The following is a 144,179-nucleotide window of genomic DNA, read 5'->3' as shown; positions in this document are numbered from 1 at the left end:
TGCAGGGGAATTCTTTACCTGCTGATCCATCAGCAAAGCCCAACCAGAATTTAAAAGTCCACTGTTTGGTAGATAGTGAGAGCAAGATTTCTCACTGGTGAAGCAGGACATTACAGATAAGCAAAGAGAGGAGGCTAGAATGAGCCATGGGATGTTCAATAAGAATTACAGATCTCAGGGTAAACTCATGATTAGTTTAACACAGATATAGATAGTTACATATATGAATATTTGCATATGTGTATATGTAAACAAGCTAGTATACATACATATATATTTCTTTGCTCTGTTAGTTGCAAGAGTCTAAAATCAACAATTCCCCAGTCACAAAGATCATACCTAGTATCCAGCTCTTGGTTTTTATTACTATTCTCACAATGAAAGGAATCAGGGCACCTAGGAGAAGTGAATGATTCTACAATTGAAACAGGAAATATATAAGCTGAGCTGGAGCAGCTCCTGATGCCATAAAATAAGAAAGTGATAAAAAAGAGATGTGGGTTATATCCATGTGGATTGTATGGGTTATAATCCAAAATATAAGATGACTATCCATGAACACATATAAATAAATAATTTGATAAATTAATAAGAAGAGGAGAAATGACAAATCTCTTGTGCAGAATCCCAAGTAGTTTATGTAGATATTCATCACTTTTATTCATTATAATCGTAATTCATAGGTCTATGGGCACATGGACTTAGAATGTTCACAACAATAAAAATAAAATAATACATGATAAATTAGATTTCATTAACATTTTAAAATGTCTTCCCATCAGAAATCTTGTTAAGAAAATAAATAGGTCATTTGGGGGAGAGATTATACACCAAAGAACTATATCAAATATGTGTGCCATCATTCAGTCATATCTGATTATTTGTGACCCCATGAACTGTACCCCACCAGGCTCCTCTGTCCATGGAATTTCCCAGGCGAGGATACTGGAGTGGGTTGCCATTTCCTCCTCCAGGGGATCTTCCTGACCCAGGAACCAAACCTGTGTCTCTTGTGTCTCCTGTGTTGGCAGGCAGATTATTTACCACTAGCACCACATATCAAATACATATGTATTTAAAATATCTAGCACTTAAGCAAATAACCGAAAATGAGTAAAAAAATTTAGACTGCACTTCATAAAAGAATATGTATGAATAACCAACAAACATATAGGCGCTTAACATAATTAGTCATTAAGTAAACTAAAGCTAAAACCACAAGATTCTGCACAATAGCCAGAATGGCTAAAATTTAAGCCTGACAATACCAAATGTCGACAATGTTTTAGAGCTCTGGAACTCTCACACATTGTTGGTAGGAATATATGATGACACAACCATGTTAGGGAAATCTAGCAGTTTCTCATAAAACTGACATTACTTCTTCCTAAACTACTGCAATTTTACTCCTAGATATTTACTCAAGAAAAATGAAAACTTATTTTTCACAGAAAGTTTTGTACAAGCACGCTTTTAGCAGCTCTAGTCAAAATAGCCCCAAACTGAAAACAACCAGTGTCCATAGTCATCCAGTGCAATGGCACTCAGCAACTGATAGACAAAGCAAACATAAATAAGTCTCCAAACCACACTGAATGAAATAAATAGCACATAAAAGAACATATGCCATTTGTCTCTGTATAAAATTCTGACAAGGCATAACCAATTTATGATGGATAAGTCAGGAGAGTAATTTTCTCTGGGATAAATTGAGGATTGACTGGGAAAGAGAGGGAGGATATCTGTCATTATTATAATATTCTACATGTTGATGGGAATAGGATTACCTGTATTCATTTGTCAAAACGTAGCAAATTTCCCTTAATATTTGTGAATTTTGTATATAGATTTTATATCATTCTAGACAGATATTGAACTCTAGCTAATGACAAGAATACTAAAATATTTAGGGGAAAGTGTACCCACTCCAGTTTTCTAGCCTAGAGAATCCAATGGACAGAGGGATCTTATCTGCATCAATAAAATAAGAGAAATGAGATAGGTCAGTGATGGGTAAAGAGATGAACATGTGATTAAGCAAGTATAATAAAATATTAATAATTATATCTGAAAGTGAAAGTCATTCAGTCATGTCCAACTCTTTGTGACCACATGAAATTCTCCAGGCCAGAATACTGGAGTAGGTAATCTTTCCCTTCTCCAGGGGATCTTCCCAACCCAGGGATGGAACTCAGGTCTCCCACATTGCAGGCAAATTCTTTACCAGTTGAGCCACAAAGCAAACCCAAAAATATTGGCGTGGGTAGCCTCTCCCGTCTCCAGGGTATCTTTCTGACCCAGGAATTGAACCGGGGTCTCCTGCATTGCATGCAGATTCTTTACCAACTTAGCTATCAGGGAAGCCTTAAGTTATGAATAAATGTTCACTCTAAAAAGTCTTTCAATTAATGTTCGGGTTGTTTCACAAAATACTGGAAAAAGTTGCTCCTGAAAACTAGCCACAATACATTTTCAATTAAGAATACATTCTCTGTTTTCAGAATGTATAATCATTTGAAGAAATTGTGCAGCAAGAAAATGAAAAAGAATTTGCTGTGATTTGTCTTCTGACAGAGACTCCAGGTTACCACTGCATGATGCCCCTCAACTGGTTTAACATGGTTATTGAAATACACTAATACTCATGGAAAACTGTATGTAATATTTTTAAAAAATGATTTTTCAAGATTTTGGTCCCTGCTCATGTTCATATTTCTTGACTCCCATGCACATCTTCCCCTCAAAGGAAAATCTATAAGCAATATTGGCAAATCTGCCAATAACTGAAATATATGAGTACCTTATTCAGACATATCAGTTCGATCTTGACTTAGAAGTAAGATCTTTGGCTGGTATTTTTAAATTTTCATAATACTATCATTTTGTTCTTAGTCTTTCATGGTGAATGAACTTATAACTTTATAGAGAGTAAGAATGAAATTCCCTTTATGCATTTCCTGAATAGAGTATTAAGTCATTCCAATAGGTCTTTTCTCAGATAATCATACAAGGAAATCTCATTTTACTCAGAAAGGCACTTATCTGTATCTCCAAAGTATACAGGACTGTTCAATGTGAATTGATCGGTACGTGAAAAACCCAACACATTTTGGAGACAGCTGAAATCCAATAGATGGCAGTGAAATACAAAACAGTTCACTGACTTTTAAATTCTTAGTTGATTGCTTTGTAAGCTGCTAGTCTATTGCCAGTTAAAAACTCTCATAAAATGTAGAATCTCTTTAGAGTCATATTACATTGGCAAAATACTGTGAGGTCTTGGATGAGAAATAGCTCTAAATTTATTGGATCCATGAGGATGCTGTGGCTTTGTGGGATTAAAGGACTTGTTTGAAGTTACATAAGCAAGTTTGTCGTGAATTCAAGTGTAGAATCATCAAGATCCAATGGTCCTTGTGTGAATTCTAAATCCACCTCACAATTGGACATTTCTTGAAAGATTGATACTGTATTTAATTAGCATTAATAATCCATTGATGAAAAAGAGGTACAGGGTGAGTCTGGAAATGGGCAGGGGTTAAGCCATGAAGGACCATCTAGTCACTAGTAAGGATTAGCAATCTTATTTAAGTGCAAAGCATAATGCAATGGAATTTAGCTTTACATTTTAAAAATAATTTTCGGAGTTAAAAAAAAAAAACAAAACAAAACACAACAGCCTCTTTCTCCATAGCTGCTCCACTGCCCCGAGATACTGATTCAGTTTTTCTGGGTACGGATCTGGGAACTGGCAAGTAGAAAAGATTTCCCAAATGATTCCAATATGTAGTCAACATTGAGAACATATGGCATAGTAGATCCCAGAATCATGGACTTTGGAATCAAGAGAGATGGGATTTGCCCTGTACCCTGCCCGGGCTTCCCAGGTGGCTCAGTGGGTAAAGAATCCACTTCCAAAGAAGGAGACACAGGAGACACATGTTTGATCCTTGGTTTGGGAAGATCCCCTGGAGGAGGGCATGAGACCCACTCCAGTATTCTTGTCTGGAGGATCCCATGGGCAGAGGAGCCCGGCGGGCTGCAGTCCATGGGGTTGCAAAGAGTCAGACACGACTAGGTTACTGAGCATGCAGGCTCCTCACTCCTAAACTTAGTGAACTCATTACTACACATTATTTAATCCTTTTAATCCTTGGTTGACTCTTATTTAAAATGGGTGATGACAGTTTTACCCACTTCATAGGATTAGTTTTAGGATTACCTGTAAATCAGTGCATTTCTAATCTATTACTTTAGTTTTGTAAATTCAGTGTGAATGCTTTTGAATGCAATCTTTGACTCTTCAATTATGGAACTCCATTTTACTTTATGTTGCTGTGATATTTTATCTTGACATTATTCATGAATTTCATAGTTGGTAATCGCGTCATTCATTCAAAGACTTTCATGATGACAAGAATACAGGCTAGTCTCACCAAATTTGAAAGTTAATGCTGGTGAATTAAATTGTATTTCTCTGAATCAGGTCACCATAGAATTATTTTTTATAGCACAATTGTAAGGACTGCTGTGTAGAAAGAAATTTGTCTTTACATCAGTTAGCTATAGCTGCAAAATAAGACACTTCAAAATTTAGTGGCTTAAAACAGCAATGCTCTCTTTAGCTCTAAGTTCTGTCAGTCGATTTAGGCTGGTCTGACAGGCAATTCTGGCTTTAGGTGATCCTCACTGCAATTCCTGGTGTGTTGATAGTCAGCTACCAGGTCTTCCATGGGCTGGTGGTCTGGAACGGGGTCTGCTGGGATGACTCAGCTTCAGGTGGTCTGTAATCTTCTGGCATGTTAGTCTGGGATTATTTAAATGGCAGTACTGGGGTCCCAAGAGAACTGATGGGCTTCCCAGATGGCTCAGTGGTAAAAAAAAAAAAAAAAAATCCACCTGCTACAATAGGAGATGCAGGTTCCACCTCTGGGTCAGGAAGATCCCATGGAAAAGAAAATGGCAACCCACTGCAGTATGCTTGCCTGGGAAATCCCATGGACAGAAGAGTCTGGCAGATGACAGTCCACGGGGTCACAAAAGAGCCGGACATGACTTAGCAACTAAACAACAACAAGAAAACTGGCCAATGTACACAAAGCCTCTTGATGCCAAGGCTTAGAATTGGTACATTATCTCTTCTGAAGCTTTCTGTTTGTCAGACTAAGCCATAAGACCAGCCCATATGTAAGGAACAGAAAAATAGTTCTCATCCCTTAATAGGAAGAGGTGCAAGGGATGTAGACCCAGGAAAGTGTGAGGTGTCAGGGGCATTTCTTGCAATCTATCTCTTTGAAGTTTCTTCAAAAATAAAAACTCTAGTCATTTGTTGAGAATTACAGAGAAACAGATATCAGATAATCTTCAGGAAAAACCTTATCATAGTTGAAATAATGAGCTCCCTGTTTCTGCTAAGGAGTGATTCCATTTTGCACACATATATGTGGAAATGACTGACACATTATTTAGAAGATCTGATAAAGAGCTATTGACTTTGTCTTTGAATTGGAAAGTTTCATTCTTTGGGATATCTGAATCTGGAAATTGAAAGGTGAATAAAAATATATTACATGTGGGTCAAGGGATCAAGGGTTTGAATATGAGAGGTAAATCTTAGAAAGTTTTGTGTAAAATACAGGAAAATAACATGATACACACATTAAAAAAAGTAACACTGAAAGATGCTCAGCCTAATAGCAATAAAGAATATAAAACAAGCAGGGGAATGCAATTTTAATATTAATGAAATGACTATGCACCCTTCTAGATTGGAAAAAGTAATTGAGAATCTGTCATTATTAAGTGTTAGTTAATAAGAATATGGGGCTTCCCAGGTGTTGCTAGTAGTAAAGAATCCACCTGTCAATGTAGAAGACTCAAGAGACATGGGTTCGATCCCTAGGTCAAGAAGATTCCCTGATGAAGGGAATGGCTACCCACTCTAGTATTCTTGTCTGGAAAATTCCATGGACAGCAGAGCCTGGCAGGTTACAGTCCATGGGGTTGCAGAGTCAGACAGGACTGAGTAACTAACACTTTCACTTTCAAGGTATATATACACCCTGAAACTCTCACCCTTTTCTCTTAGTTTGGGAGAAAACTATCTGGTGGCTTTACTGATTTAAACAGTTGCCTTTGTCCTGAAACGGGCCAGGCCTTCTTCCCAGATCCTTGCCCATGATCCGTGTATTCAGGCCCCTCAGACTTTGTTTATTTGCTCTCTTTGGAGCTCCCAACAAATCTTATGGTAGTAGCCATGTGGTTCATGAAATTGATCATTTACCAGCTCTCCTGGGCAGTTCCTTCATGACCCACTCTTTCTGATTATCATCAAATAAACTTTTAATTTTACCATAAAAGGCTGAATAATTCCATCTTCAATTTCCAGAAAATATACAAATTTGATTCAAGAAATATTTCTCTGTAGATATGTTTCTTGCATTTCACATATTTTTATTCTCTCTTCTCTTTGATACATTCATTTTCAATATTTTTCCTTTTTTAAAAGGCAGATTGTGTGTATGTGTGTCTATTCCATTAAACTATAGGAATTATAATTTCATGATGGTAGATATAATACCTTCTATTCATGAGTGGTAATAAGCAAACAAAATTAAATTTGAAAAGAGATAGGTAAAAAATAGATTCACTAAAGTTGAATTCATATGCATATACATTCATCTTTAATAGTGCCCTGCACAAAATAGGTGCACTGAAATTGTTGTTATTTTAAGATAAGACTCTTTTTAGAATAATTTCTTTGAATATAGAGCTTCCTCAAGTAATCTGATTCCCTAATCATCACTATAGCTACATCCCTTTAGCTGCTAACATCTTAATTGTTAGTTGCCCAAGGTTAAAATTAGAGTTACAGTATTGCACCAGGAACTTTTCCAGCAAAGCTCCAGGCAGAATAAAGCATATTAGCAATATACAACCTTTTCTTTCTCCCCTGTAATGGCTACCTCTGGAAAGGCCTTCCTGATGAAAACGTGGAACTAATCAAGTTCTTTTGAAGCTGCTGGCCTCAACTGAAATGCAGGGCGGGGGGGAGGGAGGGGGAGGAGATTTAAGAGAAGAATCTCAGAAAACATCTACGAAGATAATCTGTAGAAAGAATGTCAAAATAAAAGCTAAGGAAGAAAGAGAAAATGATGGCAGTTGAAATAAAAACAAATAAATACTCTGGACAATAAACACACTTATTTGGTACTTAAACTGACAAAAATCTTAGTGCACAAATGCAAAGAACACTGAGAATTTTCTTCTTTTTAAATTAATTTTTATTGGAGTATAGTTTCTCTACAATGTTGTGTTAGTGTCTACTGTATAGTGAAATGAATCAGTCATACATATGTGTGTATGTGCGCATGTGCTTCTGTTTGTGTTAGTTGCTTAGTTGTGTCCAACTCTGGGACCCCGTGGACTGTAGCCCACCAGGCTCCTCTCTCCATGGAATTCTCCAATGAAGAATACTGGAGAGGATTGCCATTCCCTTCTCCAGGGGATCTTACCCCTCCTTTTTGAACTTTCTTCCCATGCAGGTCCCCCAGAGCTTTCAGAAGAATTCCCTGTGCCATGCAGTGTGTTCTGATTAGTTATCTATTTTATACACAGAAGATGTGGTAACATATATACAATGCAATATTCCTGGGAACTTTGAGCTAGCCTGTCGGGAACTGTCCCTATGGCCAGGACACAGTTCCAGAAGTTTTCTCACCCTTGTACCTACTTCAGCCCCATTTGGTAAATTAGGCAAGTTGTCGGAAGCAAATGATGAAGTTTCAGAAAGGAAAAGGATGAATAATTGCTTCCATTAATTCAATTAATATTTATTGAGTCTCTTTTCTGTGCCACAGATTTTCCAGGCGATTGGGATAGATCATTGAACCAAACAGACCCAAATCCATGGCCTTTGGGAACATTTTGCAGTGGGAAAACACACACAATAGCACATGTTGCACACCATTTTTAACATTCTGTGTAGCTAAACGAGCCCATAGTGAGTAAAGAAGACAAACATTGCCGTACTGCTGTTTATACAGTATGACAAGTTCATCTTATTTTTCTAATATTTATTTGGCTGAGTCAGATCTTAGTTGCAGCACACAGGTTTAGCTGCCCCACAGCATGTGGAGTCTTAGTTCCTTGACCAGGAATCAAGCCTGCATCCCCTGCATTGGAAAATAGATTCTTAACCACTGGACCACCAGGGAAGTCCTGACAAGATCATCTCATTGCTGTTTAAATATTTTTATTGCATTAAGGGTTGTTTAATGCCAGAAACTGGCAGGGGCACCTTTTGTCCAGGTGGCCTCTGGCTCCTCTCAGCATCCGTTGTCCCTAGAGCAGTTAGAAGGCTTAGAAATAGAGATACAAAAAGAAATAAGAGCAGGAAGGTGATGAAGGAGAAAAAAGGGAAGAGGGAGGGGAAGGAAGGAAATGATGGAAGGAGGTAGAAAGAGAGGAGGGGATGGAGGAAGAGATGCTGGAGAAAGAAAGGGAAATTAACACAAATCTTATTACATTATTCCCCTGCTTAGAAGCTTAGGAATACTTCACTTCACTCTTAGAAGAAATGCATACTCCCTATCTTGATTTTTACAACCCTTGATAATCTGGTTCCTGGTACCCCCATTTTTCAAACTATTTCAACCTTCATCCTTCTCTAAGGTTTATTTGTGTAACTCAGGGTCAAATGCCACCTCCTTGACCACTTAAAACAAGTCACTGTTTATCATGCCACCCAATTTTCATTGTCTGTGGAGCACTTCTTAATATCTGTCATATTTCTTACTTACAACTTTATTGGTCCACTTCATTGCAAATCTTCTACCAGACTCTAAGCTCAATGAAAACATAATTGCTGCTCACTTACCAAAAGGTAAGTGGGCATCATTCTTCCCTTGCAGATTCTAGTAGAACAGGAGATATACACCTAAAGGAGATCACTGATAGGAGAAAATATCATTTGAGAGGGGCAAATAGAGTGCTCTGGGGCATATAAAATGACTGAAAAACAATCTATACCAGAACTCTCAGAAAAGACTTCCTGAAATAAGTAGTGTTATACAGACGTGGAAGCAAATGGTATGGTCCCAGCTCCTGATAGAAGTTTCTCTAGAAGAAGAGTGAGTGTTTCTCATGATCCAGAAAACAAAATATGCTGCTGAGGCATCTAGATAGTTCCATCCCATAAGTGAGGGGCTATTTACTGCTCCCTGTTTACACTGACAATGTAGGGTGGGAGGGGCATACTAATGAAAATACAAATACACGTTGTCAGTGGAAGGGAAGTAGGGAACCCAAGAGTTTGAGGTACTAAGTGGAAAAATCTATGTTTTTATTATTTTAAGAAATACCTGTAAGCACCTACTATGTACCAGGAGGGATCTATAGCAACTGACAAAGTAGATAAAGTATTTGCCAGCAATGCTTACATTTTAGAGTATGGAGAAAGGAAATAAACATGCAAACAAATAAGTACATGGTATGTCCTACAGAAATAAGAGACTTCCCAAGTAGTGCTAGTGGTAAAGCATCTGCCTGCCAATGCACGAGACGTAAGAGTTGTGGGTTCGACCCTGGGTCAGGAAGATCCTTTGGAGAAGGAAATGGCAACCCACCCCAGTATCATTGCCTGGGAAATCCCGTAGACAGAAGAGCCTGGCAGTTTACACTCGGCAATGCAGGAGACTTGGGTTTGGCTCATGGGTTGGGACGATCCCCTGGAGGAGGGAATGGCTCCTCACTCCCTTGCCTGGAAAACTCCATGGACAGGGGAGCCTGGTGGGCTACAGTCCATGGGGCCGCAAAGAGTCGGGCATGACTGAAGTGACTGAGCACATATAATATTAGTAGATGTTTCAGGTTGAGGTGAGGAAAAGTGTTCACTCTTTTACAATATTTCTTTGGTTCCACTCTATACTCTTGAACCAGATGGACTTTTGTTCTAAATCATAGTCTTCCTTCTGTTCATTATGTCTTAAATTTTGACTCTGAAGGTAGCATTCAGGGGAAATGAGATTTTAACTTGAAACTAGAACACAAGAATTTGGATTATGAACAATCCAATCTCTGCTAAAATGTGATTTTATTAAACTGAAAATCTATCTGAAAAAATTATGGAAATTCATCCAGAACTCTCAGAATAGAGAATGAGCTTTAGAAAAGAATAAATACATTCACTCCTACGGGAAAAAAAAAAAATTACTTCTGTATTCTCAGTCTTGATTTTTCAAAAAATGTACAGAGTTTTTAGGAACAATAGTTTAACAGAGTCGTAAGAATATAAAACTTCCCAATTTTCTCATATTCCTGCTATTTCTACTTAGTTTTAATTTTCAGTTGCTTCCAGTGTTGTTGAATATATACTTTCCAGGATTATTCATGCTGAGAAATATGACAATATGCAAGTTCTCTGCATATGCACATGTTCATTATGAGAGAGTCTGGAAAGAATAGAATATCTTAAGCAAGAAGAAAGCATATTTATCTTTCTCTGAAATCTTCCTTTGACCTTTGTGATCCTTTAAGTGTTTTTTTTTCCTTTCTTTCTTTCCCCTAAAAGGGTTTAAACTGTATTTAAGAATGCTATGGATTCTAAAATTTGACGAAGCTGGTCGTAAAATCATTGTACCTCCTAGAAACATATTGACTGTAGTTCACTATAGAGAACATGCTCACAGTAGTTCAGTTTTTCCCTTGAATATTAATAGTCTCATGGAAAAGAATTTGGAATAAAAATTGAAATAATTAAGTGGAAACAATGACTGAGGAATGAAGATTCCAGAGAAAAGCATGCCTTTTAAAAGGGCAGTGGCGATGGCAAGCACTTTGTCAATGGACATGACCTAATATCTTTTTCTATCTTTTTAAAGGCTGACTCAAGTCAGTAGCTTCCATATCACTGCAGGGAACTATACTAACTTGGAAATCACAAGCCAGTATTTGGAGGTGACTTTCTAGTTCTAAAGTTGCCAGACCTCATAATTAGCACTCCTACAGAGAAGTGCTAAACAAAGCCACATGTGCTCATTTTTATTCTGCAAGGGATTGTTCTCCAAGGGCAGGCACAGCTGTTGTGGAACAAAGCAGTTATGCAAATTTCAAAGTCTTCAGAAGATTACATATGTAAGGCCAGTGTGCTTCCCTTATGACCATCAGCTCATTCTGCTACATGGGCACAAATGAGTAAAAACAAAAAAGAGAAGGGGGAAGGAGGAGAGAGAAAGAGAAAGAGAGAGACAGAGAGACACATAGGGAGAGGGGATGAGAAACACATCAAATTCACTGATCCATGTGGGTGACCTTCATGAGTAAGTACATATTTTACAGGAGGTCATAGAAGAGTGGACAAAACTTCACAAGGCTCTGAGAAGAGTGCAATTTTAGATTTGCTCCACCTTTGTAGCCATGGCAACAATAAACATATTTTCTCAAGTATGTAATCTTGAAGAGTTCTGGTAAAGCAGAGAAGACAAGGGTCTTCCCAGGCGGCACCAGCAGTAAAGATCCAATCTGCCAATGCAGGAGATGTAACGGACATGGGTTCATTCCTGGGTGGGGAAGATCTTCTGGGGAAGGATGTGGCAACCCACCCCAGTATTCTTGCCTGGAGAATCCCACGGACAGAGGAGCCTGGCAGACTACTGTCCACAGAGTCACAGAGAGTCAGACATAACTGAAGTGACTTATCACACATGCACAGACAGGGCAAGAGACTTGTCGTCAGAAGATCCGTTTTAAACTGTACCTTGGCCACTGTTGCTGTTTAGTTGCTAAGTTGTGTCTGACTATTTTGCAACCCCTGGGCTTAGTCTGCCAGGCTCCTCTGTCCATGGGATTTCTCAGGCAAGAATACTGGAGTGGGTTGCCACTTCCTTCTCCGGGGAGCTTCCAACCCAAGGATGGAACCCTCGTCTCCCGCATTGGCAGGCACATTCTCGCAACTGAGCCACCGGGAAAGCCCTACATTGGCCATTACATGCCACTCTCTCCCTTGTGTTCTCACCTGTAAAATGAAGATAATAAAAATGCATGGAATTATTGAAATGTATGAAATCTTGTTCACACATTTTTCTCATCTGGTTCAGAAAATAGCCTCCTATCTGGACTCTCCACATCTACTTTTAGAACGTTCTCCACTATCTATCTAATGCAGAAATATGAGTATAACACATCTTCTATTCTTCACTCACTTCCAAAGTTAGAATACTATGAATTTTCATATAAATTTTAGTTATGTCGTGATAGGGAGAGAACTTTTTAAAAGTTGGCACTGTATGAATATATGCAAATATGAATTGGCACTATATATTAATACATGAATAAAACTAAGGATGCACAGAATTTTCTTGCTTTGGTAAAAATCTTCGTTGCATTAAGATAGTGGCCCTCATACTTTCTCATCTCTTAACCCTTCATACACTTAATAAATAGTAAGGATCCCCAAGGGCAATTGTTTCTCTGTGTTGTATCTATTAATCTTTGCCACATTCAAAATTAAACCAGGAAAAATGTTAAATCAAGGCTGTATAAGCAAACATTGTAATAGCCATCAGAAGATGCTGCCATCCCATGTCAGATAGACTGTATCCTCATGGGACACTGAGAAGTAAAAGGCAAAAATACTTTCTTAGTAATTGCCTTGAAAATAGTTTTGACCTCACAGAACCCTCAATGACCATACTTGCAGAATCACTGCTCTCAGAGCAAAAGAATCCCAGGAATTTGCAGGAATCCTGGAGGGTTTAAATCTTCCACAGGCCATGGATTAACAGTCTTCTAAGTACATATACCAAGATCTTAATAGGCAGGGAAGCCCTGACAAGATGTATGAGTCATATTTATGTGTAGTGATACCACATTGGTAGCAACACAACTCCCAATAATTGGATAATGAAATCATTTTATAGTGAAGTCAAACCAAAGTGCTGAAAGCTAAGGTTTCAACAAATACTTAAGGGACTGTAAAATAGCTGACTCAGAAAGACTCTGATGATGGCAAAGATTGAAGGCAAAAAGAGAAGGGGGCGGCAGAGGATGAGATGGTTAGATAGCATCGCTGACTCAGTGGACATGAATCTGAGCAGACTCTGAGAGGTAGTGGAGGACAGAGGAACCTGGTGTGCTGTGGTCCATGGGGTTGCAAAGAGTTTGACGTGACAGCACGGAACAACAACAACAAAAATATATACTAACACATAAGGGAATAGAACAAATCTTAAAACAATTTAAATCATATGATAAATGTAATATATACCACACACAGTACAACAAAAAAGTACATTAGAAGGAAATACATTTAAAAATTAATTTTCTCTGAATGCAGAAAAATGAGCAACTTTTCTCTTTTTACAGTTTTCTATGTTTTTCAACATTTCTATAATAAATAGTTCATAAATTTGAAAATTTATAAAATCAGAAAATTTAAAAATCTTTGTTAATTTTCTTTTGTTTTCAGAATGTAATCCAAACAGCTTAACACTGCTAACCAGGCTGGTGTGGTTGCCCACCTCTGCTGCATAAACTTATCCTACTAATTCAAGATGCACTCGTCTTTAGAAATACCCACCTGCTCAAATTCACACCACAATTCAAGCTTCTATGTCTTTGCACACCTTTACATGGAATATCCTTCATTCTTCTCCTATGTGGTTAAATCCTACTGTTCATCTCTTGGCTTATAGTTTCTTTTCTCTAAGAATTTCCTCCTCCACATTCCTGCAGCAACCTTTGCATTCACGTGTGTATTTGTAGTGTAATTAAGCATCCAGCTTTCTCTCTCTCCTTCTTCATGGGGAAAGAATTCTTTGTTGTCAGGGACTTTAAATTGTTTTGGTTTGGTTTTGGTTTCATTTAGTTCTGCTTGGTTTGGTTCTTTGGCTGTTGGATTTCTCTACCCAGACACTGAGAAGCAGATTCTCAGACAGAGCTAGCATGGGAGAAGATAGGGGAACATATTTTTCTGGAATACATTCTTCCAAGCGCCACCTTTCCAATGACATTGGAGTAAAATGTTGTCATGACTGTTGTTCAAACTGATTGAAAAAATAATAGATGAAGCAACATGAAATCCAGAAGTTGAGATAGGTAAAGGAGTTAGGTGTTGAGACTTTATTTCTATGTGTTTCCTATAAGACAATCTAATGGTCTTCTCCCCTACCCCCAACCAAGGCTCAGTTTCTTTGATATTTAAACCTGGTTATGCTTTGATCAAGAATATAGAGGTCCTCATTAAGATCTCTTTGTTTTTTTTAATGGCTGGCTGATAAATGAATAAGGGAAATTTAAACTGGGGTACATTATGCCTTGTTGAAGCAAACCCACTGCAATTATATTCTGTTGACATAGCCATTTATGAATAATGGATGCCAGGAGACATCCAGGTGGCTGTTGTGTTGCAAAAATAAAGTGGGTCATCAAACAGAAGGAAAATGGGAAGTCAGAGAGAAGAAACAGAATTTAAAGAAACACAGTTGACATCTGCCAGAAAACTGCAGCTGCAGACCAGTGATCGCATACAGACAGGGCAGGTTTGGATAGTCCAGGAGATAACATGTCAGACCAGGAAATAATCCCAGATTATTCAAATCAATAACTACTGCCAGAAACCAGAGGCCTTTCTTCACCATCTTACCATAGTGAAGAACACAGTTCTCAACAGCAGAGGGATCATGATCAGAACCAGTGTGTCAATCTCAGAAATCAAAGAGCAATGTAAAACAAAGACATATATTTGTCTATCAGCAATTCAAACTTTTAGAACCATGCCTAGTTTTTGCAATGATAATAACTTACTTCTTCAGGAAAATTTTAGATAACACAAGGTAAAAATACTAACCATAGCTTACATTCCTTACTGAAAAGAAATTTCCAACCTATTGATTTCAAAGTCCATTATGAAAAATTTTAATATATATGTAAATCATTTATTGTACATAATAATACAACTGTGTTTCTTTATTTAAACTTGTATCTGGGCCACTTAGCCACTTTGGATCTCAATTTTCTCATCTGTGAGTTGAGGGGCTTGAGATGAAATCTAAGGTAACACCCAAATCTAAATTTTCTCTATTATTCACCAGTGGATTTAATCCTTCTTAATTCCATCTTGCTCTGACATTTTAAAAACTTAACACTTTGGGAAGAAAAAAAAAAGATAATTTTCAAACAACATTGAGTCTGACCTGAAGTCACTGACTCCAGAGGATTTATATAAGTACACACACACACACACACACACACACACATATATATATATATATATAAAATCACTACATCACTATCTTTATTCAATTGTTCTTTGATATTTATTGATGGTTGTTTCAGTCTGTAATCCTGATGGGGTTAATTAAGGACCTCAAATATAATTTGAAAATGTTTACACACAGCACATTTTAGGTTGCCAATCCCATCTGTGGACAGTACTATATTAATGACACAATATTTGTTTTAGAGGTCATAGTGCTATCTGCCAGGTTAAACATTTGTAATCTGGACCCAACTTTAATATATCCTTTCAGAGAAAGCCACAGCCTGCTATACGCTCCATCAACAGCACTCTTCAATCGAATGGTTTGTCAGGATTACAGAGGCAGCTAAACCAACAATAACAAGCACCTTCCATGTGGATGTTAATTAGAGTGTTGACATAGTAAAACTCCTTACTAGGGATAAGTTGGCAGTTCAGTGCTTGCAACCCAACATCATGTGAAGGCAAAGCTGTTAATAGAATTTGTCCCCAGACTGACCAAAGGCAGAGCACAAAGAGCTTCAGCCTCGCTTGTACCCTGTGGTGGTGGCAAGCATGTGGGTGTCAGCTCCTGGCTGCACCATGTCTTCTTATGACCACACAGTGGTTAATTTGTACTTCTTCTGTCAAATATCACTTTTAAAGGTCACTCTTCTGTTTATTAAACTACACATAGGTAAGCAACAGCAGAATAGAGTGCTAAGTGTGCCTTTGATGTTGCTATTATCACAGTTTTTCTATTTTTAATTCAAGTATAGTTGATTTACAATATTATATTAGTTTCAGATATACAACATAGTGATCCACTATTTTTACAGATTATATTCCACTGAAAGTTATCACCAGATAATGACTATAATTCCATGTGCTGTATAATATATCCTTCTTATTTATCTATTTTATACCTAGTAGCTTGTATCTCTTAATCCCACACCCTAACATCACACTTTTAAAATGATTTCAAGTATATATTACTTTTATTGTACTTTTAATGATATTATAGGATATCTTGAACTGTGAAGTTGGAGAATACTTGAGAGTCCTTTCGACTGCAAGGAAATCAAACCAGTCAATCCTAAAGGAAATCAGTCTTGAATATTCATTGGAAGAACTGATGCGGAAGCTGAAACTCCAATACTTTGGCCATCTGATGCGAAGAACTGACTCATTGGAAAAGACCCTGATACTGGGAAAGATTGAAGGCAGGAGGAGAAGGGGATGACAGAGGATGAGATGGTTGGATGGCATCACTGACTTGATGGACATGAGTTTGAGCAAGCTCTTGGGAATTGGTGATGGACAGGGAAGCTTGGCATGCTGCAGTCCATGAGGTTGCAAAGAGTTGGACATGACTGAGTGACTGAACTGAACTGAGGACATCTTTGAGTTTATGTATTGTCTCACGATTTTTTCAGTTTAATGTAGTTTCACATGTATTATCTCATACTCTTTTTTAACATTTTTGTGGGATATGAAAGGAATGAAAAAAAATAAGTTAACAATGTTGTAGACTAAGAACATAAGACATTAAAAGATAACTTGTCAAAGTTGTAGGGTGAGTTTTAACAGAATACAATAGCAATAGCAAAAACAAAAAGAGATTGAAACAGAATATAAAAAGGAGGTAAATGGCTTTTATCAGGCCCACCCTGACAACCTCTAAAATCTCAGAATTACAACAAATAAAGGTAACCAAACAAAGAATCAACAATTATTGGGTACCTATGATGTGTCTAATTGTATTTTCTAACTGTACAGTACATTATTATTTTCCTTATATTAAGAAATTAACCTTAATTGGGTAATGCCAGAAGTAGAGTGTAAAATGTCTTTCCTCTTACATAATTGTCTGGAAGTGAATTCTACCTTTCATTATACCTATATGGTAACCAGATGCCAAGATGGTCCCAAATGATCCCAGTATCTAATCCCTTCCCTGGCAAATACACTATAACAAAAGTGGCAGAAAGTCACTTCTGTGATTAGATGACATAAGATAGTAACTTTCATCTTGCTAGAAGACCCTCTCTTGCTGCTTTGATGAAGGAAGCTGCCATTCTGAGAAGCCATATGAAAGGCAGTATGGCCTCCAGCCAACATTCAGCAAGGAATTGAAGTCAACAGGTCAACTCTCAAGGGACTTAAACCTGCCAATAACCACATAGGCCTGTAAACACATCTTTCCCTAATAGAGCTTTCATATGACACCATAGCCTAAGTGATAACTTGCATGCAGCCTGTGAGAAACCCTGAAGCAGAGGACACACAGAAATTAACAACCATGTGTTACTTTAAGTTACTAAGTTTGCAAGGATTTGTCGTCTACCAGTAGATCTAATTATGTCTCTGACTTAAAGAGAATGTATTTCAGATTTGAAATTTATCATTTACGTCAAAGGATGCTTTAGCTTCATTGTTGACATAGGATAACCCACAACAATTTGATACCTTAAAGATACTCTACTAAATAACAAAGTACTGGAAATCACTTCTGATTTTCATGTCTCAGTTACATTCAGAATAATTACCTCTGTCACCACTACCAGGTGTTATATAAAGTCCATTAAAAATGTCTTTATTTGTTATCTACTCATAGAAGTTTTTTTCTATACTGAAATATCTATTAAAGTAGAATATTTAACTAGCAAAATGATATTTCCCATTTATTTATAACATAAAAGGGTATGAAATTAAAGATCAAATCATAAATTCATTCTGGGTATATGTTTTAGAAGAATCAAATTGCATGCCATGATGTTAAATCTTAATCAGAACTGCTTCAAAGACTTATAAACTTCAGTGACATTCCATAGCATTGTCTGAAATAACGAGGCTAGCAATGTCATTCATTCCTGTATAATGTAGTAATCCTTAAACTTGGATGTAAATAGATCTTCTCAAGCTTCATCTAAGCTCCCATGTACTATTTTAGTAACTAGTGGTCAAATTTAGAAAACTTAATGCTGACACTATTCACAGGATTCCAGAATTTACAGTCTTGGATTATGTTACTTAAGCTCTGTAACTTTTGCACTTTAATGGCTCCTGTACATGAGGACCCTTCATCCACTTTATTATATTAACTACACTTCCCTAAAATGAGTCATTTCTTTATTCCAGAAGTATATTCCAAAATATTCCAGACATAATGTATATTTCAGAATAATAAGATAGCGTGTTTTCTTCCAGCATCTTAAGAAGGCTGTCTGACCAAGCAAAAGCGTGGTCATGGCCTTGCTATATGGTGCAGCTAAATTCACATATGGCATAAAGAATAAGAACAGATATACTTAGAATGTACTGTGTGGCCTTGAGCAAGAGACTTACCTAAGATTTATATTTCTCCTCTGTAAAGTAAAATAAATTTCCTGTTTTAAAAAGATAAAGTAATATACAGAGAGAAAAATGATTTATAAAATTCAAAGCTAAAATGGGAGTGTATAATTTCTTTCCAGATAATTTTATCTGTAACTATAAATGCAAGAATATGAGAAACTCAAGAGATAGTTTGCAGAGAGAAAAACATACAGAAAGCTTAACTTCTCAGTACAAAGGAAGTAAATGGAAATTATGGAGTGAAAGAGAGCAGGAAGAAAGAAGCAAGACAAGATGTAGAGCAAGACAAAGGGGACCAAGAACACACATTTAGATGAAGGGGTAGGTGACGGTGGAGAACTGTGGAAAATGCCTGGAAGGAGCAATTTCAGTTGAGTATTTCTAAGAGACTGCAAAGTGATTCAAGGTAATTGTACTGTCCCAAAACATAATAGATTTTATTGCGCATGAAAATTCTTGCTGTGAATGCTGTGTGGGAAAATCTCAAACATAAGGAACACTTGGGAACCACATCTAGCCATCAAGGGGAAGATAAAAGGAGAGCTGATGGGATGTAATGAGACTCAGTTGATAATAAAACGTGGGGGAGACAGGAAGCTGGAGAAAAAACTTTGAGAAAGATTACAATCTCCTTAGAGTTGGAGATCAACCACCCAAAGGAATAATGGGGAGGGAGTTTAAAAGAATTGTTTATAAATCTCAAAGAACAGAGTGATCCTACCTGACATTTGTATTACTTAAAGATTTAAATTACCTAGACTAGAGCCTCCTTCAGCATTCAAAAAATTTGAGCATTCATTCAATTTGAGACTCAAATTGTTTGAGACTCAAACACAGACTCAAGGAGCTTAACAACTTACTTTTCCAGATTGCTGAAAATAAGTCAGGTGAAAGTAAAGAATATGACTTACTAAAGAAATTCACCTGTCTGCTCTTCACTCATTTCTAATCATTAAATGGATGAGTTAATTAACTCAGCACAGACAATCCTTCCACAATATATATATATCACATGACCACATTTACACTTTAAGTATCTTACAATTTTTTCAATTAAATCTCAATAAAATAATAACAAAATATATAATAATTTAATTATGACAACTTAGGCAATTATATTCAGTATTGTAACATTTCTGGGCTTCCTAGACAGCGCAATGGTAAAGAATTCACCTGCCAATGCAGGAGGTGCAAGAGTTGCAGGTTTGATCCTCAGTAGAAAAGATCCCCTGGAGTAGGAAATGGCAAACTACTCCAGTATTCTTGCCTGGAGAGTTCCATGGACAGAGGAGCCTGGAGAGCTAGAGTCCATGGAGTCGAAAGGAGTTGGACGCGATTGAGAGTGTATAATGTGCCACTGAGTATGCACATTATCAGTTCAGTTCAGTCACAGTCATCCAGTTGTGTCCAACTCTTTGTGACCCCATGGACTGCAGCACACCAGACCTCCCTGTCCATCACCAACTCCCAGAGTTTACCTAAACTCACGTCCACTGAGTCAGTGATGCCTCCAACCATCTCATCCTCTGTCGTCCCCTTCTCCTCCCACCTTCAATCTTTCCCAGCATCAGGGTCTTTTCAAATGAGTCAGTTCTTCACATCAGGTGGCCAAAGTACTGGAGTTTCACCTTCAACATCAGTCCTTCCAATGAATATTCAGGACTGATTTCCTTTAGGATAAACTGGTTGGATCTCCTTGCAGTTCAAGGAACTCTCAAGAGTCTTCTCCAACACCACAGTCCAAAAGCATCAATTCTTCAGCACTCAGCTTTCTTCACAGTTCAACTCTCACATTCACACATGACTACTGGGAAAACCATAGCTTTGACTAGATGGATCTTTGTTGGCAAAGTGATGTCTCTGCTTTTTAATATGCTGTCTAGGTTTGTCATAACTTTTCTTCCAAGGAGCAAGCATCTTTTAATTTCATGGCTGCAGTCACCATCTGCATTGATTTTGGAGCCCCAAAATATAAATGCTGTCAGTTTCCACTGTTTCCCCAACTATTTGTTATGAAGTGATGGGACCAAACGCACCCTAGGACATTATAATATACCTATATCTACACACTTATATAACTATTAAGCTACCAAGTAAATGCGTTGGAATTCTGTTATTAGTATGTTCTTACCATAGAATTTATAACAAGAATACTGGAGTAGGTAGCCATTCCCTTCTCCAGGTGATTTTCCTGACCCAGGGATTGAACCCACGTCTGGCATACTGCAGGCAGATTCTTTACCATCTGAGCCACGAGACAATCCCCAACTAACTATATATCTATACACACATATAACTATTATGCTACTAAGTAAATGCATTGGAATTCTGTTATTAGTATGTTCTTCCATGAAATCTGTAACACTTTCCAGCCCTCAGGCACTGGCTATTCCTTCTCCTGGATTGGCTGTTCTGCTCAAATCTTATCCCATATGGGAAGCTTTCCCCAACTACATGTTTAAGTGAATAGCAACATTTATTTCTCACAGTTTATTTCTTGAGACTCAGAAGTCCAAGATCAAGGGGCTGGCTAACTCAGTTCCTGGCCGGGGTCCTCTTCCTAGTGATGTCTTTAAAAGAGGACAAGAGAGAGAGTGCTCTGTGGGATCTCTTTTGTAAGAGCACTAATCCCATTCACGAGGGCTCCATCCTAGGACCTAATCATCTCCTAAATGAATCGTCTCCCACCTCCTCACACCATCATCTTTGGAGTTAACCTTTTGGGGGCCAGTGGGGATAGACATAAAGTTTCAGACCATAACACCTAATAAGCTAGATCTGGCTTCCTATTGCTTTGTAGACTAGAGAACTTAGCAGGTGCCATCATAGATCTCTATCTGCATGTGGATTGCATTTAATTATAGAATATGACCTTCTTAAGTCAGGTTCCTGTCATAGTATCTTTCTATCCTGACCATGTGACACACAGCTGAGTGCACAGTGGCCCCTCAGGTTTCTACGGAAATGATTTTTTGAGGAAGAAATGGCACAGAATTGAGTTCCATAATTCCAGCTCACTGCTTTCTCATCCTGTAATAGAGGGTGACTCATTTCCTCTCTGCCATCCATTTAGAAGTTTCCTTTGGGTTAGTAGCCAGTGTAGGAAGGAGCAGTTAACATTTTTCATTTCACTTTTTTCAAGCCTGAGTTGAACTGTTTATATACCGAGAGGGAGCCTTGTATCATGAAGAGGGATGCTCTTTTTAGCTTTAGGTTTGGAGTAACCACCTAATATTTACATGACTCTGGAGAGATCATTTTCCATCTGTAAGGTTCAGTTTCCATATTTATAAAAGATAAACAAACAGGCAAACAAGTAAACCAAAGGGAGTGAGAGGCCTGGGGGAGAGCAGTATTTGACCTTATAGGATCACAAGCAATTCATAATCAGATGAAATTATATGTATGAAAGCTTTGACACAGCATAAATGTAAATGCTTAATATTATTTTGAAAAGTTGGGGGATAACTTTATTTATATAACTTTATATATAAACATGGATTAGTATTACTCTTTAGTTAAGTGCTTATGATCCCCCAAGTTTACCAATTTAAACTCCAGAATCATAAAGTGATTCAAAGATCAAAAGAAAAATATACAAATGCACTCATAATTAAAATGTCATAATAATAAAGTTTACTTGCTACTTTTGATTTCTTGGAGTTTAAAAACAAACAACTTGCTCAGCATAGTTTGGCAGAGCTTCTTTTTAAAAAACAAGAAGGTTAACTACCAAATTATGAGAACAGCAAATGGAAAAAAACACTGTAATGCTGCTAAATAAAGATAGGAACACAAATTCTATATTGGAAATCAAACTAGTATGTTTTAAATTGGAGGTTGGGTGGTTTTTTTTTCTTTTCTTATATTGGATGTTTTCCAAGAGTCTTATTATACTTAAAAAGGAGTTCCATTTTTTAATTCTTTCCTCCAAACATATGAGATTTTTTTTAAAGAAACACTGTGACGTCTATTGACAGAGAAATAAATATAAATATGTTCCTCTATTTTAGTCTTATTTAAATACATGTGGTACATAAAGGTGTGATTAGCACTAAAAATACATAGTTCATGTTAAGAAATTGTATCTGAAGGATATAACATGTAGTAATGTAGTAAAAGAAACTTTCAGTCACTCAGTGTATGTGAAATAATATTCTATGGCTATATACTTTAAAAGAAAATTTTATTTATTTGGCTATGCCAGGTCTTAGTTGAGATATGCAGGCTTAGATGCAGCATGTGGGATCTAGCTCCCCAGCAAGAGATGGAACCCAGCCCTCCTGCATTGGGAGCTCAGGTTCTTAGCCACTGGGCCACCAGGGAAGTCTCTAAATAATTTTAAACTGGGTACATCAGTGTGTACTTTGCCCTTCAGAAAGGGAGCTAACACCTGTACGAGGAAGACTCTTCTTAATAATTCAGATCTAAAAGGTTTACCTCAAGAATATTCCAAGGCTTTATTAGTTTTGAGGGAAACCAAAGAGGTAAGTCCATGGCCAACACCCCTACAACACTTCAGTATTTCTAAGGTCAGTTTATTTTTAAAAAATCCTTTTCATTATCAGGTGGACTGGCAGTTTTCATAGGATTTTACTTGTAAAATCAGGAAGGGCCAAAACATTGAAATACAGAAAAAAGTATTAAAACAACAACAAAAACAACTACTGGCTTACAGGGCACTTGGCTTTGTTAAAATAATTGAGAAGTTGCCTCAGGCTTCCTAAATGATACCAAACAAGCACTCAGGTTTTGACTCTTTCACTGAATGCCTTGGTTTGGTTGACGCTCAAGGAGAATGAGATTATAAACTGAATGGCTTCAGGAGCTGGTGTGAATCACAGAACTTCTCAGAAGCTACCTCTGGTTACGTTATGGGTATAAACACAGTGCTTTGACACTCTGATTACAGGGTTAAGTATACACAGTATGTTCTCCATTCAGTATACTCAGAAACCTTGGAGATGAAAGATGTTTCCATTCCTGAACCCTACTTTCCTCCAGTTCACTTCAGTTCAGTCGTTCAGTCGTGTCTGACTCTTTGCGACCCCATGGACTGCAGCACGCCAGGTCTCACTGCCCATTGCCAACTCCCGGAGGTTACTCAAACTCATGTCCATTGAGTCAGTGAAGCCATCCAACTAGCTCATCCTCTGTCGTCCCCTTCTCCTCCTGCCTTTAATCTTTCCCAGCATCAGGGTCTTTTCAAATGAGTTAGTTCTTTGGAGCAGGTGGCCAAAGTATTGGAGTTTCAGCTTCAGCATCTGTCCTTCCACTGAATATTCAGGACCGATTTCATTTAGGATGGACTGGCTGGATCTCCTTGCAGTCCAAGGGACTCTCAAAACCACACCACCAACACCATATCTCTATCACCACAGTTCAAAAGCATCAATTCTTCGGCTCTCAGTCTTCTTTATAGTCCAACTCTCACATCCATACATGACTACTGGAGAAACCAAAGCTTTGACTGGATGGACTTTGTTGGCAAATTAATGTCTCTGCTTTTGAATATACTGTCTGGGTTGGTCATAACTTCTCTTCTAAGGAGCAAGCATCTTTTAATTTCATGGCTGCAATCACCATCTGCAGTGACTTTGCAGCCCCCACAAAATAAAGTCTGTCACTGCTTCCAATGTTTCTCCATCTGTATGCCATGAAGTGATGGGACCAGATGCCATGATCTTACTTTTCTGAATGTTGAACTTTAAGCTAACTTTTTCACTCTCCTCTTTAACTTTCATCAAGAGGCTCTTTAGTTCTTTGCTTTCTGCCATAAGGGTGGTGTCATCTGCATATCTGAGGTTACTGATAATTCTCCTGGCAATCTTGATTCCAGCTTGTGTTTCATCCAGCCCAGCATTTCTCATGATGTACTCTGCATATAAGCTAAATAAGCAGGGTGACAATATACAGCCTTGACATACTCCTTTCATGATTTGGAACCAGTCTGTTGTTCCATGTCCAGTTCTAACTGTTGCTTCCTGACCTACATACAGATTTCTCAAGAGGCAGGTCAGGTGTTCTGGTATTCCCATCTCTTGAAGAATTTTCCAGAGTTTGTTGTGGTCCTCACAGTCAAAGGTTTTGGCATAGTCAATAAAGCAGAAGTAGATGTTTTTCTGGAACTCTCTTGCTTTTTTGATGATCCAACGGACGTTGGCCATTTGATCTCTGGTTCCTCTGCCTTTTCTAAATCCAGCTTGAACATCTGGAAGTTCAGGGTTCAAGTACTATTGAAGCCTGACTTGGAGAATTTTGAGCATTACTTCACTAGTGTGAGATGACTGCAATTGTGTGGTAGTTTTAGCATTCTTTGGCATTGCCTTTCTTTGGGATTGGAATGAAAACTGACCTTTTACAGTCCTGTGGCCACTGCTGAGTTTTCCTAATTTGCTGGCATATTGAGTGCAACACTTTCACAACATCATCTTTCAAGATTTGAAATAACTTAACTGAAATTCCATCACCTCCACTAGCTTTGTTCATAGTGATGCTTTCTAAGGCCCGCTTGACTTTGCATTCGAGGATGTCTGGCTCTAGGTTGGTGATCACACCATCATGACTTTCTGGGTCGTGAGGATCTTTTTTGTTTCTCTCCTCCATCAATTTTCTAATCACTCTGTGTTGAACTTCAGGCCACTCTGCTTTCGCTTAGTCTCTCTTATTCCCTGGGCCTTCACTTCTGCTACATGTTCTGCTGTGATGTTTAGCTTGTTTGAAATATTTTTTAGCCAGTGTTTACAAATAACAAGGATGTTGAGAAGAGGAAAGCCTTGTGTACTGTTGGTGGGAATGTAAATTGGTGCAGCCACTATGGAAAACAGGAAGGAGGTACCTCAAAAAGCTACAAATAGAGCTAGCATATGATTTAGCAATTCCATTCCTAGGTATATATTTGAAAAAACAAAAACATTAATTCTAAAAGATATGTTTTATATAACCACTATGGAAAACAGTAAGGAGGTCCCTCAAAAAGCTGAAAATATAGCTTGCATATGATCTAGCAATTCTATTCCTAGGTAAATATTTGAAAAAAACAAAAACACTAATTTTAAAAGATACACATTACCCCAATAGCAGCTTAGCTATTATTCACAATAGCCAAGATATGTAAACAACTTAATTGTCCATCAATAGATGAATGGATACAGTGGATATGGTACATATACACAATAGAATATTTCTTTGCCTTAGAAAAGAATGAGATTCTACCAATTGCACCAATATGGGTAGACCTAGAGAGTATTAAGATTAGTGAAATAAGTCAAATACAAATTCTGCATGTTATTACTTAAATATAAAAATTTTAAACAAATAGATATAACAAAACAGAAATAGACACACAGATAAAAAGAGCAAAGCAGTGGTCACCAGTAGGGGAAGGGAAGGGAGAAGAGGCAAGATAAGGGTATGAGGTTAAGAAGTACCATCTGCTACAAAAAAAAAAAATAAGCTACAAGGTTAAGTTATATAGCATAAGAAACATAACCAATGTTTTATAATTTTAAATGGAATATAATATATAAAAATATACAGTTACTATGCTATACACTTTGAACTAATATAATATTGTAAATCAACTACATTTCAATAAAATATTATAGTATAAAAAAGCTTTACATAAAATATGGATTTCATGGTGGAATCTACTTGGAGAAACTGAGTTAATCAAGGTTTAACTGCAGAGTTTCTTAGGTTTTACATGTACAATATTTATATCTAAAATAAAGATAAAATGTGGAGCATTTGCCAAAATCATTTAATAGTGGAACACTTTTCTTTTCTTCTCATTGGAGAGTACTTTAAGAAATGATGCTCTGGTTGAATGTTACATGCTATTAACTCTGTGTGCATGCTCAGTCACTCAGTTGTGTCCAACTCTGTGTGACCCCACGAACTGTAGCCCACCAGGCTCCTTGGTCCCTGGACTTTTCCAGGCAAGAATACTGGAGTGAGTTGTCATTTCCGTCTCCAGGGGAATCTTCCTGACCCAGGGACCAAACAGCATCTATTACACTACTCATGCAGTAAAGCCTTGAAAATCCGTGTTCACAGGTAGCATCTTGGCTTCACTTGCCAGTTCTTGCTTTTTGCCATGCCATTGGAGTGAGAGGATGGGGAGGTGAGTTTTCAGAGTTGGGGATTTGGCACAATTTTTCAAGGGTGCTAAATTGGCTGTATTATCCTATCATTTTATAGGGCTATTAGAATAATCATTATTTTCCTAAGACCATTTTTCCCTTTTAGAATTTTTGCTAGGTTCCTCAGACCCTCAACTGCTTGAAGTGGTACACTCTTATGACTAGAAGGTCTATGAATAGATCTTATGAATAGAGAGGATCTATGGATTTTGATTGCTATTAAATGCTGAAGCTTTTTCTGATTTTACTTACTACATATTCCATTTGGTCCTGTCTAGAACAGTGTTGTACAACTTCAGTCTTTGTAGCTGGATAATTAAATAATGTAAATATGCAATAATAATAATAACATAATAACATAGAAACCTCTAGGATTCTAAAAATTAAATTAAATAGTGTGTATTAATGTGAAACATGATGCTTGCTACATAGCAACTGAAAAAATGGTATGAAATTTTTTCTATGACCAAATCCTCATGACCAGCTTATTTTAACCAAAAAAAGCCATGTTCTCTGGCTATGGCTAATAGAACCACTTCACTCACGCTAAATTAAAGTGGTTCCATTAAAGGAAGTCACTATTTAGTGGCGGTAAAGAGAAGTAACAACAGAAAAGAAAGTTAACAACAGATCCCTGTGGGGAGCAGGATTGTGGAGATGCTCTTTGGATTTTTGTTTAATATGTCTTTTAATAATGGTTGCCCTTTGAATAAAATGTCTATATGCAAAACAATTTTAATAAAAATAAATTTGATAAAAATGCATTTTAAAAAGTCTATAAAACTTCACCTGTGACTCAGATGGTAAAGAATCTGCATACAATGCGGGAGACCCAGGTTTGATCCCTGGATTGGGAAGATTCCCTGGAGAAAGGGAATGGCTACCCACTCCAATACTCTTGCCTAGAGACTCCCCACGGACAGAGGAGCCAGGCGGGCTACAGTCCATGGGGTCGCAGATAGTGGGACATGACTGAACGAGTAACACTTACTTACACTTATAAAACTTCAACATACAGTCACTGTAGCTAAATAGCTATAATTGATGGGTAAATGGGACAGACAGTATACACAGTCAGCCATGTAGGACTTCGAGGGTAAACAGCCATCAAATCATGAGAATAGATTTTGTAGACAGTGAACAATGAGAAGTTCCTTGTGGTTGAATCAAGCAAAGAGTGTTGAGGGGGAGACCAGAGACAGAGCAGGTATTGACGGGCTCTGAATATCATGGTGAGTTATTGGAATTTTATACTCTGGTCAGTAAGAAGTTAGCATAAGTTGTAAACAGAGGAGAAAGAAAATTAAATTCGCTTTTGGAGAAAGATACCTGGCACCACATTGGAGAAGAGAAAGAAATTTGGAATGTAGAATAATAAATAGCTGTTGCAATAGTTTTGAGGCATGATGAGGGTCACAGAAGCAGTGGAAATAGAAAAAGATCCAGTGCAGGAAATATTTCTAAGATAAAATCAGTAACACTTCATGAAAAATTGGATGTGGAGAATGAGGGACATAGTCTAGGATAAAGCTAAGCTTTCTGACAAGGGAAATTGACAGACTAGTGACTCACATAATTGAGACTAGGAGAGACAATTCTGCTCTTGGAGATATCTGAGAAAATGAATAGAACATGTGTTTCCCCAAAGTTGATGGCACACCTAGAGAGTTGGTGAGAACACATATTTACACAGATACACTGAAAGTAATTTTTTTTTATTTCTCCACAAACGAAGTTATTTTGTTCATAAAACTTCTATTTCAGTTGTTATAGTAAACATAAGCTTGCTATTTAACGTGACTCAGTAAGACCCTGTTTGAGCTCAGTCCCCTTTGGGTAACTACTTACACTTTATAAGGATTTCTCTAGCTTCATCTTCCCCTTCCCTTATGACCAGAAGGGAGTGATCTAGGTCCCCTGGCTCAGAATCCTTAGTGAGGAAGGAGAGAGGTAGATGGGGGTGGTTTCCGAATTGTCCTGGCATTAAGGGAAGTGTGTCCCTTCTATGGTCCTCACATATCCTTGCTGACCTCAGCTTGTACCCATCTTTCTTGCACAGAGCCTAAATCCCTAGCATGCCTGCTAATAATGTCTATAATTTTGCCACAGCCCCTACTTCCCAGAGCTCTGTGTTATACATTCTTTACTCCCCAGTGAAAATTTACTTCTTCCACAGCCTGCCCTCAAACTTATTTTCACCCCTTGCTGAAAGTGAAAGTGTTAGTCCCTTGGTCATATCTGACTCTTTGCAACCCCACGGAAAGCAGCCTGCTTGGGGCTCCTCCGTCAGTGGAATTCTCCAGGCAAGAATACTGGAGAGGGTAACCATTCCCTTCAGGGGATCTTCCTGACCCAGGGATCGAACCTGAGTCTCCTTCATTGCAGGCGGATTCTTTACCATCTGAGCCACCAGGGAAGCCACCTCTTGCTCAAATGGTAAGGTTCTCCAGTGTTTCCCTGCAATTTGCTAACATAGGTTGTAACCTCTAAACTGGTACTCCAGACACTTTCCACAGACCCAGTAACTCAGGCACACAGGGGTCATGCTGAACTCTAGGTTTCTCCATAAAAACTAACATACACATAGGAAAAAACGCAGTTTTCTCTTGTAAACTACTGAAGTTGTACTTTATTTTTCTCTGAATACAATTTATTTCTAAAGGATTTACAAGTTCACATTTATTCTCAGTATGGAACAGTCTATGAATATCTTACATGGTTACTAAGAAAAATGTGTTTTTTTAGTGCAAAGTTATTAACTGTTAATTATTCAATTTAGGTCTAATGAATCCTCATTTTCCTTTACAAAATTCTTTGAGCCTATGCACTTCTACCTGTAAGCATCTATCTATATACACAGAGATATTTGTGTACCTATATGTATACATATGAACCACTCACTCGGGTGGCTCAGAGGGTAAAGCATCTGATAAAATGTGGGAGACTTGGGTTCGATCCATGGGTTGGGAAGATCCCCTGGAGAAGGAAATGGTGACCCACTCCAGTATCCTTGCCTGGAGAATCCCATGGACAGAGGAGCCTGGTGGGCTACAGTCCACGGGGTCACCCATACATTCCATAAAGTCCATACACATATGTGTGACTATATATATACATATGGGCTTCTATAGTATATACATATGTATATACTATATATATACATATATATACACACACATATATACACATATACATACATATACATATATATACACATATATACATATGCATGTATATATACATATATACATATATATACTACATATATACATATATATATGTGTATATATATATATATATATATATATATATGGGCATATATACATATGGGCTTCCCTGGAAGCTCAGTGGTAAAGGATCAATTTGCAATGCAGGAGATGCAGGTTCAACCCCTGGGTCAGAAAGATCTCCTGGAGAAGGAAATGGTAACCCACTCCAGTATTCTTGCCTGGGAAATCCCATGGACAGGGGAAACTGACAGGCCACAGTCCATGGGGTTGCAAGAGTCAGAAATGACTTAGCAACTACATCACCACCACCATCCTGTATACATGTATATGTATGGTGGTGTTGGTGGTAAATATACATATATATATAGCTATTTCAAGTAAATCAATCACTTTTAATTATATACTTTAGTGAGGATGATGAAGGTCAAAATATATATGAATATGACAAATGGAGGCCATGGTAAGAATATGAATCAGTTTAGTTCAATTCAGTCACTCAATCATGTCTAATGCTTTGTGACCCCTTGGACTGCAGCACACCAGGCTTTCATGTCCATCACCAGTTACCAGAGCTTACTCAAACTCATGTGCATTGAGTCAGTAATGCCATCCAGCCATCTCATCCTCTGTTGTGCCGTCCTCCTCTGGCCCCCAATCCCTCCCAGCATCAGGGTCTTTTCCAATGAGTCAACTCTTCGCATGAGGTGGCCAAAGTACTGGAGTTTCAGTTTCAGCATCACTCATTCCAATGAACACCCAGAACTGATCTCCTTTAGGATGGACTGGTTGGATCTCCTTGCAGTCCAAAGGGACTCTCAAGAGTCTTCTCCAACACCACAGTTCAAAAGCATCAATTCGTCGGTGCTCAGCTTTCTTTATAGTCCAACTCTCACACCCATACATAACTACTGGAAAAACCATAGCTTTGACTAGATGGACCTTTGTCAGCAAAGTAATGTCTCTGATTTTTAATATGCTATCTAGTTTGGTCAGATAATCATGATGGTGTGATCACTCACCTAGAGCTAGACATCCTGGAATGTGAAGTCAAGTGGGCCTTAGAAAGCATCACGATGAACAAAGCTAGTGGAGGTGATGGAATTCCAGCTGAACTATTTCAAAACCTGAAATATGATGCTGTGAAAGTGCTGCACTCAATATCCCAGCAAATTTGGAAAACTCAGCAGTGGCCACAGGACTGGAAAAAGTCAGTTTTCATTCCAATCCCAAAGAAAGGCAATCTCAAAGAATACTCAAACTACGACACAATTGCACTCATCTCACACGCTTGTAAAGTAATGCTCAAAATTCTCCAAGCCAGGCTTCAGCAATACGTGAACCGTGAACTTCCAGATGTTCAAGTTGGTTTTAGAAAAGGCAGAGGAACCAGAGATCAAATTACCAACATCTTCTGGATCATCAAAAAAGCAAGAGAGTTCCAGAAAAACATCTACTTCTCCTTTATTGACTATGCCAAAGACTTTGACTGTGTGGATCACAACAAACTGTGGAAAATTCTGAAAGATATGGGAATACCAGACCACCTGACCTGCCTCTTGAGAAACCTATATGCAGGTCAGGAAGCAACAGTTAGAACCAGACATGGAACAACAGACTGGTTCCAAACAGGAAAGGGAGCACGTCAAAGCTGTATATTGTCAACCTGTTTATTTAACTTACATGCAGAGTACATCATGAGAAACACTGAGCAGGAAGAAGCACAAGCTGGAATCAAGATTGCCGGGAGAAATATCAATAACATCAGATATGCAGATGACACCACCCTTATGGCAGAAAGTGAAGAGGAACTAAAAAGCCTCTTGATGAAAGTGAAAGAGAAGAGTGAAAAAGTTGGCTTAAAGCTCAACATTCAGAAAACTAAGATCATGGCATCTGGTCCCATCACTTCATGGAAAATAGATGGGGAGACAGTGGAAACAGTGTCAGACTTTATTTTTGGGGGCTCCAAAATCCCTGCAGATGGTGATTGCAGCCATGTAACTAAAAGATGCTTACTCCTTGGAAGGAAAGTTACGACCAAGCTAGATAGCATATTAAAAAGCAGAGACATTACTTTGCCAACAAAGTTCTGTCTAATCAAAGCCATGGTTTTTCCAGTAGTCATGTACGGATGTGAGCGTTGGACTGTGAAGAAAGCTGAGCACGGAAGAATTGATGCTTTTGAACTGTGGTGTTGGAGAAGACTCTTGAGAGTCCCTTGGACTGCAAGGAGATTCAACCAGTCCATCCTAAAGGAGATCAGTCCTGGGTGTTCATTGGAAGGGCTGATGCTGAAGCTGAAACTCCAGTACTTAGGCCACCTCATGTGAAGAGTTGACTCATTGGAAAAGACCCCGATGCTGGGAGGGATTGGGGGCAGGAGCAGATGGGGAAGACAGAGGATGAGATGCCTGGATGGCATCACCAACTCGATGGACCTGAGTTTGAGTAAACTCTGGGAGTTGGTGATGGACAGGGAGGCCTGGCGTGCTACGATTCATGGGGTCGCAAAGAATTGGACATGAGTGAGAGACTGAACTGAACTGAACTGAGGTTGGTCATAGCTTTTCTTCCAAGGAGAAAGTATCTTTTAATTTCAGGGCTATAAATAAAACGCACTAAGGACACTGAAGTCTAAGACTAATATTTAAGATTTAGAGGACAGATTTCACTGTATTGAAGGTGAGAAAAATCAAATAATGGCACACATATGAAATCGTCCACTCATGATTATTGTAGAGCACATTATAGCTCCCCTATGTACCCTCTGGCAAAGGGCTTCCCAGATGGCACAGTGGTAATGAGTGCCTGCCAATGCAGGAGACACAAGAGTTGTGGGTTGATCTCTAGATCGGGAGATTCCCTGGAGCAGGAAAAGGCAACCCACTCCAGTATTCTGTTTTTTCTTCCCTTTTCTCTGATTCACTTTTTAAAAAATTAATTAATTTATTTTGATTGGAGGCTAATTACAATATTGTGGTGACATGACATGAATTAGCCATGGGTGTGCATATTTCCCTCCGTCCTGAACCCCCCGTCCACCTCCCTCCCCGCCCCATCCCTCTCCACTCCAGTATTCTTGCCTGAAAACTCCATGGGCAGAGGAGCCTGGCGGCTGTAGCCCATGGAGTTGCAAAGAGTCAGACACAACTGAACAAGCACCCTATGGTAAAGGGGAAGGCAAGAAGGTATGAGGGAGAATTCAGAGTTGATGTCATAGTTGCATAAAAGAGACTGTTGAAAGCAAATTTTGATTTTTTCAAAATGTAGAAATAGTATGTGTACTCATCTAACCATAAGAAAATATAAATAAAGTTTAATATAAAAATGAGATAAAGTAGACAATACACAGTATTCCATCTAGAAATCTAAATGTTCTCTTAAACAATATATCAAAGTGGAAATAAACTACCTAAAAATGTATAGAATTTGACAATAATGAAAACTGTACATATGAAAAACTAACAGATATAGGAAAATCAGAAACAATTAATAGCTTTAATCATTCACATTAATAAAAGAGGCATAAACATAAACACAAATTCAACTAAGGTATTGATAAAAATAAAAATAATCAACAGAAAGCCAGAAGAAATAAGTGAAGATAAGAATACAATTAATATATTTTAAAAGCAATAAAAATGATTCCAATCACAGCTTTTGATTAAGTCAAATAATGTTAAAAGTGTAGATAATCAAATTAGATAGATAGTTATCACAAATACACAAAATGCAAATGTTGAATGAGTAATCAAAGACATTTGGGAATTAAAAGAAGTATGAGATACTGTCTTGCTCAAAGTTATTCAATTATATTTGAAAGCCTAATTAACATGAAAATTTCTTTAACTGAACTACCCAAGAATAACTAGAGAATTGAAAGGTACCAACAATTTCAGAAAGATGTAAAAGACCACCTCCCCAACACATTTACAGGCCCAACTGACAAATAGATAATTCATATCAAAGTTTTAAAAATATGTAACTTTACTATTACTTATACCATATCAAGTATTAAAAAAGAAAAACTTTCACACTTTTCCATAAATCTAACACAGCATTAGCACTTATGCTATTCAGTTCAGTTGAGTTCATTTCACTTCAGTCGCTCAGTCGTGTCTGACTCTTTGCGACCACATGAATTGCAGCATGCCAGGCCTCCCTGTCCATCACCATCTCCCAGAGTTTACTCAAACTCAGGTCCATCGAGTCGGTGATGCAATCCAGCCATCTCATCCTCTGTCATTCCCTTCTCCTCCTACCCCCAATCCCTCCCAGCATCAGGGTCTTCTCCAATGAGTCAACTCTTCGCATGAGGTGGCCAAAGTATTGGAGTTTCAGCTTCAGCATCAGTCCTTCCAATGAACACACAGGATGGATCGCCTTTAGGATGGACTGGTTGGATCTCCTTGCAGTCCAAGGGACTCTCAAGAGTCTTCTCCAACACCACAGTTCAAAGACAGCAATTCTTCCGTGCTCAGCTTTCTTCACAGTCCAACGCTCACATCCATACATGACCACTGGAAAAACCATAACCTTGATTAGACAGACTTTTGTTGGCAAAGTAATGTCTCTGCTTTTTAATATGCTATTTAGGTTGGTCATAACTTTCCTTCCAAGCTATTAAAATATAATAAAGTTAATTTTATTTCATAAAAATTTAGCAAGTCCTGCCCTGCAAGAAAAACATATGCCAAACCAATTGGAAAAGATAAATGACAAACTGTGAAAAGGTGTTTTAAAATAAATACTCCAGACAAGGAGCTGATATATTTACTAAACGAAGAGGTTATTCACATATAAGAAAAAATATAAGTCAGATAAAAAATCATTTGAAATCATGTAAAATTAATTTTTTAAAACCACTCAAGAGAAATTAAAACTAATCTATGTTAGGGTATCATTTTTCTCCTATCAAATATGCAAATGCTGAAGACTGTTGATAAAAATATTTTGACCAGGATGTGGCTATGGATGTGAACTGGAGACAAATTAAGTATATTTATTAAAATTTAATTGTACTTCCCCTTGACTGAATAATTTTATTGTCTATGTATTCAACCTATAGATAAATGCACAGCATGCATTCATCATTAATTTTAGCATTTTTGCAGTAACAGAAATAAAAAACAAATGAAACTGTCCACCAACAGGTTATTCTATGTGTATTCATATAAATGTGTACATGCTATATTCATTCAAAGCAATGAATCAGGTGTATGTTTACTGACTTGGAGTGACTTCCAAAGTATGTTAAATGAGAAAAGCAAGACATAGAATGGCATGCACACATCATCACTTGTGCCAGAAATGGACAATGGACATATATACCTATTGTCTACATTGAATGTTTGTAGAAGGATACACAAATAACTGTGGGGAACAGTTGCTGCTGAGGAATTACTTTGTATTGATTGTAATTTGTTTTTAACAGCTGCATAAATTATACGTTTCAACAAAGAAAGAAGGAAAGAAGAGAAAGGAAAGAAGGGTTGAAAAAAGGAAGGAAAAAGGGAGTAATTGGTGGAAGGTGATGAATTTAGTTTTAGATCAGTTAAATATTAGGTAAGCCTAGCATGCTGCAGTCCATGTGGTCACGAAGAGTCAGACACGACTTGGTGACTGAACAACAACAAAACATTAAATATATGTATGCTGCAGGGCCTCCGGGACAAATTTCAGTAAGCAGATAGAATTTCAGTCTAGAGGACGAGAAAGGGAGGACCTGGAGTTTAAACTGCTGTGATTCTTCAATGTATAACAGAATGTGGAGGAGTAAGATCATGTTGAGAGAGAGAGGAGAATTACTAAGACAGGAAACAAGAGAAACAGTATTTAAAAAGCAGGCAGAGGAAGAAAGCCCAACAAATATCACAGATGAGTGGCCAGAGGAAGGGAAACAACAGAGCAAGCAAGGAAAAAGTTTCAAGAAAAAACAGATTCTCCCACAGGTTTTAACACCACTGGAAAAGCTCATGATATCTTGTATGGACAATGACTCTAGAACAGAAATTTTGTGTTAAATAAGACAATTAAAAGAAATATATATATATATTTAAAAAAGAAAAAAGTCTACAGTGTACCTATGCTTATATCCTACAGATGTAAAATACTACATTTTGAATTGGTAAAGTAGACTGTATCCCTGCTTATGAAAATTATTATTAATATTTTTCTGTGAAGGGGACTAACATGGTCCTACAAAAACCTAGAGTTTAATCTCATGGATCAAAGGGAGAATACATATCTGATGTTTGATATATTATACAAAATCAGTAAGCAGCTGTTGAATAAATGTTGAACAAGTACAACATACAAAATGTTAATAGTTTAAAAAATATAATAGATTCTATAACCATAAATTAACCAAGCAGCTATGAAATTGAGAAGTAATCAGTTATGAGTGAGAAAGCCCTGTTTATAGCCTTTATTCACCCTAATTATAAGCAATGGACTTAAAATTCATGTTAATTTCCCAGCTGCGGTGCAGGGAAGGAGAAAAGGAGGATGAGAGGAGTGAGGGGCTATTTAAACATCACTACCATTGTTATACACACTGTCACACACACACACACACACACACACACACACAAATATAATTGTATAATTCACAAAGAACAAATAAGACATAAAAATGAGCATTTTTCTAGTTACTATATTAAAGGTGACTCAAGATGACATTTGGGCTTCCCAGATGGTGCTAATGGTAAAGAACCCATTTCCCATATATATGTGTTAGTATACCATACTGGTCTTTATCTTTCTGGCTTACTTCACTCTGTATAATGGGCTTCAGATTCATCCATCTCATTAGAACTGATTCAAATGAATTCTTTTTAATGGCTGAATAATATGTACCATATGTATATGTACCATGGCTTCCTTATCCATTCATCTGCTGATGGGCATCTAGGTTGCTTCCATGTCCTGGCTATGATAAACAGTGCTGCGATGAACATTGGGGTGCACGTGTCTCTTTCAGATCTAGTTTCCTCAGTGTGTATGCCCAGAAGTGGGATTGCTGGGTCATATGGCAGTTCTATTTCCAGTTTTTTAAGGAATCTCCACACTGTTTTCCATAGTGGCTATACTAGTTTGCATTCCCACCAACAGTGTAAGAGGGTTCCCTTTTCTCCACACCCTTTCCAGCATTTATAGCTTGTAGACTTTTGGATAGCAGCCATCCTGACTGGCGTATAATGGTACCTCATTGTGGTTTTGACTTGCATTTCTCTGATAATGAGTGATATTGAGCATCTTTTCATGTGTTTGTTAGCCATCTGTATGTCTTCTTTGGAGAAATGTCTGTTTAGTTCTTTGGCCCATTTTTTGATTGGGTCATTTATTTTTCTGGAATTGAGCTGCAGGAGCTGCTTGTATATATATTTTTTTCAATACAGTATACTAATGCATATATATGGAATTTAAAAAGATGGTAACTATAACCCAATATGCAAAACAGAAAAAGAGACACAGATGAACAGAACAGACTTTTGGACTCTGTGGGAGAAGGTGAGGGTGGGATATTCAAAGAGAACAGCATTGAAACTACTATCAAGGGTGAAACAGATCACCAGCCCAGGTTGGATGCATGAGACAAGTGCTCAGGACTGGTGTACAGGGAAGACCCAGAGGGATGGGATGGAGAGGGAGGTGGGAGGGGGGGATCGGGATGGGGAACACATGCAAATCCATGGCTGATGCATGTCAATGTATGGCAAAAACCACTACAATAGTGTAAAGTAATTAGCCTCCAACTAATAAAAATAAATGAAAAAAAAAAAAAAAGAACCCATCTCCCATACAGGAGATATAAGAGACTAATTTTCAACCCCAGGGTTGGGAAGATCCCCTGGAAGAGGGCATGGCAACGACTCCAGTATTCTTGCCTGGAGAATCCCATGGACAGAGGACATGGTGGGCTACAGTCCATGGGGTCCCAAAGAGTCAGATATGACTGAAGCCACTTAGCACATAGGCCCTCAAGATGACATTTAAATAATAGATAGATAGATAATAATAGACACTTTATTACAAAGTAGAGAAGGCATTTTGAAAGACATTTTGGCTGTTTCTTACAAAAGTAAACACGCTCTGAGCATACAACCCAGTAATCACACTGCTAGATATTTGAAACTTATCCATGTAAGAAGCTACACATGAATGTTTGTTTATAGCAGCTTTATTCATAGGTGCCAAAAGTTGAAAGCAAGTAAGAAAGTTTTCACTAGGTAACTTTACACTTCTGCTGGCCATGCTGTGTAGTATGTGGGACCTTAATTCTCCAACCAGGGATTGAATTCATGCCCTCTGCATTGGAAGCACAGAGTCTTAACCACTGGACCGCCAGGGAAGTCTCCACTAGGTAACTAAGATGATGTTAACAAGGGCCTGAGAGGTATCTCTGATTATTAAAAAAGATAGGCATAAAACCAGAATATGTTGAATACTTAGAACCTGACATTACTGTTGAGTCTCTAAGTGTGAAAAAACATATTTGTTTTCTACACATTTTTAGGCATTTTAAAGAAATATTTTTTAATTTCTTTATCCATTAGTTTTTTAAAAGAGCTTGGTTTTAGACAGTTAAGATACCTTACAACTGACTACGTTTCAGGTAATGAAACTGAAAAAGTGTTAGTTGCTCAGTTATGTCCAACTCTTTGTGACCCCGTGGACTGTAGCCTCCAGGTTCTCTGTCCATGGAATTCTCCGGGCAAGAATACTGGAGTGGGTTAACATTCCCTTCTCCAGGGGGTCTTCCTGACTCAGGGATCTAACCTGGTCTCATGCATTGCTGGCAGATTCTTTACTGTCTGAGTCGCCACATTTCTCGTGGATGTGTATGCAAATATCTTATATGAAAATTCTGCTTGTATATACTTGAAAAATCAATGTTTTCATTACTTCATAACCAAAATACACTATGGGTTGCAGATTCAAACAAGGCTGTATGGTCCATTGATAGAGCCCTCCAACAATGCCACTATAAATTAACCCAATAGTCTACAGGCTTTCTAGTTTTAGAAGCCACTTTTTTTTTTTTAACTGGAGGATAATTACTTTACAATGTTGTGGCAGTCTCTGTCATACATCAATGTGAATCAGTCATAATTGTATATATGCATATATATATATATGTATATGTATGTGTATATATATATATATATATATATATATATATATATATATACATCGTCTCCCACTTGAGCCTACCACCCCCATCCCACCTCTCTAGGTCATCACAGAGGGCCAACTGGGCTCCCTGTGTTGTATAGAAACTTCTCACTAGCTATCTATTTTACACATGATAGTGTATATGTGTCAATTCTACTCTCTCAAATCACCCCACCCTCTCCATCCCCCACTGTGTCCACAAGTCCTTTCTGTATGTCTGCATTTCTGTTTCTTCTCTGTAAATAGTATCTTCAGTACTGTGTTTCTAGATTCCATATATAAGCATAAGTATCTGATATTTGTTTTTCTCTTTCTGACTTACTTCACTCTGTGTAACAGGCTCTAGGTTCATCCACCTCACTACAACTGACTCAAATGTGTTCCTTTTTATGTAGAAGCCACTTTAGCTTTGTTCAATGTTAGAAGAGATCTTGATCTTTGTTCCTTGGATGCAGTTAGATGTCAGTAAAGCATGACTTCCTCAGAGGGAAAACGGCTTTTGGCCATAAGATAACTCTTACCAAAGTCTTGATGAGTTAAATGTAAATGAATCAGGAATGTATTATATTTCCCTTGAAATACACATGGATTTAAAAATTAAGGGAAAAAATCTTGGCAAAATGTGTTAGGAGGATGTGCCAAACCCCAAACATTTGATATTCTCAGAATCCTAACTGCCACCAATTGTGCTGGTCCTTAAGTTTTACACAGTCTGACATTTAGTCATGGAATCTGGTAGAACCGTAGTGAAGATTTGGGGGGAAGTGGGTTACAAACTAATTGCCATTTAGTCTGTAAAACTGTGTATTTTATAATCAGCTATTTAACAAAATCTAAATCTAAATTCTGAGCAACAGATTTTCATCCTGACCTGGGTTTGCATGCTGCTTCTTCCAGTTAGCAGCTGTTTGACCTTACCACAGAGTGACTTAACATCTCCGTGACTCAAATTTCTTACCTTTAAAATGAACATAATTATACAATATTGTTGTTTAGTTGCTCAGTAGTGTCCAACTCTTGCAACCCCATGGGCTGTAGTATGCTAGGCTCCTCTGTCCATGGGACTTCCCAGGCAAGAATACTGGAGTGAGTTGCCATTTCCTATTCCAGGGGATCTTTCCAAACCAGGTTTTGAACCTATGCCTCTTGCACTGGCAGGCAGATTCTTTACCAGTGAGCAACCAGGAAGTCTGTACAATTTTACCTACATATATAACATATTTAAGAGCCTCGAAACATAAGAAGTATTCAATAAATATTAACAACGATTAGACATCACAACTGCTTTGGTTATTGCTAGCCACTTAAAATAACTTTTCTTTCTTAATTCCAGGGTTTTCCCTGGTAGCTCAGATGGTAAAGAGCCTGTCTCCAATGCAGGAGACCTGGTTTCAATCCCTGGGTAAGGAAGATCCCCTGGAGAAGGGAATGGCAACCCACTCCAATATTCTTACCTGGTGAATTCCATAGGCAGAGGAGCCTGGCAGGCTATATACAGTCCATGGGGTCACAAAGAGTCAGATACAATTGAGAGACTAACACTTTTTCTTAATTTCTACTGAAATTGTAGAAATTAAACATCCAGACTTTAGCTATGTGTATGGCTTGAAGCCCTAACCCAGTTTTATTTCTAAATTCTCCAGTTCCTTATCTCCACTATATATTGACACTTTCCTGTGAGGTTGCTCTGCCTTCTGTCTGCAGAGGAGGAGATGTAGGCAGTTGGAATCAGGCACTGTTCCTCTGCTGGGCCATCTCATGGTTTACACTATTGCAATAGCTCCATTCCTGGTTTCTTCTAGTATTCTTTCTGGGAGGAGGGGTACCATCACAAAACCTCCTCCTCTCCAATTCTTGACATCACCAATAGAAACATCAATACCAGAAAGAAAGTCAAAATCTCATCTCGAGCTGGAAGCTTTTCCCTGAGATGGTTCTCAAGACTGACCTTTTATCATTCATGCATTGAATCATCAAATATGTATTGAGGATGTAACAAATGGTTTGATCTATTTCAGAAACCACACTTTATGAAACACAGGTAAGTTATTGTATCATTGCCATTCAAAATGTGTGATCTAGTGAGGAGATGGCAAGTGGCAAGTGTTCCCTCAGTCATGTCTGATTCTTTGTGATCCTATGGATGGTAGCCGTCCAGGCTTCTCTGTCTACGGGGTTCTCCAGGCAAGAATACTGGAGTGAGTTGCCATGCCCTCCTCCAGGGGATCTTCCTGACCAAGGGATGGAACCCACGTCTCCTGCATCTCCTGCATTGGCAGGTGGGCTCTTTCCCACTGAGCCACCTGGGAAGACGATGGACCCATAAATCTTGATGTCACAGCGCAGACTGCCTTTAAACATGGCCTGAGGAGAACAGACCACAGTGCTGCAGAAGAGGACAGTGGAGGTGAGAGCTTTTTGAAAGCTGAAGGGGTCCAGAAAAGCCCTGGAAGACATGAGACTTGAAAGCTAAATCATGTCAAATCAGACAGGTATTAAATGGATTCAGGAAGGAGGCAAGGGCATTCTGAGAGTCCAGAAGAAGCAAGCTGAGAATAAAGTTAGGGAGTTTGCATGTGACAGTAATAAGACATAGCTGGAAAGAGTACAGTAAGAAAGTGTACATTAATGTTTTCTGAGGATGGTCTGCATATGGGAATATCTATATGTGTGCATATATATGTGTGTACATATATATATATAGGGCTTTCTCAACTGCTCAAGCAGTAAGGAATCTGCCAGGAAAAGAGGAGACACAGGAAATGCGGGTTTGATCTCTGAGTTGGGAAGATCCTCTGGAGAAGGCAATGGCAACCCTCTCCAGTATTCTTGCCTGCAGAATCTCATGGACAGATGAGCTTGGCGGGCTATAATACATGGGGTCCCAAAGAACCAGACATGACTGAGCACACACACATACACACACACAAAACTTCCTAGTGAAATTGAATGTTCAAGACACTTAATTTTGATGCTCTGAGAGTCTGATCATTGACCTCAACTGTTCTGCCATTTGTCACCCAGGGTACAGGGGTATTGTGTGCAAACAAACTCCAAATGACCTACCTGACACACAGGAGTTCCCCAGTTCAGCATATACTCCAAATACTGACTCCCTCCTGCTTCTTTCTTTTAAATGTCAAATACAGAGAATTTGCAAAAATGATCCTTGACCCTTTCACAACTCTAGTTTCCAAAACAATTCTTAAAGCCTATGAAGATAAATCTCTCGTTAACTATTTCTTGTAGTTTCTGAAGGTTTGCTGATTTGAGTTAAATTTTTATGGATCTCTTCTCATTAGGACACAATCAAGCCAGAAATTTTGCAATATATGCAGTTAAATGAAGAGAGGGAGCAACTGAAAAAGGTGGCTAAGGTCAGTTGGATATTGCCAGCATTTCTAGGAAAAAGAATCTACTTTTATTAAAGAAGAAGTGACACATATCAATTGATTAATAAAAATCAGTGACATCTATCAGTTGATTAATAAAAATGCTCTTTAAAATTTTAGTGAGATAAATCAAAGTTGAAGAAATAATTGTTTTCTTAATTTAAACTTTTTATTTTGTATTGGAGTATAGCCTATTAACAATGTTGTGCTAGCTCCAGATGAACAGCAAAGGGACTCAGTGATACATATACATGTATCTATTCTCTCCTGAACTCCCCTCCCATCCTGGCTGCCACATAACATTGAGCCGAGAACCCTGTGTTATGTAGTATGACTTTGTTGATTAGTCATTTAAAATATGTCAGAGAGTACATGTTGATCCCAAACTTCCTAATTATCTCTTCTTCCCATTCTTCCACCCTGGCAACCATAGGTTTGTGCTCTAGAAGAAATTTTAACAAAGATTTTCCAAAGGTTTGCAAAAGTCCAAGAAGAATTGTATCACTAATCAAAAGTATGTGTTCTGTTAACTTTGCAAATGCGTTTGTACATGCTATTCCTCAGTTCTGGAATGCCCTTCTCCTTAACTGGTAAAGTTCTTATCATTTGCAATTCATTTTATTATCCACCTTTTCTTCTCTGATAGCATGCCTGTCTAGAATTCAGTACAATTCTATGTTCTCATAAAACACTGAGATTTCCTCTGTTAATGATGTTTTAAATCAGAAACATAACAACTGAACTCTGACTTTCTCTGCACCTCTGTTCTTCATCACTCATGGACAGTTTGTCTTGAATTCTGTATGTTTCTTAGCTATGTGATAAGGGAGTCTTATTAGGGAGTCACCAATGTTTCCAACCAGATATGGAAGTTTTAGGATTGGAAATTATGACCACCATCTTTAGACTGAGATATAGGTTGAGATGTAGTATGGCCTTTAAGTAGAGATCACACACTGATTATAAAAGCAATGAATCCGAGGGGAATAAATTAATTAATTCATACATGTATGCAATCAATCCTTCAGCCTTCACTTAGTCACCTATACATTGAGATGTGTCAATAAGCAGAATTAAAAGTTATTATAATCACTTAAAATTATCTAAACATATAATTTAGGAGAGTAGAATTGCCTGCCATTAAAGAATTTGAGAATTTTGGTTAGAATTCTCACGGAAAATCTAACATCACTGTACAGAGATGAGACATCTACAATGAAAACATAAAAATAATATTTTAATAATTTGCTCAAGATGAAAAAGAACATTGCTCTTTCAGGCTTCCAATAGCTTTTCTCACTGGCAGGATTTTTACTAAGAATTTTGCAAGTCAGGTTCAATACTTTCCCATAAAAAGAAAGAAACTGACATTGTATTTTTTAGTTTTCATTTATTCCCTTCTGAGATTTTTGGTTAAAGTTGAATCATAGAGTATTTAATTGTTCTTACTATTGCTTTTTAAGTAAGGTTATTAGACTATGAAGTCTTACTGAGATTTAAATAGTTAGATCTAAGGCATTGGGGAATCACCCCATTGATTCAGCTACTTAATATTATAATTCCTTTCATCCCTAATGATACTGACCACGTCAAGTTGGTCCCTGACTAGGGGCTTTCTAGCTGGTGTTGCTAGTGCAAACACAATGAGACCTAGTTGAGTTAAGAAGCAAAAGAAAGCTTTACCCTTAAAAAAAAAACACTAATTTTTATTAGATACAGTTGCTTTACAATATTGTTAGTTTCTACAGCACAGTAAAGTGAATCAGCTATATGTATACATGTATCCCCTTTATTTTGAATTTTCTTCCCATTTAGGGTCGCCACAGAGCCCTGAATGGAGTTGCCTGAGCTATACAGAAGATTCTTAATAGTTATCTGTTTTATGCATGTGTGCTAAGTCATTTCACTCCTGTCTGACTCTTTGTGACCCTATAGACTATAGCCCACTAGGCTCCTCTGTCCATGGGATTCGCCAGGCAAGAATGCTGGAGTGGGTTGCCATGTCCTCTTCAGGGGATTTTCCCAGCCCAGGCATCAAATCTGCATCTTCTGTGGTTCCTGCACTGCAGACGGATTCTTAACGCTGAGTCACCAAGGAAGCCCCATCTATTTTATCCGTGCTATCAGTCATGTATATCTGTTAATTCCAATCTTCCAATTCATCAAACCCTCCCTCTTTCCCCACTTGGTGTCTCTGTTTGTTCTGTATATCTGTGTCTCTATTTCTGTTTTGCAAATAAGATCATCTATTCCATCTATGTGGAGTCCACAATGCTTTCTTCTTGGATTAAAGACTGAAGAAGTGTGACCTTATGTTCTTGACCAGTAGCCCACAACCTTTTTGGCACCAGGGACCAGTTTCATGAAAGACAATTGTTCCGCAGACCAGGGTTGCGATGGGGGTGGTTTTGGCATGATTCAAGTGCGCTACATCAACTGTGCACTTTATTTCTATTATTATTATTACATTAGGCTTCGCTTGTGGCTCATTTGGTAAAGAATCCACCTGCAATGTGGTGGGAGACCTGGGTTTAATCCCCCGGTTGGGAAGATTCCCTGGAGAAGGCAATGGCAACCCACTCCAGTATTCTTGCCTGGAGAACGCCATGGACAGAGGAGCAGGACAGGCTGCAGTCCGTGAGATCGCAGAGTTGGACATGACTGTGTGACTTTCTCTTTCACAGCTCCACCTGAGATCATCAAGCATTATATCTCAGAGGTTGGGGACCCCTGCTCTGGAGCACACACTTCTCGCTCTCCCTGACGAGGCTGCTTTATACCCTGTCTTATCATCCCGAGAGGGGGCGGAGTTCTCGCGAGACTGGCACGGCTGTGCCGCTCAAGGCTCCAGATCTCAGGGCCCGGCACATTGCCTCTACACGTGACCCGCCACTGCTATCTTGAATTGAGTGCCGTGTGCAGCGCTTCTGCACACAGCCCGCAAAGCTGAGGTGTTGATACCGCCATTTCCAACCAGCAGTGCCGGTCTGAAGTGCCGGATTCAAGGCCTCTGCATACGACTCCCAGTGAGCAAGTGACATTCAACTGAGCACAAAGAAAGAAAAAAAAAAAAGAAAAAGGTTAGACCTTATTTTATTACCTCAATTCTGTTTTCACTCCCAGGGAATTGTTAACAGGCTTTGCTGGTGACACTAACTTTGAAAAACTATTAGAATCTTTTATTTTTTCAAAATTAATTGAGTTTACTAGACTAATGATAAGGTCTTCTCTTGATAAAACAGGCTTCCCAGGTAGCTCAAACGGTAAAGAATCTGCCTGCAGTGTAAGAGACCTGGGTTTGATCCCTGGTTTGGAAGGTCCCCTGAAGTAGGGCATGGCAACCCTCTCCAGTATTCTTGCCTGGAGAATCCCATGGATAGAGGAGCCTGGCGGGCCACAGTCCGTAGGGTTGCAGAGTCAGACAAGACTGAGCAACTAACACTTTCACTTTCACTTGGCCGTTAGCTAGTTTATGTATAATTGATATACATAAGGTTTTGCTAGTGACACTAACTTTGCAAGATTATTAGAAATTTTAATTTTTTTAAAAATTAATTGACAGTTTACTAAACTAATTATAAGGTCTTCTTTTGATAAAACATGAACGTAAATAGTACCATAAACTCTCTTGATTGAACAACTACTGAAAATATATTCTTTTCTTGTTTGGCTTTTTTTTCTCAGCATAATTATTTTGAGATTCATCCTTGTCATGAATATCATGTGTAGCATATAATTTATTTACATAAAACTCTACCAAAATACACACAGAAAGCCAATTATATGTTGCCTGGGAACAGGAAGTTCAGAGGAACCCAGGATAGAGGAGCAGAGGGAACTTTTGGAGCGATGGATGCAGTTGTTCCTTATCTTGATCATGCTGAGTATTTTATAGATGTTGTTGTTCAGTCACTAAGTCATATCTGACTCACTGCAACCCCATGGACTGCAGCACACCAGGCTTGCCTGTCCCAGTATCTCCTGGAGTTGGCTCAAACTCATGTCCATTGAGTTGGTGATGCCGTCCATCCATCTCATCCTCTGTTGTCCCTTCTCCTTTTGCCTTCAGTCTTTCCCAGCATCAGGGTCTTTTCCAAGGAGTTGGCTCATAGCAACAAGTGGGCAAAGTATTGGCGCTTCAGTTTCAGCATCAGTCCTTCCAATAAACGTTCAGGGTTGATTTCCTTTAGGTGTATTCATATGCTAACTCTTATCTGCCATGTAATTTAAATATATGGTTTATTGTATGCTAATTACAGCACAAAAAAGCTATTAGAATAGTGTTTAAAACATGAAAAAAGTTTTCACACTTTTATAGATAAACCGCACCAATACCTCTTACAGTTCAAGTTCACTAAATTCATTAATGGTGATCTTGTTTTTAAAAATTTTGCCTCCTAGAACCTATAAAAACAATAAAATGCAGTAGTCAAAATTTTCACTATTATATATGAGCAAACATGCATCCAGATGACAAAACCTCTGTCCAATTTATGGCTCATTTTTGAGCCATACCTACCATCTGAACCAATATGGAAACCATAGCTAATTGTAGCAATACTTTGGAAAACATTTTTCAAGAACAAGATTTAAGTGTTGACTGAAATAATCTAAGTTAAAAAAAAGTGTCCAGTGGCTCTATGTAAAGTAACTATGTCATAATGGTAGTTAAGTAATATTTTTCACTATTCCTTCTCAGCTGTGATAATGGAATTATCATAGCATATTTAGTATATATTTTAGTTATCTTTCTGGTGTATGTAAACTGGCTCAAACAGTAAAGAATCTCCCTGCAGTGCAGGAGGCCCAGGTTTGATCCCTGGGTTGGGAAGATCCCTTGGAGAGGGGAGTGGCAACCCACTCCAGTATTCTTGCCTGGAGAATTCCGTGGACAGAGGAGCCTAGCAGAGAGCTGGACAAGACTGTGCAACTACTAACACTGCTAAACTCCTATTAGATTCTATCCTTGTAAAGTGCAGGGTGTGGGCGCTCAGTCATTTCATTGTATCCCATTCTGTGGGACCTGATGTACTGTAGTCTACCAGGCTCTACTGTTCATGGGATTCTCCAGGCAAGAATACTGGAGTGGATTGCTGTTTCCTTCTCCTTTGGATCTTACCAACCCAGGGACTGAACCTGCATCTTCTGCAGCTCTTGCATTGCAGAATTCTTAACCACTGAACCATCATCAAGCACATTATGCTTGCTGTGCCTGTGTGCAGAATTGCTTCAGTCTTGTCCGACTCTTTGCGACCCATGGACCACAGCCTGCAAGGCTCCTGTCCATGGGATTTTCCAGGCAAGAATACTGGAGTCGGTAGCCTTTTCCTTCTCCATGGAATCTCCCCAATGAGATGAGTGTGGAAACGAGGTGCATTTCTACACTTAGGGAAGAACTTGCATTGATTATAGTCTGACACCATTGATCCCAATTTTTCCTGGGTGAGGAGTAGAAGTTCATTTGACAGTGGATCATATTCTACGTAGTGACTTAGGTCCACTGCAATGTGACATTGAATTTAAATTCAAGCTGAAGTGTAACAAAGTTAGAATTTGAATTTCAAAAAATCAACAAGATCATCAAATATTGAATCAATATAGAGCTATTTGAGAAAAGGCAGATTAAACAGTGTTCTGAGGTTTTTCTGAATATCTACATTTCTCCAATTTCCCTCAAAGAAGCAAGTATAACATGGATGTTTCTGTTTGAAATTTCTAATGGTCTTGCAGTATTTCAATATTCATTCAATATATATCAATATCTATCTGTCTGAAACTTAGTGTCCATTCTCATTAAATTTGCTATCCTGGGGAGGAAATAGACAAAAAAAGTTAACTAACAAATTACTAAAATAGTAGTAAATTGTGCTGTGAGGGAAAAATAAGAGCAAATATAGAAAGTAGGCAGAAACAACTTTAGAAAGCATGGGCAAGAAAGGTCTAATTGACGAGGTGCTGTTTAAGTGGAGTTCTGAATGATAAATGGAAATTCATGCAAAAGTCTGGGAAAAGAGTTCCAAGCTGAGGAGAATAGGTAAAGAGTTGAAGATGGAAAGTCCTGAAAACGCTTTTTGGACTATTGTTAGTTTAGGGTATGATATGAGATGGGCAAATCTACCCAAGAAACAGCCAAAACCTCTTGAGAGATTTCTATGGGTCAGACACTTCTTGAAGTCCTTTGTGCATAACATTCTTAATCATCCCAACAATTCTATGAGGTTGTTATTACCCTCATTTTATAGATAAGGAAACTGAGACACAATGAGGACAAATAGCTTCCCAAAGTCTCAAAATTAGGTTCAAGGAAGGCTTTTGTCTTGAGAGTCCATGCTGCATACTGTGTGCTAACTTGCTTTAGTCATGTCTGACTCTTGGTGACCCTATGGACTGTAGCCCACCAGGCTCCTCTGTTCATGGGATTCACCAGGCAAGAATACTGGAGTGGGCTGCCATGCACTCCTCCAGCGGATCTTCCCAACCCAGGGATCAAACCTGCATTTCTTATGTCTTCTTTATTGGCTGTGAGGTTCTTTAACCACTAGCACCACTTGGGAGCCCTTTAGGCTATTTTGCATCCTCTATAGTCTGGGGCTTTCAGAAAACTAATATGAAAATATCATAATCAAGTTTGTTTGGACAGTAATGGGATAGGTCAGAAGAGGATGTGATGGGAAGAACTAAATTCCATAGATGCCTCTCTCTCATATACCTCCCTCCCTTACTTAACTCCCTTCAGGACTGAGAGTAAAAATAATTGGAGCATCAGGGTTAGTCCATTAGTTCACTTGATACAAATACAAAGGGAGATATAAAGCCAGCATACCAATTAAAAGAGAAATACACAGGTATATACAGAAACTGTGAATAAGGCATTTCACATTCTGGTGCTTAGAAGTCCATCTAATTATTAGTGGTAGCTTGAGCCAAAAAGAGTACAGAATCAATCTGAGAGTTCAATTTTGACTGTATGTATGTGGTTTCACATATTTCACATATTTCAAATATTTTCACATATTTCCAATTGATGATAGCTATAGTCATAAAATGGCTAGAGTTCAGAGATGGGATGTTTTTCAGAGGGAGAATTAGAAGAACCAATCAGGAACCCAGTCAAAGGGGACCTAAGAGCAAAGGGAAAACCCATGAGAATAGATGAGCTCAGATACTAGAGAACTGTACTACCAAGGTCCTAGACTAATCAGTAGTATTATGGAAGTTAACCTATTACAGGCCTAAGTTTCTTTATTGTCTTCTTGCCTCAGTAGAAGACCTCAGACTTTGAGTATTAGTCTATGTGTTAACTGACCAAATCTGAGAATCATGAAGTTTTTAAAGACTAAAGAGCAGTTAACAGTCAGTATAGGGTACCAATGAAGAGGTTAGTCAATGTGTAAACATATTTTGAGACCCACCATGTGCCAGGTAATGGATTACTTCCTTTGTGGCTATCTCTTCAGATAAGCCAGTGGAGGGACAAAGGTATCCTTTAGACTCTTCTTGACTATTCCCCCCACCCACCACCCCAAACTGGGCTCTTATAAATGGGAAGATAAGTAGGCACAGAAAATACTTTACTTGCAAATAAACTACAACATTGTACACAACCTGTGCTTTCTGTTAGTTAGATACTCCTGAATGGATCTAAGCCAAAATTTTCAGAGTATAGAACAGTGAAAGAACCAAGATACATAAGAGCATTTGACATTGCCAGAGCAAGAGCTCATCACGATGTCTCATACATCTTTCTCTTAACTCATCTCAACTCATATTCCAGAAATCTCCAGTCTGTTCTGCTATCACCTTGTCCTGCCGTAGGGGTTGAATCTATGTGGAAAAAAGGACAATACATTCAAGAAGACAGCTTTTCCCACTTATTCTCATAGAGAAAATAAGTGTGGCTGACCCCTCTGGAAACACTGCCCTGATTCTTCTTTATCCACAACATCCAAAGAGGCTATGTTTTGTGCTGTTATAAGCTAAAATTGCAGAAAGTGCCACAAAGATGTCCTTGAGATAGTTGTATGTGCAGAAAGACAGACTATGAGGACAGGATATTATTTGTAGTGTGTGGAAAATCTCATGTATGTACTCCTTAGGAACAATTTGCCAAGACTGACAATAACACCAAATGAAAAATGGAGATTGGGATAATCAAAACAATACTCCACTAAGGGCCTGAGCTTCACTTCAGCATCACATTTAAGCTTGGAAACAGAGCAAATCATTTATGCACTGAAACCCTTTTCCAGTCACGGCTTCAATAAAGTAAATGTCTCCTTAAAGAATATGAAGAGCTCATGGAATTTTAGAGAGTAAATGCTGTCCAGTTTTCCATTGACTGTGATACAGAAAGTGAGGAAAAGGGGGCTAACATATTAAAATCAAGTGAGCCCACAGACATAGTTGCCATGGGAGGCTGAGGGAAAGTCCCTTGCTCTTTATGTTCTCAAATAATTAAGGGACTACCAATTTGAATGCAGACAAGCATTATATGCAGGGCAAAGAAAGTGCAGACTTTTCCCCTCTAAGCTAGAAGCTGGTTTTCTACCTTTTGAAAAATTACTGAGTATGAGCAGGCACTAAGACCTCTGCTCAGGAACCAGCCAAACTGCCGGCCGTGGTTAGTAGAAATGCTTATTTGTTCTGGGAAGCAAAACTAGTGGGAGGAAAAAAGGCAACTTTAAAACAAAATACTAAAAAGAAACAGATCTGAGGAATCTGGTAAAACTGAAAGGTTAAGTCCAAAGAAGATAATAATGACTGAATGGAAAATAATCTTCATACTATCATATTTTAATTTCAAACATTGGAAATTCTCTTATGGTCTAAAATTGCTGCCATTGTAATGTATAATTGTCTTCCATAGACAGTTGTTTCTTGGGGTTTTTTCTTCTCTTAACCTCAGGTTAACTGATCGCAGCAAAAGAATTAGTTGAGGGGATTTACTTCAAAGATCATTGTTTCGAATGAGAGGCTGTCAACTCATAATGGTCTCCTTTTGGCTTCCAGTGACAGAAGATCCTGTTATAAAGTAAGGAAGAAAACTAAGCATAGGCATGAAGTGTCAGTTGCTCATTTGTGTCCGACTCTTTCCAGCCCCATGGACTGTAGCTTGCCAGGCTCCTCTGTCCATGGAATTCTCCAGGCAAGAATATCAGAGTGGGTGTCATTCCCTTCTTCAGAAGATCTTCCTGGCCGAGGGCTTGAACTCAGGTCTCCCTCATTGCAGACAGATTAACTGTCTCTGCACCAGGGAAGTCCAAGCAGAGGCAGGGCTACTTTCTAATATCAGCAGCTGAGCCCTGCTCACGAGCGTCTGTCTCGGCCACTGAGGGGGTCCTACTAATGAACACACTGGCTACGTTTTAGGGGAAATATCAGTGTAAATGTGTGTCCACTCATAATCCATGTCCAAAAGTGCCATGTTGTTCTCGTTTGGGAAAATCCAGGTGGGAAAAAGATATACACTATGAATTAAAACTAAAAAGATAGACTTTCTAGCCTGTTGCTCATACCTGATGGTGATTCCTTGGTTGGATGTTTTAAAACACCACGATGTGGTTATATATGTTAAGCATGAATTTTAATTTTTATCTAAAGCTCTCTCAATCCTCTATAGAAACCTCACAGACATTTTTTTTTTTGTCAAAGTGAAAACCATAGTTGAAAGCATAATTAAAATTATATCCACATTTTAAAGTGAATTAATGTTTTATAACTTGAAGTAATGGCAATAAGGGCTTCCCTGGTGGCTCAGATGGTAAAGAATCTGCCTGCAGTGTAGGAGACCCAGGTTCAATCCAAGGGTCTGGAAGATCCGCTGGAAAAGAGAATGGCTACCCACTCCAGTATTCTTGCTAATAGCAATAAAGGTATCTTGTGTGATTTCCTTTCATTGTTTCACAAATTATTTGCTTTATCAAAGTATTTATTTGAATTATTCATCAATATAAAATTTAATATCTCTAGTGCCTGTGTGCCTGCGTGCCGGGTGTCTTACTCTTTGCAATCCTATGGACTGTGGCCCACCAGGCTCCTCTGTTCATGGGATTTTCCAGGCAAGAATACTGGACAGGGTTGCCAATTCCTTCTCCGTGGAATCTTTCCCATCCAGGGAACACACCAGAATCTCCTGCATCTCCTGATTGGCGGGTGGAATGTCTCTAAGGCAAGCCTCAAATTTAACTCTTTCTTTAAGAAAGGGTGAGTCTGAGATAACCAGTAGAAAAATTATATTTCATCATGAAACAACAATAAAGTATTCTAGAAAGAATGTTAACCCATTTGGTAGAATGGGAGTAATTATAATAGCTTTTTATTACAAAAATCTTACCTTACACATTTTTTGACTTTAATATTCCCCAACTCTGTCTACCCTTTGCCCAACAGCAGACGTCCAGTTAGTCTTTTGGAATATCAGTATAGCATTTAGCCAAAAAAACCTAAAGCCACCTAAATTTTATGCTGTTGTACTTAAATTACATATTATTTCCATTTCTATGTTCTTATTGCAATTTGGTTAGTTTCAGCATTTACAGTTGTAGATTGGGCAACTGTTTCTACTCTCAAAATTTTAGAATCAAAAAATATGTTCAAAACAACTGAAACCAAATTTCAGTTATGTGCTAAAGGTTTTTAAGCTGACACAGATGCGCTTTAATTATCATATTAAAGTATTGTGTATTGGGGTTTTTTTCTCTACCATCAGTCCATGAAAGCTCAAATTACTGGAACATATAGTACTCTTTTAACCAGTGGAGAAAATCTCTCCTTGACAAGACTATTAAAAATTTGATGAGCTCTCTAAAAGGGAAAAGTGTGAACAGTAGAATTACCTACCAATATTGAAATGGAGAATGTAAGCAAGTTTTTGTAATTTCATAAATGTTTTACAATATTCAAATTGTAAAAATGGAAAATTTAGTTTGACTTAGGAGGAGGAAAGTCAAAATGTAAAAGACATTTTATTCTACAAATAATATGAGTATGTAAGAAGTTAAATTATACACAGTGCCTAGTTTCAGGGAAGGATCAAAAACATATCAATGCATAAGTATTCGATGATTTACTGTCAGATGGTGGATCCAAAAGCAAGATCATTTCTCTTGATGCAGTTTTGGGTGAACACATGCAAAATCCATAGTTCCTTGGTTTTCTTCAAGTGCTTTCACATCTATAATCACTTGCATGTTTTTACTTATGATAATTATTGCTATTATTTATAGCCAGTTATTTGATCTTAATTAGGAATAATGCCATTGTTCAATATATATCAACTTTCCATTAATTCATTAGTAACCATGTCAAGAAATCTATATACGAAATTGAGTAGTGGTTGAGAACAAGTCTGGAGTTAACTTGTCTGGGGGTTCAAATCCTGGCTTTGCCACTTACTGGCTGAAGATCCCCTTGCTCATGTTGTGTAACTATTGGTTCAAATCCTATTCAGATTATGCAAAGTTACAACTCTGTTTCTAATAGTGTGGTAAAAGACATGCTTTGAAAACCCCTCATACTTGAAATTATTAAAATCCTGCATAGAATATTTGTCTAAATTCATTACTGAGCTGACACAAAAGGAAAAAATATGAGGAATGTTATAATAAAAGAGGAAGCAGGTTGTCTCATAGGGGACTCCACATAAAGCTGAACCCCATAGGTCAGTGTAAAAAAGAAGTGAGAAATGAACCCACCACACAGGAGGGGACAGCTGAAAAACTTGCCTGACTTGATCTTGGCACTAGGTGGTAAGAAAATAAAATCCTCCTTGAGAATTTGTAACCACAACCTAGCCCTTACATGACAGATGTTTCTAGTCCAAATCCACTCTGTCTTTGTGGTCTGAAAAATCTGAATTAAGGAACTTCATTTAAAGTAGTTTCAGATTGGTAGTATCCCTGTGGGACTAACTGGAGTAAAGAAACTCATCTTAGTGGGACTGGGCTTCAGCCCAGGCGTCAATAATCTACAGATAACCTTCCTGGTTGTGTGAGGTGGGGGGAAGGGAAAGAGAGCTTTGGCAATATCACCGCAAAAAACAAACCAGTAAGAAATGCAGATATTCGAATTAGCAGATATAGAGTCTAAGATAACTATATTTAATTTCTTTAAGAAATAAAAGCCTATAAATATATAAATGGAATAAGATGTTATAAACAGCAACTAAGCAATTTTGAATAAAAACCAATTACATCTTGAAAAACAAAAATACAAAATATATCATCATTTTTTAGTATTATGTCTGTCTTTTTCTAATTCATTTATTCAATAATTCTGAATATAAAAACTTTCAGAAGTGCATTATAGACTGTTTCTTCCAGTTCATGCTTTGGCTTTTCTTTTTTTAATAATTGAACTTGGTTTACAATATTATATTAGTTTCAGGTATAAAACATAGTGATTCAATATTTTAGGTTATATTCCATTTAAAGTTTTTACAATATAACAGCTGTATTTCCCTATGCTATACAATATATCCCCATAAGTTATATATTTGATACCTAGTAGTTTGTACCCCTAAATCCCCAATAGCTATTTTGCCCCTCCCTCATTTCCTGTCTCCACTGGTAATCACTAGTTGTTCTCCATAAGTCTTTTTCTGTTTTGTTATATATGTGTGTGTTAGCCACTCAGTCGTGTCTGACTCTTTGTGACCCCATGGTCTGCAGCCCATCAGGCTCCTCTGTCCATGGAATTCTCCAGGCAAGAATACCGGAGTGGGTTGCCATTTCCTTCTCCAGGGGATCTTTCCAATCTAGGGATTGAAGCCCTGTCTCCTGCATTGCCGACAGATTCTTTACCATCTGAGCCATCTTGTTTTGTATCTATCTATCTATATCTATGTTTGTTTTATTTTTTTAGTTCCCACATATAAATGATAATGTACCATATTTGTCTTCCTTTGTCTGACATTTCACTAAGCATAGTATCTTCCAGGTCCTTCTGTGCTGTTTGTTGCAAGTGGGAAAATTTCATTCTTTTTTATGGTTGAGTGTTATTCCATATTAAATACATATATATATATTGAATAATAATATATAATAATTGAATAATAACTGAATAATATATGTTATATATTTTAATATATATTTAATTCTTTATTCATTCATTTATTGATGGACCCTTGGCTTGTTTCCATATCTTGGCTATTATAAATAATGCTGCTATGAATATTAGGGTGCATGTATCTTTTCAAAGTAGTGTTTTTGCTTTTTTGAGATGTATACCCAGGGGCGGAATTGCTGGATCATATGGTAGTTCTATTTTTGACTTTCTGAGGAACTTCCATAGTGGATTCACCAATTTGTTGTACATTCCCATCAATAGTGTACACAGGTTCCCATTCTCTACATCCTTCCCAATATTTGTTATTTGTAGACTTTTTGCTGATAGCCATCCTGACAGCTGTGAAGTGGTATCTCATGGCTTTGATTTTCAGGCCTCTAATCATTAGTATTGTTGAGCATCTTTTCATGTGCTTTTAGCCATCTGTATGTCTTCCTTGGAAAAGATGTCTATCCAAGCCTTTTGTCCATTTTTTAGTTGGATTGCTTGTTTTTTGATATTGAGTTCGATGAGCTATTTATATATTTTTGGTTTTAAACTTTTGATATCATTTGTAAATATTTTCTCCCATTTTATAGGTTAACTTTTCATCTTGTCGGTGATTCCATTGTGATGCAAAATATTTTAAGTTTAATTATGTTCCACTTATTTATTTTAACTTTTATTTCTTTTGCTTTACAAAGACAGATCCAAAAAAAATCTGACTGTGGTTTATGTCAGAGTGTTCTGCATATGTTCTCCTCTAGGAGTCTGATAGTTTCAGTCCTTACATTTAGGTCTTTAATCCATTTTGAATTGAGTTTCTATGTGGTATGAGGAAATGTTCTCATAGAAGTGCCATTCTTTCGTGTGTAGCTGTCTACCGTTTCCAGCACAGTTTATAGAAGAGACTGTCTTCGTGCTTTGCCTTTTCATTCTCTTGATGCCATCTTCTGATAAGAAGGTCTTACTTTTAATGAAATGCAGTTTATTAATCTGTCATTTTAGGTTTAACATTTATTGTGCCATGTTTAAGAAATGTTTGTCTACCCCAAAGTCATGAGGGATACTTAGATTTCCTTCTAGAATGTTTATTGTTGTACTTTCCACTTATGTATCTGTGAATCTATCTCAAATTATTTTTTGTATATTGTGTAAAGTCAGGTTTAGTATGTTTTCAAATGGATTTCAGTTTGACAAGGAGCCACTTATAGAAAATATCAACCTTTCCCTAGTGAACTACAGTGGTGCCTATGTCATAAATCAGGAACCATACATGTAGGAGTTTATTTCTGGACACTCCATTCATTTTGATTTGTGTATCCTTATGCCAAAATCACTCTGACTTTAGAGTAGTTGTAAAATTAGTCCTGAGATTTGGTAATGTATTTCCTCCATGTCATTGCTCCTGCATGCATTCAAGGTTTTCTTGAATATTCTGGATTTTTTGCTTTTTCATATAAATTTTCAATTCAGCTGATAGACTTTCACAGAAAAACACACTGGAACTTTAATAGGGATTGCATTGAATTTGTAGATAAATTTGGAGGGTATCGGCATCTTTAAAACATTAAGTTTTCCAATACATGGAAAAGATATGTACATTTCAATCAATGATTGAATAAAACTTTGTTCAGCATTTGTTTTTTGTATTTTTTTTTACAGTGAAGGTCTTACACATGTTTCATTAAATTTATAGCTACATACTGGTATTTTGGTACAATTATAAGTAACTTTTTAAAATTGCATTTAGTTTTTGTTGCTAATAAGAAATTCTCAAAAAAAAATAAAAAAAAGAAAAAGAAAATCTCACTGGCATTAATATATTACATATTATAATATGTTACATTATACTATAATGATATTTAATGGTATGTTGTTGTTGTTGTCCTCAATGGTATTTAAATACTACAGTTGAATAAGATCTAATTGTTTACATTATGAAGTTATATTTTGCCAAAAATCATTAAATTTACTTAAGGGGACCAACTCTTACATTACAATCAATTTCTAAATTTTTACTAAATAAAAATAAACCTGTAGCTGATTCAGCTTTAAAAATACTTCTTAGTAAACATAAAGTATAGCAGGGATCACATATGGTTCTAAGAGCTGAACATTAAGAAGGCAGAACACCAGGGAATTGATGCCTTTGAACTGTGATACTGGAGAAGATTCCTGAGAGCCCCTTGGATAGCAAGGAGATCAAACCAGTCAATCCTAAGGGAAATCAACCTTGAATACTCAATGGAACGACTGATGCTGTAGCTGAAGCTCCAGTATTTTGGTCATCTGATGTAAACAGATGGCTCATTAAAAAAGTTCCTGATGCTGGCGAAGATTGAGGGCAGAAGGAGAAGAGGGTGTCAGAGGATGAGATGGCTGGATGGCATCGCTAATGCAATGGACATGACCTTGGGCAAACTTCGGGAGATGATGAGGGACAGGGAGGCCCAGTGTGCTGCCATCCATGGGGGTGCAAAGAGTCAGACATGACGGGGTGACTGAACAACAACAACACAGCATTGAACCGTTTTTAATATTCTCAATTCTATATAAATTATTCAAACTTTTAGTGTTTCTCTTCAGCTTTGTTCTGAAATATCTTTCAGAAAATTGCCACCCACTTGCCAGTACACTTAAAGAATGAATTGCATTACTTTCTCAAAGGTTGGGAAATCGAAAATCATTCACATAGTCTGTGTAACATGCCCTGACTATCACTTCTGTATTTAATATAAGTAATGCAAAGGAAATACTAATTGTTCCTCTGATAGAAGTCTTCTAAGTTCCTGTAAGTTTTCAACAGAAGTGTGCTGCTACGGATAGTTACAAGAGTGGCCTCTGTTGGTCACTCCTGTACCTGCGGATCTGTGACTACAGCAGAAATCCTGTGGCAGTTGATTTGACCACAAGCTTGCCTAAAAGCACTGACTACTGCATGAGTGAATACAAAGGTGACCCTAGCATAGACCTTGGAGTAAAATGAAAAGGTTTTTGGAAGGTTTATAAATACACAGCAAGGGAGGGTAGGAGGTAAGTGCAACAACAGAAATGCAGATCAAGGGCTATTGGTGCTCAATAGAGACACTACAGGTTTCAACTGTGGGAAACCAAAGGTCTCCAAACGAGGTAAAATTAAAGCCATGTGAGAAGAGTTTGTCTTATGAACGATACACGTATAACATACATGCATACATATCCAGACAATGTAAACCACCTAAGACCAGGAAGAAATGTTGGCAAGTGTTGGTTAGGGTATGAGTGATGTCCGTTAGAAAAGTCCTGTAAAACATAGCAGGAAAAACCTGTAAATATAAGCCTTCTCCTCTGCATAAGAGAAGTTAAATGAAGGAAATTTTGTTTGCATTTATTTGATAATAGGCAAGATGCAAAGGAAAGTATTCTAACAGGGGAGTTACATGTCAAGGCTGGCCTCAGAAAGACTCATTTAGTAATTAATTTAGTTTTATAAGCTCAGTTAAGAACTTCATTATTTCTCAACTGAACCATTGAACATCCCATTCTGTACTCTCCTTGGCCATTCTATACTTCTCTTCTGGCCTCAGAACCCAAGGAGAAGAGTTTTAAAAAATGGAATGAGTTACTGTTTTGGATGTAGCAGAAAGGTTGAAGAAAATAAGTGCTAGCTATTTTTCAATAACTGTATCACAGAAATCTTCCCCAGGCAGTTTCGTCTGATGAAGAGCAACAAACATCGTTATTGTATTTCCTCACATTTCACCTCCTCAGTGAGGTCTTTCCTGACCATCATTATCTAAAAACACCTCCATCCTTTCCCTCCTTCCTGTGTTTATTTTTCTTCATATTTTCTTCATTTCTCCACTGGGATTTTAATTATGTATTTATTGGTTTGTTTATTTTTCCCCTTGTCACTGCAATGTAAGCTTTTGGTGGGTGGTGCTTAGTCTGAAATTTATCTTAATAGTACCTGACATGTAAAATGTGCCCGATAAATATTTGTGGACTAAATGAATTAAAAGACCTCGAGGATTAAGTCTAGGCTTTTCCTGGTGGCTCAGATGGTACAAGAATCTGCCTGCAATGCAGGAGACTTGGGTTGGATCCCTGGGTTGGGAAGGTCCCATGGAGAAGGGACTGACTACCTACTCCAATATTCTTGCCTGAAGAATTCCGTGGACAGAGGAGCCTGGTGGGCTACAGTCCATGGAGTTGCAAAGAGTTGAACGCGACTGCCAGACTAACACAAGGATTAAGTGGATAACCAGGATCTGAAGTCAGTGAATATAAATGGAAAATTTATGATTCTGAGTAGTGAGGGTCTAAAAAATGATAAGACAGTGACTTCCTGGGCTTGGAAGAAGGACAAAAATACAAGAGAAAGAACGGATGAATGACAGAACTGGGTCTTAATGAAAATGGTCTCTCTGACTCTGTGTGGCCTATTCAAACATAGAAGCCAGAGAAGTCCTTCTGAATGTGTCAGATTATGACACTGTCAATGACTTTCCATTTCATTCAGAATAAAAACTAAAGCCCTTGCAATGGTCTGGCCCACCTAACCAGGGATTCCATGACCTCTTTGCCCTCCTTCCAATACTGCTTTCTTTCCTCACTCCACTGAGTCTGTGGACACAACAGGCCTCAGGGCTCCCTTCTTCTTCTGCCTGGAAACTTTTCCCCCAGAGGTCCACATGGTATGTGCCCAGGAATAGATTCCACATGGCTGTCTCCCTCAAATCTTTCACATCTTTGCTTAAATGTTACCGTAATTGGGCCTTTCCAGACCCCATGTGTGAAACTGAGTCCCCTTCCTTCCCACAATTTCCATGCCTCATCCTGCCTGCTCTTTTCTCCATAGCATTTATTGACCTCTGATAACATTCTATGTCTTATGTATTTGCTCATTATTGATCTTCCTCTACAGAATGTAAACTCCATGAGGCGTGAATTTTTATCTTTTGTTCAGTGCATAGCTCCCAAAGACTATGATACATAGTTGAAAATAAAATATACCATGAAGAAAATGTGTGACTGTGCATAATTACAACAAATACAGGAATGAGCAGCCTATATGGGAGTTTGATGCATCAGTCAGACTTGTTTGGTTTTGATTTTTCACTCATGAATGTCTCTATCAATGATTCTTACTTAGTGGTATTACTCCACCCTTACGCCTCCAGGAAGGGTGCTTAAGAATGTATACAGGTAATTTGCTTGTCACATTTTGTGGAAACTGGAGAAGATTCTATAAGGCATTTTGTGTTTTGAGGATTCAGGCATGATAAATACCTATTGGGAATGGGAGTCCGTCACAACAAAATATTGTCCCACCCAAATGTCAACATCATTCCTATTGAGAAACACTACTGAAAAATCATGTTTCCTTATCCATAAAAAAGATAACAAAGGTCTACCTGTTACTATTATGAGGCTGCTTATTAGTAACTAGAAAAAATATTTAAAATACATAGACATATTTTATTTTAGGAATTATTTATAATTTACCTGAAAACATTAATATAAATATTATTTATATCATAATTATACTATATAATATAATTTGTCATTTTGTTTTCTATCTCCAAAAAGGTATCTCGTGTTCTTAGACTTTTTTTTCTATGTGACTGTTTAAATTGGTTTAATGTCTTAAGTTCATGAATCCAGTTGAAATAGAATTCTTACTTCCTCTGTGTTATGTGTTCAGCACCTCACTAAAGCTACAGGGAAAAGACCCAGATTTCAAACATAGCAATCAATTCTATTATTTCCTGATTTGATTCAAATGGAATCAGTGAGCAAATGCAGCCCTTCACATACTTCTCACTTGTTCTTTTTTTTCTCTCTGGCCTATCCTCATTCTTCAGCACAAATGGTGGAGGAAAGGCTGAAAAATTCCTTGCTCTTCTCTCAAAACCTGCATAATTTGCCTCACTCTTCTTCAAATAAAAATGAAGTCTTATCTATATCTGCAGTGTAGTGGTTGCCACATTCATTTGACATAGGGTGAAATCAGGGGCCAACATAAAAATGTCTCTTCAAGTAATCCATATCTTCAGTTCAGTCACTCAGTCGTGTCCTACTCTTTGCGACCCCATGAATCGCAGCACACCAGGCCTCCCTGTGCCTCACCAACTCCTGGAGTTTACTCAAACTCATATCCATTGAGTGGGTGATGCCATCCAGCCATCTCATCCTCTGTCATCCCCTTCTCATCCTGCCTCCAATCCCTCCCAGCATCAGGGTCTTTTCCAATAAGGCAACTCTTCATATGAGGTGGCCGAAATATTGGAATTTCAGCTTCAGCATCAGTCCTTCCAATGAACACTCAGGACTGATCTCCTTTAGGATGGATGGACTGGTTGGATCTCCTTGCAGTCCAAGGGACTCTCAAGAGTCTTCTCCAACACCACAGTTCCAAAGCATCAATTTTTCAGTGCTCAGCTTTCTTCACAGTCCAACACTCACATCCATACATGACCACTGGAAAAACCATAGCCTTGACCAGACGGACCTTTGTTGACAAAGTAATGTCTCTGCTTTTTAATATGCTGTCTAGCTTGGTCATAACTTTCCTTTCAAGGAGTAAGCGTCTTTTAATTTCTTGGCTGCAATCACCATCTGCAGGGATTTTGGAGCCCCCCAAAATAAAACCTGACACTGTTTCCACTGTTTCCCCGTCTATTTCCCATGAAGTGATGGGACCAGATGCCATGATCTTAGTTTCTGCATGTTGAGCTTTAAGCCAACTTTTTCACTCTCCTCTTTCACTTTCCTCAAGAGGCTTTTTAGTCCCTCTTCACTTTCTGCCATAAGGGTGGTGTCATCTGCATACCTGAGGTTATTGATATTTCTCCCAGCAATCTTCATTTCAGCTTGTGCTTCTTCCAGCCCAGTATTTCTCATGATGTACTCTGCATAGAAGTTAAAAAGCAGGGTGACAATATACAGCTTTGATGTACTCCTTTTCCTATTTGGAACCAGTCTGTTATTCCATGCCCAGTTCTAATTGTTGCTTCTTGACCTGCATACAGGTTTCTCAAGAGGCAAGTCAGATGTTCTGGTATTCCCATCTCTTTCAGAATTTTCCAGTTTATTGTGATCCACACAGTCAAAGGCTTTGGCAAAGTCAATAAAGCAGAAATAGATGTTTTTCTGGAACTCTCTTACTTTTTCAATGATCCAGTGGATGTTGGCAATTTGGTCTCTGGTTCCTCTGCCTTTTCTAAAACCAGCTTGAACATCTGGAAGTTCATGGTTCACATATTGTTGAAGCCTGGCTTGGAGAATTTTGAGCATTACTTTACTAGCATGTGAGATCAGTACAATTGTGCCGTAGTTTGAGCATTCTTTGGGATTGGAATGAAAACTGACCTTTTCCAGTCCTGTGGCCACTGCTGAGTTTTCCAAATTTGCTGGCATATTGAGTGCAGCACTTTCATAGCATCATCTTTCAGAATTTGAAATAGCTCAACTGGAATTCCATCACCTCCACTAGCTTTGTTTGTAGTGATGCTTTCTAAGGCCCACTTGACTTCACATTCTAGGATTGCCAAATTCAGACTTAAATTGAATAAAGTAGGGAAAACCACGAGACCATTCAGGTATGACCTAAATTAAATCTCTTATGACTATACGGTGGACATGAGAAATAGATTTAAGGGACTAGATCTGATAGAAGAGTGCCTGATGAACTATGGACAGAGGTTCATGACATTGTACAGGAGACAGGGTTCAAGATCATTCCCATGGAAAAGAAATACAAAAAGGCGAGATGGTTGTCTGAGGAGGCCTTACAAATAGCTGTGAAAAGAAGAGAAGCAAAAAGCAAAAGAGAAAAGGAAAGATATTCCCATTTGAATGCAGAGTTCCAAAGAATAGCAAGGAGAGATAAGAAAGCCTTCCTCAGCGATCAGTGCAAAGAAGTAGAGGAAAACAACAGAATGGGAAAGACTTGAAATCTCTTCAAGGAAATTAGAGATACCAAGGGAACATTTCATGCAAAGATGGGCACAATTAAGGACAGAAATGGTATGGACCTAACAGAAGCAGAAGATATAAAGAAGAGGTGGCAAGAATACACAGAAGAACTGTACAAGAAAGATCAATATCTTAAGTTAACCATTTAGATTGCATGGATCTGTTCCCCAAAAGACATTAATTTAATTCTGATTTTAGCTTCAGATTTTTAAAGTCATTTAAGAGATAAAAAGATATTGCTTTTCTGAGACAATGGGGTTGGTTAATTGCTTTTGTGGTAAACTAAATATGTTAGCACATACTCGCTAGGGATAGAGAACCCATAGGTATTTTGTCATGTTTAAGAACACCATAAAAAAATTATAGTGATGGTTAAAATAATGATTTTTTTTTTGTTTATTCCTTATCAAGAAGAGTGTGCATGCAGTTCTTTACATAATTATTTCATTTAACCTTTACAGCTGCATTCATTCATTGGTCTGCCTAACAAATATTTATTGGACACTTACCTAGGGTCTGGACATAGGTCAATAAATATGGCAATAAACAAGCAAGTTTCCTTCCTTCAAGAGGCTTACATTCTGTTGGGAGAGATATGGAAGGCAGAAAAGTGTCAATTGGAAGGGGCCCCATGTTGAAGTGAGAGAGAAAGAAACCCTTGTGACTGTCTGGGAGAATAATGTCCCAGTCTGTTGGTAGAACCAGAGAAGAGTATGAGGTGGGGATGAACTTGGCAAAAGGGAAGAAGAGAAGTCGGTGCAGAGTGAGCTGCAGGGAGAACAGGAGAGAAGGATGTTGGAGAATGAGGTAGAAGCCAGCCAAGTCATGAGTGGTGATAAAGCACTGTGTTTTATTAAATGCCTGGGATGTCTTTGGAAGGTGTTGTGTAGGAAAGTCATTAGATGTTCTTTATTTTCAAAAAGAGCAATGCAGATGCCATATTGTGGTGGGCTATCCGAGAGAAAGGTAGAAGCAGAGAAACATGCTGGGAAGCTGCCAGCTTTTAGACCTGTTTCCTCCAAACTGTTTGGTTGTGCACCCTTACTTGTAGAAAGTTCTGGGTCTTGCACTCCCACTATATACAATATAAATATACCACATGCTAATAGATACTAGACAGTTTTCTATGCACTGGTATGTGTGCACCATGAAATAGAGATAAGTAAAATATTTAAACAAATGTAGGGACCAGAAATCAAATTGCCAACATTCGCTGTATCATGGAGAAAGCAAAGGAATTCCAGAAAAACATCTACTTCTGCTTTGTTGACTACACTAAAGCCTTTGACTCTGTGGATCACAACAAACTGTGGAAAATTCTTAAAGAGATGGGAATGCCCGATCATCTTACCTGTCTCTTGAGAAACTTATATGTGGATCAAGAAGCAACAGTTAGAACTGAACATGGAACAACTGGTTCAAAATTGGGAAAGAGTACAACAAGGTTGTATACTGTCACCCTGCTTATTTATTAATAACTTATATGCAGAGTACATCATGTGAAATGCTGGGCTGGATGAATCATGAATCACAAGCTGCAATTAGGATTGCTGGGAGAAAAACCACCTCAGATATGCAGATGATACCACTCTAATGGCAGAAAATGAAGAGGACCTGAAGAGCCTCTTCATGAGGGTGAAAGAGGGGAGTGAAAAACCTGGCTTAAAATTCATCATTCAAAAAACTAAGATCATGGCATCTGGTCCCACCACTTCAAGGCAAATAGAAGGGGAAAAAGTGGAAGCAGTGACAGGTTTTATTTTCTTAGACTCCGAAATCTCTGTGGATGTTGACTGTGACCATAAAATTAACACACTTGCTTCTTAGAAGGAAAGCTAGGACAAACCTAGAGAGCATACTAAAAAGCAGAGATATCACTTTGCTGACAGAGGTCCAAATAGTCAAAGCTATGGTTTTCCCAGTAGTCATATATGGATGTGAGTGTTGGACCATAAAGAAGGTTGAGCACTGAAAAATTGATGCCTTCAAACTGTGGTGCTGGAGAAGACTCCTGAGAGTCCCTTGGACTGCAAGGAGATCAAACCAATCAATCCTAAAGGAAATCAACCTGAATAATCATTGAAAGGACTGATGCTGAAGCCTAAGCTCAAATATTTTGACCACCTGATGAGAAGAGCCAACTCATTGGAAAGACTCTGATGCTGGGAAACATTGAGGGCAAGAGGAGAAGGGGGTGGCAGAGGATGAGATGAGTAGATAGCATCACTGACTTGATAAACCTGAGTTAGAGCAAACTCCGGGAGATAGTGAAGGGCAGGGAAGCCTGGCATGCTACAGTTGAGGCTGCAGACTTAGCAACTGAACATCAATGCTGAACTGGCCTGGGAGCTCTCCCGTCTCACCAGAGGGAAGATTCGCCTGCTGCAAGGCAGAACCATCTGTAAAACACCAGCCTTCTTGGTCAACTAGTGACCAGACATGGTGCATTCCCCCGCAGGAATGCCTATGGTTTCTCTTCTTGCCCTCAGTATGAAACATGGAAATATTTATGTTCAACTACTGCAGCTTTTCTCAGCCAGAACTTCTTAACATAGTGTTGTTCTCCTCTTTCTCCATGAAAATGTCTTTTACATTGGGATCTCAAAATATTTTGTGGAATTAAATACAAAAAGAATGGAAGAAGAAAGGAAGGAGGCAGGGGAAGGCAAGAAAGCTTTACTATTGTAAAACTATTGAAAACCAGGAAATAATTAAATTCATCATTATTAGTTGAAATCTTAAACACAAAACAATTAATTATAATATTTTATTGAAGGAAAAATAGTATAGTGGGGCTCAAAAAGCTACACTTGTTATGCTTTATAAAGTCAGAGGTTTACACAGGCTTAATGTATGTACATATTCATGACATTATATCACAACATCAAAGGCACCTTCTACTGCCACAGTATTAGGTAATGAATAAAAAATATGAAATTAATCTTTTAAAAAATCTAAAATGATACAATCTATTTTAGGATTATGTACATATTTGAAACATTTAGATATTTTTAAACACGTTCTATATGCATCACAATTATCTCTAATTCTCAAAATATTACGGTACCAAAATTCTGTTTGTCAAATAACAAAGCACAAGATACTGTAATCTATAACCAAGCACCAGTTAAAATCAGTGTTAAATGCTCCATCAATTAGTTTGACTTTTAACACATGCAAAGTGAAGTGGGTGATTAATAATTTAGATAACCATTGCAAAACTTTTAGGGTCTCCATTTTTTTTTTGTCTTTAATTAGTTGATTTCTTTTGAGAAAATGGGGAGAACTGGATGACTTTGATCAATGTTTTCCTAGTGGTTTTATGGAATCCTAGGGCTCTTAGAAGAAACTTCCAAGGCACTGGAGAAGGTTTAGTACATGTTATGCATATTATATATCAGAGCTTTGTATAGGATTGAGATCATACAAAGGGTTTATTGCTTTAAAATAAATTTGAAAATACTAATATGGGAAACTGCTTTAAAGTATATTTCATTTGGTTATGCTAACACAGTTTAAGAAATACCTTTGTCGAAACAGATTATCACACTTAGTCAACTGCACAACTCTAGTGAAAGGTTATCTAAAAATGTTGCCTTCATTAGTTACAGGGGATATAATCCTAAATTTTTATGTATATTTTTAAGTCCAGAAGGAATTTGAATGGAACAATAAAATGTCATCATTAGCTCAACAGTATGACCAAAGAGCATTATCAAATTATAGATCAAGAAGTAAAAGTAGAGAATCTTTTGATATATGAAATTGTTTTAATATATAAAAATAAATGATCACTTCTGAAAGTGAAACACAGAGTTCTGTTCACTAGTTTTACCTATTATCATATTTATGATGTAAACAAAATTAAAAATATATTTTATTAATACCTAGTTCAAAAAAAGAACACTGTAATAAGCACCTCAGGACTAGAATGCCATAAAAAATTATTATTATTTAGGAAAATGGATGTCAAGATATATGTATTACTCTCCTAGAAAATTATGTAAATAGAATCAAGCATCTTTAATGCCATCAGAGTTACAGAGTATCCAAGAATTTAATATTATGCAACTTAAATTTTTATTGAACTGAAGAAATGGTTTTATTGGCAGGCCAAGTTGCCATCAAGAATTTGTTCTTATAACCACCAGAGGGCGCCAGTGCCTGAAGCACGCTTGGTGTAGTTGTAATCTAACCTTTAGTTGATAACTTGAATTTTACATTCCAAGGTTAAAAATGCTTTTTAAAAAGATGGATAACTTCTAAGAAATATAGTTAGATTCTGTAACACCCAAATAATGTTGGATTATTATATAAAAACAGAGCGCACTGGCTTATTTTATTTAAGATTCATTTAACAGGACGTTATTAATATTTCTAAATCAGGAATTGAAAGGACAACATTTGTAACTATGAATAAAAAGAGACTTCTTAACCTACTAACACTAACGATTCATTTAGCACCACATATATAGCACCAGAATAGATAGATAGTTCACACTTGTTAAAAACTTTAATTGCAAAGAAACTTAAAAATTAAAGCAAGTATATGGTGGTTGTAATGACTTTTCAGCACCATTAACCAGTAAACTGTGTAACTTTCTAAGTTGTTGACTGACCTCTCATAAGTCAAAGTTAGAAGATGAAATAATTTTTAAAAATAATTTTGCATGTGTTTAAATGTCTTCCCTCACACATATAACAATACAAAAATATGCAAATATAAAACAAAGATAATATTAGACATTGATAGAAATCTAATTTTACTCTCCCTAAACACTTCCGTAGGAAACAGCTTCCTTCCATCCAAGATTGGTGTCCTATGCCCCTGCAGAACTTTGGGAATGTTGTTATACAAGAGGAAAAAACAGACCCCAGTTTAAGCATGACTGTTCCTTCCTGAACACACTCAGATGATCTGTTTAACTTATGTATTCACTTAATAAGCAGGATATGAACACAGAACACTTGAACTGGCCTAAATATGTTTTTGATTGCTTATGTAGATGTTATAAGTTGATCTAACACAAGCATATATTAATGAGAAAAATATATATTGCTTCAATTCAAATATTCTGAGTAAATTATACTGATTGAATTTTCCCTACTGTTTGGTCAGCTCTGTGCTAAAACTTCATGGAACTTTCAAATGAGTATTTCCATGAAAGTTTCAAATGAACTGCCAAGTGAACTTGGTAGGGAAGTCCTAACAGACCACGGAAGTGATGCTTCTTAGACTACTGGACAGGAAAAAAAAACAACAAAACATGATAACAATGAAAATTGTTTCTGCCACATTTTAAAAGCAAACTCACCTACCATAACCAGGAACATTAAGAGTGTGCCTACACAACTCAAATACAATTCTGTAAAGGAATCCATCAGTTTAACAGCTCAACTTGTAATTTTTCCAGTCTTTTGATGACATGGAAGGCAAAAAAACTGATGCTATGACAGATTTTTTTTTAAATTTTCTACTGAATAAAGGATGTAATGAAAAATCCATACCAAAAATAAAAATCAATGCTGTAGAATATGTATGCCAATCACCATTTCAAATGAAACCTATTGAAATGAAAACCTCAATACTATTTAAAGCTGCTCTTATGAAATAGCTTATGCCCAGACCCTTTTTCCCTCTGGGAGTTACAGTGAGAAATAGCTATCCTAGCACCATTGTTGCATGCTGTGAAAAGTGTGACACTCTGGGTTGATTCAAGCAAATGTTCATTTGCTTTAGCCTAGAAAATAAAACATTTCACATGGCCACTTTATATTACTAACTTTAAGAAGCACAGATAGAATAACAAATATACCCGTTACATTTTCAGCTGAGTTGTTAAGTTATAAATAAACTTATATTTGGAAAGGACTGTTGTGTACAAGTTTATGAGTATGTGGTTTCTAGTCTTAATCTGTTATATTTGGTGCTTTATCTGGATTGTTGATGCACTCAAAGCTTTGTATCTGAGACATTTTTGTCTTAATAAAACATGGAAAGGTGAGGTTCTTCTAATTCTTGGAATACTAGACTGTTGTGTTAATTCTAAAAACCCATTCATATAAAAACTTATTACACTATAGCCATTATATAGGAAGCTGGTATAAGCACACAAAGATAAGACAGAATTTCTGCCAAAGAGGAGCTCATGAAAGACTTAATTTTATCGCAGATAAAAGCTTCACAACATTAATGATAATTTTAATATTCATGATTTTCTATTAATATGGTAATTTAGCCTTCAAATGAACTTCTGTGAATCATGTGGCAGATATCATCATTCTTTTTGAGACCTGAGAAATCAAGCCACGCAGATAAACCAGCAATAGGATCGAACTGATCATAGCCTTTTTTTGGTTTAATAGTTATTTTACTACTTCTGTAGAACTAGTTTAGGAAACTCAAGAAATACTATCTAGATAAAGCAAACAAATATCCCACTAATGAGCTTTCTCTCCAATTGCCTGAATATATTAGCTAAAAGTTGATTTGAGACCTGACTCTTCCTGTTGTTTCTGTTCTTCACATAAGTCTCCCAAAATACTTATTTTTAATAAAATCTATATATGTTACCACAAAAGCAAAGTCGTTTGATAGGAAAACATTTGGTCAGATTCAGTGTGTGAAAGAAATCTGGCCAATTATTTGTCATCATGAAAACCTGAACTCCAGATGCTGGATAATCCCCCATTGGATTTAATTAACTATCTGTCATCTTTCAATGAATCTACACTAAGCAACTGCAAATGTGTATGGAATTTTAAACAAGTAGCTTCCTTCTGTTATTTGTACTCTGGAACTAACTGTGTTTACTGATTCTGTAATTCTACTGCAGCATTATATAACTTGAAACACACACACACACACACGCACATGCACATGCATGCACATGTAAAATGTAATGTGTTAAGTGTCTTGATCCATGTGTTGAATTTCTCCTCTCTGAAAGGGATTTGGAAATAAGCATTTCCAAAATCACATGAGTGAAATTTTCACAGTGACTTTGACTTGCTTTCCACCATGCTTCACTTTTGGGGCTTCCCAGGTGGTTCAATGGTAAAGAATCCACCTGCCAATGCAGGAGACACAGGAGATGCAAGTTCAGTCCCCATGTCAGGAAGATCCCCTGAAGAAGGAAATGGCAGCCCACTCCAGTATTCTTGCCTGGAGAATCCTATGCACAGAGGAGGCCAGTGGGCTACAGTCCATAGGGTTGCAAAGAGTCAGACGCTACTGAAGCGACTAAGCATGCACACATGCAAACTTAATGGAGAACTGAAAAATGTTCTTCTACTTAGATATGGTAATAAAATTTGGTAATTAGTGCTTAGAAAATCATCTGAAGAGGCCCCTTTCACAAAATCATAGCTGTGGTGTGTACGTGAGATTTTCCACATGATGCTCCAGGACCACCATGCTGAATAGACTGATTCTCATCAAATAAAGACAAGCAGAATGATGGAGAGCAGGAGATATGCTTGGAACCTGCGCTGTTTCTTTCTGGTATCCCTCACCTCCTGCTCACAGGCTTCAAGGTATATTAAACCTTCAGGATATGCCTTTCTGAGGCTCTCCGTGTGTGTTTGTGTGTGTGTGTGTGTGTGTGTGCGTGCGCGTGTGCGGTAATGCTATTTCCGTGGGTTTGCATGCCTGTCTCCCGAATCTTACTTCTCTTGGACCTTGTCAGTCCACTTAGGTCTTGCTTTCAACCTCCCAAAACAACTATTTACACTCACAGTTGTTCATTCTTCCCTGCCTCATTTAGTTCCAAGCACTATAGCTACATTTTATGCTAACCAGGAGACTTACATGTTACATGGCGTGGCCTATCACCTATTCCACCTACATGTGAACATCGTTGGGCTCCCTTCCTCAAATTTACATGAAAAATCAATTTGTTAACAAATTTTTACAGCAAGATATTGAGTTGGTCAAAAAGTTCACTTGTTTCCCCGTAATGTCACAGAAAAACCCGAACAAACTTTTTGGACAACCCAATAATTAGGCTGCATTATTTCCTGAATATTTTTGTGAGCTTCTTGAAGACAGGAATTTTGTCTTATTATCCTTGCATGATCAGAACATAACTAGAAGAGTTCCTTGCCCATCATAACCACTCCACACATGATTACTGGTTCAATAAAAGAGGTTAAGCAAAATAAATATGTTCAACCTTACAAAAATTGAGAGTATCTTTTGGTGGACCCAAATAAAACAAAATATTTCCAGAATTAAATCTGTGGTTCTTAATTAAATTATTATATCTAGATATCATGGAGTTTTATTAGTAGTTTGCAAATGATCAGTTTTGGGTTATTAAAGAAATGGGTGCAGGAGATGTCCTACCACCTAACATATTGTTTAGGATTTTAAAAAAATTCCTCCAAGATAACTACAAAATCATATTATCTATGTATTATATCATCTATGTATGTGTATTTATAGGCCAAATATATGTTCTATTTGTTAGAAATGTAACATAATTTCTTTGGAAAACAAGCTTTGGAATTGAATGCATCAACTATGTCAATACTACGTACACAGTATTTTAATTTAGACTTAGAAAGTAGACATGGATGTTTGATTACCTCAGAGGATTAAACAAACATACAAGATAAACACTAATCTTTACAATGAATAATAAAAGGAAAACAAGATTATGATAAAATATGTATAATATGTGCAAAACTCAATATATATATATGCCTATGATTCCCAGAAACCATTATATTTCCTGGAGGAAAAGATAAGCTTATTTAAACCAATACAGGTAGTTTGACGTTACACCTGGAAAGCAGAGATTGTCAGTACAAGACCCTCCGTAACTTGGAGGGCAAGCTGAACATGGTACTCCGACTTTATATGGTGCTTCTCCGATCCAGTTGCCCCTAGGAAAAAAAAGAAGACAGCGTAACTGTTACTTACTCATTTTTTAAAGTTTGATTGTCCGTAAGCACATGATCACACATTGATGTGTGATGACATTTTCAGAAGTGTATAATTTTTAGAAAAGCACTGAAAGTTACATCCATTTCTTATTTCTATAGCAATTTATTCTATATATCTTACTTTTAAAATACTTTCTTTCTGAGTAAGTTAATATCATGTTAATTTACAATAATTTACAAAGTATGGTGACATTATTTGTCAACCCACATCTGACTTGATGCTCTATCCATCACCACAGCTGCCTCTTTCCCTGCAGCCTTCCAGAACACATACGCTGTGTCCTCTTAAATGTACTTTTTAAAAAGTCATGCTAATACTATTATAAAGATAGTAAAATATATACAAATACATACATATATACAAAGTGTGTATGTGCTCAGTCGCTTAGTTGTGTCCAGTTCTTTAGGACCCCATGGACTGTAACCCACTAGGCTCCCCAGTCCATGAGATTTTCCAGGCAAGAAAACTGGAACAGGTTGTCATTTCCTTCTCCAGGGGACCGCCCCGATCCAGGGATCAAACCCTCCTCTCTTACGTCTCTTGCGTTGGCAGGCTGGTTCTTTACCACTAGTGCCACCTGGGAAGCCCATATACAGTATATATACAATTCGGGGAGGCTTAGAAATGGTGACATGAGCAAGAAGTTGTCATAAACACAAAAAATAGGTTTTAAGTGTTCAAAGGATTTCTTTCTAAAGTTGAATAGTTTAGATTCTCAATATTAATAAAATGAGACACAGAAAACTCAGTAAGAGAATAATGGCTTACAGAAGCAACCATTAAAGATGATTCCAAAACATTTTCCCATAAGTAAACTCACAGTTATAATTTTTAGCAATATTGTTTTAATTTTTTAAAATAATGTTAAACACATTTAACTGAATGTTGTCAATATTTTCCTTCATCTTGATGGCCATAATGATACACCAAATTCAGCATTTAGGATAAAAACAGTCACAACGTCTTACTGTTACTAAGCTCTTTTAGCTATGACAGAGGAAGCAATGAATTTATTTTCCACAGCATGGTGACTAGTAACTACAGTGCTAGCAAATAACCACAGAGCCAGAAGTGTGAAGGAAACTGAATGGTCAGGAGAAAATGCGGTGTGTTGATAGTAAAGAGTCAGGGTTGAAGATAAAACAACAGTGGAAAAGCTAAACTACTGAGCCACTGGGGAAGCCCCGTATTCAATAGTAAATCAGTCAATGGATAAACATATTATTCGTCCTTTTAATTTTTATCCTTTCAGGCTAATTCATTTTCATTCTCTCATTTCTCTCTTTCCCTCCACCACCTCCCCCCGCCCCTCCACCACCCAACCCTGTGTTTCATTTTTCCCTGAAAAACAGGGAGGCTTGAGATAACTTCATGCTGGTATTCAACTATCAGTCAGAATTTTTAAACTTTCTCCACTGCCTGTTTCAAAAAATGGTTCTCTGTTACAGCAAATACACCATACTAACACAATATCTTAATCTCTTAGACATAAAACAATCAGACATCTCATCAATAATATTGCAAAAATCCCATCATTGGCCAAAAACAGAACAGCCAAATGAATGTAATAAAAGCCTCTTTCACTATTTGAGTACTGCCTGGCCTATTTATGTCAGAAAGAAGAGTTAAGAGTCTTAATAGGAAAATATAAGGTGCATAACTGAAAATATCAAACAAATGCACAGTTTTAATGCTTTTCATGATGCAGTCACATTTTACTTTCCAAATATTACTATTCTAATAACTGTGGAGAGGGGACCATTGGGAAAATCGCTATTTTTCTAACTTTGCAAAAACACTGCCCCTGGCATACGACCATATGAATGAGTAATGCAGTTATTTGTGAAACGTTTTCTCATTCCCTCCCCATACTGGCAAAGCTGGAGAAAAATCTTTGTTTGGGACTTACTTTGGAAGACACCAGGCGTGTCATAAATCCTTTGCACATTTTAGTATTTACTCCAAAAGGGAAAAGACTCATGTATAAATACTGGAACACTTTATCCAAAGAGTCATTGTTATCAAAAAGGCATTTTATCAAATGTTAACAAATGTTTGTTTATCCTCATAATATAAAGAATGCTCACAAATATAAAATACAACTATATTTTATAATATTTGATCAATTTTCACAATATGAAATATATCATTTTATGTGTGCCACAGGATGAAATTACTGAATTTTTTTGTACTGAAGTTTAAATCATGGCACAGCTTTCATTAAAAAGATGTCATTGCATTTAAATTTTCCCTTCTGATTCTGAATGCCTCCTTAACCACCTATGGAAAAAAAATAAATTGTGATTTTAATTCTACCCTTAAAAGAAAGAAGAAGGGCTTGTTTTCTTTTCCTAGTGAAAAAGTTAAGCCAACATTCTAGGAATGATTGATGAGAATACTGTGGTGTTGATAAATTCCCTAGAAGATCCTTGCCTGAGACTTTTATATAAGCTATCAAAAGCCTGGAAGTACATGTTTATTTTATAATTACCAGGTCTAAAGAAAGACGAGGAGGAGAATTTAGTGAATCTCCAAATCACAAATTGTCTTGCCCAAAATTTTAATCTAGAATCCTTGTGAAAAGAAATCTTTCAGCTTTTAACTTTTCAGATACATGAGAAGACAGAAGATTTGAGGATCTGAGCTTTTTAAGTCTTACTCATATTATTTACCTGTCAAAAGTATCTATCAGACTGAAGATATTTAGCATCATTATAGATTCCAGGAAGTAGAAGCCAACCATATACTCACTTGGGGGCATAGTTGCATACCAAATAAACTGCACGGCGCCATACAGCTCCCCAGACATTCATGTTTTGACAAGTATGAATTGCACATCCTATTCGATTGGAGGTGGCCCAAACCATCTGAGAAAGGAAACCGATATACCGTTATTAGAATCAGGAGTTAAGAAAAGGCAGGTTCACCAAATAGAAAGAGCATTTTTTAAAAAAGAATGAATCAGAACTGAACAAGACAAAATAACCTGTGTATAATGTGTGCACATGGGGCCGAAACATCTCATAGGACATCGGGGATTGCAATCCTGGGGATATGGAAAGGCATAGTCTTTCACTTCATCATACCATGGCTTGACCAACTGGAGAATAGAGCGGTATCTAAATATCAAGAAACACAATGAGAACTCACAGCACAGCAGTGGCAATGTATGGTGGACTCACATTAAATTACAAGTTAATTGTCCTTTTGCAGTCTATTGATGGCAAATAAAGAGCATATCCACTCCCTCATAGTTACCATCACCACCCAGCAGAATCCTCTATCCCTCCCAGTAGAGCCAAGCATGAAAACGTTCAGGCCTGGAGCAACTGATCCTGTATTTGTTAGTATGAGTCTGGTTGTTTCAAAAAGAGAAATGCAAATCTTTCAGAAAGTATCATCTTCACCTTGTTTTACCAATGTCAGAAATGTCTTCCATTGGAATCTTATATGTAATTAAAAATTAGATATTAAAAAAAACCTGTGATACTAGACTCAGAGTGTTTTTTCCCCTTAAAGCTGTATCATTTTAATTTAATGAGAATACACCTGATTTTTCTCCCCTATATGGAAGGGAATGAGTCTTTGAATGTTGGATGATGACCTCTCACAGTGTAGAAAAATTATCCTGTTACTGGAAGCAGCTTCATTCACAGTTGTATATACTTGCATATACATATATGTACATATGTATATATGCATAATATGTAAATACATTGAATTTGTATAACACATATATAGAAATATGCAAACATGGGAAAGCTGCATACACAATAATGGCTTCTGCCACTATCAAGGGATTTTTCTGAGCTAGAAGAGATAGGATAAGGATACAACCTGATTCTTTCAAAGATTCTGTGAGATTAGTGTAGAATAGATTAAGGGATGGTGTTCCAAGGGTGAAAGAGAAAACTGGGTTTTTTTTGGCTCTTTTAAAAATTTAAATAATTTTTGAAGACATCTAAAACAGTCATAGGCCAAGCATCAGTGGGTGACATATAGTGAGTTCTCAATAAATACTTGTAGATATTACTTGAAATTGGTGCTACTAACACTTGGAGTCCACAGGCAATAAAGTTATCTGGATAAACGGTATCAGTGAAACTATTTCTTACCTTCCAGTTCGTACAGATAGATTTTGACCCAAAAATCTCAATAAGTAAGAAGGTCCATGGTCCCAAATGCAGGTAGCTGCCCAAGCCTCTGCAGACTTTGCAAGATTTTCATCCCAAACCTGTATAAGGGAAAAAAAACCCTTCAGCTTACTGGGTTTGCTAGTAACAAGCAAAAAGAGGCAAGAAAGGATGCTACCATTTTCTAAAGTTCTTTCTCTTCTACTTCCTGACTAAAAGAAAGCAAGATTAGGTCATTGTTATTTAAAGTTCTACAATACAGTATGGTTATTCCTCAAAATCTTTATTGTTTTAACAGTGTCATCTAGACCCAAAGTCCAGACATCAATTTTAGTAAAGGATAGGTTAACCAAAATAGTGTATCTAGATGTAACTTGGAGACACCTACTGACAACTAAAGTTTGAGTCTACCAGAGTCAAAGGATTTCCTGGAGTTTATTCAGAGCTATTAATATATCTCCAAAATTAATATGATCAAATTTATTCAAATAATGAACCAAAACTGACACTGTGTAATATTATAACTTTTATTGAGATATAACTGATATGTAACAATTATTAGTTTCAAGTGTACAACTTAATTATCTCTATATATGTATATATTGTGAAATTATCATCACAAGAAGTCTAATTAACATTCATCACCATACACAGTTCAAATTTTTATTCTTGTGAAGAGAGCTTTTAAATTCTATTTTTTAGCAACATTCAAATATATAATACAATACTATAACTATAGTCACCATACTGTATATTACATCCCCAGGAATTATTTTATAACTGAAAGTTTGTACCTTCCACCCACACCCAACCTCATCTCTGGCAACCACCTATCTGTTCTCTAGATCTATGAATTCAGTGTTGTTTTTGTTGTTGCTGTTTTTAGATTTCATATATATATGACATCATATGTTGTCTTTTTCTGATTGGTTTCACTTAACATAATGCCTTTAAGTTCCATCGATGCTGTCACAACGGCAAGATTTCCTTGTTTCTTATAGCTGAATAATATTCCATTTATCCACTTATCTGTTGATGATAATTTAGGGTACTTCCATATCTTGGCTATTGTAAACAGTGCCACTGTGAACACTGAGGTGAATGTATCTTTTTGGGTTAGTATTTTAGTTTCCTTCAGATGAATACCTAGAAGAAGAATTACTATATCATACAGTAGTTCTATTTTTATTTTTGGGGAGACATTCTATACTGTTTTCTACAGTGTTGGCACCAATTTCCATTTCCATCTACAGTGCACAAGATTCCCTTTCTCCATATCCTCTCCAACATTATTTATTTCTTGAGTCTTTGACAATAGCCATCCTAACAGATATAAGATGACATCTCATTATAGTTTGGATTTGCATTTATGCCAACTTTTAAAGGTCAAACTACATCTAAGTATAATATGATATAATTTGATATGTTTTGTCATTTGAATATTTTATAGTAATAATAATATTAGAATTGCCATGAACTAGAGACATAGATGTATTTAATATAACAATGTATTTAACTGAAAGGAAATTAATTTAGTGACTTTGAAATAAAACAGGAAAAATGATAACTGATGAACCCTTCAAGAGACACTTTCATCCTAGGAAACCATGGCACCCACCCTCAAAAAAGATTTGTTAGTTGTTCAAAAATTGTCTTAAATTAGAAAAATGAAATTATGTTACATAAGTCTATCTAAAATTATACTAAAATATATTCACTCACAAAGTTACATAAATCAGAACTATCGAGAAAGGATCTAGAGTAATTCTATGGTGACAGTGGCCAAATCTCCACTGTCTATGTAGAAAGAAAGGTCATTCAGAGAGAACTTTCTTTTAATTATCTAGAATATAATCTGCCCACTTGAGGATTAAGTTAAATATGGCAAGATATCTCATAATACCCTTTTAATACTTTGGCCACCTGATGGGAAGAGCCAACTTATTGGAAAAGATGCTGATGCTGGGAAAGATTGCAGGCAGGAGGAGAGGGGGGCAACAAAGGATGACATGATTAGATGGCATCATCGACTCAATGGACATGAGTTTGAGCAAACTCTGAGAGATAGAGGAGGACAGGGAATCTTAGTGTGCTGCCATTCATTGGGTGGCAAAGAGTCAGACATGACTTAGTGACTGAAAAACAACTTTTTAATAGATGAGTAAGCAATGTTACAGAGTATCTGATGAACTATGGATGGAGGTTCATGACATTGTACAGGAGACGGGGATCAAGACCATCCCCAAGAAAAAGAAGTGCAAAAAAGGCAAAATGTCTGAGGAGGGCTTAGAAATAGCTGTGAAAAGAAGAGAAGCAAAAAACAAAGGAGAAAAGGAAAGATATACCTATTTGAATGCAGAGTTCCAAAGAACAGCAAGGAGAGATAAGAAAATCTCCCTCAGTAATCAGTGCAAAGAAATAGAGGAAAACAACAGAATGGGAAAGACCAGAAGTCACTTCAAGAAAATTAGAGATACCAAGGGAATATTTTATGCAACGTTGGGCTCAATAAAGGACAGAAATGGTATGAACCTAACAGAAGCAAAAGATACTAAGAAGAGGTGGCAAGAATACACAGAAGAACTGTACAAAAATGATCTTCATGACCCAGATAATCACAATGGTGTGATCACTCACCTGGAGGCAGATATCCTGGAATATGAAGTCAAGTGGGCTTTAGGAAGCATCACTATGAACAAAGCTAGTGGAGGTGATGGAATTCCAGTTGAGCTATTTCAAATCCTAAAAGATGATCCTGTGAAAGTGCTGCACTCAAATATGTCAGCAAATTTAGAAAACTCAGCAGTGGCCCCAGGACTGGAAAAGGTCAGTTTTCATTCCAATCCCTAAGAAAGGCAATGCCAAAGAATGCTCAAACTACTGCACAATTGTACTCATCTCACACCCTAGTAAAGTAATGCTCAAAATTCTCCAAGCCAGGCTTCAACAATATGTGAACGGTGAACTTCCAGATGCTCAAGCTGGATTTAGAAAAGGCAGAGAAACCAGAGATCAAATTGCCAACATCAGCTGTATCATCAAATAAGCAAGAGAGTTCCAGAAAAACATCTATTTCTGCTTTATTGACTATGTCAAAACCTTTGACTGTGTGGATCACAGCAAACTGTGGAAAATTCTGAAAGAGATGGGAATACCAGAACACCTGACCTGCCTCTTGAGAAACCTGTATGCAGGTCAGGAAGCAACAGTTAGAAATGGACATGGAACAACAGACTGGTTCCAATTGGGAAGGGAGTACATCAAGGCTGTATATTGTCACCCTGATTATTTAAGTTATATGCAGAGTACATCATGAGAAACGCTGGGCTGGAATCAAGATTGCCAGGAAAAATATCAATAACATCAGATATGCAGATGACACCACCCTTATGGCAGAAAGTGAAGAAGAACTAAAGAGCCTCTTGATGAAAGTGAAAGATGAAAGTGAAAAAGTTGGCTTAAAGCTCAACATTCAGAAAACTAGAATCATGGCATCTGGTCCCATCACTTCATGGCAAATAGATGGGGAAACAGTGGAAAGAGTGTCAGACTTTATTTTGGGGGGCTCCAAAATCACTGCATATGGTGACTGCAGTCATGAAATTAAAAGATGCTTACTCCTTGGAAGGAAAGTTATGATGAGCCTAGACAGCGTATTAAAAAGCAGAGCCATTACTTTGCCAACAAAGGTCTGTCAAGTCAAGGCTATGGTTTTTCCAGTGTTCATGTATGGATGTGAGAGTTGGAGTATAAAGAAAGCTGAGGGCAGAAGAATTGATGCTTTTGAACTGTGGTGTTGGAGAAGAGTCTTGAGAGTCCCTTGGACTGCAAGGAGATCCAACCACTCCATCCTAAAGGAGATCAGTCCTGAGTGTTCATTGGACAGACTGATGTTGAAGCTGAAACTCCAGTACTTTGGCCACCTGATGCAAAGAACTGACTGGTTTGAAAAGACCCTTTTGCTGGGAAAGATTGGAGGCAGGAAGAGATGGGGATGACAGAGGATGAGATGGTTAGATGGCATCACTGACTCAATGGACATGAGTTTGGGTAGACTCCGGGAGCTGGTGATGAATGGGGACCCCTCGCATGCTGTAGTCCATCGGGTCACAAAGAGCCAGATGCGACTGAGCGACTGAACTGAACTGAATCAATGTTAAGGGCTCCCTAGGTGGTTTGGTGCTAAAGAATATGTCTGCCAATGCTGGAGATGCAGGTTCAATCTCTGGGTCAGGAAGATGCCCTGGAAAATAAATGCCAACCCAATCCCGCATTCTTGCCTGGGAAATCCTAAGGACAGAGGAGCCTGACAGGCTATAGTCCATGGGGTTGCAAAAGAATTGAACACAACTTAGTGACTAAACACATACGTACAATCAGTGTTAAATATGGTATATTAAATGGAACACATTCATTCTATAATATTTTAATAAAAAGTTAGTGTCTGTTTTTTTATATACTTGGTTTTTCTTTGAATTGATATAACAGTCTTTTACAATTACAAAAAACATTTTGTATTATGTTTTTCACAGTTATTTAGCTCTGTAAAATATTGTAAGGACCCTGATGCTGGGAAAGATTGAAGGCAGGAGAAGGGGACGACAGAGGATGAGATGGTTGGATGGCATCACCGACGCAATGGACATGAGTTTGAGTAGGCTTCAGGAATTGGTGATGGACAGGGAAGCCTGGTGTGCTGCAGTCCGTGGGGTCGCAAAGAGTCGGACATGACTGAGCAACTGAACTGAATTGAACTGAACTTATAAATTATTACTTCAAACTTCTTTGTTTTATCTGCAAAAATCTGCACAAAAATATCAATAATATAAAATAAATTTATATTGGATATCATAGTATTCTAGGACTGAAATTAACTTTTAACAGTATTTTGTTTCTCTAATAAAGGATTTGAGTATTTATTCCTCTGATATTTTTAATGAAATATGAATTTATATAGTATGGATTACAGTTCACCAAAACAGCACACATGCAAAATAGCACAATTACCTCATAAATGAATTTTAAATGGCATAGCATCAACCAATTATGTCCCTTGAACTAATTATAATCACTTTGGGGGAAAAAGAAACACATCTAAGTATTATTTACACATTGAAGTATAGTGCACTCAGAATAATAACTGCCAAAAACACAATTTTTCTGTTTTTATACAGTCATTTGAGAAATAATCTTTCTTACAGTCTTTCTTTTTAAAGATTTTTTTTTCATGTGGACAATTTTTTTTAGTCTTTATTGAATTTATTGTAATATTGCTTCCATTTTATGTTGGAATTTTTTTGGCCTTGAGTTATGTGGAAGCTTAATTCCCTGAGCAGAGATTGAACCCATGCCCACTATAGTGTGAAAGGTGAAGTCTTAACCACTGGACTGCCAGGGAAGTCCCTTTCTTATAGTCTTGTTCTGCATAGCACAAATAATACTGAAAAAGAAAATATCCTGCATTCTAACTTTAAATCTACTGTTACGACCATCTGCAACTGAGGACATATCAGTTATTCCGTCTCCCAGTTAACTCATCTATAAATAAGCAGATTAAATGAAGCCATCTCTACAGTCTCTTTCTTCTTCAGCATCTTATGATTTAAATACCTGAGTAGCCCCAGCATCAGGACCAAGAATATCTATTATATTGGCCTACGAATTGTTCAGTTCTAGCCTTTTCCATACCACAGAGAGAATAAAGCTAGATTCTTCACAAAATAACTTAAAATATTTAAGGTAGTGAATAAGCAAATTTAATTTAGCATATAATAATTCTATGTGCTAACTCACATACTTAAAATGTATTGTGTATATCAACGAGATAAACCAGAGTTCATGCCTCAAAAATATCTTACAGAACCACCATTTTAAAATTATTATAAAGGATTTTAATAGGAAGACCGTGTATTTGGCATTATTGATGCCTACATTTTTACATGTTTCTATGTACAGATATCATAATTAAAATTTTTGAGATTATAGTTGTGAGGGAAGAGGGATAACCATGTTTTTTCATGTTTGCTTTTAGGGAACTGATGGGAGGGACTTCTATCTGACCCCAAAGGAAGTTGCTGGAGAGCCTCACAGACTGGCCAGGTCCCACGCGTAAAATGAGGTCACTCTGCTTTCCCATGGGAGATCAATCATCGTTCTGAGGCCCACTGCAGAGATGCCCACCTCTCACACTCATCCTGTAGAGAAATGAAGATCCAGGTCTTCAACTTAGGAACTACATATCTATTGTATTTTGTTGTCTCTTTGTCCATTGGTTACAACTCCCAGGAGAATATGGGTAAGCAATATATCCCTTCAATCTACACTGGCACTTAAATTTATTAATATGATGAGAGGTCTTTGAGTTTTGAAAACAGCAAATCAAGATAGCCTCTTTCCTATCCAGAAGCTCTAAACTGTGATTAATGTTGTCCGTTTAATCATGTGAAAGAATTCTAACAACTTATACAAGTTTCAGGAATGAAGTTATAATCACCTAAGCATTTGAGTAATATGTACATTTCTGGATGCTAAATGGGTAATCAATCTGCTGAATTTCATTAAGTATCTGTGATATTTATTTGAAATAATTTTAGTATCATACCCTACAAATGTTGCAAAAGAAAAAAAAGTCACAAGTGTGTACTTTTTTAACATTCTATGAAATAACTAGCAAATATGCAACATGTGATTATCAGGTGTTAAACTAAACACCTGATATTTATTTAGATTTTATGGAGCCATCCTCAAATTCTGTATTTCTAGGTCTTGTCCCTCTGAAAGTGAATGTGTCAGTCTCTTGTCATTGTCTGACTCTTTGTGACCCGTGGACTGTAGACCACCAGGCTCCTCTGTCCATGGAATTCTCCAGGCAAGAATACTGAAGTGGGTTGCCATGCCCTCCTCTGGGGGATCTTCCTGACCCAGGGATTAAACTTGGGTCTCCCACATTGCAGGCATTTTCTTTACCATCTGTGCCACCAGGGGAGCCCTTTGTCCCTCTTAATGGATAAAATAATGTCATAGATAACTGAGTTGCCAACACTTAAAATCTTATCTTGCATTCTAAAAATGAGGCAAAAATTGAGAAAATTATGCATGGAGACACAAAAACATTTACAGGAGCTAGTAGAAGTTAGATATTATGATTAAATAGTTCACAAAGTAAAGATGGCTTAAAACGGTGTCAGAGCATGCATAAGCCTATATATACAGGCACTACTGCCCTGCATGGTTTTCTTCCACTCTTTGTGTTACAAGCCATTTAGTTGGTCAGCTTGTAAATTGATTGATATAACTTTGAACTAAAATATTTACCATAAGCTACTGTGCTTATAAGTAAATTTAGCACCTTGTCTGTGGAAACCACATAGTCTGATTAAGCCATGAGAGACATCCAGAATTCAAATTGATGTTATTTAATTGCTAGAAGAGTGTGGCTCCAAGAGATAGGCGGGACATGAAAAAAAATGCAGATCCTCATTAGTCCAGGGGTCTTCAGAGCTTGGGTCAAAGAAATACAAAATTGAGTCAAAGAATGTCTCAGCATGAGACACTGACTTTCATAAATAGAAGAATTAGAGAATGATGTGATCCAGCCCAAAGATGGGGTTGTTTTATAAGCCATTTCCTAAAGTTTTGGTACTCATGACACAGTGGCCACCAGGACATCCAAAGCTCCCTCCTCAAACCCCAGTCACTATTGCTGGACAATAAGAAATGTAGACCAACTGAAAGACAACCGTAAAAACTACTTCAGAATGTACATCCGACATTGTTGGAGATGACATACTGGTTTTTTTTTTTTCAAGTGGGTAACATACTTTAATTCCAAGCATAAGAATTAAATGTAGAAGCATTTGAAAGAATTAAATATAAGTTGCTAAAAAGAATAAATATTTCTTGGTAAGGAACCTATACATATTTGATATTATTTATAGTGGTTAAAAGAAGGTGGCAACAGGTTATTAAAGCAACTAGTTAGCCTTGTAATTGCAATATAAAATGTGTTTATGAATAATTATTTATATTTTTGGTTTTAAGTTAAAAGTTGTAAGAATATCTTGATATAATTTTTAAACAGTATTTCAAAATTTAGAACTTAAAAGTCACTGAATGTCCTAGCCTCTTAAGACTTTTAAACATATGGAAATGATTTTCAATAAACCAAGTGAAATGCTAAAGGTCAAATATGTTAAATCTGTAAATGTAGCTTAAAATTTAAGTTAATCAGATTTGTAAATAGTAACAAACACTAAACAAGTGTGATTGCCAAAACTTGCTAGATTTATGCATAGAACAAAAATATGTATAAGTGAAGCTAAAGTAGAAAACCATAAATAATTACATTTTAAAATGACCTCTTAAAAAATCTGTTCTGCACATGGAAACCATCTTCAAAGACATAAAATACTAAAAATAAAAATATCACACTGAATTTTTAAAAGACATATTTCTCAATAGGTTATTGTCAAGGATACTATGATAGCAACAACACTGGAAACAATATGGCATGTCCTACAGATACTTGTTTTCTTGGACTTTTAAGCAGTCATTTCTCATATACTTAGATAAAACATAAAGGCAGTTTAGATAGACAAGCTTTTGGTGTTTAAAAATAATTCAGCTGAGGTTCTTTGTTCTTTTCCTGGCTTAGACTGGGAAAGGAGAGGTGACTTACAGAAGTGAGGAAGAGCCATTGAAAAGATATTAAGTGATGAAAAAATTATTTCCCCTGAGGGCGGCCAAAAAGTTTTTAAAAAACACTTCCTGGGCATGGTTGTGGTTCTGTTTGAATTGATGGGTTTATTCCCCTTAGGTGGAAATGCTTGTGAAGTGGCCAAAAGGAAACTGAGACCCAGTGTTAAGAATGAGCCCTGGTAAACCTGGAGGGGGTGGAGGGGCAGAAGAAGAGAAAAGGCTTTCACATGGGGAATTTTTGGCACTAGTCAGATTAATTAAATGCTATTAAACTGATTGAACTTTAAAAGAGAAGTAGTTAAAGGAGCTTGATTAAAAGAAAATTCCCTCAAGCCTCAAAAATAAACACAGATAGGGGGTGGTATCATAACATAAAATATCAAAGTGGGGTCCTGAGTGTTTTTTAAGTGTTTAAACAAGGATAACAAGGACTTTCCTCAGGTAAGATGAGTGCTACCTTTCACATAGGTTGGGAAGGTAAAATTCTATAAAGAGATGATGTAAAAGTATACTTTTTTAGAAGAACTCAGAGGCGATCATTGGCAGCAGCATAAATTTCTTAAAAACTAACAAAAAAGGCCTTTTCTTGACCCCTCTTCATCTTCATATTCCAATGTATCATTCCTTTTCTCCCTCTTACAATGAAATTTCTTGAGTGTTGTCTTAACAGAGAATTCTCGATTTTTGCTCTTCCACACTCAAGCCCACACCTGCAGGCAGGTTTCCCTCTATGTCCACTCTACTCAAACTGACCTCATCAATATCATCAATGATCATTTCCCAGTCACCATCTTACTTGGTTAATCAGCAGCTTTTAGGCTCTCTGACCACCTGCTCCTTCTGGACTCACTTCCATTCCTTGGTTTCATGACCCCGCACTTGCCTCGTTTTTCTGACTGCTGTGTCTCCGTATCTTTGCTGCTTCTTCCTCATCTCCCTAACCTGTACATGCGGAAGGATTCCCAGGGCTCAAGCCATGTCTCTGTCTCTCTCTCTGTCTGTCTGTCTCTCGCCACCACTTTTCCCTGTTTCATCTATATTCACTGCTTAGCTGATCACATCCAGTCTCATGCATTTAAATACTATTTATAAGCTAGTGGTATTATTCCAAATTATATCAGTATACTTCTCCACTGAATTCCAAACTAATCTAGCCATCTACCCACTTTAAATCTTTACTTAACAAGTCCAAAACTGAGTTCCAATATTCTCAGTCCTACCCCTACTCCCTACTCCCTAACCAGCCCAGGCAGTCCTCCTCCCATCAGTGAATGGTGTAACCCTGTTTCTTCCAGTTCAGGGGTCACCAAATCTGAACCATTGCTTGCTTATATATTATCTATGCTGTTTCTGTGTTATAGTGGCAGCATAAACCACAAGGCCTACAAAGCTAAACATATTTATCATCCAGTCCTTTACAGAAAAAGTTTACCAACTGCTGTTATAGTTGCTCAGGCCAAAGAAATCCATAGTTGTCTTTACTCTTTGTTTGCTTAATAATCTTTATAGGCTCTGTCAGCACATCTTATTGATCTTACCATCAAGATCCTGTCTATCCAGATTATACCCACGGATCATCACCATTATTGGCACTACCTTGAGTGAAGCCACCATCATTTTGTTATCTGAATTATTGAAAAAGACTCCTAGCTCAGAGAATGTTTCATACACATAAAGCCTTAATATATAAATTAATGAAGGCATGGATAAAATAAAAATATTCAGAATTTGAGGTAAGACTAATTAAACAGGATTGGTGATTAGGAAATAAAGGAAAGAATTTTTCAGTGCTTTAATTTATGTGTGGCTCAATCTATACGTCAGGCAAGTGCTTTGAAAATGCCAAAGTGTTATTTAAATGTAATCAACTTCAATGATTGGTTTCAGGGTTGTTCTGGTAATGAAAATGAATAAAGAAATATTGGGTATAAGATGAAAAAGTACAACTGTTGCTTGACATCTGGACAATTATTTGAAAGAGAGAGAGACTTGGAAATGAGTGAATTTTCCTATACCCAAAGATGCTATTCTTTTTAACTGATTGCTGACATAGAGAGAGGGCATGTCTGTAAATGTTGCAGCTTTCCAGGATAATGTAGAAATCCTGATGTGTATGTGAAATGTACCCACCTCTGTGCTGCACTTAGTCACTAAGTTGTGTCCAACTCTGGGATCCCATGGACTGTTGCCCAACAGGCTCCTCTATCCATGGGGATTTTCCAGGCAAGAATAATGGAGTGGGTTGCTATGCCCTCCTCCAGGTGATCTTCCTACCCAGGGGTTGAACCCAGGCTTCCCACATTGCAGGTGGATTCTTGTTGCCAAATAGCTTTTTTAAATGCAAAATTCTCTACAGTTCAACACTTGCAGAGCAAGTTAAACATGACTATTAATTGGAATGGTTGATGGGCCTATAGTTTGTGAACTCCAGTGGGAGTTTTCATTGTCACCAACACACTTTGGTAGATAAGTGATCTTAGTACACATGAATGGTGGCAAGAAACAATGACTTTGGAGGTACCTTGGCCCCAAACTTCCTTATACCAAACTTCCCAGATGGGGATGCTGCTTTTTATCAACAGTGGAAAATGTAAGAAATGCAAATTTCCACATCAACCAGTAGTATTGGTTGCTCAGTCATGTCCAAGTCTTTGCAACTTCATGGACTGTAGTCCACCAGGCTCCTCTGTCCGTGGGATTTCCCAGGCAAGAATACTGGAGTGGGTTGCCATTTCCTTCTCCAGGGAATCTTCCCAACCCAGGAAATGAAACCAGATCTTCCACATTGCAGACAGATGCTGTACCGTCTGAGGCAAAATTCATTAATCTAGGCAGCTGGTAATTGAGTATTTATTGGGAGGCACTGGGTATTGTGAATTCAACAGTCAGCAAGACTGATACGGACTCTGCCTTATAGTTTAGGGAAGAGATAGGCAAGTTAAAGAATTACTTGTTTTTTAGTTTCTAAGTTGTGTCCAACTCTTTGCAACCCCATGGACTGTAGCCTGCCAGGCTCCTCTGTCCGTGGAATTCTCCAGGCAAGAATACTAGAGTGGGTTGCCATTTCTTATTCCAGGGGATCTTCCCAACCCAGAGATTGAATCTGCATCTCCTGCGTCTCGTGCATTGGCAGACAGATTCTTTACCACTAACCCACCTGGAAAGCCCTACCAAACAAATAAGTGAAAAATCATAAATTACAATACATTATATAAATTAATTAGTATGTAATATAATACATTACCCATTATGCATATACAATGTATGTTATAAAGCCACTTCCAAAAAATGTGCTACTTAGAGGTCTGCTTCTTTAGAAGCATCCTTAGTCAATCATGTATATTCCCAGTTAAGTGTCATTCCACACTGCAGACTTGTAGCTCACCCACAATGACCATAGGATGTCTTATGAAAATGAGTACTGAGTGACTATTCAAGTGAAATTTTGTGATAATATAGAAATTATCACTGGAATAATTCTTTCAGTTTAACATGTTCATTCTTCCAGTATATAGTCTCTTGATAAATAAATGGATATTTGAGCCACAAAATCTTTTTCTCAGCTCTGTTTTATGTCCTAAATCATGATCTCAGATATATATTCACCTGGGAAATCATTCCAGGGTCTCCAATGGAAACTTTTTGAGAAAGCAGATGCCCAGCCCAATCCTGGACCCAGTGAATCAACATTTCTGAGTTGGAGACCTTGAATGTTTGCTTACAAAGTTGTCTGTGTTCTTCCAATTAGAAATAATAGTTTAAAGCTTATTCAGTGGAGTGTCATTCTGATTGCAGAGGACTTTGGGCCTCCCCTCTTCTATCCCACTTCTACTCACCACACCCTGCTCCCGCACCCCCATACTCACACCACAGAAGAGGTTTGAGAAAAAGGGGGCATTTCTAGAAGTTGGTTTTCACTTAAAAGGACTTAGAACAGTGTCCTTCCTCTCTTTGCAACCCCATGGACTATACAGTCCATGGAATTCTCCAGGCCAGAATACTAAAGTGGATAGCCTTTCCCTTCTCCGGGGGATCTTCCCAACACAGGGATTGAACCCAGGTCTCCCACATTGCAGGTGGATTCTTTACCAACTGGGCTATGAGGGAGGCCCTCCTTCCTCTCAGCTCTTGTACATTATTGATCCAAGATTTGATAAAAAATAAACATAGCCTTTCATCAGGAAAATGACTGGTTGTCGCTGATACTGACTGCTAAGCTCTGTGAGGTGGTTCGCTCTGTACCTTCATGAAAGGCAGAATTACGAATGAGAGAGGTAATGAAACCATCCTGTTTGCTGCTATGCAAATAAGACAACATCATTCATTCTGAGCGTGACCGTTCCAGGAGGAGGGAACACATAGTCCGTGGTGACACAGATATGAACAGAGAGAACAGATGAGGCTCATGGGGCTTATTCAGAAATCAAAGGGAACTCTAAGTGCCTTTATTAAATAATATATCAGAAGTGACACACACATAACATTCTAAGAATCCAAAATCTTAGAGAAACAACAGATAAAAAATTTTAAAAGTAAGGTGATCCTTTTTTGTGATAATAATGTTGACTCTTATTTAAAATACACATTTGATCTACAAGCAGCTTGGTTCGTGTGAATGTGAGATGATTCAGCAGGAGCATGTTCTACCTCATCTGCCAGCCTAACGTAAAAGGATGCAGCCACAGAAGTAGCATGAATGAAGACTAACTTGTCATCGCTCCTCTGTGCAGGTCGGGTCATGTCACTTCTATGCACATCACTGCCAGAAGGGCACACAACATTGTAAAGCAACTATGCTCCAATAAAAACTAATTTAAAAATAAGTAAACAAAAAGAAAGTCAACCGTCATGAAAAAGGCCATCTATTTATTTAGACATGTTTATTATGCAAATAGATACATCTCTTACAGAAAAAATAGAGAACACACATGTTGGAACCCAACCAAGGACAACAGCCTAGTAAAAGGCATTCCTTGCTCAGAGCCAAGCTGCTTGCAGACCCCAAGATGATCTAACTGGCAGCATTCCTGTGTGTATGTGTAACATAAGGGGTGGGGGGGGAGCGGGGGAGACTTGATTTTCCATCTCCTTAATGGTACAACTTTTTACCTTTTCCAGGATTTTCAGAAGGCAAATATCTTTATGCCACTTTCCCTATGCTGGCCATACTCTGCGTGAAAGAGGTAGTATGTATAGGTATTTAGCACAAAAAGGCTGGAGGGTTAGAAAGAGCTGGGTGATTGGGGGTCAAGGTCTAATGCATGAATGCTCATAGCCTTCAAAGACTTGAAACACTATCATAATACAGAGTTTTCCTATGTGGCTGCCAAGGTTAGAAAGAGTACAGGAAGCAAGATTTGAATCCACATGAAGAAATACTTTCTAATATTCAGTGATGTCCTCAGATAAAATGCATGTGGAGACATTCCCGAGCCAGTGGGCTCAAGAGCAGGAGATGAACACATGGAGGGGAGTGTGTACTGTAGAGTCTCTTAAAGCATGGGCTTTGCTGTCAGACAGAACTGCGCTCTCATCATTTTGATTTACTTGCTCTGTGACCTTGGGGAAGCTACTTATGCTCTCCAAACTTCAAATTTCCTGTCTCTAAATAAAGAAAATTGTTCCCATTTCACAAGACTGCTGTGAAGGTTAGGCGAGATAGTGACTAAAAAGAATTTAGCACAGTTTTAGCAGGGCAGGTTGTACAGAACGGTAAATATTATTATCGGAAGATCAGACACTGGAAGAGCTGTGGTCTGTGAGCTAGAAAGCTGCCTAAAATGGGAGACAATGTGAGGTGCATTTTCAATCACAATATCTGGCAGCCTAAAGTTTAAGAGCCATCAAACTTTAAGTTTAGCAAGCAATCAGATAAGGTGAAAACAGATAAACCCTGAAGCAACTAACTAATCAGAAACAGAATTGTGTATAGATAATAAGGACCTTGCCTCCAGGAAAATAACATCAAACAGTGGAAGATAAAAATTAGAGAATGTTTCAGAGTTTTAAAATGTAATAACTCCCTTCCTTAAATCCCTCTTCAACATATGATTTATCTTTAAATTTTAAGACCACTTACTGATGGATTCTAGCAATAGTCCTCCTTTTGCAGGAAGTTAATACCTACCAGCTATCATTTAATATTGTACTTATATGCCAGGAAGACATTTTCATGTGTGGTTAATTTTTTTTACCAACTCAGTGTTACAATTATCTAAAACCTGACTTCTTCATTGTTAAACTATCTTATGATACTCATGTAAACCCTGTATCTTGCTATTGTCCACTTAGTCAGAAGAATTCAAATGCCTTTCCGCCTACCTACTGCTTGCTGAAAACATGCTCTCCCTGGAATGCAGAGGCAGATTGGGTAGAATGCTCATATTTAATGAAATTATGAAATGTGAATTTGATGCACTTTGTAGGGTAAAAAAAGAGATTGTGCCCTTAAGCAACATTTCTGGACTGTTTCAGTTGGGAGTATGTGATGTGAAATTTTAAGAGTCATGAAAAGTCTAGTCTAAACACACAACTTTGGGGGCATTCTTCCATATTTGTGTCAAAAAATATGCTTTTGGATGCTAAAATCTATCTGATTTTAGACACTACGGGTAACATGGACGGGAAACATTCAAATCATATCCCTCCAAACCTCAGTCCATGATGTATTTTATGCCAAACATTTCTCTTGACCACTTTTGACTGTTAGTATTTATCTTCCCTGACTTCCTCCTACGCCATTCTTTAGAAATTCTCATAGATAATTAAACATCTCAAGTCCATAACTATTTAATGGTCATTGACGAACTATTAAGTCATTTTTAGATACATGAAATTCAGCACACCAGACTAGCCAGACTAGTCAACTTCTATTTTTCTGAAGTCCTTTGATTAATTTTCCTCCCAAACCTTATGCTGAGTAGGTCAGAAAGACTAGAGGGACCTGGCGCTATCCAGCCCTCTGAAACAGATTTGGATTCATGTTAATTTAAGTCTCAGCACTGATTCTAAAAACTAAAATAAATAAATAAATAAAGATACATGAAACTTTCTTGCAAAAATTCTTGAGTAGATTCCCAGACATAAAATCATCCATCCATGCTGTCTCCATGACACTACCCTACCCCCATTATGTAAAGTGGTCCATTCTGATTACCAAAGCATAATTCCCATCCCAAATTCTTTGTATTGAAAGAATGTTCCCTCCCACACACTAGCTACTATTTTCAACCTCTCTAGATGTGCACCCTGGATGACAAACCTTCAACTACCTAATGACTACCAGAAACCTGCACTTTATTTTGTTTTCTGTAACTCAGGGAAATTTAATTGTCTTAGTCAAAAACAGAGGCATCTTCTGTGGCTGCCCCGCAATATAAATCCTCATGCCACTTCTTCATATAAATCCCTCACTCCTACTGATTCAAGGCCCAAATTCATTTTGTCCCTATGACCTTAAGCATCACTAAGGCCAATTTTCTCTCACCCAGGTGATTATAATGGTCTCTTGACTATGCTGTTACTTCTGCCTCTCTCCAGTCCCTCTCTCAACCTAAAACCAGAATGACCCTTCTGAGAGGCAAATTAATTTCATAACTTAAAACCCTCAACTGTTTGCCTTGATCTTAGAATAAAATTCAAATTTCTGATTACCTTCCCAGCCCCATCAAATATCACTTTTTCTTTTATCCTCTACATCCAAGCCACACTGAATTTTATCCTTCAATGTATGTGTACCTTCTCAGAACACCCTTCCTCACCTACCACCCACTCCCTTTTTCCAACTCCTGCCTGCACAACTTTTATTTATTTTCATATTTAATATTTGAAATCATTTCCTCTTGGAAGTCTTCCCTGCCTCTCTAGCCCAGTCCAAGTTTGGGCTAGGTATGTGCCTTGTGATCCCAAAGTATCCTTTATTTACTCTACTTTAGCACTCAGCTCGCTGCTTTGCCCACTTGCTTGTCTGTTTTCACAGTACTTCCTATAAAAAAGTGTCTTTTTGCTCCCCATTGAATCCCTCAGCATGTCAGGCACATAAATAAACACTGTGGAATGAGGGACTGAATGCTGAGCGACTCCTGCCCTGCAGAGTGGAGTGCCATACTTACACGCTGTTTACATGGAATGCCCAGCAAGAGGTAGAAGATGTCATTTAGTTGTTCCACAGGTTTTGACTGAGTGTCCTCTGTGGGACAGAAATGATTCTAGGTTCTACAAACAGTCAAAAGGCAAAAGGAGAAGGGAGCGGCAGAGGATGAGGTGGTTAGATAGAATCACCGACTCAATGGACATGAACCTGAGCAAACCCCAGGAGGTAGTGAAGGGCAGAAGAGACTGGCATGGGTTGCAAAGAGTCAGACACAACTTAACAACTAAACAACAACAACGAATAGCAGAAATATAATAAAATTATTTCCTATATCATGGCATGTAGTCAAATATTATATGCCACCAGAAAAAGCAATGTTGAGTACTAGGAAATACGGTCCACACATATGTAGCCTATGTGTAATTCAAAGCTCTTCTACCAAGCACAGTGAGGCTCTGAATCACATCATGATAACATTTTCACATTTGCACTTCTTGGAGCCTGTATTCAAAACAATCACAAACAAAAATGTCCTTGCCTTCAGCTGGCTACACAAGTGGAGAGCTGAACATTCATATATAAGCAATACTAACTTAGAAATGCTATGCAACATGCACCTGGGGAGAAAATTCCTATAAAATGTGCCCGGTCTCCATTTGAAGCCAAGACACTTAAAAGGTTCTACATGTAGGAGAACAGGAATGTGGAGTTTCAAATGTGCTGGAGAAATGCCTTCCTGTCAGCAGTCTTTCTCACTTCCCTGTTGGCTGGCAACATTCTCAGGAGGCTTTCTAGTGGTCAGAAAAGCATTCATTGAAAAAAAAAAATGGTTAGACACATCAAGTTACTCATGTTTATAAAAGGGAAATTGAGTTATCCTTCCCAAATGAGAGGAAATGTGCCATCTAGTACAGTATATGATTTCATTAAAAAAAAAAAAAGATAAGGATAGACATCGCAGATGTTTAGTCAACTGTTGAATAAAGGGAAAAAAGTCATTTATATTATCTACATTCTCTTCCACATGAAGCCCAAATAAACTAAACTTGAGTTTTTCCTTATTCTCAAGACATAAATTACTGTAGGCCAATACTTTATTGTGCTGTTTCTGAGGACAGATTAATCTCTTCTCCATTCACTCGTTTGAGTCATGCTTTCTGTAACTTTACCACCTGCTGTGACTTGGAAACTAGTATTTTCCTCTTCTCCAGAAAAATATAGGAAGGCTTATTCCCTTAGCTCTGCAAGTAATACCAGCAGGCACCTAACAAACAAAATTGGCCATACTATCAATGGAGCGATCTTGGGTTCTTGAAATTACATTATTCTTTTTTCATTTTAAGGTTTTTAGCTCATATCCATCATTATCTTCACGCTGTCCCCTACCTGTCTTTCCACCACTCTCTACCATCTATTTAGACTGCTATCACATGAGCCTATGAACTACTCCCATTAGCTGCTCATACCTGTCAGAGCGTGTAGGTGTAGGTGTCTGGCTTCTCCTTTGATGTTGTTTTAGTCACTAAGTGGTGTAGGATTCTTTTGCAACCCCATGGACTGTAGTCTGCCAGGCTCTTCTGTCCATGGGATTTCCCAAGCAAGAAGAAAACTGGAGTGGGCTACCATCTCCTTCTCCAGGGGGTTTTCCTGACCCAGGGATCGAACCTGTGTATTCTGCCTTAGCAGGTGAATTCTTTACCACCGAGCCACCAGGGAAGCCCAGCTGCTCCTTACCTTTGCTAGAAGAATGGCCCCACTGATTCAACAGTTGCTAATTCTTGGCTGATCTTCACAGCCGATCTAAACTCCCTCAATTGCCAGGGGCCACCCTTCTCTGCACCTTTGACCCAGCTATAAGGCCTCCATGGCCTCCCTAATTGCTCTTGTATTAAGTGATCCTCAATCTGTTCTCAAAATCTTGACAGCATGGATAATGTGCTATGCTTTTTCTCTCCTGGTGATTTTGTTCATGTATTGATTTACTTACTATAACAGTCAATCCTGCCCCTTCCTGAGCATGTATTTCAAATACCCTTCCTCCAAAGAGTCTTTCATGATTTTTCCAACTATAGATTACTTCTTTCTGTGACTTCTCCATGGTATTTTGGTATTTGTCTGTACTGTCTTATTACATCAATCTTACACAGCAGTGTCTTACGCTGTGTTATATTGCGTCTTACAGTGTGCTTAGGGTTTTCTTTTTTTTTATCCCTGCTTGTTTTTCCTGTTTTGTTTACACTTTAAATACAAAGATTTCTGTTATCTTTGGCGCTTATCCTCTCACAAAAGGACTTCACATTTTTAAAAACTCATTCAATTGACTTAAATTCAAGAAATATCTTACAAATTTTACTCCATGTGTGAGTCTTGTAATCTTATTCTTTTAAGGATGATTCGTATTCTGAGAAACTAGTGTGGTTTGTGGTTTAGAGTCACAGTTTAAGTTGCCCTTATGAAGAATGAAAAACAGCTGGTGTCCAAGAAGCTCTGGAAATTTGTCAAGAAACTAATTGTAGAATAGAAGCCAAGAGTTTGACTTGCATATCTTAAACTCTATCTATTATTTTTTGACAGGATACAGTGTTTGGAAAACTAAATATTTCTAAGTATGTGTTTTTCACTAAAATCATGGCCAGTATACCCAAAGAAAATATTATACACTATAATATGAATGTCAGCAGTCTCATGTTCAAATTGTGTCCACTTAATTGAATCAAGCATATATGAACATAATCAAGTACTTGAAGAAGATAAAATCAGTTAATTTTAAGGGTATTTCTTTTTTCAAATTTTGAAAAACTTTTGTATTTTAGGTGCACAAGATAAAATATTATTATAAATGATGAGTGAACTTTAATTATAAATAATAATATCAAAATTGTTCCAAATTATAAACATATAACAATTCATAGGGATTTCAAATAAATTCACCAAATAATGCTTGATTACTGTCTGTACACAAGAAATTTCCCAAGAAAATAGACATCCAAAGGTGAATAAACAGACTTAGCCACTCTGAAAGCTTAAAATTAGGAAGTTTGCGGGAAATATATGAATAATTATAAATTGGATCTAATTTTGATGAGAGCAGTATGATAGACATAATAGGTTACAGTGACTCGAAGGAGAGCTCAAATATGGCTGTGAATATAGGAAGTGTCAATAAAGAACAAAACATTCTTAAAGAACACAGGAGATTTGGGTTTGATTCCTGGGTCAGGAAGATCCCCTGGAGAAGGAAATGGCAACCCACTCCAGTATTCTTGCCTGGGAAATCCCATGGACAGAGGAGCCTGGTGGGCTACAGTGTATGGGGTCACAAAGAGAGGGACACGGCTGAGCACGCACACACAAGTTAAGGAGAAGACAGTAGAAGGTGAGGAAATAGCATGGGAAAAGTTAGAAAAGTTGTGAATGAAGGTGATTTCAGGTCAGGCTGGTGCAATTAGAAAGGAGCCTTGAGCTGCAGAACATCCTCTGTGAGTGTCCCACACTGCTATCACCCACTGAGGGGGACAGTTTGAACACAGAGCTGGGAGCAACAGTGAGGGTAAGTATCCTCAGTTTCTGAGGCCTGTATTTGAGGTTAGGAATGGAACTTACTTTCAAATTGCTCACAATCCAAAGCAATGTTAAACGAATTAAAAGTAGCTGTGTTCAACTGAGATTTGTATTTTTCACCTGACCTGGGGGTTAAAGTTGCTTACATTCCTGCCCTGACCTCAAAGTTGTACTTCCCTCAAAGTTTCTCTGAGTCTGCATGAGGGATCCCGTGAATTATTTCAGCTGGGTTCATTTACTCCTAGAGACTTTTGTTGTTATTTAGTTGCTAAGTCATGTCTGATTCTTTTGCGACTCCATGGACTGTAGCCCACCAGGCTCCTCTGCTCATGGGATTTTTCAGGCAAGAATAGTGGAGTGGGCTGCCATTTCCTTCTCCAGGGGATCTTCCCAGCCCAAGGATCAAGCCCATGTCTCCTGTGTTGGCAGTGGATTCTTTAACACTGAGCCACCTGGGAAGCCCCACAGAGATTTAGGAGTTCACTAAACCAACCATGTTTTCTAACTGAACTAATCTGTTCCCCTCCCCCTAACCTTAGGGGCTTTACTCATGTTCTTCCCTCTGTCTGGAAGAATCTTCCCTCATCTATCCATGTGTCTCCCTCCCTCCCCTTACTCCAGGACATTCTAAGGGAGCCCTTCACTGATTACACTATGAAGTATGCAAACCTCAACCTGCTTTATTTTTCTTCATAAACTTATCACTTTCTGACATGCTATTTAATTTGTTGACATTGTTTATTGTCTGAATCCTCACCCAGGGGACCAAGGATTATCTATTTTATTCACAAATTTTTCCTGGGTGTTTAGAATAGTTTCTCACATATAGTAAATGCTCAATAAACAGTAAGTGAATAAATATATGTGTGATGAACTATATGGAGTATTTACATGACAATTTGAGACAATGTTACTTTACTTTATAGTATAATACTATACTACTGTTTTTCATTCTTTACTAAGTGAAGAAGTGAAGAAGGAAGTGGAAGTGTTAGTCTTTCAGTTGTGTCTGACTCTTTGTACCCCTTTGGTAGACTATAGCCCACCAGATTCCTCTGTCCATGGAATTCTTCAGGCAAGAATACTGGAGTGGGTTGCTATTCCCTTCTCCAGAGAATCTTCCCAGTCCAGGGATCGAACCTGGGTCCCCTGCATCGCAGGCAGATTCTTTACCATCTGAGGCACCAGGGGTGCCCTTACTAAGTGGAGGAAGATTTATAAAGCATTTACCATACAACTAGCATTGTATCTGGTTCTTACAAAATAAATCATATATAGTGGCTCCCATAGTTCAAAAGCAAATAATAAGAAAGGGATGCCAAACAGAATATGAAAACTATATGATTTCAGCTGGCATCATTAAGGAGGAAACAGATATCTTAGCATCTCCAGCAGTTCCCTCAGTGTAGTATTTGCTCAATCTAACAAATGGAAAGATGCCCCCCAATACAAGCATAGGCTTTGAAATTGCACAGACCTAAATTATAATTCCGGTGATACTATTCATTATCCAAACCACCTTTGCCTAGTCATTAACTTCTCTGGGCCTAAGTGATCTCATTTGTAAAATAAGGATCATAATCTTAACCTCATAGGGAGACTGTGAGCTATCAAATGAGATCATCTATGGAAACAATTAACCAAATCTTCCGCTTATAGAAGCAATTTGATAATTGCATGTGGAATCAATTTGTCACCAGTGGGGAAAAACATAACTGGAAAAATATGGCTTTTTAAAGTGCATTTCCACTGTGTTGTGATATTATTCATGATCATCCCTCTTTCCTCCATATTATTGAAATAATAAATTACACTACATATTGATTGGCTATTGTATAAATTGTTGTTCCCATTTTACAGAGAAGGAAGTTCAGTCTTATGTATATTAAGCAACTTGCACAAGGCCACAAAACAGGCAGCACAGTTAGGATTTCAACCAAGATGAGTTTCTCCCCAAAGCCAGTTCACTTGTGTTGATCCTCACCTTAGTCTGCATAGCGATGTAATCACCATCAAGTAGTACTCCCTAAACCTGCAGTCTGAAGAGCGTACCTATTTGAGCTTGCACAGAATCTTATGTATCATAAAATGTATGATGCTTGAAAACACATTTATTCCTCTCCTTCTGTCACTTCTAGAAACACCTGTTCAATGTGAGTAACTGCTCCTATTTTTAGATCTTGAACAGGTTTTCACTGGGCATGTTTCTCAGTAAGTTCACAGGCACCCATAAAAACTAATGTTTCTTGAACATTATTTTTCTGTAGGATCTAGTCTAATTGTTCTACCCCTCAGCTATACATTCCCCATAATAACCCCTTGCGGCAGATAATACTTTTATCCTCACGTTAGAGATGATGAAAATAAAACAGAATTAGGTAATGAACTCATTCAACTTATAATTCCAGGACGGAGGTTTGAACCCAAGCATTTAGATTCCAGGCTCCACAGTCTTAATTATGAGACTGTATTGCCCCTCACACACAAGGAATGATATCTTCTTTTCCACTTTCATTAAGAAATCCTAGAAAAATGCCTTTGAGTCTGAAATCGTACTTCTATGAACCATGACTCTCTTACATTTGGCAAGTCTTTATTTTTCTTGTGACAGTGATATCTACAATTAATAAGCTTAATTAAATAAAAGAAAGAAATTTAAAAACTGACAGAAATCACTAAATTTAGGTCAGCACTTGTAAAATGTTGTTAGTGATACCAACTTCCCCACCCCAGCTTAGAAATACCATATTGGTGGTCTTCATTGCCTTAAACAGGCTCCAAGCTGTGCTCTTGGGAGGTGCTGGAAGTTTAACCATAACCTTGTATAAATTCAAAACCAAATATTAAGAAACTTTAAAAAGACATCTACTCTTTTAATATCAACTTAAAAAAAAAAACTTTCTAAGTAAAACAATTTAAACACAGCCTATTTTTTGTTTTGTTTTTAAGAGAGAGCAAAGAATGTGTTCAAGGCAAGTTGGAACAGTGCACAAATGTGCTGGCTTTGCTGTTATCTGAACGACAAAGCATTAAATCACAGGGAGGAAAAAGTCAGCATGTTCTCTGAGAATACAAATAGATTAGTGTCAGAAGCAGCTTTGTCCAAGAAAGGGAAGAGACACCTACCCAGAGAATAAATCATGTACACAAAACCTATAATTAAAAAAAAAAATTATTTTCAAGAAATATTTTAGTTGATAAATATGACTATTAGACAAACAAAGCACAGAGAAAGTTCCCTGTGACTTTTATTTTTTTTTTGAGGAGGACCTTTCAAATGTGATCAGTCATCATACCCCACTCTTTATCTCTTTCTCATATAAGACCTGTTTCATCAAGGGTTATGGAACTCACACAAAGGTATTAGATACTTTCCCTCCCTTTTAATTCTATGATAGAACAGTCTTTAATTTACCAGGCACTTCAGAACCTTCCCTAACAGAAAAGGTGCAAAAAGCTCCATATCCTTTAGCACACAAACTCTTTAAAGCCTCTCAACGTACACTTTAAAATAAAGCGTCCTCCCTCAGAATTCAAAGAAAACACATTTCTCTTACCATATATTCCATGTTTGCTGCTGGTGGGAACACTTTGCCCCGAACCTGGTTATGATAATCAAGAATGGCGATCATGTCATTCTGCGAAATGTAGCGCTTCCGCCTGGTTTTGGGGATATCCGCAGAGTCTAGTTGTGCTTCCAGGGCTGCTTCAATATCAGTGAAATTATTGGTTGGCGGGGATGAGTCAGTGGAATTGAGTAAGACGACGGCACTGGCTTCACAGAGAAGGGAGAACAGGAGTGCACTGCTGACTGCAGAGACTGCTATCATTTTGAGAGGTGGAGAGGAAGAGGCCACCAGTTTACTTTGCCTTAAAGCAGAAAAGTAGAGTTAGGGTCTATGAAAGGGAAAAGCAAAACAAAACAACAATAGGGCCAGAGGGTATGAATTTACAAAATCAGTGCTTGATTTGACTGTCTTCAAAAAATCCACACAAATGTTGAAATCAAGCCTAGGAGATAAACTGTAGTGGTCTCTATACATTTTACTTGGTGTTATGAGGCAAACCCATAAGAGGAACTTCCTATAGCTAGAGAAAAATAAACAGCATGACTACTCACCCTAAATTGAATGTGAGCCATTTACCCCAAATGCCTGAGTCACAGAATGCATTACTGCATATTTATTTTCAGAGGGAAAACTTAAGGAATTGAAACTCATCTTGAGAGTGAAAGGAAAACTGCATCACAGGTAATAACAGAGAATGTGCTGACAATGTCCCCCAAACATATATGGACACCAAGTAACAGAATAGATACAAAAAAAAGTTATAATAACCCAATCTCACTTCTAAAAAAGTAAAAATGTGAGCTACTTTAAAAGCAATGCATGCAAAATAAACTTGTTGAGCTAAATAGCTTACCTCTGCACAAAGCCAAAATGAATATAGTATTCTTCCAAAAATGTAAAGTTCTTTGCTAGGTTGTAGCATGAACTCTTGTGAGAGGAGTGTGTCTTATTACAAATCTCAGAGCAAAACTCTACAAGGTTTGAGTGCTGCTGGCTACAGGAGCAGCTAACAGCTTTTATATGTCACAGTCTGCAGCGGTCCAGAAAGGGCAGTCTTTCTTAGGGTCTCTCCTAGCCAAAATCAAAGGGGAGGGGTTTTGGATAGAAAAAACAGTGATTGGGTGGCAACCTTTTTATGTGGGTGGTGAGGAAATTGAGTCACACCCACAGCTTACCAAGTACAAACCATAAAAGACAAGCCTTCTTTTCTCTGGGCTTCCACCTTTTCTGAGTGGTTAATTTTCCTCATTTAATGCTTTCTAGTTCCTGGTTCCCATACAAAAAGGAGAAAAAAAAAGGGGACTGTGAGTTCTTGAAAACACAGAAGGTTGAGTAACAAGCAGTACATTTCTTTTAGAAACAGTAAATGACATGGGAGCTGAAAAGAGCAAGCTGATATTAAATCAAAAGAACAGCTCACAGAGTTAATCTGGGTGGCCACAAATATGATTCAAAAGAGATGCCAGGCAAATCGGTAGTAGCCAAACTATAGCATATGATATTAGGATAATAGATGTTCAAGTGGTTGTACTTTTCTGTCTCCATGTGGCTTTATTCCTCTAATTTATATATTTAGTCTCTCTCTATCTCTTTCTCTTATTTCACTCTCTCTCCCTTTTATCCTTTCTCTACAGAGTGAGGCAACAGATTACCTGCCTTTTATCTATCTTGTATATAATACAAAAATAGACGCTCATGACAAATGACAGCAGCCAAGATAACATCTGTTTCAGGTTTAGAAGCATATAGTTGAAATTTTAAGCTAAGAGTAGCTTAGCTTCTCAGGAAACATATTGGAGGGCACAGCTTAGAGGCCATGAAGAATTTAAAAGCAGCAGTAGCTGCTGCCAACAGTCGGTAGTGCCTTCTTAGAAAGATGCCATTGGAGCAAAATCTGTCTGGCAAGACAAGAGCCAAGAATGTGACTATTAAGGCAATTTGTTTTAAAAAGACCCTCACAAATACCCCGTGTCATGATAACATTAACAAAATGTGGACCATTCTGTCCATGGCAACAGGAATCTTGTAAACCACACATTATTCAGTCAAGAAATTTGCTTAACATACACTGACCAGTCTACTTTGCCAACGTGTGTTGTCTCCTGCATGTTTCAGCAGGAGGAGTACTATGTGAATTTATATTTGTCAGAAATGATGGTCATGTGGTAAGAAGCACATAAGACTGTGAGCCAAGTTTCCTGGGCTGTACTCCCAGCTGGGTCTCTAACGGTATATGTGGCCTGATGCACATAGTTTAACTCTTCATGGGTGCATCTAAAAATGGGAGAGAAAAGGTGTGCACCCAATGGTGAGATGAACTTCATCAAATTCCTTATGAGAGCAGTACAGTGTTAGAAACTGGAAGTGCTTCTGAAGTTCAAAATTCAGTGGTGAGATACAGTCTTTGATGTTAATAGCATGAGTCAAAGTTCAGGTTTTGCTCTATTTTGGTATTAAGTTCCTAACTAAATTTGGGTAATTTGAGAAGACTTTAAGCTGCAATACTAGAAGCAGTAAATAGGAATTAACATGGCAAAATTGAAAAGACAAGAACATCTAAAACAAGCACAGAAGGTGAGAGCGGGAATAGTATGATGCATCAGAGCAGCTTCAGGAAATGCTCATGACTGCTCCCAGCTGCAAGTTTAGCAACTGGAGCTGTCCAGCTAGGATCTCACCCCTACAGAAAATACTCGTGGCACCTTGACTGAATCTCAAAGATGCCGTGTTAAGGATTCCTACATCAAATAGGAGGTTAAGCAACATATTCTCTGTGGGCCATCCAACTCAAAGATTTCCAAGACCTTTTGAGAAATTATTACCACCACTGGTTAGCCTATCCTTTTCAACATACCTCTTATAGCTATCTGGCAAAGAGGAGGATAAAGGACTTACAATACCCTAAGTCCCCCGATGGCTCAGTGATAACCAATCCACCTGCAATGCAGGAGATACAGGAGTCATGGGTTCAATTCCTCAGTGGGGAAGACCCCTGGAGGAGGAAATGGCAACCCACTCCAGTATTCTTGCCTGGAAAATCCCACAGACAGAGGAGCCTGATGGGCTATAGACCACACGGTCACAAAGAGTCAGACATGACCGAGCATGTGTGCACCCACACAATGCCTAAGCAGCAGACAGGAGACTTTCTTTTTCCAGGGTGACTGAGTTCTTGCTTAGAATCTCAATCATTGCTTTCAAGGTTACTTCCTTGTCATGTATACAAAGAGCTATTGTTCATCCATTGAAGTTTGACTTGAGGTGCTTCTGCAGGGATAAAAATGTGTACTTTGAAAAACTTGTCTGAACCATGAATGGGTTTCCTATAAGAGAAAGCGGAAGGAGAAAGAGAAAGAAGGAATTTCTGAGATGGACCTAAGCATGCCCAGTTACATGAGGACAGAGCTGATAGTTGCTTAATGCTGAGACCCTGAGGCATGTCAATGATTTCAGATGTCTTTCAACACTCATGAATTACATTGTGGAATTCAGACTGTTAAGAGAACCCGCAAGGCTATGGAATCGTAAAAGAAGAGACCTGTGGGAGGAGAGTTAGAATTCTGCTTCCAAGCAGATGTTGTTGCCAGAAGAAGTATTTGAAATGCTTTGGAAGTGATTTTAATTTTAAAATACTTGCAAAATTAAGAGGCATACGTCTAAGTTGTCAGTAAAAGAACTACTAATGAACAACTAACAATGAGGTGGGTCTTTATGGAGCTCTTCTTGAAAAAAGATCATTGATGTGTTTAGAAACCTTTAGGGGAATGCTTGCCAACACAGACAGAAATGGAATGCAGTTATATTACTGAGAATAAACACATAGACAATTGGCAGCAACTATTGTCTACCTTGAAACCTGTGCAAAAATGGTTGCTGTTTTAAAATTGAAATCAGATATATTATGTGTCCCCAAATGGCACAACTTCTTAAGCACTTTGAGTGAGTATGTGGGGGTACAGATACACATATGGCTTTAGTCTAAACCATTTCTAATCAAAATGTATTCCATGGACTAGTAGCACTGACATCACAGGGAGCTTGTAAGAAATGCAGGATTTTGGGCTCAGTCCAGGACCTGTTGAGTTAGAATCTGCACTTTATCAGGATCCTCAGATGACTCATAAACTCGAAGTCTCAGAAGTACTATCTAAATTGCTTTTTTTTCAGACACACAGAGGCTCAACCCACTATACACATGCCCACTGAAAAAGCTGTTTTAAAAATCCATTTATGTATAATAGTAACATGGGAGAATCAAAGATAGATATAGACAAATATGTTTAAAAAGGTGAACACAAGTCAACTTCTAGTTTATAAAGAGAAAAAGTTGACTGGGAAAAACTAAGTAGAGTGTCTTCACAAAGAAATGATTTAGTAGTGGTCAGGGTCTTTTTAACATTCCTATACTGACCCTATTTGTTATTTAATACATATTAATTTATCACAAGGTAGTTGAAAGAACTGACTGCACTATACATGAATTTTACAAATTGTGACATGCCATATAAATAGAAATTATAGCTTTATTCTGTCATCCCCAGGACAGAACCCCAGATCATCCTTTCCTTATTCATTCTCACCTTGCATTGTACATCCACTAGCTTTACAAAGCATGTGGATGTTTTATCCCTGAAAGGTCTTGCTGATATACTCGCCTTTTATCATTATTATGTCTGCTTGAGGTTAATTCCACGGTCTCTCCCTAGTATTACTCTAGTGTCACTCCTGTTGTTCATTATCAACTTTGCCTTCTTAAAAACTGAACTGAATCATTTCACCCATTTGTGTGCAACTCTCTCTTTGTTCTCATTGCCCATAGAATCAAGTTCAAGTGACTTGATCTGCCTCACCAGTGTCTTGAGAATATGAATCAGTTTACGTTTTAAGCTTTATTTTCTTCAACCAATGGTTTCAATTTCTGTACCCTGCCCACACTTTATGTCCCAACTACACTTAACCACTGTTTTTTTTTTCTGTTGGCTTCAGTAAGTTAATGCTGTGTGACTATGCTATAAATAATTATTTATACATAATATGGACAATGAATAGTGTTATCAAAAGGAGGAAGAAAGAAGTGTGAATTTGTATGTTTATAGGGAAGGAGGTTGGGGCTTGAAGGAGAGCTAAACACTCACTTTCTATTACAGTAAACATATAACATCAGCTACTGCAAAACAAGTTATTCCAAAGCTTAGATATTAAAACAACAGTAAATATTTATGGTCTCATACAATTTCTGTGGGTCAGGAATTTGAGAGTAGCTTAGTTATTGTTCTAGCTCAGGGTTTCTCACAAAGTTTTAGTCAAAATGTTGGGACCAAATGTAGTCATATGTGGCTGGAAGACTTAAATGGGGCTGGAGGATTAACATCCAAAGGGGCTCATTCACTTGGCTGGCAGGTCGGTGCTGTTGGCAGGAGGCCAGCATATATGGACCTCACCACATGGACCACTGCACAGAGCTGCCTGAATGTCCTCACAGCATTGAAGCTGGTTTCCGCATAGTGAGTGATCCCTGAGTGAGCAAGGTAGAAGCTCCAGTGTATTTTACAACCTATCTATGGCACTCCCACACCAACATTTCCATGATGCCCTGCTGGTTACATGAGCCACTCAGACCTCTTCAAAGATGAAGGAGACCATACAAGACCCTGACCCAGTAGATGAGAATCATTGAGGGTTCTCTTGAAGGCTAGCTACCACAGGAAAATTTTGGAGAATATCTGTTTTTTTAAAATCAAGGAGTATGTATATTAATTGAAAATATGGAGTAAACTATCAAGAAGAAACTATTAAAAGTGGTAAATGTGGGAAGCAACCTAAATGTCCATTAACAGATGAATGGAAAAAGAAGTGGTTCATATATACAATGGAATATTGCTTAGCCATAAAAAAGAATGAAATAATGCCATTTGCAGTAGCATAAACATGGAGATCATCATACTAAGTGAAGTAAGTCAGACAAAGAAAGACAAATATTACATTTTATCACTTATATGTGGAATCTAAAAAAATGGTACAGATGAATTTATTTACAAAACAGAAATAGACTCACAGACATAGAAAACTTACAGTTTTCAAACTTATGATTACTGAAGGTGAAAGGTAGCGGGATGGGGAGGGATAAATTAAGAGTTTGAAATTAACATATGAAACGTGAGAGTGTTAGTCGCTCAGTCATGTCCAACTCTTTGGGATCCCATGGACAGTAGCCCACTGGGCTCCTCTGTCCATGGAATTCGCCAGGCAAGAATACTAGAGTGGATGGCCATTCCCTTCTCCAGGGAATCTTCCCAACCCAGGGATTGAACCCAGGTCTCTTACTTTGCAGGCAGATTCTTTACTGTCTAAGCCACTAGGGAAGTCCACTATATATTAAATAGATCATCAACAAGGACCTACCATGCAGCAGAGGGAACTCCACTCACTATTCTGTAGTAACTGATATGGGAAAAGAATATAAAAAGGATTGGATATATGTGTAACAGAACTACTTTGCTATATGCCTGGAACTAACATGACATTATAAATCAACTATACCACAATATAAAAGAAAAATTAAATTAAAAAATAATAAAAGAGGTGAAAATGGTTGCTTCTGGGGAGCAGAAATATAGTGGAAGTGAAATGCTGAGACTAATGTATTTTTATTTTAACTTTATAGAACTATTAAATTTGTTTAAGTATATACATTTATAACCTAAAGTGAACATTAATTGATTAATACAAATTAATTTGGTAAAGAGTATAGATTAAAGTATATCTACTGAGCAAATAAACAGATGACAAAAGTGAAGCTGGAGATCAAAGTGAAACCACATTTGTGTTTGCTGGGCTCTCTCACTGGATTTGGTTATGTTACAGGAGCTTCTAACTTACTGGACCCCTTTATCTTAATAACTCAGTAGTGCCACTCCTCAAATACCTCCCCTGTAGATCCTTGTCTACCTTCTTGTCTGAGTTTGAGGCTGTGTTTTTGTCTTTGTTTCAATGCAGAAAACGAGGCCCCGGAAAAACATATATGTAGTAGCTGCTACTGAGCATGTTTCATGGCCCTGGGTGAAGAGGAGGTGACAGTGACTCCATCTCAGGGACTGTGGTATCATTTTAAAACAACGTGTGTGAACACTACCCCTTGGTTTCCTTAGGGTCAGTACAAAAGGAAGGCACCCCTTTATTTTCTAATCAATCCTTAAGATGGGTGCATATTTTTCTCTACCTCCTCTAGATATCCTTCAGAAATCTTGAGTAATAATCTCAAGATTCTTAAGCCCAAAGTGTCTGGTGAATCAAGAAGAATCTCATAGCTTAGCTATACTACATCAATTTAGAGACTTGGGAAGCCACCTGGGAAGCCCTAGGGTATGAGTATTGGTTATTTAATGAAAGAAAAAAATGAATGTTTGGATCATCCAGAAATTGTGTGCTTATCATATAGAAATGAAAAACTCTTAAACTTCTATTCTATTCTCTCTCTCTCTCTCTCTCTATATATATATATATATATATATATATATATATATATATATATATATTTCTCCCTAATGTTTAAGATAAAGTTGATTCTAGAAAAAAAGAACAGCACAGTGACTCAATGGCAGGACATTTATTTCTATGTGCCAAGAATATATCAAAATAAAGCCCAGAAGGTCTGTCTGTGCTGTGGGTCAAGTACACTGAGAGATTTTAATGTACTTATTCATGCCATCATTTCAAACTTTGCCTATAGTTGGCCTTTGAAAGATGTTTGTTAAATTTGATAAACAAATGCTATATCAGCATGGTCTTTTTCTAATCCAGGACCTCAGCACACAGCCAGAAAAAACTTGCACTTTCCAAAAGCCATCTGCACTCTGGCCAGAGTCATCAATTCTGTTTGGTCCTTTCACTGTGAAGAAGGTCTGGATAAACTTTGTGGGAAAGTCTCATTAGTTGCCCAGTAAAAATTTAGAAATGAGCTTATGAGGTGGTGGTATCAGGATGCCTTGAGTCATTAGGTGGATTATATATCACAAAGCCCATTATCTGTCATTCACAGTGACCATGATTAGAGGTGTGCATGATTAGAGGCCCTTGTGAAGGGCAATGGTAAGAGCATTAAAATGTCTTGAGTATGTACCATTCCCGACATTTGATAGTAACCTTCTCAGACTATTTGGTAATCAACAGTCATGAAAAATTCTGTTGAGTAAAATTATGCATAATGGGTTAATATTCTGAAAATAATAAACTGAAATCATTATTATGCTTCCCATAAATCATGCTCTCACAAGAAAAACAAATGTTGTATATTAGCAGATATATGTGGAATCTAGAAAAATGGTACAGATGAACCTATTTCCAGGGCAGAGGTAGAGATGCAGACATAGAGAACAGATGTGTGGACCCAGCAGTGAAGGGATGGAGGGGGTGGGTGAACGGGGAGACTGGGAGTGACATAGATACATTGCCACGTGTTAAACAGGGAGCGGGTGGGAGCCTGCTGCATAGCACAGGCGCTCAGCTCCTCCCTCGGTGGTTACCTGGAGGGGTGGGACAGGGGAGTGCAGGACGGTGCAAGAGGGAGGGGATGTCTGTACACACGTAGCTGATTCACTCTGTTGTGCAGCAGAAACTAACACAGCATTGTAAAGCAATTATATTCCAATAAAAATAGATAAACTATATCCTCACAAAGTCCAATTGCCACATGGCCCCAAGGAAGGGAATGGGTTAATGATACCTCAGGGATGAAGATCTTATCACATAGCACAAGTCCCTTCTAGACAGAAGAGGAAGAAAAAGAAAGGATTCCTTGTTCCAGAGAATATAGTAAGAAGAGAAACAGGCAGATAGATACAATAGCAGTAACTCATCATTCCAGGTGACAGTCTTAGAAAATGAAGGGAGGGGCAGAGGCTGGATAGTTCGTTTACAAAGCAGAGAGAATCAAAAGTAGAAGGTCTTTAACTTACTTCTAAACAAGGTTTCTAGGAGGAGAACCACTGCAGTGTACCCCATACCATTATGCCATTCCCACAGCTGAATGGAGTGCTGGCATTGGCAACATGGCATATTTGAGCAGAGAAAAGAGCAGATACAGTATAGACTGAATCTCTCCCTGATCACAGGTATCTCAGAAAGCAATCTCCAGCATGCTTCAGTGGGGGAGAGGATTGGGGACAGAAAGGCAATAACAAAGAGTGAGGTAACCTATTGTAATAGAGGCTGCAGATGGAGGGAGGGCCCAAAGAAAGATTGGGGAAGAACAACCTGATTGAAAGTCAGAAGCCCTGCAGTGCCAGTGAGAGCAGAAGCAGGGCATGCCAGCAAGGGAGGGCCACTGGATTCTCACTATCCTAAGTGAGAGACTCTGAGTTTCAGCCCTGCAATTTCAAGAGCAGATGTTAACATAATGCCTACCTACAAGACACTACAGAGAGTGTTGACACTTGAGCAAATTAACATCCAGGGGTGATAGGCACAATTAAAAAGCTCTATCTTCATGTAATTATCCCAGATTTTCTCTACCTTCTAGTGTCATCTTGAGAAGGAGGGTGAAGGAGAAATCTGAACTACTGGATATTTGCTGTAGACAGCTTGAGTTGAGATTCCCTCTTTTGGATTTTTTTTTTCTGTTCTTGGAATATTTTGTTCTTTTATTAATTAAAAAAATTTTACTTTTAAAAATTGAACTAAGTTCATTTACAATATTGTGTTAGTTTCAGTATACAACAGTGCCTCAGATAAGAATGTCTTCACCTCCAAATCCCGGCTTCCCACGTGGCTATAGCGGTAAAGAAACTGCCTGCAGGAGACACAAGAGATGCGGGTTTGATCCTTGGGTTGGCAAGAGCCCCTGGAGGAGGAAATGGCAACCCACTCCAGTGTCCTGGAAAATGCCATGGACAGAGGAGCCTAGTAGGCTATAGTCCCTTTTGGGGTCACAAAGAATCAGTTACTTCTTAGAGCCAGAGCTTACATGCACATCAAAATCCAACTAGCTGGGTGTGGGCTCCTGAACTGTGATGTTATCAACTTTCTGATACACTATAGATGTTTACATAGAGTTGTTTGGAGGACCTATCTAGATTGCTTAGGTGTTATCTCTGGATTAAGCCAAACGGGAACAGAGAGCCACACTTTTGGACCACATTTCTTTTAGTGCTACAGGAGTGCCATCACTGACTTGTGCATTGATACTGTGCCTCAGATGTAGGGGAGTGGTGCTGGTTCAGTAATTCCAGGGATATTGTTAAGGGTTTTCCACATCACTTAGTGTTTCCACTTAGAAGTCTGAGTATGAAAACTTTATTTCCTATAGGTAATAGGAAAAGCTTCATTTCTCAACCAGAATTTATATCTTTTTCCTTTATGGCCATTTCCAACACTATAACTGATTGTGTTTTCTTTTCTGCTGTGCTTAACAGAACCCAGATAGTCAATTTCAGTGTCCAGTGTTGACTGCAGGTTTGCATAACCACAAATTCATCTGATTTTATGTTCCTTACTTACTTGTGTTTTTGGTGGCCATGACTTTAAATTATTATTTTTCCTTTAATATTGTTCTGTTTCTTTTTTTTTTACTTTTTATTTTATATTGGAATATAGTTGACTAACAATGTTGTGATAATATCAGTTGGACAGCAATTATACATATACATGTATCTATTCTTTTTCAAATTCTTTTCCCATTAGGGTTGTTACCTAATATTGGGCAATTTCGTGTGTTATATAGCAGGTTCTTGTTGGTTATCCTTTTGAAATATAGTGGTGTGTATATGTCAATCCTATTTTAAAATGTCATTGAATATTCTTTAATGACAACAAGTGATAAAAATAATAGTTGTCATGATATATTGAGACTTTCTATGATAGGAACTTTTCTAAGATTCTCCCAGAAGTAACTTAATTATGATTTCTCAGTTAGAATGGAAGGATGGATCCACACTCAAAACTGGAACTTCTGGTTTCTATGGATATATGTTTTTTTCTAGCAGAATACTCCATATTATGTGCTCCTTGAAAAGTACTAAAAGTAAATGAATAAATAAGTGACTGGGTGAATAAATGAGCAAACGGATAAAACTAAAGATGCAAACAGCTTTGGAAACATTAAAAGATAGTTCTGCAAGTTATAAACTATATCTTGAAAGAAAAATAAGAAATGCAAATCTTAATTTCTATATAAAAATAAGGTACTTGTCAACTCAAAAAATTTAATTCTCACAACAAATGATAACCTTTGAGAAAGTTTCCACACATCTCTATTTCACTGCAAAGAAAATAGGCTTATTAGATTAGGTAATTTACTCAAGTATTAAGCTAGAAAATGCTAAAGTTGAGATACAAACCTATATTTTTCTGAAGACAAAGCATGATTTCTTAGTTGCTATAGTACACAATCATTTCAGAGTAAAGTGAGATTTATATAAATAGATATCATTTATGAAACAATTATTATAAATTTACTCAATTTTCAATCCTCTGTTGGGGCACTAAAGAACAATGGAAATATTAATAAAAACTCAATGACCCTGTGCTCTTAAATGTCTTAAATGTCAGTTACAGAAATAAGACATACGTACTGAATTATTTAAAATTATAGAAAAAATTATCTGGAAAATTTTAAATGGAGAGAAATCTGCAAATTTTAACTGTGGATTTCTTATCAAAAGATGAAAATTAGGCTGAGTATAAAAGATGACTAAGAATAAATTGATGTCAGTAAAGACAGAGACTTCCACATTAAAAGAAAAAAATTAGACACAGATATAAGAATAAAAGATAGCACTCTTATAGGACAGACCAATTACATGTAGTCAAGGAATAGGGTTTAACAAGTAGATCAGTAATAAAACTTAAATGTCCCAGAAGTTCTAATCCTAGAAGCTTGGAAAAAAAAACAACTCTGCCCAAGAATTTGTTAAGAAAATCCCATCTGGGGAGTAAAATGAAAAACTTAATTTGCATGTGTTGAGTTTGAAATGCTATTCAGTTGGAAATATCATGCTGTGGAGTTGGAGACATAGTACTGGGAATTTGGTAATGGTCAGGATTTATGGCACTGGGACAAATGGGAGTAGGATTTAGAATATATTACAGGTCAGGTTCTGTCCAGAAACCAATCAACACTAGAGAATTAGTTAATATGTGATTAAGTACCTTAGTATAACTTCCTAGTTTAGGCAAGGAAGCAGGAATAAAGTTTAATAAGTCATATAAATGAGAGGAAGAAGTCGAAATAAATCTAGGGGGAAAAATGCAAAATCAGAATATACAGTCTCTGGTGTGAGCGCCTATTATATGTTGCTAGCTATAGATGGGTGGTCAAATAACAGTGTGTTCATTTGAAACTAAATGAAGACTGAGTCCCATGAGTCTTAGTTGGCTATCATTATATTAAAAGTATTACTAACCTTCAAAAATATTCTTAGGAGACTAGTAATAAATATAATCTTCAAAATCTAGATGTGAGTGAAATCCATGAAAATATACTAGCTCTTTAAGGTAGTGATGGTAAAGGGAACAAATATACAGCTCAGAAAACAGTCCTTGGAAAATGACAGGTGTTAGTAAGTAAAAGGAAGAAAGTCAAAGAGTAGAGATGAGGAATGGTTAAGACAACAAGAGGAAGGAACTATCCTGGGATGCTTTTAACTCTGGTTATAGACATTATGTTTCACCCTAAATTATCTGCATTTAAAGATTACATGAACATGAGTAAGTATAAGCTATAATGTTGCTGTTGTTTAGTCACCAAGTCATGTCCGACTCTTTGCAACCCCATGGATGGTAGACCGCAAGGCTCCTCTGTCCATGGGATTCTCCAGGCAAGAATACTGGAGTGGGTTGCCATTTCCTTCTCCAGGGGCTCTTCCCAACCCAGGGATTGAATCTGCATCTCCCGTGAGGTGAGTGTCTCCATAGGCCCATGGTAACATGCATTTATGATACCTAAAAACAACATTTAACCTTCTTTCCCAATCAGCACACTCATACAGTAGGTTGATTTTGCTATATAATCCTTGAAAGATGTAGATTTTCTGCCACAAGGACCTCTCAACCCCCACTGCATCCTACCCCTGGCTTGTAATTTGCATATTCCTAATTTTCTCAGAGCGGAGGCTCTCAAACTTTAGCGATATTATAGAACCACCCAGAAGGCAGGTTAAACCACAGAATATTGGGACAGAGTTTCTTAGAACAATAGGAATAGGCTGGAATAGGCTCAAAAATTTGCTTTTCTAATATATTCTCAAGTCATAGTGATTCTGCCTTTCGGGGGAACCACTGACTTAGAAGATTTTAGGTATTTGTATAATTAGAGTTGCTAGTTAATTTCATGTTGAGCTTTCTCACAGGGTAATGAGGTAAGGGGAGGACTGTCTCTGGTTCATATCTGCACTCCCACTGGGCTGGCACCCTACCCAGTACAATAACAAACATGGATTGAATGGACCAATTCAGCCTCTCTATTTATAAATTTTGATTACTCCATCTTAGACACTCATGATATGGATGCTCAAATACACATTTAACTACCCCACTTAAGGTTTTCCTAATGCCTATATAACTAGGCCATTGTTTACCAGAACTTTATAAACATTCTTATTTATTATTATTGTTAATTTCACAAATAACTCCTATCTTATTATTCGCCTACTTAAAATTACAAAAGTCCTTTACTCTAGGAATATAAATCTGTCTTTCTCCTTCATACTATCTATTTCTATTCACCATTAGCATTTTGTTGGTAAAGCCAGTTGCTTCCTTATGAAATGATGCCTATGTTCATTGCAGGTTTGCTCAAAATTTGTCCCCAGTGGCATAAACTCACTCCCTCCTCACCTCTGCAGATCCTCTCTATAGGCTTTCTAGAGTACTTCAACAAATTGTCTCAGATCCTTCCAGAGACAAGATAAAGAAGTACAAGCTAACATTTACCTCACCTGTAACTGATGCCATTTTACTCTATATTAGATCATCTCGTTCATTATTCCTTCTGTGTCTAACATGCGTTAGTCTTCTAACTACCACACAATCACAAATTCCTCATGGGCAAGGACTATATCATCTGTAGCCCCAGAATACCTAGAAAAATAATTTGTGCTTAACAAATACTTTTTGGCTGTTGAATTGTTTAGACATATGAAAGTCAAGGAGCTTAGCCAGTGCCTCCGTGGTAAAGAATCCATCTGCAATATAGGAGACACAGTTTCCATCCCCGGGTTGAGAAGATCCCCTGGAGGAGGGCATGGCAACCCACTCCAGTATTCCTGCCTGGAGAATCCCATGGACAGAGGAGCCTGGTGGGCTATAGCCTATACAGTGCTAAAGGTCAGACACTACTGAAGTGACTGAGCACTTAGTACATGAAAGTCAAGAAGAATATGTCTTACCTTAATGAAAATTACAGATCTTAATATGAATGGGAAAAAAACTGTGTAAAATATTTTAAATTGTGATGAATATACACCCTTAAAAACTAAGTAAAAGTTATCTTTCTTTTTTAAGTGACTGCCCTTTAATATTTGAAATGAAATTGTCTTGCACAAACTACTATGTGCAATCTCTATCTCTGACTAACAGGAACTAAAACAAAAAGAACAATTTCCCAACTTTGTGGTGGGAAAATTATCCCATAATACCCACTTTTTCTGCAATTTTCTGTTGTTTATTAAACAGGTTTTTTTGATGTGTACATACTCCGACTACAGTATAACGTCAGCCATGTAATCTCTTAACTCCTCCAAGTTCATGTTCTTGGCCTAGGGCCACATCTTCAAGCCAAATTTTCAAAGATCTGAAAAGTAACAAGTGGTACTCAGAGTTGGAAAGCCCTGTGACACAGAAGGTTATATTTTACTGCTCCAGAAAATGGTGGGAATTAATTAGTAAGACAGGCAGCAAGGCTTCTTCCTTTTTATCTCTTCCTCTTCAAGCTCTAAAAAATCTCAACCTTGTACAATGCTCACATTTACCACAAGTTTTCCATATATTGTGAGGGGAAAACCTAGACAATACAGTGGGCAGTTGAGAGCATACAGTCTAGAAATACAGAGCCACACTCCAGGAGACATCCTCCTGCACAACTTCCCAGCTCTAGGATTGTCAGCCAAATACCTAATCTTTCCTAAGACTTTCTCCTTAAGGGCGGATAATGATCTACCTTACAGGGTTGTTATGAGAATTAAAAGAAGAAACCTATTGAAAGCATTTAACACAAAATTTTATACACATGCACACACACATATCCCATAGCACATTTAGGGCATTTCTGCTTATGCCCAAGAACCTTGAGAAGAGGATAGACGTGGTGGGAGTGGGCAGGTGGAGATGACAAGGGAGGAAAGAAGGGAGAAAACCCAAACTGTTCATTAAAGGAAAAAAGAATCATCTCAACAGTTTTTTTTAAAGTTTCTTCAAATAGTATGGAGTTGAGAATACAATAATAAAGGGTATAATAGAATTAAAGCTTGAGTTGAATGTGTGTGACTATAAAGTGTGAATTTAGTGCAAGAAAAGAAAGAAGGTCAAAAGGATACAGTGATAACTAAGGAACACAGTCTCCCACAGCTGTTCATAAGAGCAATTCTCAGCCTCAGAATGAGGTACTCAGACCAGCTGCCAATGAAGCATGTGCCAAATCTCAAGAAAAACTGAGATGGGAAAGGTAAAGATAGAAATAATAGGGAGAAAGTGAGCAGGAATGTGTAGTAATGGGCAGTGATACAATTCATCAGGATGTCTGGGAAAAGCCTGGATGGCTGAACACATGAGAGAAGGCTTGATGTCACACTATCTCAGTACATTGAGTAACAGCTAGGACAGGACAGACTCAGATGTCCTTTGGATTTTCCCCTTGTTCCATTTTCCCATCATAGTGATTGCCTGTGTGCTAACAGAATATCTGTGCATCATCTGAGCTACATGAGTCCATTGAATGATGCACTTGTTCAGAAAGAGATACATGTGACTGTCCAAATGTTTGGGCCAACTTTAGAGGGCGCCAAGCAAGATCCACTTCAACAGATCATAATTTATACTGGCAGCTGGACAAACAAAAGCAGAGTGACGCATGAACCAGCTTAAGAAAATTGCCAATCCTCCACCAACTGCCTGTTATATTACTCTTAAACGTTTCTAAATAGGTCAGTTAGAATAACATCATGTGGGCCATAGTAAGTCAGAAGAAAATAAATGTCACTTTTAGCAAGTTGAATTCTATCTCTAACTGCCTTCCCTTTGGTCCTTTTATTTAACCATCATCTGGCAAAGGGTAGAAAACAAAATTGTCATGGCTTTGTAGTGGTCAGCACTTCCAGCGATTCACATTTCAACATGGCCCAGTGACAACTGTGGGTCTTTTCCAGGTGGTTTTTGGCATTACCTACATGGTTGGTCACACGATGTATTTTGCCTTGGAGACTGGAAGAATAATAACAATGACCCCATCTCTCGGAGAACCACAGCCTCACTCTGGCAGAGATTCTGAGGCAAAAGCTCTGACATTGTGAGCTCTAGGATAGTAAGGAGTTCCAGAGTCTTGGGTCACCCAACCTCTCCTTCCTCAACATTCAAAGGACAAGATAATCCCTGGAAGCATCCCAAATTAGTTCTTCTGGCTAAGGCTGGGTCTCATATTAGAAGTGATCTCGAATGAGATTTTAGCCAAATGAAGTTCAGTTGATGGTTAAGCACATCTGGAAATGCAAGCAGAGGAAATCTGTCAGCATGATAGCTCTAAAAGGGCAGCTGACTTCTTTTTGCTTGTCTGTGATATTGGGGGCAGGAAATTATCAGGGTCCATCTTTGAGGTAAGGAAATGGAAAAGCTGAAAAGGAGGAAAGAAGACTTGAAGTGGTGTTTTCTTTTTCTTTTGATATATTAAGATGGTGTGTGGTAATCATGCCCTCCTTTCAATGTGGGAAGACAGTGCTCTTTAACCATTCCTGAATACCACTAACTCAAAAGTTTTACCAACAGTTGTTAAGTGCCAGTTTTCACAGTGTAAACTTCTTTATTCTGTATTCTATATTTTTTGCTAAAAATTTTTGCTAAAAATTCATTTGTAAACAAGAGCTAATATAAACCTACAGAATTAATTTAAAACTATGCCTTGGGCCCCCCATTGCCTTACCTATAGTAAAGCAAGCAATACCAATAGTGCAATAGACTAGGAATAATTTGTCCTTCACAGAGCCTTTTAGGTCAAGCCAAACTTATTAATGCATCTGCTTTTCAATAGAAAAGCTGTTCTTTACTATATTTCTGATCAAAAGCTTAATGAATATTGAGAATTGGATACCTTTGAAAAGCGTGATTTTGAACAGTAATTGGAAGCCTTCAGCAAACATGCATTTATAGTCTTCTATGAATCATAAATAAGCACTGACCACTCGAGGTACCCTTGTGGATAGACCCAGGCTATTCTTTTAAGACACTTATACTCTAATAAAGCAAAAGGTCATGACACTGTAGTCAAGAGTCAAGCAGAGGTCAGTTTATGAAATGGTAAAAGTACTAACATAATGTTACCAAAAATATGAATGATAATTTCTGACTAGCACAGTAGGGATATTTCATAAGAAAGAAGAATTTGATCTGAATCTTGAGAGAAAAGTAGGATTACAACAAGTAAGGGTGTAGACCAATGGCATTAACAAAGGTAAGAGGCCTTAAAGAAGTTGTAGTGTTCCAGGCATAGAAAGTAGAATTGTGTGATTAGAATGTAAGGTGTATAGAAAAGGAGAAGGTGGGAAGCTGAAGCTGGAAAGTTGTAACAGGTCCAAATCACAGAGGAACTTTCTGTTTCACTAAGACATTTGAACTTTATTCTCTACTAAATGAGGAGCCACTGATGCTTTTGAGAAAATGGCATGATGACAATAATGTTAAAAGAAGATAACTCATGTGACAACATGAACAACAGATTGAGAGAAAGACAAGCAAGAAGACATTTTAAAAAACTTGTAATAGTCTGGGTGACAGATCATAAATGATTGAACCAAGAAAGTGAGAATGTGCTGTTCAGAGGGACAAAGTCCAAAAAATTTGGTTAACAGTAGATTTGATATAACAAAAAGTTATCTGAATGAACAAAGTGAAAATTAAGGAAGAGTTCAAGGAATAGCTGAGTGAGAAGACAGTGCTTCTTAGATGAAGTGCAGGAGAAGCCAGTTGGAGCAGGGACATCAGAATTTGGCTTTGATCCAGTTGGGTAAGATTTTTAAAAGACAGTTGTACTTTTCAATGAATTAGTGGACAAAAACCAGACTGCAGTGAGTATAAAAAATGAAGAATAGATGTCAAGGCAACAGATATAGGCTCCTTTTGAGAGATGTACAAGTAACTGGTCCGGTACTGCATTCTCAGACCTGCTTGTCAAGTGTATTTTACACTGTTTACAATAACCAAGACATGGAAGCAACCTAAATGTTCATCAGCAGAGGAATGGAAAAAGATGTGGTACATATATACAATGGAGTATTACTCAGTCATTAAAAAGAATGAAAAATGCCATTTGCAGCAGCATGGGTGGACTTAGGGAGTGTCATACTGAATGAAGTAAGTCACTCAGTATGAATAAGGAGAAGTATCCTATGACATCCCTTATACATGGAATCTAAAAAGAAATGATACAAGTGAACTTACCTGCAGGACAGAAAGAGATACAGATTTAGAGAATGAACTTATGGTTGTTGGGGGGAAGGGATAGCTAGGGACTTCGGGAAGGTCATGTATGCACTGCTATGTTAAAATGGGTAACTGACGGGAACCTATTGTATAGCACATGGAGCTCTATTCAGTGTTATGTGCCACCCTGGATAGGAGAGGAGTTTGGGGGAGAATGGATACATACATACATACATTGTATGTATGAAAGGCTGAGTCCTTTCACTGTTCACCTAAAACTACCACAACATTGTTGATCAGCTATTTGTTGTTGCTGTTTAGTCTCTCAGTTGTGTCTGACTCTTTGTGACCCACAGACTGCAGCACGCCAGGTTTCCCTGTCTTTCACTTTCTCCTGGAGTTTGCTCAACTCATGTCCATTGAGTTGGTGATGCCATCCAGCCATCTCATCCTCTGCCATCCCCTTCTCCTCCTGATCAGCTATACTCCAATACAAAATAGTTTAAAGTTTGATTTAAAAAAAGAATAATAAAAATATATTTTGATATTCTTTTATCTTAAAATCATTTGAATTGGTTTTATAGGGATTAAGTCCAATAAAATATTAGAAAAAACAATGAGGTTAAATTAAAAGAAGGTAACAGACAAAATTAGTCAAGGATATATATGTATAGCTTAGGAAAATGGTGATATCAAAGCCATAACTGCTTAGCTAATGCTCCTGAACTTGCTTACATGAAATTAAGAATGGAAAAGCATTGTACTCTCAGAGAAAAGGAAAGGAAACCTACTTTACATTCTCCTTAAACATTTACATGTGAGAACTGGAAATTCAGTTCCGTTCAGTTGCTCAGTCGTGCCCGACTCTTTGAGACTCTTTGAGACCCCATGAATCGCAGCACGCCAGGCCTCCCTGTCCATCACCAACTCCCAGAGTTTACTCAAACTTGTGTCCATCGAGTCGGTGATGCCATCCAACCATCTCATCCTCTGTTGTCCCCTTCTCCTCCTGCCCCCAATCTCTCCAAGCATCAGAGTCTTTTCCAATGAGTCAACTCTTTGCATGAGATGGCCAAAGTATTGGAGTTTCAGCTTCAACATCAGTCCTTCCAATGAATACCCAGGACTGATCTCCTTTAGGATGGACTGGTTGGATCTCCTTGCAGTCCAAGGGACTCTCAAGAGTCTTCTCCAACACCACAGTTCAAAAGCATCAATTCTTCGGTGCTCAGCTTTTTTTATGTTCCAACTCTCACATCCATACATGACCACTGGAAAAACCATAGCCTTGACTTGACGGACCTTTGTTGGCAAAGTAATGTCTCTGCTTTTTAATATGCTGTCTAGGTTGGTCATAACTTTCCTTCCAAGGAGTAAGTGTCTTTTAATTTCATGGCTGCAATCACCATCTGCAGTGATTTTGGAGCCCAGAAAAATAAAGTCAGAGAAATTACTCCATCTCATCTTACTTGGGAAACCTGAATCAACCAAACATCTCTACCCAATGCAATGTAAATTTCTCTCCATAATATAAAAGAACTGCATGTAATACATGCTCGATAAATGTTAATAAGTAGGAAAAACCAATGACACAGAGGTTGCTGAAGATTTGTTCCACTTTTATCTGTAGATTGGATAAAGTGACAAGAAGATAATCAGACTTGTGCTGTATCTTATGGGGAGAGAAGAAAACTAGACACACCTCTGGTTATACGCTCCAAAAAAGCAGCAGCTTCAGACAAAACGGTATGACTTGAGAAAGTGAGAAATCAAGATACTGAAAGGAAACTATAGTAATTTGGATGAGAAGAATTTATTTGATATCTTATGGTACTGAAGTTTAGTGTAGAAATATTTTAATAAGGATGTTAATTTACATACAGTTTAGATTAATGAATTAGAGATGATTTAGTAATAGATTAAGGAGACATTCCATACAGAGAAGATGGAATGCTCATGACCCAGGTGGATGGAAAAGGTGAAAAGTGAGCAATATTGGTTCTAGATTAGAGTGTGGAATGGAATGTTATAAGATGAAAAGAAATGATTGCTATAGTGTCAGCACATAGAAAGTTGCTAAGTATATTATTAGGTTAAAATTGGATATGAAAGTTGCTCATAAATTTTCAGCAGAATCATGCTTTTTAATATAAAATCATGCTGAAGGTGGAAATTTGCTGAGTGTGAAAGGCTGCAAAGGAAATCAGTATAAGACAAAGGAAATGTTCTATAGAAAGAGGCAAAACTAGAAAAATATCTAACTCTTAGAGGAATCCCCAAAAGTAATTTTAATAAATCAGTTAATAAAGAAATTATTGAAAGCTAGTGATGAAAATGCATTTGCTATAAAGGCCAAGAAATCTTTGACTTCCCCCAGCACTGTCACATTCGGACCTTCTGTCAATTCACCATCATATACTGAGAAATTGGTACCTGATTTATCATCTTTTTTTCCATTCAAATTTCTGATATATGTCCTAGGAGAGTCTATCATCTTCATAGAAAATTTGTCCCAGTATTTTTGCTTTGTAAAGCATCTTCACTAAATCTAGTGTCTTTACTCCTTGTTGTTAGTATCTTTCACCCTTATTTCACATTCCATCACCTCCCATTCCCAGAGTCACATTTGGGTCTTGTCATCAAGAGTAACTGTTGCATGTCAAAAATTGTAATCTCCAAATATCATTTTGTGACAACTGTTCACATCGTAAAAACCTGCAAATGTGTGAAACAGAGGGGTTTCTGGGAAAACAAAGTTGAAACAATCCTGGATTGCACCATGAATAAAATGATGTATAGACTAAGAAACATAATAGCCTCACCTATTCAGTAATAAAATTATTATCATTTTGTTTGCTACCGATGATGGGAAAGATCGAAGGCAAAAGGGAAGGGGTGGCAGAGGATGAGATAGTTAGATAGCATCACCAACTCAATGGACATGAATTTGAGCAAACTCTGGGAGATAGTGGAGGACAGAGAAGCCTGGTAGCAAACTGTCCATGGGGTCACGAAGAGTCAGACATGACTTAGCGACTAAACAACAACAAGTCATTTATTTCTATTATGGTACTTATGAAGCCAGATTTTTAAGGATTGAAGTTTAGTTTACTTATAATATTGTATTAGTTTCAGATGTGAAGCATAGTAATTCTATATTTTTATCAATTATGCTTCTATTTTTATAGAAAGTATAAAAAGTCATTATAAAATATTGACTGTATTCCCCGTGCTGTACGTCTTTGTAACTTATTTCATACCTAGTAGCTTGTACCTCTTAATCCCTTCACTTATTTTGCCCCTTCCCCTCAACACTCCCATCTCTCTCTTCTGCTGACCACTATTTTGTTCTCTATACATGTGAATCTGTTTCTATTTTTTTTATAATTGTTTATTTTTTAGACTTCACATATAAAACACAGTATTTGTATTTCTAAGTCTGATTTATTTCACTAAGTACTGTACCTTCCAGGTTCATCCATGTTGTCCAAATGGCAAGATTTTGTTATTTTTTAGGCCTGAGGAATATTCATTATAAATATATATCACATCTTCTCTGTCCATTCATCTGTTGATGGACACTTAGGTTGCTCCTATATCTTGGCTATTACAACTAATGCTGCTGGGAATATTGGGGTGCATGTATCTTCTCTTTTCGTACTTTAATTTCCTTTGGATAAATACCTAGGCCTGGCATTGCTAGACTGTATGGTAGTTCTATTTTTAACTTTTCAAGGAACCTCAATACTATGTTCCATAGCAGCTACACCAATTTAGATTCCTACCAACAGTGCATGAGGATTCCCTTTTGCCACATCCTCACTAGCACTTGCTTTCTTTGTTATTTTTTTTTTTCTATCTCTTTGAAGATAGCCATTCTGCCATGTGTGAGGTAATATCTCACTGTGGTTTTGATTGCGTCTCCCTGATGATTAGTAATGTCAACCAGGAACCTAGATTTTTATGGCTAATTCTGGGAAACAGAATGGTTAGAATGTACTCTGAAAGAGACACAACCTCAAAGACCCTCAAGGATAAATATAAAAAGAACCACACATAGTCATAACATAAACTGATGAAAATGAAGATAGGGAGAAAAGCCTTAAAATCAGAGAGAGAGAGAGAGGAAAAAAGACAGTATTACTTAAAGGGAAAATGACAACACTAACAGACCAAAAGAGAAGCAAATGATGTCTTTCAGTGCTGGGGTGAAATTTATCAACCCAGGATTCTATATTTAATAAAATCATCTTTCAAATATAAATAGGAAAACATTTTCAAATCAAAGATACAAGAAAATAAAACACTAGTAGACCCACACTATAAGCAATACTAAAATAAATTATTCAACATAAGAGGAAATAATACCTGATGAAAGCTCAGATTTATAGGAAGGGATAAAAAGCATTGGAAACACAACATTGTAATTCAACTATACTTCAATAAAAAAATAAATAAAAGCAATGGAAATATTCAATAGGGTTCCTGAAGTCTAAGGTCTTGTGATCAGCAATGGTAGAAAAATCATGACATTATAAAGTAGTTATCCTTGGAGTTAGTAGAGTTGGGAAGATTTCTCTTATGGATAGATTACTTAACTAATAAATTTTATATGCAGATGTTCCACAAAAATAACTATGAAATTAAAAAATAGATATTGTAAGTCTATGGGAATTTCTTTCTACACAGATTGGGACAAAGCCAATCAAAATGATTCAGAAGCTCATGAAGGTCAGGTTAAAGAGGATTTGACTGTTGCCTTCTTAATTTTTGTTTAGATAATATTCAAAGCTTTCAGAATTCAAGCAACCACCAGAAATGGTTTATACATTATGCCAACATCAAGGACCATAAAATATTTTGTTTTGTGGTGTTTGGACAACAAGATAAACCTAAGTGACCATCAAGAGTCTATAGGAAAAGCCCAGTTTCTAGTACAGAAACAATAGCAACTATGTGTGCTTTGAAATGAGTGCAAAAGATGCCAGAAAATGTTACAATGACCTTTAAGGAAGCCAACTTGAAGAGTTCTTGATACTTAGAGCAGGTGGTATTTGGTAGACTGTTAATCTACTGAATCCTAAACCTAGTTTATCATATACATTGACTGTTACAGTGTATTCTAGCCAATTCACACGTACATGCCATGTCACTATGAAACGGGATTGTAGAATACAATCTGCAGAAATGTGCTATTTACTAATATAAGTAAACTAAATTATATTGTTGCTTCATTCATGGGTGGGAAAGAAAACATCAGCTTACCAAATAATCTATTTATTGAATCACAGAATTTAATTTTGAGAAATTTTAGAGTGTCTAATGGCAATAACTTTAATTGTCTGATCAGAGAGTTAATAATAATAGAGATAACAAAAAATTAATTATTATTTTTAAAAAACTAATATCCTAGAAAAGATAAAAAGAAAGAAACCACAGCACACTCACTTTTAACAGTGAAAGGAAGGGTTATGTTTGAATTTTGTGTAGATGATTTAACAGAAAGGTCATTGCTGGTTGTGAAGGCTCCTGCTGGATGTTAGCAAGCCTATCAGGGCAGGTGGTTTTCATAATGCAATAATTGCCAGAGAAACTCACAGCTCAGTTGCTAATTATCTCTTTCAATTTAAATGAAAAACCTTCAGGCTACTCCCACAAGTCTAATCCACTAGTGGGAGTTCATGATCATCTTTGTTTGCATTGCTTATACTTTTGAATCACTTCATAAACTGATCATTTAGAAAATTTTTAGAATATGAAATACAGGGTAAACACCTCAGATGTGTCGCACTGGTTAAGAATATGTTTATTATGTACTACTCCAGTTCATCTCAACAACTAGGAGGGAAAATAGGATGTACATAGGTGTACAGTTTTCTGTCCCACCTTCCTTCTCTGCTTCACTTGCTAACTTAATCCCTAATGTTGATATTTAGTCTTGCCTTCCCTCCACTGGGAAATTACCTCATGCCTTTTCTGACTCATGAGCTAGTACACAGATACTATAGGTCATTTTCCCCTAAAGTATTATATTTTGAGAGCAGAATACTAAAAGGTTTAAAATAACACAAGTACAGTAATCCAAAAGTCTGAAATTATCCTTGGAAAAGTCTGTGATATTTTATATTGCAAAAGTAGAGTGAGCACATTTACCATTTACTCAAGACTCATGTTAAATGTTTACATCTACTATTAAGTGTAACACATAGACATTGTATGTAAGAGGAGAAAAGCCAACAAACACTAAATAATAATGCAGTGTTGTTGTTTAGTCACTATAAGTTGTGTCTAACTCTTTGCAACCCTATGGACGGCAAAATGCCAGGCCTCGCTGTCCTTCACTCTCTCCTTGAATTTGCTCAGATTCGTGTCCACGGGGTTTCTAGTGGCTCAGTCGGTAAAGAATCTGCCTGCAATGTGGGTAGGCCTGGGTTCGATTCCCGGGTGGGGAAGATCCCCTGGAGAAGGAAATGGCAACCCACTCTAGTGCTCTTGCCTGGAGAAGCCCATGGACAGAGGAGCAGAACAAGCTGCAGTCCCTGGAATCACAAAGAGTTGGACACGACTGTGCAACTAACTTTCACTTTTCTTTTCATGTCCACTAGGAAATACGTGATCGAGGGCCAAGTAAGCCAGGTTATAAATGCAATGAAAATTCAGACATGGCTGAGAATCTAAGTACTCAAAGTTTTCTTTGAGGAAGAGAGAGACTGGCTTTAAGTAAAGGTGAAAGTTAAAGTGGCTACAATTTTTGAATTGGAATTAAAGAGGAAGGACATGGCCAGAAAGTGGCTTCAACAATGACATGGGCAGAAAATCACATATTGGGGGTAGAAAGAGAAGCTGAGAGAAAAATTGTGAAGACTCTATTAAAAGTTTAAGTATGGAAAGAAGAAAGGATAACCAAGATCTGGTTTTACAGAAACTCAAAAAAATGTAATGAAAAGATTAGACATGCTATGATGGGTCAGTACGAACCTTTTTTTTTTTTTTCCTGGCACCAAAAGACTACAAGAAAGAATTGTGTTTCAGGAAGTCTGGACTGAAATGTAAATAGATTGGAAATGAAAGAAAATAATGACACAAGGTTGAATTTGGGTGTTGTTGCAATAATCCAGATATAAATTACAAAATTGTGAGCCAGTATGATGGAAGTGTGAATAAGTGAGTAAATACAATAGACATTGAAAAGCCAACCTTAATTAATTGGTTGCTGAGATAATAAGATTACTAGTATGTAATGTCAGAGGAGTTTGTAAAGCCAGCAAGATAAAAGGTTGTGTTGTGTTAGTACCTCTGTTGTGTCCGATTCTTTGTGACCCCATGGACTGTACCCCTCTAGGCTCTTCTGTCCATGGAATTCTCCAGGCATGAATACTGGAGTGGGTTGCCATGCCCTTCTCCAGGGGATCTTCCCCACCCAGGGATCAAACCTGGGTTTCCCACATGGCAGGCAGATTCTTTACAGACTGAGCCACCAGGGAAGTCCCAATAGTGGCACAGATAAAGACATTGACACGGAATGGAAAGTGATTCCAACATTTTTATTCTTTTTATTTAAACATAAGGAACTTATGGTGAATAAAGAATATGCACAAAGACGTGTTTTATAGGAGGTGAAGAATAGAAGGTTGAAAATGGAGTAAGAAGTCAGGGCTGCTGATGTTGATTTGAGCATCATTCCCTGATAGCTCAGTTGGTAAAGAATCTGCCTGCAATGCAGGAGACCTGGGTTCAATCCCTGGTTGGGAAGATCCCCTGGAGAAGGGAAACGCTACTGACTCCAGTATTCTGGTCTGGAGAATTCCAGGGATGGTATCTTCCACGGGATTGCAAAGAGTTGGACATGACTGAACAACTTTCACACACACTACCCAGAACTAATACTGGTAAACAATTCTCTTCCCTGGTGGCTTAGATGGTAAAGACTCTGCCTGAAATGCAGGAGCCTCAGGTATGACCCCTGGGTCAGGAAGATCCCCTGGAGAAGGGGAATGGCTAACCACTCCAGTATTCTTGCCTGGAGAACTCCACGGACAGAGGAGCCTGGCAGACTACAGTCCATGGAGTCGCAAGAGTCAGACATGACTAAGTGACAAACACTTTTTACTTTAATATTGGATGATACGCCTCAGCTTATGCCCCATTTCTCCCTATAATGTGGTGTGATGCTTAATTTTATTGTCAACTTGACTGGCCCATGTGGTACCCAGACTTTTGTGGGTACGTCTGTGAGGGATTCTCTTAATGAGGTTAATACTTGAATGAGTAGATTGAGTAAAGTAGATTGCTCTTGCCAGCAGAGGGGAGACTCATGCAGATCAGTTGAAGGCCTGAATTGAATGAAAGAGACTGTCCCTCCTCCTGCCAGTGAAAACTCCTCCTGCCTGATTGCTCTGAACATCAGTTTTTCCTGCCTTTGGACTCGCTGAAACATCAGCTATTCCTGGGCTTTGAGCCTGAGGGCATTCAGACTGGACTTATACCATCAGTGCTACTATGTGTCCAGCTTGCCGACTGCTTGTGACTTGTCAGGCTTCCTAATCATATGAACCAATTCTTTATAATAAATTAACCTCTCTCTCTACTTATTATTTATCTATGTATATAGAGAAATAATAATATACAAATTATATGTTATTTTATATAAAATACATATAAAGAAATTATATATATGTATGTATACATATATATTGAGAGAATATATGTGTATATATATATGTTCAGTTATTTGGGTAAGATGCTATATTTTCCCTATTGGACTATAAAACATTGACAAAATCTCTTAATCTTGTTGCCTCTGACATTGCTTAGCATAGTAGTAATAACAAATGATCAAGCCAGTTTTGGAAAATAAGTCAACCAGTGAAGACCCAGAGTTGAGTGAGTCCTAAGGAATGGATATAATGTAAATAAAGATAATATAAACAGATACCATAAAAGTCAGTACAATATAGAAAGTTCTGTGTATTTATTTTTGAGAAATTAGAAGAAATATGAAATTAACAAGAAGGAGAAGGGCAGAGAATAATAAGGCTGGTTGATTGTTGGCTTCCTTACAATTGCTCATTTCTTTTAGTACAGAGGAGTAATACTGCAGTTTTTGAAACAAAGAAACGGAATGGGGGAAATGTGTGAAGAGGAAAACTTAAATATTTGGATACACATTAAAGTCATTAACATTTTTCCATTTGCATTTTAGGCAGGCCTGGATCTAAGAACTTCTTTTAAAATGGGTATTCCTTCTTTTTAGTCTCAGTAAATAAAAGTGGCCTGAGGCTGTCATGACTCCCACTTTATAATGTCATATAACTATCTTATTAATAATACTAGTCTTTTTTTGTTCTATTGACTCCACAGATGTAAGAAAGAGAAATTATTTAAAAGCTTCTAGAATTCTGGAAAAGGTAACGGAAAGGTTTAAAACAATAGAGATACTTAGTCATCTATCCAAAACCCATGGGTTTAGATAAAGATCAAACAAATGTTCACTATCCTTAATTTTCCAAACCAAACATGAATAAATGTTAATTTTGGAATCAAAACAACTTGGAGTATGTTTATATTTATTAAACTGAATATTCCAGATGACTCAAAGTAAAGAATCATACTACACAAAAAATGAGATTGCCTAATGTCAATCTTATTAGTTATTTCCATATCAATTTGGCATCAGACTAAGATTTAACTACCACATATTCAGTATCTAATGCATGATAAGCCTATACCAGGAACGTGCTAAAAATTCCCCTTTAAGGAAAGTATTGTTATCCTACATTTACACTCTAGTATTCTAAAGTTTAAAAAGGTAAATTAATTTGTCATAGATTAAATATGCTAATAAGTTTGAAGCTGGGACTTCAGCCAAGTTCTTTTGACTCCAAGTTCAGTGCTTTTTCTGATTGTACTTTGTTGGATTGGGTATAACTGGAAAACTTTTGTAGATAGCTGGGTCTTTTGTGATGCCAGAAAAATGAGATCGTTTTGATATGTTTTAGATAAAGTATGAGAACCTTGCCTGCTAATGTATTACAAAAATATATCTTTAGAATGCTGCACATTAATAATCTTAAATCTCTACAATTGGGAAGCAACATCTCCCAACTGGGATTTTTGCCTGTGAACATAGATACAAACAATAGCAGGGTTACAGCAGGTTAGGTTGCCCCTAGACAAACTGTTGTCAAAGGATAGTTACCTATTTAACAAATAATTCTTGCCAGCTCTCAAAAATATCAGTAAGTTATGAAGTATTGACAATATTTGCAATTAATTTAGAACTAAAATGTCTGCATAAGCTTAATTGTATAGGGGTTTAGAAATAAAATATTAAGGACAAACATTTACAATTTGCTATTAGGGACTAACTGTACCAACTTTACAAAATAGTGTAAAGGAAGACTTTTCTTCTTGAGTATTTTATAGAATTGATTGTCATTATATTCAACAAAATCTGTAAGAGTAATGAGATCAGTGTCCAAAAAACAGACATGATGAATAAGATACCAGTATTACCTCAAAATTCCCTAATAGACAATCAGAACAATCAAGGTTATCATAGTTGTTTGTGTGCATGCATGCTGTAGATTCAGTTGTGTCCGACTCTGTGCAATTCTATGGATCCTGTAGCCTGACAGGCTTCTCTGTCCATGGGAATCTCCAGGCAAGAACACCAGAGTGGGTTGCCACGCCCTCCTCCAGGGGATCTTCCCGACCCAGGGATCGAACCTGCATCTCATGTCTCCTGCGTTGGCAGGTGGGTTCTTTACCACTAGCACCATCTGGGAAGCCCCCATAGCTGTTTAGATATGTCAAATCAATCAATTCATGTTGTTTTTCTGTAGATTCTATTGAGAAAACTAAATTGGCTTTTTAAAAAATGCAACTCAAAAAAAAAAAAATGCAACTCAAGGGCTATAGGAATAAATGACTCTGGGAAAATAAATGGTTGACAGATAAATGTTTCTTTACTTTTAAAACCATCTTCACACAGGAATGACCAAATGTTAAATTCTTAAAAACAAACAAAACCCCTAATGAAATAGATAAGACCAACACTACGTTTTGTTAAAAAAATAAAACAAACAAACAAAAAACATCCTGTCCTACATGTTTAAAATTGGAGTGTCATTGTTTTACAGTGTTGTGTTCGTTTCTGCTGTATGCTGAAGTGAATTAGCTCTAAGTGTACACATGTCCCCTCTCCTGGACCTCCTCCTCACCCCGCCTCACCCCACCCATCCAGGTCACCAGAGCAGCTGGCCCCCCGTGCTCTGCTGCAGGCCCCCACTGGTCATCTCCTTTACGCGCGGGAGTGTGTGCGTGCTCAGTCATGTCCAGCTTCTTGTGGCCCTGTGGACTGTAGCCCACCAGGCCTCTCTGTCTGTGGACCTTTCCAGCCAAGAATACTGGAGCGGGTTGCCATTTCCTACTCCAGGGGATCTTCCAGACCCAGGTATTGAACCCACATCACTTGCATCTCCTGCACTGGCAGGCGGATTCTTTACCACTGTGCCACCTGGGAAGCCCAGCAGTGTATGTGAGTCTATCCTAATCTCCCGGTTTGTTCCATCCTCACCTTCCCCTCTGTGTCCACATGTCTTCTGTCTACATCTGCATCTCTATTCCCGCCCTGAGAATAGGTTCATCTGTATCATTTTTGTAGATTCTACATATATGAGTTAAATGGTATTTGTTTTTTCTCTTTCTGATTTACTTCACTCTGTATGACAGACAAAAATTAGTTCATGTTCTACTAATGCAAATCCATTAATGATATTATCTTTGTATTATCTGAGTATTGAAATTTTCGCTGTATCAGTCTCCTTTAACCTTTTTCTTGTATTCTCTTCCCTCTCTCTCTCTCTCCCTTCGATTGACTTTCTTCTTGATACTGTGTGCTGACAGTGCTTTCTGGCAGCACTTGGAGAAAGCCACATTTCTTCTATACAAAAGCCATTCAGGCAACATTAGGAATTCTCCCTCTAAGAAATATTTTCTTCAAATGCATGTGATTAAATCAAGGGTGACACCACCCTTATGGCAGAAAGTGAAGAAGAACTAAAGAGCCTCTTGATGAAAGTGAAAGAGGAGAGTAAAAAAGTTGGCTTAAAGCTCAACATTCATTGACATGAATCAGCCATGGATTTACATGTATTCCCCATCCCGATCCCCTCTCCCACCTCCCTCTCTACCCGATTCCTCTGGGTCTTCCCAGTGCACCAGGCCTGAGCACTTGTCTCAGGCATCCAGCCTGGGCTGGTGATCTGTTTCACTGTAGATAATAACCACTACAATATTGTAAAGTAATTAGCCTCCAACTAATAAAAATAGATGGGGAAAAAAAAAAAGCTCAACATTCAGAAAACTAAGATCATGGCATCCGGTCCCATCACTTCATGGCAAACTGATGAGGAAAAGTGGAAACAGTGGCTGACTTTATTTTTTGGGGCTCCAAAATCACTACAAATGGTGATTGCAGCTATGAAATTAAAAGACATTTACTCCTTGGAACGAAAGTTAGACTGACCTAGACAGCATCTTAAAAAGCAGAGACATTACTTTGTCAACAAAGGTCTGTCTAGTCAAGGCTATGGTTTTTCCAGTAGTCATGTATGGATGTGAGAGTTGGACTATAAAGAAACCTGAGTGCCGAAGAATTGATGCTTTTGAACTGCGCTGTTGGAGAAGACTCTTGAGAGTCCCTTGGACTGCAAGGAGATCCAACCAGTCCATCCTAAAGGAGATCAGTCCTGAGTATTCATTGGAAAGACTGATATTGAAGCTGAAACTCCAGTACTTTGGCCACCTGATGCAAAGAGTTGACTCATTTGAAAAGACCCTGATGCTGGGAAAGTTTGAGGGCAGGAGGAGAAGGGCACAACAGAGGATGAGATGGCTGGATGGCATCATTGACTCAATAGACATGTTTGGGTAGAATCTGGGAGTGATGATGGACAGGGAGGCCTGGCGTGCTGCGATTCATGGGGTCACAAAGAGTCGGACATGAATGAGCAACTGAACTGAACTGAAATAAAGGGTTTCAGGTGTACATCACTTTTTCCTAAGGGGAGAATCATATATTTCATTAATTTGAAGGTAAAGTAGAGATAGAATTCAATATATTTAATTCTGAAATATTCATATAAAAGAATTGAGCTGTAGGATAGCTAATTCAGGCTTCACAGGTGGCACTAGTGGTAAAGAATTAGCCTGCCAGTGAAGGAGATGCAAGAGAGGTGGGTTCAATCCCTGGATCAGGAAGATCCCCTGAAGTAGAATATGGCTACCCACTCTAGTATTCATGCCTGGAAACTTTCATGGACAGAGGATCCTGGTGGGCTACAGTCCATGGGGCCACAGAGATTCAGACACAACTAGCGACTGATTAAGCAGAGTAAATAGTTAACCCAAAGAGTGACTAGTCCAGAAATAATCTACACTGAGCTAATAATTGACATTTGTTTTTAGTTTGGGGGTTTTATTGTCAAAGTTTTTTTCTCATTTCTTATTTCTTATGCAATAATTAAAATTCATGTTCGCTTCCTGAATTAGGATTAGTTCAATAAAAATTAAGATTTTCCTATAGAAGAATTTATCCAGTGAGTAACTTCACATACTGGAGTTGAGTGTGACACTTCAATGTAACGGTGGTTGCAGAAGCTCTCAAGAGCAAATCGAAACTTAAGGAGAAGCATTCAAAGACAAAGTCAAAGAAGACCTGTAACCTGTAAAGCAAGGAAAACAGAGTCAAGAACTTTATGAGACTATAGAAAACTTCAAGGAATAATCAAAATTAAAACTCATAAGAAAAACCATGAATTTGTAACTATTTTCAAAATCTAGCATGCTCAATTTCTCCTGACCCTTATTGAAAATACACAGAGGATTTATGAGGGGAGAAATGATTCATTCTTTAGTTCTGTTACTTATCATAAATGGATTAGCAATGTACATGGGAAACTTTGTAGACTTTAGGAGTCAGAACCAGAGTCTATCCATCTGCAGACTCCTGATGACAAGATGGGAAAACTCCCTTGGATCTTAGATTGGTCTCCTTCTCAGCTTTTCAAGGTTACTCATAACCAGGAAATTACACTAGTTTTCTTTTCGTTGCTAAACCTTGGCTTTTAGTCAGAGTTAAGGATAATGTTAGGTGTAAATCACAAGTGCATTTGGTCCAACTAAAATATTATTTTTGAACTGGGCCTTAGACTAGACCTTCATATATATCAGCTGTTCCCAGGCAGAGTAGCAAAAAACATCTGTTTAAAACACATTGTTTATTTTATCCTATCTCCTAATTTTGTACTTAAAAATGATTACAACAATACTAGGGAAAAGATCAGGCTTCTCTGTTTTGCATTCATATCAGGGAATTCTTTAAATAATAAAGCAAAGAAACATAGGATCAAAAGTAGGTCTATCACTTAATCTCTAGGAGTTCTGTACTTTTAGTTTCAGGTGCAGGTGGTCTCTGTTATAAGCTGCCCCTTATCTATTAACTTCCTGGGTCTGTTTCCTACTCCCTCTTCATTGCCACCCACCCATCTCCCTCCCCCCAACTTCCCCCCCAACCTGCCCCCCACAACCTTGCACTGTCTCCTTTCCTTTTGCACAGCCAGGTCCCCTCAGTAGGATCTGTCTTTAAACTTGTTCTGTCTATGTGCCCAGCTGTATTCCAGACTGGGGCTTTAAGTACGGATGTCAGAAGCCTCACATTTCATATCTAACCAATCTTGAAGTCAGACCTTGTTGTCTTTAATGGTGAATTCTAGTTACTGACTGTCTCCTTGGGTCTCAGGATTCTGGATGATGTCTCTCCATACCCCTGTAAACCAGGGCACAGTTTCTGTCTTCTGTTCTGACTGACAAGCTCAGGAATGAAAACATCTTGAATCCAGACTGTTTCTAGTTTTGTTAGCCTCCTTCCTTGGCAGGCTGGATTCTGTGTCCTGTTTTCCTTCTTGTGAGTAGATGGAGTTCCACCATCACCACGAGTGTCACTCTGAGTCTAGAATCCTGCCTCTGCAAGTCCGCTTGTAAATCAGTGCTCTCCCGTGGTCACCGATCTCACCTGCGTTCACGAAAACGTGCACCAGGTCTGAAACACCCCCTCAGTCTGCTCTGTGTAACTAACCACCCTCTGCTCTTATTAGGGCCAGGCCCTTAGATAGGGCAGTTTTTCTGGACCCACAGGTCTAGCTTCTTTCCTTCCTTCTCGCTTCTCTCTACAAACTGAATTATTGATGCCTCACTTGCCAGGAAATGGCAACCCACTCCAGTATTCTTGTCTGGAAAATTCCATGGATGGGGAAGCCTGGCGGGTTACAGTCCATGGGGTTGCAAAGAGTCAGAGGTGACTGAGCACGCACACCCACTTGCCGTTAACTTATTCCTTCATGTTCCCTTTATCATATCTACAACCTGAACCATTGATGATACTGTACAAATATTCACAGCTGTATTTGGATAACACATGCTTTACATTGCAGCCCTGACTCTCCTGCTCCAAACTCAAGCAGAATATTTTTCTTTCCAAAGTCGATCAATGATCATAAAGAGAAAGAATTCTTTGTTGCTCATTTCTTTGTGCTCAATTTCTTTATCACCCACAATAGCAACACACAGCATCCCCTCCCTGCCACCAGGAAGTACAAGCTCTATGTGCTGGACTTAGTCACTCAGTCATGTCTGACTCTCTGTGACCCCACAGACTGTCTGTCCATGGGATCCTCCAGGCAAGAATACTGGAGTGGGTTGCCATGCCCTCTTCCATGGGATTTTCCCAACCCAGGGATTGAATCCAGGTCTCCTATATTGCAGGTGGATTCTTTACCATCTGAGCCGCCAGGGAAGCGCTATGCAGATAGTCAAATAAATAAATAACAGAGTCTTAAGGGAGGCCAAAGCCGCTGTAGCAAAGAAAAAACAGAACTGGAACTGAGTTTAGGGACTCACAGTGAGGCCAAACAGCCTAAATGTCTTAAACCACAGAAATAGAGTGACAAATAATTTGTTGCCAAAACAGGATCCATTTGAGAATAGGAAAAAACATTAGCAATAATTTTACCAGGAAAGTTATGTAAAATGAGACTACCTAAGACTGGTTGGAATATATGGTCAACTTATAAAATAAGGGAATTTTGTCTCTAGTCCAAGAATATGGAAGCAATTGAAGTATTTCAGACTTGTGCATGATCTGGTGTACATTTCAATGCATCTGTAAGAAGAGGGTCAGTCCACCAGAATCATACGTGACTGAGCGACTAAGTGCACACACACACACCAACCTCTCTCTCCGAAATTAATCTTTACCATGGGAAAGTTTCTTGGTAATTGCCACTGCCACCAACATGCCTGCACCAAGTTGGGCTACTACCTGGTTAATATTCCAGGACCACCAGTGATATGTGATTTTTTTCCCTTCACACTTCATGGGGCAATTGAGTTAAACCTGAACCACCTAAAGGTGGTATAATGGCAGTATCTTGCATGCGTGTGCACTAAGTCACTTCAGTTGTGTCCAACTCTTTGTGACCTTGTGGACTGTAGCCTGCCAAGCTCCTCTGTCCACGGGATTCTCCAGGCAGGAATACTGGAGTGGGTTGCCATGCCCTCCTTAAATGTATCTTCCCAACCTAAGGATCAAACTCGTGTCTCCTGCATCTCCTGCATTGCAGGTGGATTCTTTACCTCTGAGCCACCAGGGAAGCCCCAATGGCAGGATCTTAACAGTATTTAATTTTCAAGTGAAAATTTATGTGTTAAAAAAAAATAATTATCATGTTATTTCCTTAAATACTACATACATGTTGAAAGAACTTTTAAAATACAATAATTATAAATATAGTTTGTGACCCTTTTTCACATTACATCATTTTCCCATGTCATTAAAATATCTTGGCAAATATTATTTTAATTTCTGCATACTATGCCATCACATGAAGATAACATATCTTAATTTCTCAATTGTTGAGCATGTTGATAAAAACTTTGGCAAATATATGTATCCATAGTTCAGAACATTGCTTTATAATGGATTCCCAGAAGTAGAATTAGTCTGTAAATGGATAAAATCATGTTGAAACCTCTTGCTATATATTATCAAACTGCTTTTCAGAAAATTTAAAGTGGTATGATTCATAACCATATCTGTATTGTATTAGAAAACCCAAGTCATCATGGTCTTGCCATCATTGAGTGTGCAGTATTATGCTTTTTAAGAAAATGCATGGCACATCATTATGGGCATAATTTGCATTTTCTTAATTTGTAGTAAGTTAAAAAGGATCTCACATATAATAGTTATTTGCCTTTTCTCTTTTGTAAATCATGTATTCACAATGCTTATCCATTTACTATTTTTTTATTAAAGTTATATTTCTTTTGTAATTAATTTGTGTGGGTTTTAGACAAACATTTTAATAAACTTCCCTTTCTTTTGCTTTATACTATGTTTTATAAATCATTGAATCATTTTTAAAAAATTAAATGGTTTCAAACATAAAAATCTTACCTTTTAATTAAAATATGCACTGTAGTGCATGCTCAGTGAAAACAGTTGAAAATATGGAAGAAAAAATTGAAACCCTCACCTTATTTTTCTATTTTAGAAATAAAATTATTTAAGATTATAATTTGCTTTCTATGTGAAGTTTTGAGGTGTGGTATTTCCTTGTTATTAATGTGCCATTAAAACTTAATTTAGTCTTTGAGCTAATAATCATTTAAGGGAGTGTTATTTTGTAATACTTCTCATACTATTAAATTTATTTCAGTTTTCTAGTTTTGCCACTTGGTCAGAAAAAGTGGCCTTTATCATAACTGCTTTATGGATTTTACTGTGGTTTTCTTATGCTTTAGTATGTAATCTAGTTTTGTAAGTTTCCCATGAACAATAGAAAATATATTTTTAAAAATTTCCAATTTATAGGAAAAAGTTTATTTTCATCAACCAATCAACATTATTACATATATGTTTTAAAACTTCAGTGATGTCATTCACCTTGTTCTGCAGTAAACTGAAAATAGGATCCATTTTGGCTCTTTGACCACTAGTAAATTAAAAATACACTCTAAAATCTTCTACCAGAACAAATGTCAATTTTTTCTCATGTTTCAGATGACCTTTGATGTGTCCTTGTTTAGGAGCTCCTCTAGAACATGGACATGATCATGAGTCTTCATTAGGAATTTTACCCTTTAACAATATCTATTTTAACAGATATTAATGTTTCTTAATTATTTCACATATCTTTGACTATTTAAATTTTTCCTTAAGGTTTCAACTTTATTTAACAGCTTCAAGTTCATTTAACTGGTTCATGCAAGAAATACAACACTGGATTTAGCTTAACACAATCTGACAGTCTTTTACTTAATAATTTGATCCTTTCCTATGTACTATCATAATTTTCATTCATGTTTCTATCACTTTGTATCATATTCTCTTTATTAATATTTTCTTTCTCTTCTGTAATTTTTAAATTTGTCTGTGTGTGTGTTCTCAGATATCCAAAATCTAATGGCATAGCTTGTTCAAAGACATTTTATAAATACGCATTTAAACTAAATGTCAAAGTCTATAAAATATAAATTTTTAAATCCCCTTTTAAAGGGGAGGTTTCAATATTTTATTTTCCTCTCTCCCCTTTACTGGATTTTCTTAATTCAATTTGAGTTGTAAATGCCACCAATTTTCTTTAAAAAATAGTGTTACTTTTCTTAAACAAAAAGAAAAGCTACCTTTTTGTGTTACTTATCTATAAGTGGTCAATTGTTTCAGTGCTCAGTCAAACCATCTGAAGCATGACTGTCTCATACCTCTGTTCCTTAATTTCATTTGCTCATCATCTGCCATCACCAGAAACTCACCACCTCTCCAGATCTTCAGGCTGAAACTTAAGAAATAAAATGAGGTTTACCTCTTATCCCATTTAAAATCCACATCTCTCCTGTGGTCTACTGCCCCAGGCTAATGCTAAGAATCCATACTTGCTTTAGAAGATACCTCAGCTGTCCTTTATTCCTTCCAAGGGTGTGACAGAACCCCTAGGGCTGTGTTAAGGTGCCATTTTAATTTTTTTATTTTTGCTTAGAGCTTGAAGTATAACGCAGGCATACAGTTAAAATACAGATTGGTACATTTCTTTTGGATTAGAAAAATATTCTCTTCTCGTGAATGTTGTTTTTCTTCCACTGTTTCTTTCATTTGTATATTGGGTCTTAGCCTTCCACACTCATTAAAATTTTAATCCTATTATATTATTTTAGTTTTTGTTCTAGAAAAACAGCTGAATTTGTCTTCTTGTTTGCTAGTATTATTCTCCACTATGTCTAATCTGATCCACTGTTGTTTTTTTTTAAATAGCCACTCTATTTTTCATATTTCTTGTTCATCTTTCTCACCTTTCGTTGTATCTAATTTTATTATATATTCTTGTTGAGATTTCCATTGCTTTGGTACTGTTTTTTACCTTTTTAAAAACTATTGCTAACAGGAGATTCACTTTCCATCTTCTAAAATCCAAAGTCAAAGCCTTTAGACACTAAATGAGCAATGCTGTGCCAGGCTCTAGCCTGGATTTCTTAGGAAATGCTGTTACCTCCAAAGAGAGATCTACTTTCACATTATTCATTCTTTTGGTCTGAACCTAGAGGTACCTCCTTGAACTTTTTTGACTAGGGTCTTCCCTAGAGGTGTAGAGTTCTGTTAGTCTGCAGTCCCTAACAGAACTCAGCACATTTCCTGTGAAACTCTAAGTACAGATTGAAGATTCATGGATAGATTTCCTTCTTTAAGCATTAAAAAATAAAACATAATCAGCAATACATGCCTCTCATGAGAATAGAATTCATTCAAAATGGCCTCTTGGAGTACACAGTTCTCTGCTCAGTGTTGGCAAAATTGCCAATAGAACACATTAAGACATTAATATATTGCTGGGTGGCATGGGGTCTAGATGGTGTCCATGTTATGAGTCCCCTGCTTGATTTGATACATCCTTACCCTTAACATTGGTCACCCTGACTTAGAGGGGATCTAGCGGGAATTGCTCAACTCCCATTCTTTTTCAGGAGTGCCAGAGTCATTTATCAGTCTTGTAGGGTGATTCTTTCCATTCATCTAATACCATCTGTGATAGTTAAATTTATGTGTCAACAATTGCTTGGCTATGGTGTCTAGTGGTTTGGTCAAACACTAGTTTAGCTGTAATTGTGAAATGTACTTTTTAAATGTAACTAACATGATTAATCAACTTTAAGTAAAGCTAATTACACTTCATAGTGTGGGTCTCATTCAATGAGGTGCAGGCCCAAAGAGTAAAGGACTGAGATTTCCCAAAGAAGAAGGAATTCCCCCTCATACTGCAACATAGAAATTCTACCTGACCTCCCAGCTTGCTTATCTATTTTTAGCATTTCAGGCTCAACTCTGCAACATGGATCCTAAATCTCTAGCCTACTAGGCTGACTTACAGGTTTTAGATTTTCCAGTCTCCAAAATTAAGTTAAAATAAAGCCAACTTGTTAAAATACATCTCTCTTTGCTCCCTTTCTCTCTCTTCACATACACACATGCATATGAATATGCACATATATGTGTAAATGTTTGTGTAACATATTTATAATATAAATGCTATATTTAATATGATATAGTAGAAATTATGTTATATAAATATATAAATTATATAAATATCATATTTATAGTATAATACATGTAGTAGAAATATGTGTACATAAATATCCTATTCTCTCTCTTTCTCTGAAGAACAATGACAAGTGCAGACTGCAGAATGCCACCCTACTTTCAAGTGCTGAGGCTGATGTAGGTTTTATCCTAGTTCTATACAGTATTGGATGTCTCAATGGGAATTCGGGAGAGAAGAAATAATTATGGTACTGTGCTGATCTATTAGGGCTTCCCTGATGGTTCAGATGGTAAAGAATCTGCCTGCAATGCAGGAGACCCGGGTTCAATCCCTAGTGAAGGGAATGGCTTCCCATGCCATTTTTACCTGAAGAATTCCGTGTTACATGCTGTATGCTTGGCACTTCTGGGCCATTTTTAAAATTTACTTCCGTTTGTCAACATTCAAATATTTATTTTGATCTCTATGAAAAGCAAGTCAGTAGGGATCATAATAAATTAATAGCACCAATACTCTCATTTTGTAGCCAGAGATGTCAGTCTCACACAGGTTAGGCGTGTCCCTAAGAAAATACCCTGCTAATAAAAATCAATACCAGGCTTAGAAGCTGTATCCATCTGACTCTAAAACTGGTTTATTATTTTTCTGCCACTTTCCACTATAACATGCCACCTCAACTTGTGCTTAGAATTGAATGTATGATAGCTCATCTCAAAGAACAAGATTAATTTTCCATTTCCTATACCCCCTCCTTACTTCAGGTTCTTATTATCCCTCTACCCCTGGACATCCCACCTCTCTCTGCGAGTGTCCAGTGTAATTATCACTGCCTTTTGAACATTTCCTTATCTCCCCATCATCCCTAACCCAGCAGTCATCTCTGAACCTTAATCACAGAGACTGGCCAACCAGTAACTTGGCTGGATGTTTCATAAATAGTTTCATGTGCATTAGCACAGATATTTAACTCTCCTACTTGATAGTAAGTCCTGGGAATTTCAGGACTTATACACCAGTGAAGATGCCTTGGGTTATGGAAACATTGCCCCAGATGAGGCCTTATCTGATGGAAGAGTTACATGTGAACACAGACAGTGACAATATAAGATGATAACTCCTTAGAGCTGGAAAACAGTGGCCCTTCTGCACCTTCAAGAATACCTCACATATAAACAGGCAATCAGTAACTACTTTTTGAACACAGAGATTAAAACATCTGACTTTTTATTCATGAGATAATTTCTGATAAGTTTCTCGAGAGGTATGCATTTTAAAGGTTGCCACCGGGTGGCTCAGATAGTAAAGAATCCACCTTCAATACAGAAGAACCAGGTTCGACCCCTGAGTAGGGATGATCCCCTGGAGAAGGAAGTGGCTACTCATTCCAGTACTTTTGCCTGGGAAATCCCATGAACAGAGGAGCCTGGTGGGCTGCAGTCCATGGCATCCCAAAGAGTTGAACACAACTTAGCGACTAAGCCACTACGTGCACTTTAAAAATTCAAAATGTGACATGTTTAATTTTAAAAACATGAAAAGAGACATTACCTTAAACTTTTCTTGTGGGAAAGCAGGAATTCTCTTCCTACTGTACTCGGCTGCGCTTATACTTTCCTTCTTCAGAGGTCTAGATTTGAGATTACCATAAAGTTGGCCTTCATTCTGTTTGCATTTTCCATGCCACTAGAAACAGCATTTTCCTGGTATTTCTATTGAAAATAGTTTTGGCTTATATTATTTGGCTCTCTGGCCACAGGGTGTATGCATGGAGAAGGGGGGGTAGAAAAGGGGTAATTCTACAGATTGGCAACAGAATTCTAGAGGAGAATGCTTTCAAACAAGCCACACATGGTATTTTCCCAAGCCCCCAAGTGCCTGGATTTCCCCTCAGCTGAGAATAGGGAAATAAAGACAAATGTCAACACTGCTTGCCTTTGGAAAACAGAGCTCCTTGGTGGTCTCTGTAAAGAGTTTGCTTCTAATGCCTTTAGAAAGCATCATTGTAAATAAATACTTTCAAAGGCCCTCCTTGAATACATTTAGTAACTATGTCCGTTTGTTTTTAAGGAGAGCTTTGAGTCTCACTGATCAGTTTCCAAGATACTGGTTCTTCTAAAAATTTGGCAGAGAAAAAAGAAGAAGGTACAGCCAGAAAGACCTTTGTTATCCAAGGCCTTTTTATACTAAACGATGCAGAGCAGAGCACATGGAATGTAGACATCCTTTCTTTCACTATTCAAAAGATTCTTACGTGGCTGGAGAAATATGCGCACAATTCTCAACCCTTTTCTCAGCTTTTGGAACCTGTTCTCTCTCAGGGTATGTTTTCCCCTTGGCCTTGGTTTGTCCTTTAATTTGACAGCAACTCTCAGCCAACAATTTGAAATAGTTTTAAATATTATTTGGTGACAACTTGTTCCATTTTTGAAAACTTGAAAAAACCTAAAGTCAAAGATGTAAAGAGATCATATGGTAAGTTACCATCAGAACTAAAGTGCTCATCTGTCTCTAGTATATTACGCCATAACACTGTATATAAATATCATATACACATGTATGAATATGTATATACATTCCTATACATTTATATACTGGGCTTCTCCAATGGCTCAGTTGGTAAAGAATCTGCCTGCAATGCAGGAGACACAGAAGATAACAGGTTTGATCCCTGGGTTGGGAAGATCCCCTGGAGGAGGAAATGGCAACCTATTCTAGTATTCTTGCCTGAAAAATCCCGTGGATGGAGGAGTCTGACGGGTTACAGTCCATGGGGGTCACAAAGAGTCAGGCACGACTGAGCACAGCACAGCAGAAACATGTATATTTGTATTCAAACAGAACTGTGGCAAGATAGCATAACTGTATAAGATAGATCTAGTGTTGAGTCTTAGCTCCATTACTTGAGCAAGCAAATTAACCTTCTGAGCCTCACCTTCCTCATCTGTGAAATTTGCATATTGATATTCACCTAACTGTTATTATTAGGATAAAATTTAATAACAGGTATACTTACCTATCAGAAAATAATATCAATATTATTGATCAGTATTATTGTTAATGTTGCTTTTGCTAAAGTCCCAGACTTACCTAAGAAGGTAACTGTAAAGGTATTCCTAGTTCAACAGCCCAAAAGGATATGAAAGTTTTCCTGGTAACTTTCCAATAAATTTTTTAAAAAGATTCTTTCCCTTCCCTGGCTTTGATTTCATTGTGCTCACCACCAGCATGATTCCAAATCAAAAGATAGTTGGTCGGCTGGACACCGGGAGAATAAGCATTACTTCATTGGTTAAGTAATGGCTTTGTCCCATTTAATTGGGTAAATTGGCTTTGTCCCAGTGTTATTCCTCATGTCTCCCTATATCATGGTCTTTGGTTTTACAAACTGTCTCAACATTTAGTTAAATCAGTAAGTGAGCAAGTCAATCCCATTTTTAAAACCATCAATTCTATTGCTTTACAAAATTGTGTGTGTGTTTTTTTCTTTCCCTTTGGACCAATCAGCTGGGTTCTAATAATACACATCATGTGGCTCAATTACACTAAATTTCTCTACCGTTTTCTGTCAAAACAAAAACAGTATTCTTTATATGACAACTATTAAGAATTATTTTCTTCACTAGTTTGGTTTCCTAGTAACACAAAAATCATGATTAAAGTGTTCAAAAGAGTGACTTGATTTTAAGCAATTATTACTATGGTAATATCGCCAAGCATGAGTTTTGTGTGGACTCACCATTATCTTTCAGTAGGCGTGCAAAGAGCATTTAGGGATTATCTTTTCCTGTAGGAACTTGGTCTTTTCTGTTTCAGCTATAGATTTAGGTAGTGTGAAAGCTCTTGCCAGTTTATTTTAGTGACAAGGGGTTAAAGGTTTCACTCAGCTTTTCACATTTGAGAGGAAGACGTTGGCATGGGTGTTTCCTAGACTTGTGGAATGCTTTGATAAGGACTGGCCCATTAACAAAGTAAAATATTTGCCAAGACAGTGTATATCTCCATGTTTACCTTGTATTATAGGCCTCTTTAAGAAGTTTTACAACACTCCATATTTAATCTATGCTTTGGAGACCTTAAATTCTCATTACTTTTGAGGTCATTGCTTTTGCTCTCTATATAATCTCTCCACTTTAAATTCAATGTGTAAGTTTAAAGTTTGTACCTAGAAATCATATGCATTTCTGTGGTTTATTCCAATGGCCTATGGCCAATCAACACAAAAATTAAGGCTTGAAATGTAACTTTTTTCCTCATTAGCATAATTGGATATGCTCTGAGGGCGGCACTAAGTTTCCTTACCTTCCCAGCTTTTTCTTGGAAGAATAAACTTACTACATGCATTAGACAAAATTTAGTCATTGTGC

At 37.6% G+C, this 144,179-nt stretch overlaps 1 protein-coding gene and 1 long non-coding RNA gene across 2 annotated transcripts; one reads left to right on the top strand and one right to left on the bottom strand.

The window, feature by feature from the left end:
* The first annotated feature begins 45,452 nt into the window (after nt 1-45,452).
* LOC110133968 (uncharacterized) lies at nt 45,453-87,291 on the top strand. Its single transcript, XR_002312922.2, has 3 exons — nt 45,453-45,615; nt 82,656-82,919; nt 86,831-87,291. It is a non-coding gene; the product is annotated as an uncharacterized lncRNA (long non-coding RNA).
* Nucleotides 66,293-101,746, bottom strand: PI15 (peptidase inhibitor 15). The gene is made up of 6 exons (XM_020888229.2): nt 101,397-101,746; nt 100,532-100,844; nt 76,607-76,725; nt 75,478-75,610; nt 75,243-75,358; nt 66,293-72,430 (listed from the first exon to the last, which is right to left on the bottom strand). The coding sequence occupies exons 2-6, from the start codon at nt 100,802-100,804 to the stop codon at nt 72,295-72,297; spliced, it is 777 nt and encodes a 258-aa protein (XP_020743888.1). The 5' UTR covers nt 100,805-100,844; nt 101,397-101,746; the 3' UTR covers nt 66,293-72,294.
* Between the last annotated feature and the right edge of the window lie 42,433 nt (nt 101,747-144,179).

Source organism: Odocoileus virginianus, chromosome 15 (genome assembly GCF_023699985.2).
Source record: "Odocoileus virginianus isolate 20LAN1187 ecotype Illinois chromosome 15, Ovbor_1.2, whole genome shotgun sequence".
In the NCBI taxonomy this organism is placed as follows: Eukaryota; Metazoa; Chordata; class Mammalia; order Artiodactyla; family Cervidae; genus Odocoileus; species Odocoileus virginianus.
This window is presented reverse-complemented; position numbering and strand designations above follow the sequence as displayed.

Coding starts and splice junctions, on each gene's coding strand:
- PI15 (XM_020888229.2), bottom strand. CDS start 100,804: ATGATAGCAGTCTCTGCAGTCAGCAGTGCACTCCTGTTCTCCCTTCTC. Junction 76,726..100,531: donor CAGCAAACATGGAATATATG/GTAAGAGAAATG, acceptor TCCCTTATACAG/GTTTGGGATGAAAATCTTGC. Junction 75,359..75,477: donor TGTGCACACATTATACACAG/GTTATTTTGTCT, acceptor TTCCTTTCTCAG/ATGGTTTGGGCCACCTCCAA.